The following is a 144,179-nucleotide window of genomic DNA, read 5'->3' as shown; positions in this document are numbered from 1 at the left end:
AGTATCTTTTCAGGTAATAGCTTTTTATATAGGGTACATGGCTGGGTTGGCATGTGTTGTGAGAGGCTAGGGCAAGTGGTAGATTTGATGCTGTTTGGAGTATGGATGCCTGAAAATATGAGCAGCACCTCCTTAGTGTTAGAACAGCAAGTGCAAAATTTGGGAGCTGCCAGGGATGGTGTATCTGGATATGTTACTAAAATAAACGACAAAAGAACTATAGAGAGAGCCCTGGTGCTATTAGAAATTCTGAATCTAGCTCATTCTGAGGTTGATCCATGACCCTAGCCTTTCTATAATTTAATTGTTTGACCTTTCTCAAAGTTCACCACCAAGGAATTTCCTGTCTGCTGAAATGTATTCAAATTGGGTAGATGCCTTATGTAAAAAAAAATTAGCACATTCATCCTAAGCATGTTTTTTTTCTGTACAATCTTCCTGTCCATAATTTTCTTCCATTTTCATTGAGATATAACTGACATATAGCACTGTATAAGGTGTACAACATAATAATTTGCCTTACATAATCATGAAATGATGATCAAAGCAGGTTTAATAAACATCCATCATCTCATATAAATACAAAATTAAAGAAACAGGAAAAATATGTTTTCCTTGTGAGAGAACTCTTAGGATTTACTCTGTTAACAATTTTCATATATAACATTATAATTAACATTAACAGCAGTGTTAATTATATTTAATATCATATTGTACATTACATTCCTAGTTCTTCTTTATTTTATAACTACTACTGTGGGCAAGAATCCCTTAGAAGAAATGGAGTAACCATCATAGTCAACAAAGGAGTCCAAAATGCAGTACCTGGATGAAATCTCAAAAACTACAGAATGATTTCCATTCATTTCCAGGGCAAACCATTCAATATCACAGTAATCCAAGTCTATGCCCGGACCAGTAATGCTAAAGAAGCTGAAGTTGAATGGTTCTATGAAGACCTACAAGACCTTCTAGAACTATCACCCAAAAAGATGTTCTTTTCATTACAGGGGACTGGAATGCAAAAGTAGAAAGTCAAGAAATATCTGGAGTAACAGACAAATTTGGCCTTGGAATACAGAATGAAGCAGGGTAAAGGCTAATAGAGTTTTGCCAAAAGAACACACTGGTCATAGCAAACACCCTCTTCCAACAACACAAGAGAAGACTCTATACATGGACATCACCAGATGGTCAATACTGAAATCAGATTGATTATTTTCTTTGCAGCCAAAGATGGAGAAGCTCTATACAGCCAGCAAAAACAAGACCAGGAGCTAACTGTGGCTCAGATCATGAACTCCTTATCGCCAAACTCAGACTTAAAGAAAGTAGGGAAAACCACTAGACCATTTAGGTATGACCTAAATCAAATCACTTACAATTATACAGTGGAAGTGACAAATAGATTCAAGGGATTAGATCTGATAGAGTGACTGATGAACTATGGATGGAGGTTCATGACATTGTACAGGAGGCAGGGATTAAGACCATCCCCAAGAAAAAGAAATGCAAAAAGGCAAAATGGTTGTCTGAGGAGGCCTTACAAATAGCTATGAAAAGAAGAGAAGCTAAAGGCAAAGGAGAAAAGGGAAGATATACCCATTTGAATGCAGAGTTCCAAACAATAGCAAGGAGAGATAAAAAAAGCCTTCCTCCGTGATCAGTGCAAAGAAATAGAGGAAAACAATAGAATGGGAAAGACTAGAGATCTGTTCAAGAAAAATTAGAGATACCAAGGAAACATTTCACGCAAAGATGGGCTCAATAAAGGACAAAAATGGTATAGACCTAACAGATGCAGAAGATATTAAGAAGCGGTGGCAAGAATACACAGAAGAACTGTACAAAAAAGATCTTCACAACGAAGATAATCATGACGGTGTGATCACTCACATAGAGTCAGACATCCTGGAATGTGAAGTCAAGGGGTCCTTAGGAAGCATCACTTCGAACAAAGCCAGCGGAGGTGATGGAATTCCAGTTGAGCTATTTCAAATCCTGAAAGATGATGCTGTGAAAGTGCTGCACTCAATATGCCAGCAAATTTGGAAAACTCAGCAGTGGCCACAGGACTGGAAAAGGTCAGTTTTCATTCCAGTCCCAAAGAAAGACAATGCCAAAGAACGTTCAAACTACCGTACAATTGCACTCATCTCACACCCTAGTAAAGTAATGCTGAAAATTCTCCAGGCCAGGCTTCAACAGTATGTGAACCGTGAACTTTCAGATGTTCAAGCTGGATTTAGAAAAGGCAGAGGAACCAGAGATCAAATTGCCAACCTCCGTTGGATCATCGAAAAAGCAAGAGAGTTCCAGAGAAACATCTACTTCTGCTTTATTGACTATGCCAAAACCTTTGACTGTGTGGCTCACAACAAACTGGAAAATTCTTCAAGAGATGGGAATACTAGACCACCTGACCTGCCTCTTGAGAAATCTGTAGGCAGGTCAGGAAGCAACAGTTAGAACTGGACATGGAAAAACAGACTGTTATCAATCTTGAAAAGGAGTATGCCAAGGCGGTATAGTCATCCTGCTTATTTAACTTATATGCAGAGTATATCATGTGAAATGCCGGGCTGGATGAAGCACAAGCTGGAATCAAGATTGCCAGGAGAAATATCAATAACCTCAGGTATGCAGATGATATCATCCCATGGCAGAAAGCGAAGAAGAACTAAAGAGCCTCTTGATGAAAGTTAAAGAGGAGAGTGAAAAAGTTGGGTTAAAACTCAACATTCAGAAAATTAAGAACATGGCATCTGGTCCCATCACTTCATGGCAAATAGATGGGCAAACAGTGGAAACAGTGACAGACTTTATTTTGGGGAGCTTCAAAACACTGCAGATGGTGACTGCATCCATGAAATTAAAAGACTCTTGCTCCTTGGAAGAAAAGTTATGACCAACCTAGACAGCATATTAAAAAGCAGAGACATTACTTTGCCAACAAAGGTCCGTCTAGTCAAAGCTATGGTTTTTCCAATAGTCATGTATGGGTGTGAGAGTTGGACTATAAAGAAAACTGAGTGCCGAAGAATTGGTGCTTTTGAACTGTGGTGTTGGAGAAGATTCTTGAGAGTCCCTTGGACAGCAAGGAGATCCAACCAGTCCATCCTCAAGGAAATCAGTCCTGAATATTCATTGGAAGGACTGATGCTGAAGCTGAAACTCCAATACTTTGACCCCCTAATGTGAAGAACTGACTCATTGGAAAAAACCCTGATGCTGGGAAAGATCGAAGGTGGGAGGAGAAGGGGATGACAGAGGATGAGATGGTTGGATGGCATCACCAACTTGATGGACATGAGTTTGAGTAAACTCCGGGAATTGGTGATGGTTAGGGAGGCTTGGCGTGCTGCAGTCCATGGAGTGGCAAAGAGTTGGACATGACTGAGTGAGCTGACTGTACCTTTTGACTGCCTTCATCCAACTCCCCCCTCCCCTTCCACTTCCCACCTCTACAAATCTGATCTCTTTTCTATGAGTTTTTGTTTGAAGTATAATTGTCCTGTAACACTATGTTAGTTCCTGTTACATAACATAGTGATTGGAGAAGGAAATGGCAACCCACTCCAGTGTTCTCGCCTGGAGAATCCCAGGGACGGGGAAGCCTGGTGGGCTGCCGTCTATGGGGTTGCACAGAGTCGGAACCGACTGAAGCGACTTAGCAGCAGCAGCAGCAACATAGTGATTCCATATTTCTATACATTTCAACAAGATCACTATGATAAGTCTAGTTACAATATGTCACCATACAAAGATATTAGATAGTTAATGACTATATTCCACACACAGTATATTTCATAACCAGTTATTTTTATGAAATAAATAAATATTTCATACTCATTTATTTTGCACTTGTAGTTTGTACCTCTTAATCTCTCTCATCTATTTATTTTCTACCACCACTTCCCTCCCCTCTGGCAAGCACTTTTTAAAAAATTTATTAATTTTATTTTTGGTTGCACTAGGTCTTCATTGCTGTGCGAGCCTTTTCTCGAGTTGCAGTGAGTGGGGTCTACTCTTCATTGCATTGCATGGGCTTCTCATTGCAGTGATTGCTCTTGTTGCAGAGCACAGGCTCTAGGATGCGTAGGCTCAGGGGTTGTGGTGCAGGAGCTTAGTTGCTCTACAGCATGTGGGACTCGTGTCCCCTGCATTGGCAGGTGGATTCTTAACTACTGGGCCACCAGGGAAGTCCAGCAACCACATTTTCTTCTCTGTGTCTGTAACCCAGTTTCTGTTTTATTATGTTTGTTTTATTAGATTCCACATGAGAGCGAACTCATACAGTGTTTGTCTTTCTCTGACTTATTTGAGTTAATATAAAATCCTCTAAGTCAATCCATGTTTTTGTAAAGGGCATGATTTAATTCATTTTTATGGCTGAATAATATTCCAATGTGTATATGAATATATTAATATATATGTGCATACACACACACACAATCTTCCTTATCCTTTCATGGGCACTTCAGTTGCTTTCATACTTGATTATTGTAAATAGTGCTTCAACAGACATAGACGTGCATATATCTTTTCATAACTAGTGTTTTCATTTTCTTTGAATAAATACCCAGAAGTGCAATTGCTGGACTTATTGCACTAAATGGTAATTCTGTTTTTGATTTTTTGAGGGATATCCTTAATGTTTTCTGTAGTGGTTGCACCAATTTACATTCCCACCAGCAGTGCACAAGGGTCCTTTTTTCTCCACATCGTCACTGTTTGTTGTCTTTTGACACCAGGGATTCTGACAGGTGTAAAGTGATACCTCATTGTGGTTTTGATTCGTATTAATCATTCTCTGTATACATCTTTTCATGTACCTGTTGACTATCTGTATGTCTTCTTTGAAAAAACGTCCATTTAGATCTGCTCATTTTTTTAATCAGATAGTTTAATTTTTTGATGTGGAGTTGTATGAGTTCTTTGTCAATTTTGGATATCAACCCCTTACTGGGTATGTTGTTTGTAAATATCTTCTCCTATTCAGTAGCTGGCCTTTTCATTTGTTGATAGTTTCCTTCACTGTGAAAAAACTTTTTAGTTTGATGTATTCTGTTTATTTATTTTTGCTTCTGTTTCCCTTGCCTGAGTAGACATATCCAAAAAAATATTAAATTGTCTGCAATTTTTAAGGATAAATAATAACAGCAAGCAACAATAACAAAAAAGAGGTAAATTAGATACTATTAAAATTAAAAACTTTTGTGCTTCAAAGGACATCATCAAGAAATTGAAAAGATAATCCACAGAATGAGAGAGACAATTTTTTGCAAATCACATATGTTGTAAGGGACTTGTATCTAGGATTAATTTAAAACTCTTGCAAATAAAATTAAAAAAGACAAACCACTCAATTTAAAATGGGCAGAAGATTTGAACAGACATTTTTCCGAAAGAGGCATACAAATGGCCAATAGGCAGATGAAAAGATGCTCAACAGGGAAATGCAAATCAAAACCACAAAATACCAGTTTCACACTCACTAGGATGGCTGTATCAAAAAGACAATAACGAGAAGCCTGGTATACCACTGGTGGGAAAAGTTGCTTTGGAAAACCATGTAGCAGTTCCCCAAAAGTTTGAACATGGAGTTACATACAACTCAGCAATTCCATTCCTCAGTATACACCCAAGAAAAATGAGAACATGTGCACACACTTGCACACGCACACAAGCAGCACAGTTCATAATAGCTAAAAGACGGAAACAGCTCAAATGTCCACCAACTGATGAACGAATAGACAAAATATGACATGTCAATACAGTGAAGGAGTGTAAACCACTGTTTATAGGAAGAAAAAGAAACAAAGTACTGAAACACTACAAGCTGGATGAACCTTGAATACACTGAGTGAAAGAAGCCAGAAAACAAGGATCACATACTGTGCTTCTGTTTGCATGAAATCTAGACTAGGCGAGCCCGTGGAGAGAGAGAGTGGATTTGCCTGAGGATGGGAGATTGAAGGGAAATAGGGAATGCCTGCTAGTGAGGGTGACGAAAACGTTCTAAAACTGCGCTGATGGTTGTGAGATTCTGTGAATATACTAAAAACCATTAACTTGGACACTTTAAATGGTTGAATTGTATGATGTGAGAATTATGATAAAACCATTATTTTGAAAAAATAGGCTACTGATTGGACGTGTCAATGGGATTACTTACATTGTTGTCGGGTACAAACTGTTCCTCTATAATTTATACTACTCTGTGTCTCATACCACTTAACAAATATTTACTGAGCATCAGATATGTCAGGAATATAAAAACGCAGAACATCTCACGCTCCAGCCAAGGAGGTAGCACTCGTTCACAGAAGGTAAGTAATTGGGCAAAACAGAACACAATAAATGCTACTTGGTTTGGGGGCTTCCCCTGTGGCTAAGTGGTAAAGAATCTGCCTGCAATGCAGGAGCCATAAGAGACACAAATTCAATCCCTGAGTTGGGAAGATCTCCTGGAGGCGGGCATGGCAACCCACTCCAGTATTCTTGCCTGGAGAACCCATGGACAGAGAAGCATGGCAGGCTACAGTCCACAGAGTCACAAAGAGTCAGACATGGCTGAAGTGACTTAGCACGCATGCACACACTGGGTTCAGAGGCAGACTTGCTGTCACAGGCTTTGCACCCAAAGAAAGACTTCACTAAAGATGGAAAACACTGAATCTTGAAGGATAAATGGCAAAAAACAAAATATATCAGTTACTGTTTGTCAAGGACTTCCTCTGATGCACACTGTTCTAAATACAATACGTGGAGAGTGGAATTTTTAGATGGCAGAGGAAGGAGTTAGGTGGATCCTCTCCCCCAGCAAAACAACCACCTAACTGGTAAAAACTGCAAAACAAAGCACACACTATCATTAACAATCACTCAAAATTGCTCCAAGAGCATAGAACAAACAGAAAAAATATACAATAAATCCCTTTGTACGAACCCTTAAGTTGCGAACTTTCAAAGGTGCGAATGTGCCTTCAAGCGTTGAGTGAGATTGCAGCTGGCCCTCCCTCTCCTATTGCTGACGATCCTTCAGCTCTACCATCTCCCACCTCCCCTCCCTCCTTCAGTCAGCAGCTCTTCTTGCCTGTTCACTTGATGCCAGCCCCTGTATGCCAGCTGTTGTACTGTACCACTGTACTTTTCAAGGTACTGTATGTTTGATTAAAAATGTTTTCTTCATTTTTGTGTTTTTTTTCATGTATTATTTGTATGAAAACTATTATAAACCCATGACAGTACAGTACTCTATAGCCAATTGTGTTAGTGGGTACCTAGGCTAACTTTTTTGGGCTTATGAACAAACCGGGCTTATGAACACGCTCTTGGAATGGAACTTAGTAGGGGACTTACTGTACAAGAAACCCACATTTTAGGATGAATGATGAGAGTCTACAGCATTTGAGCCATGACCCATGATTCCCTTAGCCTTCCTCTCCCAGCTTTTTGTTATAGAAACTCTCCTGGAGAGCTCTCCTTTTAACAAGAAGATTCATCCCAGCTCCCAATCTGTGGCTAATTTCACCCTGTGAGAAGTAGACTGTCAGAATTTCCATCCCCTAGTTCTCTGTTATAGGCAAGGCAGGCTGAGAATACTGGGGCCCCCAGTCTTACACCCCTCTCCCAATCCCATTGTAGAGTGGGGGTTCTACACCAGAAGGAACAGGCAGAGAAGATCAGTCAGTAGCTTCCACCCCCCACCTCCACCCACTGGAAAAGCAGGATGTTGCTGCAGGACAAAAGGGGCCCTGCCCCCAGCTCTGATGCTGTGGGTTCTGCCAAGGAGGAAGGGCAACCCATGAGGAAAGAGAGCTTCAGAAGTCTGCTTAAGACGGTGTTGGAACAGAGCCTGGAGAATCCTGCCTAATGGTGTTGTGGAAAACAATAGTCTTCACGTAGAACAATTAAGAGGATCTGGTAGCTCCGTGATATAAGCAAAATAACATTTTTGCTAGAAATTTAATAGAGAACCAGGGAAAGAGGAAGAAGCCAAGGCGCACGCTCAAGGAAGGCTGTTTAACTCTAGGGATCAGAAAGGCTGAGTGCACATGCCTGGCTGTTCCCACTCAAGGGCACTCAGGACAGGGCATGGAGCAGACTTGAAAACTTCCCCAACACACACGCTGGCTGTTAACACAGGGCTCCTTCTGACCCAAGGGGCTCAAATACAACTTCTGACCAAACACTGACAGAACAATAAGCTACTCTGACCAGGGACAGTGCCTGGGAAAGTAGTCTTAAAAATAAAATCAGGGTTTTCCTGGTGGTCCACTGGTTAAGAATCCGCCCGCCCATGCAGGGGACACGGGTTCAATCCCTGGTCAGGGAAGATCCTACATGCCTCTGTAGCGGTTGCGCCACAACCACTGAGGCTCCAAGCCTAGAGCCGGTGCTCCATAACAAGAGAAGCCTCCTCAATGAGTAGCCTGTGCACCACAATGAAGAGCAGTCCCAGTTCACTGCAACTAGAGAAAGTCCCCGAGCTGCAACGAAGACCCAGTGCAGCCATAAATGCGTAAATAATTTTTTTAAGAAAAGTCAAATCACACTCACACCTGGTAGTCAGGATGACTATGGGCATGCTCAAGGCTGCACCATATCAGAGTGATATCTGATCAGAGTGATATCTAAGCTATATCTGGACAAACATGGGGCAAAAAAGTAAACTTCCTTAATGTGACAATAGCCTCCAAGCCAAACACACATCCAATGATAAAGGGTAAACATATAACTGGCTAAGGGGCTTTAAGTGCAACCTGGGGCCAGTAAGTAGCTGAGGCCAATCCAGGGTGACCTCAGTTAGCCAGGCTAAACGATAAAAACAAGGGGAAACTGTCTGAGCAGGAACATCAGAGGCTGCACATCAGAGGGGTAATAAACTTTGCAACATTAAACAATGCATCAGTCAAGCCATTAAACAAACAAATGATGATGAAGCAAACAAGAGCTACAACCCTCTGGGATGGGAAATCAGCATCCATTGTTGCTAAAATCTATTATCCAAAATGTCCACTTTTCAATAAAAATTATGAGACATACAAAGAAACAGAAAAGTGTGACCCATCCACAGGGGAAAAAAATCAGAAAATAAAAACTGCCTTGAAGGCCTGGATGGTGCACTTAGCAGAAAAGGACTCCAAAGCATTGATTATTTGTTGTTTCTGTTCAGTCACTTGTCATGTCTGACTGTTTGTGACCCCATAGACTTTAGCACACCAGACTTCAGTGTCCTTTACCATCTCCTGGAGCTTACTCAAACTAATGTCCATTGAGTAAGTGATGCCATCCAACCATCTCATCCTCTGTTGTTCCCTTCTCCTTCTTCCTTCAATCTTTCCCAGCATCAGGGTCTTTTCTAAAGAGCGGGCTCTTCACATTAGGTGGCCAAAGTATTGGAGCTTCAGCATCAGTCCTTCTAATGAATATGCAGGACTAGTTTCCTTGAAGATTGACTGGTTTGGTCTCCTTGTAGTCCAAGGGACTCTCAAGAGTCTTCTCTAACATCTCACTTCACAAGCATCTATTTTTCAGCATTCAGCCTTCTTTATGGTCCAGCTCTCACATCCATACATGACTACTAGAAAAACCATGTGCTGTGCTCTGCTTAGTCGCTCAGTCATGTCCGACTCTTTGCAACCCCATGCACTCTAATCTGCCAGGCTCCTCTGTCCATGGGGAACCTCGAGGCAAGAATACTTGAGTGGGTTGCCATGTCCTTCTCTAGGGGATCTTCCCAACCCAGGGATCGAACCCAGGTCTCCTGCATTGCAGGCAGATTCTTTACCGTCTGAGCCACCAGGGAAACCGTAGCTTTGACCATACAGATCTTGGTTGGCAAAGTAATGTCTCTGCCTTTCAATATGCTGTCTAGGTTTGTCACAGCTTTTCTTCCAGGGAGCAAGCCTCTTTTAATTTCATGGCTGCAGTCACCATCTGCAGTGATTTTGGAGCCCAAGAAAATAAAAGCTGTCACTGTTTCCATTGTTTTCCCATCTATATGCCATGAAGTGATGGGACCAGATGCCATGATTTTAGTTTTTTGAATGTTGGAGTTTTAAGCCAGCTTTTTCACTCTCTTCGTTCACTTTCATCAAGAGGCTCTTTAATTCCTCTTTGCTTTCTGCCATAAGGGTGGGTGTCATCTGCCTATCTGAAGTTATTGATATTTCTCCCGGCAATCTTGGTTTCAGTTTGTGTTCATCCAACTCATATTTCACATGATATACTCTGCATTTAAGTTAAATAAGCAGGGTGACAATATACAGCCTTGATGTACTCCTTTCCCAAATTGGAACCAGTCCATTGTTCCATGCCCAGTTCTAACTGTTGCTTCTTGACCTGCATACAGGTTTCTCAGGAGGCAGGTCAGGTGGTCTGGTATTCCCACCTCTTTAAGAATTTTCCACAGTTTGTTGTGAGCCACACAAAGGCTTTGGCATAGTCAATGAAGCAGAAGTAGATATTTTTCTGAAACTCTCTCGCTTTTTCTATAATCCAACAGATATTGTCAATTTGATCTCTGGTTCCTCTGCCTTTTCTAAATCCAGTTTGAACATCTAGAAATTCTCAGTTAACGTAGTGTTGAAGGCTGGCTTGGAGAATTTTGAGCATTACTTTGCTAGCATGTGCTGCTGCTGCTAAGTCGTTTCAGTCATGTCCGTCTCTGTGCGACCCCATAGACAGCAGCCCACCAGCCTCCTCTCTCTCTCTGGGAGTCTCCAGGCAAGAATACTGGAGTTGGTTGCCATTTTCTTCTCCAATGCATGCATGCATGCTAAATCCCTTCAGTCGTGTTGACTCTGTGCGACCCCATGGACAGCAGCCCACCAGGCTCCTCTGTCCACAGGATTCTCCAGGCAAGAATACTGGAGTGGATTGCCATTTCCTTCTGCAAGCATGTGAAATCAATGCAATTGTGTGGTAGCTGAACATTCTTTGGCATTGCCCTTCTTTGGGATTGGAATGAAAACTGATTTTTCCAGTCCTGTGGCCACTGCTGAGTTTTCCAAATTTGCTGACATACTGAGTGCAGCACTTTAATAGCATCATCTTTTAGGATTTGAAATATTTCAGCTGGAATTCCATCACCTCCACTAGCCTAGTTCGTAGTGATGCTTCCTAAGGCCATTATAAATATGTTCAAAGAACTAAAGCAAACTATACCTAAAGATTTAAAGGATTTATGATGATGTCTCATTAAACAGAGAATATCAGTAAAAAGATAAAAACTACAAGATTCAAATTGAAATTCTGAAGTCAAAAAGTACAGTAACCAAAATGAAAAATTGACTAGAGGGGCTCAACAGTAGATTTGATCTGTCAGGAGTAAGAATCAGTGAAGTTGAAGGTAGATCAATAGAGATTATGTAATCATAAGAACAAAGAGAAACAAGAATGAATAACAATGAACAGAGCCTTGGAGAAGTGTGGGACACTATTAAGCACACCAGCATATGCGTACTGGTAGTCCCAGGAAGAGGGAGAAAGAGATAGAAAAGAATATTCAAAGAATATTTGAAAACTCCAGACTCGATGCAAAGCACTAGTTGACATGTCCAAGGCACAACTCGATTTCCCTTTATAGCTCACAACCAAATGCAAGAAGAAAGACATAAACTGAAATAGAAACCATTTCTTATATATGACACCAAAGTACAAGCAATGAAAGAAAAAAAGGAGATAAATTGGAGTTATCAAAATTTCAAACATTTTTTAATTAAAAACTTTTTGTGTTTTAAAGAACTCCATCAGGAAAGTGAAAAGATAATCTACATGATGGGAGAAAATATTTGTAAATCATGTGTTTGATATGAGACTTGTATCTAGAATATTCTACAACTCAATAATAAAAAGAGGAATAACTCAATGGGCAAAGGATCTGAATAGACATTTCTCCCCAGAAGATACAGAAATGGCCAACAAGCACTAGTCATTAATAGTCACCAGAGGGTGAATTTTATGGTATTGAGTTATATATTGTTTTAAAAAGCAATGACATAAAATGATATATATAGGATTGTACTGCTGAGGCTAGAACATGTAAAAGTGCAACATATTTGATAGTAACAGCAGGAGGGAAGCAGGTTGGAGCAGAGCTGTATTGGAGTGAGGAAATGACCCCGGACAGAAACTCAAATCCATAGGAAGAAATAAAGAGAAACGAGAAGAGCAAAACAGAAGGTTAATAGAACAGCTCTGTAATATATACTTGCTCTCCTTCTCTAAGCCTCTTGAAGTAATAATTATAGCAATGTACTCCTGGGTTTATAATATACATAGATGTAATATATAAGACAATAAAATCACAAAAAAGAGAGAGAATGGGGATGCAGTTATTTAGGAATGAAGTCTTTATTTCACTGGAACTATTTAAAATATAAACCTCTAGGTCTGCTGAGTCAGAATTTCAGAGGATGGCCAGGGCTTTCTCGGTCTGTATTGTGCCTTTGTGTGAACTCAAAGGCTCCCCTTCCTCTCATCAAACATAACCTCATGCCAGCGCCGCTGGCTTAGGCAGCAGAACATGAACTGGCTCACCGCCCACTGCCGCTTCTACACTGAATGATCTGCACAACCACACAAGAGCGGTGACCCCAGCCACCCAGGCCCACGTCCGTAATTTTCAAATTGTTCCTCTAGTGATTCTAATGGACAACCAGGGCTGAGAACGGCTGGGTTAGGGAAGCATTCGAAAAGAGTCTGAGGCATCAGGCAACAGATAAAATGTGAGCTGTGATTGTTGGGAAGAACTGGAGTGGGGACTCAGGTTTTTCATCCCAAAGACTGAGAGAATGGTAACAGAAATAGGTTGGAAGGAAACACCGGATTTTGAGGGGATATGTTAATCGTGCTGGATTTGAAGTCATGGCAAGACAGGAGGGATGTTCGACTGACAAGTAGAAGAAAGATGGTCCCAGAATTGAAAAACTGTCTATTTAGGGATCATTATATAGCATAACCAGTCTTCCCTGGTGGCTCAGAGGTTAAAGCATCTGCCTGCAATGCGGGAGACCTGGGTTCGATCCCTGCGTCTGGAAGATCCCCTGGAGAAGGAAATGGCAACCCACTCCAGTATTTTTGCCTGGAGAATCCCATGGATGGAGGAGCCTGGTGGGCTACAGTCCATGGGGTTGCAAAGAGTCAGACATGACCGAAGTGATTTAATATACTTAATATAGCGTAACAGTGATGAAAATAGTGTTTATAAAGAGCCTGTTGTTACGTTGTTAGCCACTCAGTTGTGTCCAACTCTTTGCGACCCCACGTACTGTATGTAGCCTGCCAGACTCCTCTGTCCATGGGATTTTTCAGGCAAGTATACTGGAGTGGGTAGCCATTCCCTTCTCCAGGGGATCTTCCTGAACCAGGGACCAAACCCAGGTCTCCTGCATTGCAGGCAGATTCTTTACTTTCTGAGCTACCAGGGAAACCCATAAAGAGAATACACAGTGCTTTTCCTGTGCTGGTCAATGTAAACAGATATCAGTAGCAGTGGACATAAAGGTGATGACACAGACAGTCACTGTCCCCGTGAGGTGCTATTTACTCCTTAGGTGTGTGGCCAGCAGTCTGGGAGGGGTCAGATGAGAGCAGGGAGCAGGAAGTGAGGGGGGACTGGGAGGCTGATCCTGTTACTGTAAATTAAATATAAATTACATGTAAATTACAGACCACAAAGCCTATAAGCAGTGCTGACAAGCAGCAGGTAGTTAAGAAGTGGCTGCCACCTGAGGTCTCAGGGCATGACCCTAGCATCTTAAAACAGGTAAGTCTGCATATGATGGAATTTGGACCCTATGGACTGGCCCCGTTTGAAAAGGTTACTCAGTACCTGTGTGTGTGTGTGTGTGAGTCACTCAGTTGTATCCAACTCTTTGTGACCCCATGGACTCTAGCCCACCAAACTCCTCTGTCCATGGAATTCTCCAGGCAAAAACACTGGAATGGGTAGGCCACTCCCTTTTCCAGGGGATCTTTCCCACCCAGGGACCAAACCTGGGTCTCCTGCATTGCAGGCAGATTCTTTACTGTCTGAGCCACCAGGGAAGCCCAACTCAATACTTAGAAACTTGTGTCAATGACACCTGTTTCTAATGTCATGGGCACACAGTTACAGTCATCCACCGAGACCTCTGTGTTGTGGACAGGCCCCAGCCAAATTCCGAGCTTGCCCAGACTGGGGAACAGGTGCAGGAGGTTAGCCAGCTTGCCTTTCTGGGCCTTACCTTCAGGACCACCATTCCTGTAAGGCCACCTCCTTCAGCATTCAAGCTGGTTTGTGGCATCATTATGTTCAGCCCCTCCTAGAAATTTGCACACAGATCAAATCCAGACCTGTGGAAAAGACCCTGATGCTGAGAACGATTGAGGGCAAGAGGAGGATGGGGCAACAGAGGATGAGATGGTTGGATGGCATCATTGGCTCAAGGGACATGAATTTGAGCAAACTCTGGGAGAGAGTGAAGGATGGGGAAGCCTGGCTTGCTGAAGTCCATGGGGTCTCAAAGAGTTGGATGCAACTGAGCAACAACAAGAAATCCAGGGCTGGGAAGATCCCCTGGAGAAGGAAATGGCAACCCACTCCAGTATTCTTACCTGGAGAATCCCATGGACAGAAGAGCCTGGTGAGTACTGTCAGTGGGGTCGCAAAGAGTCAGACACGATCTAGTGATTGAGCAAATCCAGAGCCAGGCAGCAGGTTCCTTGAAAGACAGACTCACTAATCTTTTCATTGGCTGCAGTGGTCATCAGCCAGTACCTGCTAGGGTCTTTTTTATTCTAAATGATCCTGTGAAGAATCTGTACAGGGTCTTTCTGGCCCCACAAGGGGCACAGGCCACTTCATAGCTTCTCAGTAAGGCAGGAAAACGGAAATCACTCTGATTATCCTTGGGGCCTGGAGGGTCAAAAATTAGGCAGTTGCAGCAGGATGTCACGAAACTGCGTGGTCTTTGGTGTAGTTGGGAAGGTGAGGGGAAAACACTGTGGACCTGTGACACAGGTCCTGTGGCATAGGTGGGGAAAACACTGTGGGGGAGGGTGGCAATGGTGCTTATGGGCTCCCAACTGTGGGTTCCACTGGTTGTGCAAGCTGGGATTCACCTCTGGAAGGAGAAACTTTCTTTGCAATGCTGAGTTAGCCAAGCGTCGTGAATGCCATGTGCCCGGGAGCCTTTTTTTCTTGTCTGACCGTCAATCTCAGAGTTTGCAAGTTAGCTACTGAGTAACCAGTAGAGAGGCAGCTGATGTGACCCTAAGGTCTTTCATGAAATCAGCAATTCAAAGAGCTGCAGCCAGACTGTGAATCCAAGGTCAAAATCCTGAGCTAGACTGTAGAGCTACAGGGCAGAGAGAAACCAGTTCAAGGAATGTGATGCAGGAGGCAGGTAAATGGAGCAGGAGAGAAGTGAATTTGTGTGGGATTTAAACCCGACTTTGGATTGTCATGGTGCAGTGGGAACAGAGCCATTAAGGACCCGATTAGACTGGATGTGCTGAGTTTTGTGCCTTTAGAGCAACTACGAGCGTGAAGCAGACTGTGAGCTACTTACCAGTTGACTGTGAGCTGTCACTCCATTACTCCTCATCTCCTGTTTGCTACCCAGGAATAATGTTACTAATTATACAACCTTTGCAAAATCTTCTGAATGGCCTTGCTTCTCCTTCCTGCTCCTGTGGGCAGAGTTTGTGAGTCTCTTGCTCAGCACTTAAAGTACACCTCTTTTTGCATTCCCTCTGCTGAGGGAATTTCCCAGGTGGCTCGGTGGTAAAGAATCCGTCTGTCAATGCAGGAGACGCAGGTTCGATCCCTGGGTGGGAAAGACCCCCTGGAGAAGGAAATAGCAACCCACTCCAATATGCTTGCCTGGAGAATTCCACAGACAGAGGAGCCTGGCAGGTGACAGTCCATGGGGTTGCAAAGAGTTGGACATGACTAAAACAACAAAAACAACAACACTTTTCTGAGAGTATGATGCATAGGCCTTTCTCCTCCTAAGACTGTGGCTTACTGAAGGTAAAGCCATTAGAAGTGCTTGACTTGGCATTGGGTGCACAGAAAGTAACAGATAAAATTCTTGAATGAAGGACTCAACCCATGACTGGAAGGCACACAAGCATTCACCTGATCCTCCTCCCCTTTTTCAGTCTCATCTCTCATGGCATTTTTCCATTCCTCCTGAGCTTGAGCAAACAGGTTGAACTTCTTCCTACTTGAAGTTCCCAGTCAAGAATGCACCCTCCGTTTTATATTCTTGCCTCCTTTGTCAAAGATGAGGTGTCCATAGGTGCGTGGATTTATCTCTGGGCTTTCTATTTTGTTCCATTGATCTATATTTCTGTCTTTATGCCAGTACAATACTGTCTTGATGATTGTGGCTTTGTAGTAGAGCCTGAAGTCCGGCAGGTTAATTCCCCCAGTTCCATTTTTTAAGTGGTGCTGGGAAAACTGGTCAGCCACCTGTAAAAGAATGAAACTAGAACACTTCCTAACACCATACACAAAAATAAATTCAAAATGGATTAGAGAGCTAAATGTAAGACCAGAATCTATAAAACTCTTAGGGGAGAACGTAGGCAAAACACTCTCCGACATAAATCACAGCAGGATCCTCCATGACCCACCTCCCAGAATATTGGAAATAAAAGCAAAAATAAACAAATGGGACCTAATTAAAATCAAAAGCTTCTGCACAGCAAAGGAAACTATAAGTAAGGTGAAAAGACAACCTTCAGAATGGGAGAAAATAATAGCAAATGAAGCAATGGATAAAGGATTAATCTCCAAAATATACAAGCAGCTCCTGCAGCTCAATTCCAGAAAAATAAATGACCCAATCAAAAAATGGGCCAAAGAACTAAACAGACATTTCTCCAAAGAAGACATAAAGATGGCTAACAAATACATGAAAAAATGCTCAACATCCCTCATAATCAGAGAAATGCAAATCAAAACCACAATGAGATACCATCTCACACCAGTCAGAATGGCTGCTATCCAAAAATCTACATGCAATAAATGCTGGAGAGGATGTGGAGAGAAAGGAACCCTCTTACACTGTTGGTGGGAATGCAAACTAGTACAGCCACTATGGAGAACAGTGTGGAGATTCCTCAAAAAACTGGAAATAGAACTGCCATATGATCCAGCAATTGCACTCCTGGGCATACACACCGAGAAAACCAGAATTGAAAGAGACACATGTACTCCAATGTTCATTGCAGCACTGTTTATAATAGCCAGGATATGGAAGCAACCTAGATGTCCACCTGCAGACGAATGGATAAGAAAGCTTTGGTACATATACACAATGGAGTATTATTCAGCCATTAAAAAGAATACATTTGAATCAGTTCTAATGAGGTGGATGAAACTGGAGCCTATTATACAGAGTGAAGTAAGCCAGAAAGAAAAACACCAATACAGTATACTAACGCATATATATGGAATTTAGAAAGATGCAAATGATAACCCTGTATACGAGACAGCAAAAGAGACACAGATGTATAGAACAGTCTTTGGGACTCTATGGGAGAGGGTGAGGGTGGGAGGATTTGGGAGAATGGCATTGAAACACGTATGTTGTCATATGTGAAACAAATCACTAGTTCAGGGTCAATGCATGTTGTAGGATGCTCGGGGCTGGCATGCGGGGATGACCCAGAGGGAGGATAAAGGGAGGAGGGAGGTGGGAGGGGGGGTTCAGGAGGGGGAACTTATGTAAACCCGGGGCGAATTCATGTCAATGTATGGCAAAACCAACCAATATAATATTGTAAAATAATTTGCCTCCAATAAAAAATTAATTAATTACCAAAAAAAAAAAAAAGAACATTAAAAAAAAAAAAAAAGAATGCACCCTCCGTGGCGACATCATTGTATTTACCCTGCGGCCGTCCCCTTAGCCTGGAATCCTTTCCTTTCTTTGCTTTTGGACATGTGACTTCAACTTTACCTCTCCCTTTCCCAGACTGGACATTCCTTGAAGACAGGACTTATTTGTACTCCCAGCAGAGCCTGACCTGGGGCTTTGCACTCAGGAAAGGCTCAGGTGGCTTTTGCTCAGGGAAGGAATGAGTTACTTTGGCTTTGACTGAAGTGACCTTCTGGCCTCCATCAGACAGTTTCTCATTCCATCTTGGTTGACTGTCATTTATTGAAGAGGATTTTCTTAGGAGAGAGGAGATGAGTAACTAACTGGGCAATGTGAAAATTCAGTGTTAAACAGGAGTTTGAGCAGGAGTAATCTGAGAATTGTTGGATTCATCAAGAATGGCTGGTTACTTCCTATTTCACTGCGACCATTTAATAAATAGCATGAGGCCACCTTGGACTTAATGACAGGAGAATCCTTGGCTCTACCTTATTCCATAAGGGCCAAATGGGTGGAAGGAGGAGAGCAGTGAGGAGAGACAACTCCACTCTCTAACGCACCCATTCCCTGCCCCAGCCTTGGGACAATGCCCATTGACACAAAACCATAAAGTGTTTAAAGTTCGACTTTGTATTAATATATGTCTCTTGTCTCTTTTTGCCACCATCTAACTTTTTCCCAATTTATAGACTAAATGTTTCTGCTCTGTTCCTATCCCTCCAGGGTGGAGGAAAGGAAATCTGATCAATAACCAGGATTGAAAAATTCAAATGCTAGCAGAGGCCAAGGGAAACAAGACAAATCGACTGGGCAAGGTCAGTGACTGCGGCCTGATCGAAGGGGTGGCTGCTTCCCTGCTCAGGGACGTGGTCCAGGGCTGCCTGATTTTGTGTTTTGCATAGTCACCTTGGTTATGAGTCTTGGCATCATCAGGAAAGATTTTCCAAGACTAGAGAAAGGGCAAAAGAGATTATTTGGCATCCTTTCAGTGGACCACAGGGTGTGGTCTATTGTGGACTCTTCAGGGATCATTTGATTGTCCTAGGAGTTTGTACCTTCGATGGATCTTGGGATGGGGAGACAATCTTGTATTATCCAGGTGGGCCTAGGATAATCCTCAGGGTCTTTAAAAGTGAAAGAGGGAGGGCTTCCCTGGTGATACAGTGGTTAAGAATCTGCTTTGCAATGCAGAGGACACAAGTTTGATCCCTGGTCCAGAAAGATACCACATGCCATGGAACAATTAACCTCATGCGCCAGTTACTGATGCTTGCTTACCCTGGAGTTGGTGCTCTGCAGCAAGAGAAACCACTGCAATGAGAGGCCTGAGCACTGAAACTAGAGAGTAGCCCCTGCTCTCCACAAATAGAGAAAGCCCATGTGCAGCAACAAAGACCCAGCACAACCAATATAAACAGTGAAAAAGGGAGACAGGAGAGTCAAAGAAGATGTGACAATGTCGTCTGAGAACCCAGAGTGCTGCAGGGTGAAAAAGACTCAACCCACCATTACTGCCTTGAAGATGAAGGAAGTGGACCAGGAGCCAAAGGGTAGGGTGGCCTCTAGAAGGCGGAGAAAGTAAAGAAACGGACTCCCCACTAGAACCTTCAAAAAGTACACAGTTTTGCTGACACCTTGATTTTAACCAAGTGAAAACCATTTTGGACTTCTTCCCTCTAACTGTAAGATACTCCAACTAAACTGTAAGATAATCAATTTGTGTTGTTTTAAGCTACCAGGTTTTTGGTAATTTGTTATAGCAACAAGAGAAATTAATACCAGGTTTGGCTTTTGTTGTTGTTTGCTTGTTTGTTTTCATAACATATACCAACTCCATGAACCGTAGAGGTAGAAGTTAAATTGTAGAAAATTGAGAGAAATACAAATACTTCCTGTCCATAGTTATGCAAATGATTCTGTTCATAGAACTGTAAAAAACACATTGTCTAGAGTGTTAAATTCTCATTTGAATTTTAACATCCTATTGGTTTTTCATTAATTATAAGTTCAATAAAACCTTTGACATGTTAATTTTATATTTGCATAAGCTTATGTTATTAATTTTTAAACAATCTATTGTTGTTGTTGTTTAATTGATAAGTCACCTCAGACTCTTTTGTGACCCCAAGGACTGGATCCTGCCAGGTCCCTCTGTCCATGAGATTTCCCAGCAAGAATACTGGAGCGGGTTGCCATTTCCTTCTCCAGGAGTCTTCCCAACCCAGGGACTGAACCCACGTTTCCTGTATTGGTATGTGGATTCTTTACCACTGAGTCACAAGAAAAGCCCAAACAATCTTTACACCAGCATAATTTATATATTTATATTACATTTGTATGCTGTACCCAGTGCCTTTGAATTGAAGCTCCAGTAACACTTTTGAATCCACTGTGATATCCCTCAGTAGTTTGATTTCTATTTTTCAAGCAGGCCAATTATCACCAATTTCAAAAAGGCATGTGTTAGCAAAGCCTGCAGTTGGGAATCTCAATGGGAAGGTGTTACTTTTACCAAGATTTTGGCCAGGATGAGGTAATTCATTTAGACTTGAGAAAGAGTCAACTAGTGTATTTTTTCATAGCTAAGGCTGTAAGGAGTATTTTCTACTGAGGCAAGAGACACGTATTTTGATACTTCTTTTTGAGAGATATGCTAATATTTTCCATACCATCTACGGCTGAATGTATTTATCAACAGGACTGGAAAGATCAAAGGCACTACATGGGGACTTCCCTGGTGGTCCAGTGGTTAAGACCCCATCTCCCAGTGCAGGGGGCCCAGGTTCGATCTCTAATCAGAAACTAGAACCTACATGCTGCAAGTAAGAATTCTCATTCTCCTTCTTCTTCAGTCGCTCAGTCGTGTCCGACTCTTTGCGACCCCATGAATCACAGCACGCCAGGCCTCCCTATCCATCACCAACTCCCGGAGTTCACTCAAACTCATGTCCATCGAGTCGGTGACGCCATCCAGCCATCTCATTCTCTGTCGTCCCCGTCTGCCACAGCTTAAAAAAGAGAAAAAAAAAAAAAAAATCCCAAATGCTGCGACAAAAATCGAAGATCTCTCCTGCCACAATTAAGACCCAGTGCAGCCAAATAAATAAATATTAAAACAAATTTTAAAAAGCACTACGTGCATGGTAATTCCCTGGTGGTCCAGTGGTCGGGACTCTGCCCTAAGATCCTAAAAGCGATGGAGCATAGCCAAAAAAAGCACTACACACAGAAAGTGAAAGCATTAAGTCACTCAGTCGTGTACAGCTCTTTGCGACCCCATGGGCTGTAGCCTGCCAGGCTCCTCTGTCCATCGAATTCTCCAGGCAAGAATACTGGAGGGGGTTACCATTTCCTTCTTCAAGGGATCCTCCTGACCCAGGGGTCAAACCCAGGTCTCTCACATTGCAGGTAGTTTCTTTAACATCTGAGCCACTAGGGAAGCCCCAAGAATATTGGAGTGGGTGTAACTGGTCAACTGTGCAAAGTGAGGTGGTTGGTGGACTGGAGGGCTGAGTGATGGGGTGTGAGGGATGGAGGCCATCTCCGTACAGCCTGCCGCAAGTTCACAAAAAACATAGCAACTGCTGTCACTGCTGTGGCAGGCAGAGGCCAGCCCCATTGCTGGAGATAAGAGGCTCACAGATGTTATGTGACTCGCTCAGGGTCTTACAGAAGGAATGGCTCTCCACTGAACTCAGGTCTTCAGCAGTCTAAAGCCCAGCTTTTGGGTCGCGTTCCATATCTCAGGCTGGGGCTGTGCGGTACAGAACATGAGGTGTACAGCTCTCAGTAGGAGCAGTACCGCTCCAAGGAGTTTCATGTTGTCACCATGATTGAGTGACACTACTGCCGTTTAGAGGGAATGGCTAGGCCTGCTATGTTATCCTGCAATGAATGTGACAGTCCTGTAGAATGAAGACGCGTCCTGCATCTTGTCCAACTTCTGAATGTATCATATTCATCCGGCTGTCCATAATTATCTAACATGTAACTCTCTTTTGCACTGAAGCAAAAAATATTTTTTACATAGTTTAAAAATACAGTGAATTTCTCAGGAATACAACAACTATGTGAGTTAAGGGTTGATTGTACTTTGTTTTGTTCAGAATTTTGTCTCAAGTTGTTCACCCATATGGAAAATCACGTCAGGGACAGCAATAGGTGAAATTAGAGTTGTCACTACAACCACTTATGTTTATCTCTATTTGTGGCTGTTTGAATTTATAGCTAATCTTGTTTCAGTTCAGTTCAGTCGCTCAGTCGTGTCCGACTCTCCACGACCCCATGAATCACAGCACGCCAGGCCTCCCTACCATCACCAACTCCCGGAGTTCACTCAAATTCATGTCCACAGAGTCGGTGATGCCATCCAACCATCTCATTCTCGGTCGTCCCCTTCTCCTCCCGCCCCCAACCTTTCCCAGCATCAGAGTCTTTTCCAGTGAGTCAACTCGTCGCTTGAGGTGGCCAAAGTATTGCAGTTTCAGCTTTAGCATCAGTCCTTCCAATGAACACACAGGATCAATCTCCCTTAGAATGGACTGGTTGGATCTCCTTGCAGTCCAAGGGACTCTCAAGAGTCTTCTCCAACACCACAGTTCAAAAGCATCAATTCTTCAGCGATCAGCTTTCTTCACAGTCCAACTCTCACATCCATACATGACCACTGGAAAAACCATAGCCTTGACTAGACGGACCTTTGTTGGCAAAGTAATGTCTTTGCTTTTTAATATACTATCAAGGTTGGTCATAACTTTCCTTCCAAGTAGTGAGTGTCTTTTAATTTCATGGCTGCAATCAGCATCTGCAGTGATTTTGGAGCCCAAAAAAATAAAGCCTGACACTGTTTCCACTGTTTTTCCATCTATTTCCTATGAAGTGATGGGACCAGATGCCATGATCTTCGTTTTCTGAATGTTGAGCTTCAAGCCAACCTTTTCACTCTCCTCTTTCACTTTCCTCAAGAGGCTTTTGAGTTCCTCTTCACTTTCTGCCATAAGGGTAGTGTCATCTGCATATCTGAGGTTATTGATATTTCTCCCGGCAATCTTGATTCCAGCTTGTGCTTCTTCCAGCCCAGCGTTCTTCATGATGTAGTCTGCATATAAGTTAAATAAGCAAGGTGACAATATACAGCCTTGACATACTCCTTTTCCTATTTGGAACCAGTCGGTTGTTCCATGTAAAGTTCTGACTGTTGCTTAAACACCTATTATTTCATTACATGTTCTAGTATAGTTTTACTCAAGCATTTCATTTGCAATTGTACTATGATTAGATTATTATTTTTATTTGTAATTATATTAATAGCAATTATTTACTATAAACTGTTATTTGTTTATTTCTCCTTTATACCACGGGAGTAGCATACTGATTATCATTTGAAATTATCTGTAGATTTCATTTCATCGTGGTAAAGAGGGGCAGTAAGTATTTGTTATATTATTTGTAAGTAATATATTTGTAAGTAAGTATTTGTTATATTATTTGTTATATTTGTTTTATTATTAAATTAAAGTATTTGTTATAACAGGTGGGGAGATTAAATTATTGTAGTAGAATGAGCACTTGGCCAGGAAACAGCAAAACCTTGGTCAAGGATCTTGATCCTACCACTTATTTTGAGCAATTCACAATCTCCCAGAAACTGCTTCCTCTTCTGTAAAACAAGCACAACATTTTCTTCTGTAAAACAAGCACAACCTTCTACTCTTCAGAGAGCTTGTACTAACCAAATGACATCATGTAAACACCATATAAAGGTAAGAACCATCTCTCAGTGTAGCCCATGGACAGTACATGCTTTGGGGGGATGAAATACTAATGAACAATGCTCTTACCACTCAGTACAAGGACATTTCGGCTTTAAATTGTTTGCCTAAAAGCACTGAATAGGCCACTTGACCAAAGAAGATATCCAAATCAAATGGCTGATAAGTTCGTGAAAAGATGCACAACTTCATTAGTCATCAGGGAAATGTAAATTAAAATTATAAGGCAATACCATTACCCACCTACTAGGATGACTAAAATGAAAAACAACATACCAACGTTGCCAAGAACATGAAGCAACAGAATCTTTCAAACATTGCTGGTGGGAATGTAAATTAGCACCTACAACACTTTGAAAGTCTGTTTGGCAGTGTCAGTGAAAGCAATCCCACAACCAGGCAATTCCACTTTTAGTTATAAAGCCAACAGAAATGTGGACTTTTATTTCCCAAAAGCTATGTGGAAGCTATGTAGAAGAATGTTCACAGAAGCATTCTTTTTTTAAAAAATTACAGTATAGTTCATTTATAATGTTGTGTTAATTTCTGGTAAATGGCAAAGTGATTCAGTTATACATATACACTTATAAGTTTATATATCTGTGTGTGCGTTAAGTCCTCTCAGTCATGTCTAATTCTTTGTGACCCCATGGACGGTACCCTACCAGGCTCCTCTCTCCATGGGATTTCCTAGGCAAGGATACTGGAGTGGGTTGCCATTTCCTACTCATAAATATATATAGGGCTTCCAAGGTGGCTCAGCGGTAAAGAATCCACCTACCAAGGCAGAAGCCACAGGAGACACAGGTTTGATCCCTGGGTTGGAAAGATCCCCTGGAGGAGGAAATGGCAACCTGCTTCAGTATTCTTGCCTGGAGAATTCCATGGACAGAGGAGCCTGACAGGCTACAGTCTATGGGTCACAAAGAGTCAGACATAACTGAGCCACTTAGCACACATACATTTATGATTTGTGCATTTTTCTATGTCTATTTTAATTTGACTAATTTTAAAGAGTGCTGAAATAAAAAAAATAGTTGTGTACTTAGGCTTGTGCTGCTTTGGTCATATGATTTGTTTTATCTTCTTGCGGAGAAAAGTCCTGGCATGTTTAAGGCTCCGTTTGTGATCACACAGCAGAAAAAAGTTAATGGGCTCTTCAGTTCCGTTCAGTCGCTCAGTGGGCTCTTACAGGGGTCAAAGTCAGCTACAAGGTCCTGCAATTCAAAAATAAGAGGAGGTCAGGTTCACCCTTATGCAAAATACAAGAAGAGCATTTACATAGGTTGTTAGTTTTCAGTTTTTCCTTCTCATTCTGGAATTAGGTGGGCGGATGATGTGAAAGGAAGTGAGAATGGATCACACAAGATGTTTGTGAAAACACCTTGTATACTGCAAAGCATTAGGAAAATAAGTTATTAATAGAGGGCAAGGAGAATCTGCCTGCAATTCAGGAGACCCAGGTTCGATCACTGGGTCAGGAAGATCCCCTGGAGGAGGGCGTGGCAACCCACTCCGGTATTCCTGCCTGGAGAATCCCATGGACAGAGGAAGCTGGCAGGGCAGACACATGTGTCCATGGGGTCACAAAGAGTCAGACACGACTGAGCGAGTAATACTAAAGTGGGAGGACTGGTTTAGGGAGGCAGGAAGGAATTGTAAAGTAGAAAGAGACAATGAGAGAAAACGGTGATATCTTAATTTTCTTCCTTCTCTTACCTGCTCCCTCTGACCCAGGAGAACTTTGGGCGTCCTCGGGCGCTATCGCCCGTGGCATTTGTTCTTCTCAACAGGCGGAGTCCCGTTCTCCGCCGCAAGAGGGCGGTGTTGCCACACTGAGCTGGGGTCTCAACTGGAGAAGGGAGAAGATTTTTGCCCTGAGCTCTGGGGAAATGGCCTGGATTTAATCCGGTTTGGAGGCACCCAAATGGGCAAATCCTGCTTTGGCCCGCCCTGCCCCAAGCGAGCTATCAGGAGGGCAAGGAAGCATTTTTTTTCACGTTGTAATTACTCTCTGGTGTATTCAAACGTAGGGCACGGGGCTGGGAAGTTCAGGAGTGCTTTTTCCTGCAGCTTAGTGGAGAATAGTCTTTGCAACAACTCCTTGCAAAGTCCAAGTCTCTATGGATCGGCTTCATGGGGACTTTCAAAAGGAGAATATTGATTGGACCGGCTTCATGGGGACTTTCAAAAGGAGAATATTGATACAATAGGTTTTTGTGAAAAGACTTCCCATCAACATTTTCCCTAACTGTTGAGCAATCTTCCCCTCCCCTTTCCCTCTTTTCCCCTTCCCCATGATCTAGCTCTGTGACTTCTCCCCTCCAACTCCATATAAATCACACAAAGCAGAGCCACAAGGAACCTAAAAGATCACTTATTAATTTGAGTCTCAAATTATGCACAAGGATCACCAGCATAACCATCATCAGGTGCTTGTTTAAAATGTAGACAGGATCTTCAGTTCAGTTCAGTTCAGTTCAGTCGCTCAGTCGTGTCCGACTCTCCGCGACCCCATGAATCACAGCACGCCAGGCCTCCCTGTCCATCACCAACTCCCGGAGTTCACTCAAACTCATGTCCACAGAGTCGGTGATGCCATCCAGCCATCTCATTCTCCGTCGTCCCCTTCTCCTCCCGCCCCCAACCTTTCCCAGCATCAGAGTCTTTTCCAGTGAGTCAACTCGTCGCATGAGGTGGCCAAAGTATTGCAGTTTCAGCTTTAGCATCAGTCCCTCCAATGAACATCCAGGATTGATCTCCTTTAGAATGGACTGGTTGGATCTCCTTGCAGTATAAGGGACTCTCAAGAGTCTTCTCCAACACCACAGTTCAAAAGCATCGATTCTTCGGCGATCAGCCTTCTTCACAGTCCAACTCTCACATCCATACATGACCACGGGAAAAACCATAGCCTTGACTAGACGGACCTTGGTTGGCAAAGTAATGTCTCTGCTTTTTAATATACTATCAAGATTGGTCATAACTTTCCTTCCAAGGAGCAAGCGTCTTTTAATTTCATGGCTGCAATCAGCATCTGCAGTGATTTTGGAGCCCAAAAATACAAAGTCTGACACTGTTTCCACTGTTTTTCCAGACAGGATCTTACCCCAGATTTATTGAGTTAGATCCACTGGTTGGGCCAGATACCTGAATTTTTTTAAACAGGCACACACACACAGAGCCCCCTGCACTACACGAAGATAATGGTAGACACTGAATGCTGAGTTGTTGTTTAGTTCAACCTCCTCAGTTTGCCGTGAAAGAAACAAAACAGATGAACTTCAGTTGACTTGCCCAAGGTTACCCAGCTGGTTTGCATCATCCTTGTAATTTAAGACCCTGAACCCTGAACTCACACTCGTAGCCTTCATTTTTCTGAGAGCCCTAGAGTTTCGAAGTGCTATGGGAGTTCTACAAATGTTTGATTGTAAAGTGACCTGCTTAAAAGTAAAAAAAAAAAAAAAAACTGTTACCATTTCCAAATTCTTTTAGTGAGAATTGAGAGCTTCCGTGGTAGCTCAGACAATAAAGAATCTGCCTGCAATGCGGGAGACCCTGGGTCGGAAAGATCCCCTGGAGAAAGGAATGGCAACCCACTCCAGTATTCTTGCCTGGAGAACCCCATGGACAGAGGAGCCTGGCGGGCTACAGTCCATGGGGTCGCAAACAGTCGGACATGATTGAGCGACTAACACTAACTAATGTGTGTGTGTGTGTATGTTTAAATACCACGTCAGCAATTGTCATCCTTTATCCCCATTTAATAACCACAAAGTCTCACTCTTACTGACTGGCTTAAATAAAATAAACTTTTTTTTCCTGTTATATATATGTTTGGATTCTGTGTAAAATTTCATTTGACAAAAAAATTCTGCTGCTTATATGAAATTTAATTCAGTTACTGAACTGAACTGAATGAAGCTCTGTGAACACAATGTTAAGCACTGTAAAAATAAATGACCATCACCCAAATGAGAAGCAGCAGAAGCTATTTACTCAGAGCTTTGCTATAGCCAGGGGGTCAGCCACCATCAGGTGCATTTGGCAGTCAAAGACAGGCAGGGGAGTGGAAAAACTGTGTCGTCAAAAAGGGGAAGACTTCAGGGAAACCCTGAGAGGAGGATGTTGGCTTAGGAAGGCTAGAGGTGGGCTAACAATGGGGTATTTTATGTGATTGGTTTGGAGAGCAAATTTGACTTTCTCTGCTTGGTCCTGAGTTGGAAGCCAGGGCAAACATGAGAGAAGTTGGCAGTCATGACTTGGTCAAATCCTGACTGTTCTGGGTCAGTTCTTGCAGAGGCTTTGGTTTGGCTTCCTGGAGTGACTACTGTGGGTCAGATATATGATCTGCCCATTGTCTGCCTGTATTTTCCATCCCTGCAATATTTGCAGTGTTTCACTTAACCCATCACAATCCCATGAGATTGTTAATATTCTTACTTCAGCTTTATGAATGAGAAGTGGAGTTGCAAAGAAGTTAGGTAACTTGCCCAAAGTCAAGCAGCTAAGAAGAGGTAAGTGTGGGTCTTGAACCTATGCAGACTGACTGCGGAGCCCCAGGTTTTTCATTAATATGCCATATTTCTGTCTCTGCTCTACAGAAAAAGCAATTGTAGAAATTGACAAGCTGTTCAAAATTCTTATGGAAATGCAAAAGACCTAGAATAGTCAAAATGATTTTGAAAGAGAACAGAGTTGGAAGACTACTGAATTTTAAGACTCCTTATAAAATTATATGTATACGTGTTGTGTGTGTATGTATATGTGGAATTGATTTTTGAAAAATATCCAAAGACAACACAATTTAATGGAGAAAGGATGTTTCAATGAATGAGACTGGACAATAAATTTTCATCTATACCTCATACCAAAAATTAAGTAAAAATAGATCATAGACCTAAATGTAAAATCTAAAACTATAAAGCTACTAGTAGAAAACATAGGAGAAAATCTTTGTGACCTTTGATTAGACAAATATTTTGTAAATATGACACTAAAAACACAATCAATAAAATTTTGATAAATTGGATTTCATCAAAATTTAAAACTTCTGTTCTTGAAAAGACACTGTGAGAAAAATGAAAAGATAAGCTGCAGACTGGGAGAAAATATTTCCAAAACACATATCTGATAAAGGACTAACGTCTGAAATGTAAAGAGCTTTGAAAATTCAATAATAAGAATAGACAACTCAATTTTTTTCAGTGGGCAAAAAATTTTGAACAGATATTTTCAAGAAGATATAAGGATGGCAAATAAGCACATAAAAAGGTGCTAAACATCATTAGTCATTCAGTTCAGTTCAGTCGCTCAGTCATGTCCGACTCTTTGCGACCCCATGAATCACAGCATGCCAGGCCTCCTGTCCATCACCAAATCCCAGAGCTCACTCAAACTCATGTCCGTCAAGTCGGTGATGCCATCCAGCCATCTCATTCTCTGTCGTCCCCTTCTCCTCCTGCCCCCAATCCTTCCCAGCATCAGACTCTTTTCCAGTGAGTCAGCTCGTCGCATGAGGTGGCCAAAGTATTGGAGTTTCAGCTTTAGCATCAGTCCTTCCAATGAACACCCAGGACTGATCTCTTTTAGAATGGACTGGTTGGATCTCCTTGCAGTCCAAGGCACTCTCAAGAGTCTTCTCCAGCACCACAGTTCAAAAGCATCAATTCTTCGGCGCTCAGCTTTCTTCACAGTCCAACTCTAACATCCATACATGACCACTGGAAAAACCATAGCCATTAAAGAAATGCAAATTGAAATCAGAAAGAGAAAAAATACAAAGAGATATTGCTATATACTTATTAGAATGTACAATCAAAAAAAGCTTATCATACCAAGGGTTGACAAGGCTGTGGAGGAACCGGAACTCTCTTAAATTGTTAATGGGAGTATAAAATGGTACAATCACTTTAGAAAACAGTTTGGTAGTCTCTTAAAAAGTTAAGCACACCTACGATATGATCTAGCCATTTCACTCCTATGTATTAACCTAGGGGGAAAGAAAGTATATGTCTGCACAAAGATTTGTGTGTGAATGTACATAGCACCTTTATTTTTAATAGCGAAAAATTGTAAACAACTCAAAAGTCTGTCAACAGGTAAACTGATTAGAAAACTTCAGTATATTCATAGAATGGAATACCAATCATCAATAAAAAGTAAAAAAAAATTGGTAACAGCTTGAGAGAGAGGTAATTCACATACCATAAAATTCACCCGTTTAATGTATAAAAGTCAAAAGTTTTTGACTCCGTTCACAGAGTTGTGCCACCATCACCACGATCACCTTGAGAACCTTTTATCACCCTGCAAAGAAAAGCCATGCATCGGCAATGTCCCCTCGACCTTTGCCCGCAGTCCTAGGCAATCACTAATCTACTTTCTATGTACCTTTGCCAATTCAAAACATTCCATTAAGAAGTGGAATCACGCAGTATGTGTTTTTGTGTGTATGTGTCTTTCACTTAGCATAATGTTGCCCAGGTTCAACCATGTCGTAGCATGTAGCAGTACTTCATTCCTTTTATGGTGGAACGATATTTCATCGTATGAATATGTCACATTTGATTAATCCATTCATCCTATGGTGGACCGGAGAAGGCAATGGCAGCCCAATCCAGTACTCTTGCCTGGAAGATCCCATGGACGGAGGAGCCTGGTGGGCTGCAGCCCATGGGGTTGCGAAGAGTCGGGCAGGACTGAGTGACTTCACTTTCACTTTTCACTTTCATGCATTGGAGAAGAAAATGGCAGCCCACTCCAGTGTTCTCGCCTGAAGAATCCCAGGGACGGGGGAGCCTGGTGGGCTGCCGTCTATGGGGTCGCACAGAGTCGGACATGACTGAAGCGATTTAGCAGCAGCAGCATATGGTGGACATTTGGGTTGTTTCCACATACTGGCTATTATGAATAATAGGCTGCCCTAGTGTCTCAGTTGGTAAAGAATCTGCCTGCAATGGGAGACTTGGGTTTGATCCCCAGGTTGGGAAGATCCCCTGGAGAAGGGAATGGCAAACCACTCTAGTACTCTTGCCTGGAGAATTCCATGGACAGAAGAGCAGAGCAGGATACAGTCCATGGGATCGAAAAGAGTTGGACACAACTGTGTGACTTTCACTTTCATTATGAATAATGCTGCCATGAACATTTGTGTAAAAGACATATGCACATATTTCATATTTTGGGGGGGGGTATAAATGTAGAAGTGGAATTGTTGAGTCAACTCCTAAGTCCCTGTTTAACTTTTTGAGGAACTACCAGACTGTTTTCCAAAGTAGTTGCACCATTTTAGATTCGCTCAGTTGTGTCCAACTCTTTGTGACCCCATGGACTATACAGTCCATGGAATTCTCCAGGCCAGAATACTGGAGTGTTTAACTGTTCCCTTCTCCAGAAGATCTTCCCGACCCAGAGATCAAACCCAGGTCTCCCACATTGCAAGCAGATTCTTTACCAGCTGAGCCGCCAGGGAAGCCTATTTTACATTCCTACCAGCAATGTATCTGAGTTCCAATTTCTCTACATACTCACTTATACTTCCTATTATCTGACTTTACCTATAGCCATCCTAGTGAGTGAGAAGTGGTATCTCATTGTGGTTTTGATTTGTATTTCCCCAATTACTAATGATGTTAAGCATCTTCTATAAACATTTGTGTATTTTCTTTGGAGAAATGTCTATTCAGATCCTTTGCACATATTAAAAATTGGATTGTCTTTTATTATTGAGTTTTAAGGGTTCTTTACATAGTGTAGATATAAGTCCCTTATCAGAGGAATAAATGATTAACATATACAAAAATTCAGATGAATCTCAAGATAATTGCACCAAGTGAAAAGGGAAAGAAACCAAACAGAGTAAATACTGTAGACTATGTAAAATTCTAGAAAATGTGAAATAATCTATAGTTATAGAAAACAGGGAGAGTCTGGGGTGAGGTACAGAAAGAGAGGGTTTATAAATTTGGCACAAAGAAACTTGGGGGTGATGTTTATTTTTGTTATCTTCACTGTGGTGATGGTTTCATGGCTATATATATAAGTCAAAACTTATCAGACTACATACTTTAAATATGTGCAGGTTACTGGGCTTCCCTGGTGGCTCAGACGGTAAAGCATCTGCATGCAATGCAGGAGACCTGGGTTCATTCCCTGGGTTGGGAAGATCTCTCTGGAGAAGGGAACGGCTACCCACTCTAGTATTCTGGCCTGGAGAATTCCATGGACTGTATAGTCCACGGGGTCGCAAAGAGTCGGACATGACTGAGCGACTTTCACTAACTTTTCAAAGCTGTTTTAAAAGAATCCAAGGGACTTTACAGTCCTCTGTTGCTTCATGTTTGTCATGATACTGTTTCTTCACCCTGAAAGCTCCCTCCCCATTTATTTTGCTCTCCTGCCCTTACCAATGTTCTCCAACATCTCCTGTCCCACTTGACTCTCTCACAGGACACACCTTATCTCCTGCCACGTTTATTGGTGCTTCTCTCCCGAATTCTTCCCAGGTCCTAGGACAGTGCACACTTAAGGCCCTTGCAGAGTTCAGCCCAGTGATTCAGTTCTGCTTAATATGATGGTTAGAAGCACATACTCTGAGACAGACAGCTTGGGTTTCAAGCCTGGTTTTCCTATCCTGACCTTGTACGTGCTAAGTCACTGCAGTTGTGTCTGACTCTGCGACCCTATGGACTGTAGCCCTCCAGGCTCCTTTGCCAGTGAGATTCTCTAGGAAAGAATACTGGAGTGGGTTGCCATGTCCTCCTCCAGGAGATCTTCCAGACCCAGGAGAGTCTCCTGCATCTCCTCTATTGCAAGTTGATTCTTTACCACTGAGCCACCAGGAAGCCCCTTTGTGTCTTCAGTTCATTTCAGTCGCTCAGTCATGTACAACTCTTCGACCCCATGAACCACAGCACGCCAGGCCTCCCTGTCCATCACCAACTGCCAGAGTCTACCCAAACCCAGGTCCATTGAGTCGGTGATGCCATCCAACTATCTCATCCTCTGTCATCCCCTTCTCCTCCTGCCCTCCATCTTTCCCAGCATCAGGGTCTTTTCAAATGAGTCAGTTCTTCACATCAGGTGGCCAAAGTATTGGAGTTTCAGCTTCAGCATCAGTCCTTCCAATGAACACCCAGGACTGATCTCCTTTAGAATAGACTGGTTGGATCTCCTTGCAGTCCAAGGGACTCTCAAGAGTCTTCTCCAATACCACAGTTCAAAAGCAACAATTCTTTGGCGCTCAGCTTTCTTCACAGTCCAACTCTCACATCCATACATGACCACTGGAAAAAACATAGCCTTGACTAGATGGACCTTGGTTGGCAAAGTAATGTCTCTGCTCTTCAATATGCTGTCTAGGCTAGTCATAACTTTCCTTCCAAGAAGTAAACATCTTTTAATTTCATGACTGCAATCACCATCTGCAGTGATTTTGGAGCCCCAAAATATAAAGTCAGCCACTGTTTCCCCATCTATTTGCCATGAAGTGATAGGACCGGATGCCACGATCTTAGTTTTCTGAATGTTGAGCTTTAAGCCAACTTTTTCATTCTCCTCTTACACTTTCATCAAGAGGCTTTTTAGTTCTTCTTCGCTTTCTACCATAACGGTGGTGTCATCTGCATATTTGAGGTTATTGATATTTCTCCCGGCAATATTGATTCCAGCCTGTGCTTCCTCCAGCCCAGCGTTTCTCATGATGTACTCTGCATATAAGTTAAATAAGCAGGGTGACAATATCAGCCTTGACGTACTCCTTTTCCTATTTGGAACCAGTCTGTTGTTCCATGTCCAGTTCTCACTGTTGCTTCCTGACCTGCATATAGATTTCTCAGGAGGCAGGTCAGGTGGTCTGGTATTCCCATCTCTTTCAGAATTTTCCACAGTTTATTGTGATCCACACAGTCAAAGGCTTTGGCATACTCAATAAAGCAGAAACAGATGTTTTTCTGGAACTCTCTTGCTTTTCTGATGATCCAGCAGATGTTGGCAATTTGATCTCTGGTTCCTCTGCCTTTTCTAAAACCAGCTTGAACATCTTCTAGTTCACGGTGAACGTATTGCTGAAGTCTGGCTTGGAGAATTTTGAGCTTGACTTTACTAGCGTGTGAGATGAGTGCAATTGTGTGGTAGTTTGAGCATTCTTCGGCATTGCCTTTCTTTGGGATTGGGATGAAAACTGACCTTTTCCAGTCCTGTGGCCACTGCTGAGTTTTCCAAATTTGCTGGCATATTGAGTGCATCACTTTCACAGCATCATATTTCAGGATTTGAAATAGTTCAACTGTAATTCCATCACTTCCACTAGCTTTGTTTGTAGTGATGCTTCCTAAGGCCCACTTGACTTCACACTCCAGGATGTCTGGCTCTAGGTGAGTGATCACACCATCGTGTTTCTCTGGGTCGTGAAGATCTTTTTTGTACAGTTCTTCTGTGTATTCTTGCCACCTCTTCTTAGTTTCCTTCTATATAAAAGGGGCACAAAATGAGTGCTCACCTTGTAGGGTTGGTGTGATGATTAAATGAGGTCATGTATGTAAGATTCTTAGATAAGTTATTGGCACATGGTAACGTCTAGTCAAGGCTATGGTTTTTCCCGTGGTCATGTATGGATGTGACAGTTGGACTGTGAAGAAAGCTGCTCGCTGAAGAATTGATGCTTTTGAACTGTGGTGCTTGAGAAGACTCTTGAGAGTCCCTTGGACTGCAAGGAGATCCAACCAGTCTATTCTAAAGGAGATCAATCATGGGTGTTCATTGGAAGGACTGATGCTAAAGCTGAAACTCCAATACTTTGGCCACCTCATGCAACGAGTTGACTCACTGGAAAAGACTCTGATGCTGGGAAAGGTTGGGGGCTGGAGGAGAAGGGGAACGACAGAGAATGAGATGGCTGGATGGCATCACCGACTCTGTGGACATGAGTTTGAGTGAACTCCAGGAGTTGGTGATGGACAGGGAGGCCTGGCGTGGTGTGATTCATGGGGTTGCGGAGAGTCAGACACGACTGAGCTGAACTGAACTGAAAACACAGGTAGGGCTTCCCTGGTGGCTCAGTGGTAAAGAATCTGCCTACAATGCAAGAGATCCGGGTTTGATCCCTGTGTTGGGAAGATCCCCTGGCGGAGGGCATGACAACCCACTCCAGTATCCTTGCTTGGAGAATTCCAAGGACAGAGGAGCCTGCCGGGCTACAGTCCATAAGGTCACAAAGAGTCGGACACAAATGATGCGACTGAGCACTCACGCATGCAAGCGTAGGCAATATTTTATTCTTAGAACGAGATTTGCCAAATTTGGAGATTTGCCAAAAATTGTTTAGGCTGCTACTTCTGGGAGAGAAAAAACTTTCAGGCTGTTTGGGAAATAGCTTCATTATGATTTTCTCTTTGTGGTAGGGTTTATTGCTGCTGGCCCTTCTCTTGTTAAAAATTCTGACTGGTGATTTTTCTTTGTTGTGTTTTTCCCTCCATGGTATCTATAGACATTGAGGGCATGGTGAACCTGTTACTAAAAGGAGGTGAAATGGTAGCACAGGAACAAGATCATCACACTGAACTGAAAATTAACTGAAATATGCTCTGAGCCTTTGAACATTTGTTGTTATATGAACCCAGGACAGGGAATAGTATGGGCTTTCCTGGTGGCTCAGTGGTAAAGAATCTGCCTGCGATGCAGGGGGCCCAGCTTTGATCCCTGGGTCGGGAAGATGCCCTGGATAAGAGCATGGTAACCCTCTCTAGTATTCTTGCCTGGAGAATTCCAGGGACAGAGGAGCCTGGCGGGCTACAGTCCATGGGGTTGGACACAACTGAAATGACTCAGCAGCAGCAGCAGCAGCAGGAAATGGGATACTCCAAAAAATGTTTTTTCCAGCCATCTTTTTTGGTCAGAAATTTGTTAACTCACTCCATCATAGTTCGTCAGCCCTGTGAGAACAAAGTATATATCCAGAACTCTATATCCAGCAGAGCACGCTGACCCCAGCTCGCCTTTCTGCGGGGGAGACTCCTGCTTTCCCCATGCTTGTTGCCCCAGCCTTGTAAGAGTTCTCTTTCCCTAGTAAAGCTTAACCCATCACCAGGGCTGAGTGGTATTTTAGAACGCACTCTAAATCCTGAAACACAGTAGGTGATGACCCAGAAGGGTTCCCATGGCTTGACAGAAACGCACTGAGAGTCATGCAGTCTGCTCCTTTGTCTCACTTACTGTTTACTGTTGGCCTGGGGACCAGGATGATTCTCTGAGTGGAAAGGTCCCTACAGGGTAATTAAAAGGTAATATAAACATTTCCAGAAATTAAACCTAGGAAGTGTACTCAGCTCTAGCTAAATCTCAATACTAATTGGCTTCCTTTGACCAGATTCTGAGGCCTTCTTTTAAAACTTTTAAACAATTCTAAATTATTTTTCTTATGGTAAAAAAAATGTATGACATAAAATCCTAACAATTTTTAAGTGTACAGAACAGTACCATTAACTATATTTATATCATTGTGCAACCAATCTCCAGAAATTTTTCATCTTGCAAAAGTGAAACTCTATATTCATTAAGCAACTCCCCAATCTGCCCAGCTCCTGGCAACCATCATTCTACTTTTTTTTTTATGACTCTGACTATCCTAGTTACTCCTATTAGTGGAATCTCACCATATTTATCTCTGGTGACTGGCTTAATTCACTTAGCTCAGTGTCCTCAAAATTCATCCATGTCATAGCATGTGTCAGAATTCCTCTTTAACGCTGGATAATATTCTGCTGTATGTGTATACCATATTTTGTTTACTCATTCATCTTTTTATGGACATTTGGATTGCTTCCATCCCTTGGCTGTTATGAATAGAACATGGGTATACAAATAAGTTTTTAGGTTAATGCGGGAGACCTGGGTTCGATCCCTGGGTTGGGAAGATCTCCTGGAGAAGGGAAAGGCTATCCACTCCAGTATTCTGGCCTGGAGAATTCCATGGACTGTATAGCCCATGGGGTTGCAAAGAGTTGGACACGACTGAGTGACTTTCACTTACAGTTTTTTTGGGGAAAAAAAAATTGTTGGCTCATATGGTAAAGGCTTCCATTCTTATTGTGAAAAAAAATCACATGCAAAAGAATAAAATTCTCACAGGACATACAAAAATTAGCTCAAAATGGATGTGTTGGGCTGCACCCCACAGGCCTGCAAGGCCTGTACTTGCCCAACTTCAAGATCAGAAAAAAGAGCCAGGGATCAGTGACAGAGACATCGGGAGTTTAATGGATGAGGGAGCTCGAGTGACACCCCACCATGGGCAGCAGACAGCAGGCAGGACAAGGCAGTAGTCTTCACTACCACAGGAAGAGGGAGTTTACCAGTTGTGGGGAAATTGCTATCAGGTTGGCTCATCAATTGACAAGGAAACTATCATAGTGGAGATAGTTCTGATCTAAAGATTAGGACAGTCACTAGCTGGGGCCAAGGGGAGTTCAGTTCAGTTCAGTTGCTCAGTGATGTTCTACTCTTTGCAACCCCATGGACTGCAGCACGTCAGGCCTCCCTGTCCATCACCAACTCCTGGAGCTTACTCAAACTCATGTCCATAGAGTCGGTGATGCCATCCAACCATCTCATCCTCTGTTGTCCCCTTCTCCACCTGCCTTCAATTTTTCCCAGAATCAGGGTCTTTTCCAATGAGTCAGTTCTTCACATCAGATGGCCAAACTCCAGATATTGAAGTTTCAGCTTCAGCATCAGTCCTTCCAATGAATATTCAGGATTGATTTCCTTTAGGATGGACTGGTTGGATCTCCTGGCAGTCCAAGGAACTCTCAAGAGTCTTCTCCAACACCACAGTTCAAAAGCATCAATTCTGCAGTGCTCAGCTTTCTTTATAGTACAACTCTCACATCCACACATGACTACTGGAAAAACCATAGCTTTGACTAGATGGTCCTTTGTTGGCAAAGTAATGTCTCTGCTTTTTAAAATGCTATCTAGGTTGGTCACAGCTTTTCTTCTAAGGAGCATGACTCTTTTAATTTCATGGCTGCAGTCACCATCTGCAGTGATTTTTGGAGCCCCCTCAAAATAAAGTCTGTCACTGTTTTCATTGTTTCCCCATCTATTTGCCATGAAGGGATGGGACCGGATGCCATGATCGTAGTTTTCTAAATGTGGAGTTTTAAGCCAACTTTTTTACTCTCCTCTTTCACTTTCATCAAGAGGCTTTTTAGTTCTTCTTTGCTTTGTGCCATAAGGGTGGTGTCATCTGCATATCTGAGGTTTTTGATATTTCTCCTGGCAATCTTGATTCCCACTTATGCTTCATCCAGTCCAGCATTTCTCATGGTGTACTCTGGGTATAAGTTAAATAAGCAGGGTGACAATATAGGTATTTACTGATTGGGCTCTATGATTCAGAGGGAAAGTCACTCAGTTGAGTACGGTGTAGGTGAGGCAGGGACTGGTCAAGCGTGGGATGAACAGGGAGCAAGAGAACAGCTATCTGGGCTAGCCAACTCATATATTTCAATTCAGTCACTCAGTCGTGTCCAACTCTTTTCGACCCCATGAACTGCAGGATGCTAGACTTCCCTGTCCATCACCAACTCCCAGAGCTTGCTCAAACTCATGTCCATTGAGTCGGTGATGCAATCCAACCATCTCATCCTCTGTTGTCCCCTTCTCCTCCTGCCTTTAATCTTTCCTAGCATCAGGGCCCTTTCTAATTAGTCAGTGCTTCACATCAGGTGGCCAAAGTATTGGAGCTTCAGCTTCAGCATCAGTCCTTCCAATGAATATTCAAGACTGATTTCCTTTATAAGATGTAAGGTATAAAACTATTAAATTCTTAGAAGAAAACATGTAGTAAATCTTTATGACCTTGGATTTGGCAAAAGATTCCTGGAAATGACACCAAAAACATGAGGAGCAAAAGCAACAAGTAGACAAATTGAACTTTGATAAAAATTTAAAAGTTTTGTGCTTCAAAAGACACAGGCTTAGTCCATACAAACTATCACAGACTGAACAGCTTATGAAAAACCAGAAATCCTCACTGTTCTGTAGGCTGAAAGTCTGAGATCAGGGTGCCAGCATGGCTGGGAGAGGGCCCTTCTCTGGGTCGCAGACTTCCTATTGGGATCTCACATGGCAGAAGGGACTAGGGAATTCTGGGGGATCTCTTTTGTAAGAGCATAATGCCATTCATGAGGGCCACACTCTTATGACCTGAGCATTTTCCAATGGCCCTATATCCTAATACCATCACATTGGACATTATGATTTCAACCTATGAGTTTTGAGGGGCACAGATATTTAGCAGCACTATCAAGAAAGTGAAAAGATGATCTACAGAATGGGAGAAAATATTTGCAAATCATATTGGATAAGAGATTTGTATCCATGTACATGTATGGCTGAGTCCCTTTGCTGTTCACCTGAAACTGTCACTACATTTTTAACAGGCTATACCCCCAACACAAAAAAAGTTTTAAAAAAGACAGACTTGTATCCAGTATATATAAAGAACTGCTGTAACTCAGTAATAAAAAAGATAACCCTACAAATAAAAAAAGAAGGGAAAAAAAAAGGAAAAAACAAAAAAAGAAGAAGAAAAAAAAAAGATAACCCAATTTAAAATGAGCAAAGGCTCTGAATGGGAATGAAGTATTATCGACCCATGCTACAGTGCAGATAAATCTTGAAAACCTCATGTCAAGTGAAAGAAACCAGTCAAAAAAGGATACATAAATACACAATTCCATTCACATGAAATCTGTGCAATAGGGAAATCTCCATGTAGATAACATAGGTTAGTGGTTGCTGAGGGCTGGGGTGGGGAGAGGAGGGCTTGGGGAGAGGCGTGATAGCTAAAGGGGACAGGGTTTCTTTTGAGGTGATGAAAATTGTTCTAAAATTGGTGACAGTGGTACGTATCTGTGAATCTATTAAAAATCAATGAATTGGAACTTTTAAGTGGGGGGATTGTACCACATATGAATTATATTTCCATAAAGCTATTTGAGAAAAAGAAGAGGAGGAATTTATTAGAAAGATACAGACTTGGGACGTCCCTGGCAGTCCAGTGGTTAAGGCTTCATGCGTCCACTGCAGGGGGCACAGGTTTGATCCCTGGTCAGGGAACTAAGATCTCACATGCCTAGCAGCTCAGCCAAAAATAATGAATCAATCAATCCAGAGACTTGGGCCACATGCCAGACCAATTAAATGAGAAGATCTGGGGATAGCACCCAAGTCCCAGTAACCAGGATTTTTAAAAAAGTACAGACTCAAGTAACCCATGTAACACTAGGGTGGGGCTGAGCCTGTTGAGCCCTCAAAGTCTGAGAAAAAGAAGTGGGGAAATTTATCAGATATAGACTTGGGAATTACTTGGGAATTCCCTGACCATCCAGTGGTTAAGGTTCCGTGCTTCAGCTTGGCCAAAAAAAATCTATCAATGCTGAAACTCTCGCCCAGAGGAGGGGTCCTCACAAAATTTCTAATCTGCAGCATCAACACCACCTGGAAACCCTTGGAAACGCAGACCCTTGGACCACTGAAGAGATGGACTGAACCACACACTCTAGGGGTGCGGCCCAAAAAACAGTGTTTTAAGGGGATGCTGATGCAGGCTCAAGTTTGAGAACTACTTGAGCACTATGGGGAAGCCAGGAAGTGTCCTCCTCACCTCTGCACGTGTTTCTTTTTGGGCACATGTTTCCTTTGTTGCTACAGACAGATTTTCTGTATGGCCCATCCTCCCTGACACCTAACAGTAATCTTCACTGTAGGAAAGGGTTGTTAGTGTTCAGTCGCTAAATCGTGTCCAACTCTTTGTGACCCCATGGACTACAGCACGTTAGGCTCCTCTGTCCTTCACTGTCTTCCAGAGTTTGCTAAAATCCATGTCCATTGAATTGGGGATGCTAACTAACCATCTTATCCTCTGTTGCCCTTTTCTCCTTTTGCCTTCAATCTTTCTTAGCATCAGAGTCTTTTCCAATGAGTCGGCTCTTCGAATCAGGTGGCCAAAATATTGGAGCTTCAGCTTTAGCATTAATCCTTCCAATGAATATTCAGGGTTGATTTCCTTTAGGGCTGACTGGTTTAATCTCCTTGCAGTTCTAGGGACTCTCAAGAGTCTTCCAGCACCACAATTCAAAAACATCAATTCTCTGGCGCTTAGCCTTCTTTCTGGTCCAACTTTCCCATCCATACATGACTATTGGAAAACCATAGCTTTGACTATAAGGACTTTGCTGGCAAAGTGATGTCTTTTCTTTTTAATATGCTCTCTAGTTTTGTATCAGAGAAGGCAATAGCAAGCCACTCCAGTACTCTTGCCTAGAAAATCCCATGGACGGAGGAGCCTGGTGGGCTGCAGTCCATGGGGTCGCTACAAGTCAGACATGGCTGAGTGACTTTACTTTCACTTTTCACTTTCACACATTGGAGAAGGAGGTGGCAACCCACTCCAGTGTTCTTGCCTGGAGAATCCCAGGGACAGGGGAGCCTGGTGGGCTGCTGTCTATGGGGTCACACAGAGTCGGACACGACTGAAGTGACTTAGCAGCAGCAGCAGCAGTTTTGTATAGCTTTCCTTCTAAGGAGCAAGCATCTTTTAATATCAAGGCTGCAATCACTGTCTGCAGTGATTCTGGAGACCAAGACAATAAAATCTGTAGGAAATGGCCACCAATTCCCAAATTTATATCTCTTTAGAAGCAGTAACCAAATTGAGACTAGCATCCAGTTCCAACTGCAAATTCTGAGGGAAGAAGTCAGGTGGCCCAGCTATGTCAGCAACCTCCTCAAGGTTGTTCCCAGTATAACCCTGGAATAGGGTTGGGAAGGGCCAGTTCCCAGAAAAGAGGTGAGAGAAGCAGACAAAACAATGAGGATCTCTCATGGGAGGCAAGAGAAGGAAATCTGTGGTGATTAACCACTGAGGTTTGCCTGGGACTTTCCTAGATTTAGCACTGAGAGCCTCATGTCCTGGGAAACCCCTGGGTCCCGAGCAAACTAGAATAATTGGTCACTTGAGAATTGAAGAGTGGGGTGGGAAGGGAGGGCCTTTCACTCTGGAGAAGGACAAAAGGAAAAGAAGGAGTTGGTGAGATTCTCAAGCGGGAGCATTTGGAGATGTTGGTGTGTTTTTGGTTGTCACCATGACTGTCACTTCCCTGATGGCTCAGACGGTAAAGCATCTGCCTACAATGTGGGAGACCTGGGTTCAATCCCTGGGTCGGGAAGATCTCCTGGAGAAGGAAATGGCAACCCATTCCAGTACTCTTGCCTGGAAAATCCCATGACGGAGGAGTCTGGTAGGCTCTAGTCCATGGGTCACAAAGAGTCAGACACGACTGAATGACTTCACACTCACACTCACTCACACGACTGTCACCACGACTGGAGCTGGGGTGCGCTAGTGTTACTTCGCGAGGCTTGAATCACACTTGCACAAGGAAAAATGGCCCTGCCCCAAATGCCAGTAGCTCTCCTGCTGAGAAACTCTCTCATGACTAAATGAACATGCAGCCAACAAACTAGGTGCATATTCAGTTCAGTTCAGTTCAGTCGCTCAGTCGTGTCCGACTCTCCGCGACCCCATGAACCACAGCACGCCAGGCCTCCCTGTCCATCACCAACTCCCGGAGTTCACTCAAACTCATGTCCACAGAGTCGGTGATGCCATCCAGCCATCTCATTCTCCGTCGTCCCCTTCTCCTCCCGCCCCCAACCTTTCCCAGCATCAGAGTCTTTTCCAGTGAGTCAACTCGTCGCATGAGGTGGCCAAAGTATTGCAGTTTCAGCTTTAGCATCAGTCCCTCCAATGAATATCCAGGATTGATCTCCTCTAGAATGGACTGGTTGGATCTCCTTGCAGTATAAGGGACTCTCAAAAGTCTTCTCCAGCACCACAGTTCAAAAGCATCAATTCTTCGGCGATCAGCCTTCTTCACAGTCCAACTGTCACATCCATACATGACCACGGGAAAAACCATAGCCTTGACTAGACGGACCTTGGTTGGCAAAGTAATGTCTCTGCTTTTTAATATACTATCAAGGTTGGTCATAACTTTCCTTCCAAGGAGCAAGCGTCTTTTAATTTCATGGCTGCAATCAGCATCTGCAGTGATTTTGGATCCCAAAAAAATAAAGGCTGACACTCTTTCCACTGTTTTTCCATCTATTTCCCATGAAGTGATGGGACCAGATGCCATGATCTTTGTTTTCTGAATGTTGAGCTTCAAGCCAACCTTTTCACTCTCCTCTTTCACTTTCCTCAAGAGGCTTTTGAGTTCCTCTTCACTTTCTGCCATAAGGGTAGTGTCATCTGCATATCTGAGGTTATTGATATTTCTCCCAGCAATCTTGATTCCAGCTTGTGCTTCTTCCAGCCCAGCGTTCCTCATGATGTACTCTGCATAGAAGTTAAATAAGCAAGGTGACAATATACAACCTTGACGTACACCTTTTCCTATTTGGAACCAGTCTGTTGTTCCATATCCAGTTCTAACTGTTGCTTTCTGACCTGCATACAGGTTTCTCAAGAGGCAGGTCAGGTGGTCTGGGATTCCCATTTCCTTCAGAATGTTCCACAGTTTATTGTGATCCACACAGTCAAAGGCTTTGGCATAGTCAATGAAGCAGAAATAGATGTTTTTCTGAAACTCTCTTGCTTTCTCCATGATCCAGCGGATGTTGGCAATTTGATCTCTGGTGCCTCTGCCTTTTCTAAAACCTGCTTGAACATCTGGGAGTTCACGGTTTACATACTGCTGAAGCCTGGCTTGGAGAATTTTGAGCATGACTTTACTAGTGTGTGAGATGAGTGCAATTGTGCGGTAGTTTGAGCATTCTTTGGCATTGCCTTTCTTTGGGATTGGAATGAAGACTGACCTTTTCCAGTCCTGTGGCCACTGCTGAGTTTTCCAAATCTGCTGGCATATTGAGTGCAGCACTTTCACAGCATCATCTTTCAAGACTTGAAATAGCTCAACTGGAATTCCATCACCTCCACTAGCTTTGTTCGTAGTGATGCTTTCTAAGGCCCACTTGACTTCACATTCCAAGATGTCTGACTCTAGGTCAGTGATCAAGTTATCGTGACTATCTTGGTCGTGAAGATCTTTTTTGTACAGTTCTTCTGTGTATTCCTGCCACCTCTTCTTAATATCTTCTGCTTCTGTTAGGTCCATACCATTTCTGTCCTTTATCGAGCCCATCTTTGCATGAAATGTTCCCTTGGAATCTCTAATTTTCTTGAAGAGGTCTCTTGTTTTTCCTATTCTGTTGTTTTCCTCTATTTCTTTGCATTGATCACTGAGGAAGTCTTTCTTATCTCTCCTTGCTATTCTTTGGAACTCTGCATTCAGATGCTTATATCTTTCCTTTTCTCCTTTGCTTTTTGCCTCTCTTCTTTTCACAGCTATTTGTAAGGCCCCCTCAGACAGCCATTTCGCTCTTTTGCATTTCTTTTCCATGGGGATGGTCTTGGTCCCTGTCTCCTGTACAATGTCATGAACCTCTGCCCAGAGTTCATCAGGCACTCTATCAATCAGATCTAGTCCCTTAAATCTATTTCTCACTTCCACTGTATAATCATAAGGGATTTGATTGAGGTCATATCTGAATGGTCTAGTGGTTTTCCCTACTTTCTTCAATTTAAGTCTGAATTTTGCAATAAGGAGTTCATGATCTGAGCCACAGTCAGCTCCTGGTCTTGTTTTTGCTAACTGTATACAGCTTCTCCATCTTTGGTTGCAAAGAATATAATCAATCTGATTTCGGTGTTGACCATCTGGTGATGTCCATGTGTAGAGTCTTCTCTTGTGTTGTTGGAAGAGGGTGTTTGCTATGACCAGTGCATTCTCTTGACAAAACTCTATTAGCCTTTGCCCTGCTTCATTCCGTGCTCCAAGGCCAAATTTGCCTGTTACTCCAGGTGTTTCTTGACTTCCTACTTTTGCATTCCAGTCCCCTATAATGAAAAGGACATCTTTTTTGGGTGTTAGTTCTAAAAGGTCTTGTAGGTCTTCATAGAACTGATTAACTTTGGCTTCTTCAGCATTACTGGTTGGGGCATAGGCCTGGATTACTGTAATATTGAATGGTTTGCCTTGGAAACGAACAGAAATCATTCTGTCATTTTTAAGATTGCATCCAAGTACTGCATTTCGGACTCTTTTGTTGACCATGATGGCTACTCCATTTCTTCTAAGGGATTCCTGCCCACAGTAGTAGATATAATGGTCATCCGAGTTAAATTTACCCATTCCAGTCCATTTTAATTCACTGATTCCTAGAATGTCGACGTTCACTCTTGCCATCTCCTGTTTGACCACTTCCAATTTGCCTTGATTCATGGACCTAACATTCCAGGTTCCTATGCAATATTGCTCTTTACAGCACCGGACCTTGCTTCTATCACCGGTCACATCCACAACTGGGTATTGGTTTTGCTTTTGCTCCATCCCTTTATTCCTTCTATAGTTATTTCTCCACTGATCTCCAGTAGCATACTGGGCACCTACCAACTTGGGGAATTCCTCATTCAGTATCCTATCATTTTGCCCTTTGTTACTGTTCATGGGGTTCTCAAGGCAAGTATACTGAAGTGGTTTGCCATTCCCTTCTCCAGTGGACCACATTCGGCTGTGGTCCATGTGATCAGATCGGCTAGTTTCCTGTGATTATGATTTCAGTTTGTCTGCCCTCTGATGCCCCCTAGCAATACCTACCGTTTTATTTGGGTTTCTCTTACCTTGGTCGTGGAAAATCTCTTCACAGCCGCTCCAGCAAAGTGTAGCTGCTGTACCTTACCTTGGAATTAGAACCACCTAATCCCAGACCTTTGACTGTGTCGATCACAATAAACTGTGGAACATTCTGAAAGAGATGGGAATCCCAGACCACCTGACCTGCCTCTTGAGAAACCTGTATACAGGTCAGGAAGCAACAGTTAGAACTGGACATGGAACAACAGACTGGTTCCAAATAGGAAAAGGTGTACGTCAAGGTTGTATATTGTCACCTTGCTTATTTAACTTCTATGCAGAGTACATCATGAGGAACGCTGGGCTGGAAGAAGCACAAGCTGGAATCAAGATTGCCGGGAGAAATATCAATAACCTCAGATATGCAGATGACACTACCCTTATGGCAGAAAGTGAAGAGGAACTCAAAAGCCTCTTGAGGAAAGTGAAAGAGGAGAGTGAAAAGGTTGGCTTGAAGCTCAACATTCAGAAAACAAAGATCATGGCATCTGGTCCCATCACTTCATGGGAAATAGATGGAAAAACAGTGGAAAGAGTGTCAGACTTTGTTTTTTTGGGCTCCAAAATCACTGCAGATGCTGATTGCAGCCATGAAATTAAAAGACGCTTGCTCCTTGGAAGGAAAGTTATGACCAACCTTGAGAGTATATTAAAAAGCAGAGACATTACTTTGCCAACCAAGGTCCGTCTAGTCAAGGCAATGGTTTTTCCCGTGGTCATGTATGGATGTGAGAGTTGGACTGTGAAGAAGGCTGACCGCCGAAGAATCGATGCTTTTGAACTGTGGTGCTGGAGAAGACTTTTGAGAGTCCCTTATACTGCAAGGAGATCCAACCAGTCCATTCTAGAGGAGATCAATCCTGGGTGTTCATTGGAGGGACTGATGCTAAAGCTGAAACTGCAATACTTTGGCCACCTCATGCGACGAGTTGACTCACTGGAAAAGACTCTGATGCTGGGAAAGGTTGGGGGCGGGAGGAGAAGGGGACGACGGAGAATGAGATGGCTGGATGGCATCACCGACTCTGTGGACATGAGTTTGAGTGAACTCCGGGAGTTGGTGATGGACAGGGAGGCCTGGCGTGCTGTGATTCATGGGGTCGCGGAGAGTCGGACACGACTGAGCGACTGAACTGAACTGAACTGAACTGAATCCCAGACCTAGCCCCAGGGTTTCCGATTTAAGTCCTCTAGGGAGGTTGCCAGGCATTGGAGCTGTTTAAAATACCCCCAGGTGATTTTAAAGTGCAACTGGGTTGATAGGCGCCATTGAGAATCAAGTGATGTCAGAGAGAGATGAGTTTTGGAAGGTGAAGTATTGGGGCACTGGGGGAGGAGGGAAGTTAGGACGTTTGAGTTTGTAGAGAGATCTAGAAGCCTGGGGGATAATATTGAGGGTATTGGATTTGTTCATGGAAATAGGCTCTGGAGTCCAGTTGCAGCAGCATAAAACTAGAGCAGGTATGTGATCAGTGCCTGCTAAGCAGAGTGGCAGGGGGTGAGAGTCATAAAGTGGATCTAAATATCTAATTTCTTCCAGAAGCAAGAGCCAGCTGGTAAGCATTTTGACCCCAGAAAGTGTGTCAGTGTTTATTGGTGCTTGGCTGGTGTGGTAGCCAACCAAGTCTCTGGCTTGTTGATTGCCTGGAGAGATCATTAATACACCATTCCTCCTATATTTGAAAAGACTTGGTTTGGGGGTAAGAACTTGTGATTTCTAAGTGTCTCAATAAGACCCTAAATGACAGTTTGACTCCATATTTTTGTAAAATGCTAATTGCTTTACAGCTGCTTCATGTGGGCGCTAAGTTATGTCCAACTTTTTGGGAGCCCATGAACTGTAGCCCACAAGGCTCCTCTGCTCATGGAATTTTCCACGGCAAAAATACTGGAGCGGGTTGCCATTCCTGACCCAGGGATCCAATCCAGGTCTCTTGCATTGTAGGTGGATTCTTTACTGTCTGAGCTACCAAGAAAGCCCTTAGGGTTGTTTACAATGAGCCAATTCCAAGGCACGTTCATGTGCTCTTACTTGCACTTCCTTGTAAGTTGGATGGGGATCCTGCTTAGGAAAGTAGTTATTGATACTCAGAGTCACATAGGACTTCCCTATAGTTCAAATGATAAAGAAGCTGCCTGCAATGCAGGAGACCTGGGTTCAATCCCTGAGTCAGAAAGATCCTCTGAAAAAGGGAATGACAATCCACTCCAGTATTCTTGCTTGGAGAATCCCATAGACAGAGAAGCCGGGAGGACTACAGTTCATGGGGTGGCAAAGAGTCGGACACAACTGAGCGACTAACACTTACTTAGAGTCACATAGCTAGAAGAAGGTGCTGCTGGGACTGGTACCCAGACTCTAATGTTTAGGACAGCCCTCCTTCCACCATGCCATATAAGGGAGAGTTGTTTTTTTTCTCCCTGTAGCCAGCTGGTGTGTGTGTGCGTGCATGCTCAGGCTTTGTGTCTGACTCTTCGAGACCCCACGGACTACAGCCCACCAGGCTCCTCTGTCTGTGGCATTTGCCAGGAGCCTTCTGCATTTGTGAGGGGAGTGTCATCTTCCATCAGCCTGACTGGGTGACAGTTTGACTCACATCATATGAGCACCAGCGTATTGCTTAATACACTGAAGTAAAGCTGGACTAAAAGTCAATAAACTGTGGTTATTATATGACATAAACAATTAATCTTGTTGGGATAAGGCTACTTTTCCCCTCCTCTATGTCTGGCTTCCAAAGAGAAGAGTTAACAGGGGAAGGAAGACTTTGTGAAGGATTAAGGAGAACGAGGGTGCTGCTCAGGTGGCACTAGTGGTAAAGCATCTGCCTGCCAATGCAGGAGATACATAGAAGAGGCGTGGGTTCGGTCCTTGGGTCGGGAAGATCTCCTGGAGTAGGAAATGGCAACCCACTCCAGTATTCCTGCCTGGAAAATTCCATGGGCAGTGGAGTCTGGTAGGCTATAGTCCATGAGGCCACAAAGAGTCGGATGTGACAGAGCACGAGAAGGAACTCGGGGCAGGTGGATGGACCTTTACTGAACTGTGTATGTTTTTTCTCTACCAGTGCCCTTGGGTTCTCGGTACAGTACTTTTTTTTCTTCTGAAAAGAATATCACTTTGTGAATGTTCAGAAAAATTCCAACCTACTTAGTGTTTTGCCACCCCACTCCAGTAGCACTGTCCCTCAGAACATCCCTCTTTGAACAAGGTTCCTTTCGACTATGGACAGTTAATTCACGTTCCTCCCATTCCATAGAAATTTATGATCTCTATTCACCATCCTCCTCTCCCGGTCCCTCTCACCGGTTTGAATTTGCTTTGCAAGGGAAATTGGGGGCAAAGCTGGCCATGACTGAGCTGGAGAGCCACACAAAGGCAAATGCTGTCCTCAGCACGTGAGCCCCGGATGTGGGTTAAATGGAAGGAAAGAGGTTTAATACCGGGTTTATGACTGTCTTGGGTTCTGCAGCTGGAGGAATATGATATAGGATATGTGCCCTGTGGGTTGAAGTTGGGCCAGAAGAGGTCTGTGCTGTGCGGCCTTTGCGGAGGCAGCCACCAAGATTCAGTTGACAGTGGCTCCTGATGATTATGACTTGAAGTTTACAGTGTCACTGTTTGGGGAAAAAAACAACCATGTTGATTTTGAGAAAATAAATTTGTTAAAAGTGTAAATAATCTTTTTAAAGAAAAACTCAAGTCATAGAAACATTATTAATGCATTTAGCAAATATTTGTTGTGTTCCTGCCATATGCCAGGAACCACTGAAAGCACTGGAGATATGACATTACTGAAAGCCTCTATGTTAATGGAGGGAATAGCAAAAAAATAATAAAAATATGGAATGTGTCACGTGGTGATAAAGGCTATGAAGAAATACACACAAAAAGGAAAGTAGAAACCACTCAAAAGTCCATCACTGCAGCTAACCTGTGTTAACATTCTGTGAAAATTCTTCCAGATACCTCTCTGCTCCTGCTGCTGCTAAGTCGCTTCAGTTGTGGCCGACTCTGTGTGACCCCATAGACAGCAGCCCACCAGGCTCCCCTGTCCCCAGGATCCTCCAGGCAAGAACACTGGAGTGGGTTGCCATTTCTTTCTCCAGTGCATGAAAGTGAAAGGTGAAAGTGAAGTCGCTCAGTCCTGTCCGACTCTTAGCGACCCCATGGATTGCATTCTACCAGGCTCCTCCGTCTATGATTTTCCAGGCAAGAGTACTGGAGTGGGTTGCCATTGCCTTCTCCAGATACCTTTCTACCTATATAGAAACATAGGTATGATTTCCTGGTAATGAGTATTTTTACATGCTGAGTCATAACCTGTTTCTTTTTCAATAATATTTTGATATCTTTTCATGTCAATAAATAAAACTGACATAACTTTTCCAGTTATGACATTTGTTTTAATTTGAAAAATTTCAGAGATGTAGAGAATGGTATAGTGACCACAATTACCTACTCCCTGCATATTTGATTAATCTGTTTTGGGGGGGGATAGGACTTATGCTAAATTACAGTCTTTGTGAACATCTTACTTGTCCTGTTTCTACCCCAGTGGGGTGAAGGGCAAGTCAATTCTGACACCATCTGTTGTATCAGACTCCATAGGCTGAAAGGCTCAGTCCCCCTCACTATCCTCACTTGGATGTCAGTCTTACTTTAGGAGTCCCCAGGCCACCCGCAGTACTGAGCTACTGGTTACAAATTCAAGGGTTCCCACTACCCCCACAGGTTTGAAACTCTTCTAGAAAAAAATCACAGAACTCGGTTAAGTGCTACACTTATAAGTGAAGTTTTACTTAAAAGGCTATACATAGGGCAAGTTGTGGGAAGAAGACACAACTGTCCTGTCTTGGTGGAGTCAGGATATGTTACCCTTCTGGCATACAAACAAACGTGTTCCTCAATGAGAAATCTCTACTGAGCCTTGATGTCCACTGTTTTGATCAGGGTTTCATTACTATTATATTGATATCAGTGTTACTGATTGCACTTAATCTGGCCTAAAGTTGCAACCCTCTAATCACCTGATTAGTCTTTCAAGTAACCAAACCTTATCTTGTCATTTCATTGTTGAACTGTTCTTTATGTATTCTGGATAATGACTAATCCCTTGAAGAGATTAGTCCTTCCCATTCTTTTGCTTCCTCTATTTCTTTGCATTGTTCACCTAAGAAGGCTTTCTTATCTCTCCTTGCTATTCTCTGGAACTCTGCATTCAGTGGCATTACCTTCTCCTTTGCCTTTCCCTTCATTTCTTTTTTCAGCTATCTGTAAGGCCTGCCAGACAACTATTTGTCTTCTTGCGTTTCTTTTTCTTGGGGATGGTTTTGATCACTGCCTCCAGTACAATGTTACAAACCTTTGTCCAAGTTCTTCAGGCACTCTGTCAAATCTAATACCTTGAATCTATTTGTCACTTCCACTGCATAACAGTAAGGAATTTTATTTAGGTCATACATGAATGGTCTAGTGGTTTTCCCTACTTTCTTCAATTTAAGTATGAATTTTGCAGTAAGGAGATCATGATCTGAACCACAGTCAGCTCCTGGTCTTGTTTTCACTAACTGTAGAAAGTTTCTCCATCTTTGGCTGCAAAAAATATAATCCATCTGATTTTGGTTTTGATCATTTGCTGATGTCCATGTGTAGAGTCATCTCTTGTGTTGTTGGAAGAGGGTGTTTGCTATGACCAGTGTGTTCTCTTGGTAAAACTGTTAGCTTTTGCTCTGCTTCACTCTGTACTCCAAGGCCAAACTTGCCTGTTACTCCAGGTATCTCTTAACTTTCTCCTTTTGCATTCCAATCCCCTATGATGAAAACGACATCTTTTTTTGTTGTTGTTGTTTGTTCTAGAAGGTCTTATAGGTCTTCACAGAACCATTCAACTTCAGTTTCACTGGCATTAGATGTTGGGGCATAGACTTGGATTGCTGTGATGTTAAGTGATTTGCCTTGGAAACGAACCAAGATCATTCCATTGTTTTTGAGACTGCACCCAAGTACTTCGTTTTGGACTCTTTTGTTGACTCTGAGGGCTACTCCATTTCTTCTAAGGGATTCTTGCCCAAAATAGTAGATATAATGGCCATCTGAACTAAATTTACTCATTACCATCCATTTTAGTTCTCTGATTCCTAAGATGTTGATATGCAATCTTGTCATCTCCTGCTTCACCACATCCAATTTACCTTGATTCATGGACCTAACATTCCATTTACTGTGCAATATTGTTCTTTACAGCATCGAACTTTACTTTCACCACCAGACACATCGACAACTGAGCATTGTGTCCACTCTGGCCCAGCTTCTTCATTATTTCTGGAGTTATTTCTCTTCTCTTCCCCAGTAGCATTTTGGACACCTATTGACCTGGGGGTGCTCATCTTCCAGTGTCATAACTTTTTGCCTTTTCATACTGTTTGTGGGGATCTCGAGGCAAGAATACTGAAATGGTTTGCTATTCCATTCTCTAGTGGGCCATGTTTTGTCAGAAGAAGTTAAGAAGAGGTGGCAAGAATACACAGAAGAATTATACAAAAAAGGTCTTAATAACCTGGATAACGACGGTGGTGTGGTCAATCACCTAGAGCCAGACATCCTGGAGTGGGAAGTCAAGTGGGCCTTAAGAAACATCACTACAAACAAAGCTAGTGGAGGTGATGGGATTCCAGTTGAACTATTTCATTCTAAAAGATGATGCTGTGAAATTGCTGCACTCAATATGCTAGCAAATATGGAAAATTGAGCAAGGGCCACAGGACTGGAAAAGGTCAGTTTTATTCCAATCCCAAAGAAAGACAATGACAAGAATGTTCAAACTACTGTACAACTGAACTCATTTCACATGCTAACAAGATTATGCTAAAAATCCTTCAAGCTAAGCTTCAACAGTATAAGAACTGAGAACTTCCAGATATACAAGCTGGATTTAGAAAAGGCCGAGGAACCAGGACAAAACAAAACCTTGTGTGCACCAGGACCCAGGGACCCCACAAAAGACTGAGCCAGACCTGCCTTTGAGTGTTTGAGTGTCTCCTGAGAAGGCTCGGGTCAGCAGTGGCCTGCCGCGGGAACAGGGGCTCTGGGTACAGCAGATCTGGGAGGTGCAGTGTGGGAGCCCCACTATAGAGCTATTGAGCAGACAACCCACAAACTGGAGAACAATTATACCAAAGAAGTTCTAGTACTGTGCAAAAGATTTAGGGCACACAATAGATTTCCCAACCTGGGGATCCGGCAAAGGGAATGAGAACCCCCAGGGACTTGGACCTTGAAGTCCAGTGGGATTTGATTACAGAACAGGACTAGGGAAACAGACTCTCAGTTCAGTGACTCAGTCGTGTCCAACTCTTTGCAACCCCATGGACTGCAGCACGCCAGGCCTCCCTGTCCATCACCAACTTCCAGAGCTTAATCAAACTCATATCCATAGAGTCGGTGATGCCATCCAACCATCTCATCCTCTGTCGTCCCCTTCTCCTCCTGCCCTCAATCTTTCCCAGCATCAGGGTCTTTTCCAATGAGTCAGTTCTTCGCATCAGGTGGCCAAAGTATTGGAGTTTCAGCTTCAGCATTAGTCCTTCCAATGAATATTCAGGATTGATTTCCTTTAGGATGGACTGGTTGGATCTCCTTGCAGTCCAAGGGACTCTCAAGAGTCTTCTCCAATACCACAGTTCAAAAGCATCATTTTTCAGCGCTCAGTTTTCTTTATAGTCCAACTCTCACGTCCATACATGACTACTGGAAAAACCATAACTTTGACTAGACAGACCTTTGTTGGCAAAGTAATGTCTCTGCTTTTTAACATGCTGTCTATGTTTGTCATAGCTTTTCTTCCAAGAAGCAATTGTCTTTTAATTTCAAGGCTGCAGTCACCATCTGCAGTGATTACAGAGCCAAAAAAAAAAAAAAGTTTCTCACTGTTTTCTTTGTTTCCCCATCGATTTGCCATGAAGTGATGGGACTAGATGCCATGATCTTAGTTTTCTGAATGTTGAGTCTTATGTGAGCTTTTCCACTCTCCTCTTTCACTTTCATCAAGAGGCTCTTTAGTTCTTCTTCACTTTCTGCCATAAGGGTGGTATCATCTGTGTATCTGAGGTTATTGATATTTCTCCAGGCAATCTTGATTCCAGCTTGTGCTTCATCAAGCCCGGCATTCTGCATGATGTACTCTGCTGCTGCTGCAAAGTTAAATAAGCAGGGTGACAATATACAATATACAACCTTGATGTACTCCTTTCCCAATTTGTAACCAGTCTGTTGTCCCATGTCCAGTTCTTGGACTGTTGCTTCTTGACCTGCATACAGATTTCTCAGGAAGCGGGTAAGGTGGTCTGGTATTCCCATCTCTTTAAAAACTTTCCACAGTTTGCTGTGATCTACACAGTCAAATGCTTTAATGTAATCAATAAGGCAGAAATAGATGTTTTTCTTAATTCTCTTGCTTTTTCTATGATCCAAAGGATGTTGACAATTTCATCTCTGGGTCCTCTGCTTTTCTAAATCCAGCTTGAGCATCTGGAAGTTCACAGTTCACATACTGTTGAAGCCTGGCTTGGAGAATATTGAGCATTACTTTGCTAGGGTGTGAGATGAGTGCAATTGTGCGGCAGTGTGAACATTCTTTGGCATTGCTCTTCTTTGGGATTGGAATAAAACTGAACTTTTCCAGTCCTGTGGCCATTGCTGAGTTTTCCAAATCTGCTGGCATATTGAGTGCAGCACTTTACCAGCATCATCTTTTAGAATGAAATAATTCAACTGGAATCCCATCACCTCCACTAGCTTTGTTTGTAGTGATGTTTCTTAATGCCCACTTGACTTCACATTCCAGGATGTCTGGCTCTAGGTGAGTGATCACACCATTGTGGTTATCTGGGTCATTAAGATCTTTTTTGTATACCTCTTCTGTGTATTACTACCACTTCTCAATATCTTCTGCATCTGTTAGGTCCATACCATTTCTGTCCTTTATTGTGTCCATCTTTGCGTGAAATGTCCCCTTGGTATCTCTAATTTTCTTGAATAGATCTCTAGTTTTTCGTATTCTATTGTTTTCCTCTATTTCTTTGCATTGATCACTGAGGAAGGCTTTCTTATCTCTCCTCGCTATTCTTTGGAACTCTGTATTCAGATGGGTATATCTTTCCTTTTCTCCCTTGCCTTTCACGTCTCTTTTCTCAGCTATTCATAAGGCCTCCTCAGAAAACCATTTTCCCTTTTTGTATTTCTTTTTCTTGGGATGGTCTTGATCCCTTCCTCCTGTACAATGTCATGAACCTCTGTTCATAGTTCTTCAGGCACTCTATCAGATCTAATCCCTTGAATCTATTTGTCACTTCCACTGTATAATGGTAAAGGATTTTGATTTAGGTCATCCTTGATAGTCTAGTGGTTTTCCCTACTTTCTTCAATTTAAGTCTGAATTTGGCAATAAGGAGTTCATGATCTGAGCCACAGTCAGCTCCCGGTCTTGTTTTTGCTGACTGTATAGTGCTTCTCCATCTTTGGCTGCAAAGAATATAATCAATCTGATTTCGGTATTGACTATCTGGTGATGTCCATGTGTAGAGTCTTCTCTTGTGTGGTTGGAAGAGGGTGTTTGCTATGACCAGTGCATTCTTTTGGCAAAACTGTTAGCCTTTGACCTCCCTGTTTTATAAGGAGTTCAGCATTACCTCACCATAGTTTGGCCTTAAGCCAAGCTACAGAGAGGGAACACAGCCCCACCCATCAACAGAAAATTGGATTAAAGATTTACTGATCAGGCCCCACCCATCAGAGTAAGACCCAGATTCCCTCAGAGCCAGTCCCACCCATCAGGAATCTTCCACAAGGCTCTTATCCTTATCAATCACAGGGCAGAAATTACAGAAAACTAACCAAACTTATTACTTGGATCACAGCCTTGTCTAACTCAGTGAAACTATGAGCCATGCCAAGTAGGGCCACCCAAGACAGACTGGTCATGGTGGACAGTTCTGACAAAACGTGGTGCACGGGAGAAGGGAATGGCAAACCACTTCAGTATTCTTGCCTTGAGAACCCCATGAACAGTATGAAAAGGCAAAAAGATAGGATACTGAAATATGAACTCCCCAGGTCAGTAGGTGCCCAATATGCTACTGGAGAAGAGTGGAGAAATCTCTCCAGAAAGAATGAAGAGGCTAAGGCAAAGCAGAAACAATGCCCAGTTGTGGATGTGACTGGTGATGGAAGTAAAGTCTGATGGTGTAAAGAACAATATTGCATAGGAAATGGAATGTTAGGCCCATGAATCAAGGTAAATTGGAAATGGTCAAACAGAAGATGGCAAGAGTGAACATCATCGACATTTTAGGAATCAGTGAACTAAAATGGACTGGAATGAGCAAATATAATTTAGATATATTTATATAATTCAGATATATTTATATAATTCAGATATAATTTAGATATAATTATCTACTACTGTGGGCAAGAATCCCTTAGAAGAAATGGAGTAGCCCTCAGAGTCAACAAAAGAGTCTGAAATGAAGTACTTGGGTGCAATCTCAGAAATGACAGAATGATCTCTGTTCATTACCAAGGCAAACCATTCATTATCACAGAAATCCAAGTTTCTGCCCCAACCACTAATACCAAAGAAGGTGAATGGTTCTATGAAGACCTACAAGATCTTCTATAACTAACACCAAAAAAAGATGTCCTTTCCATCACAGGGGACTGGAATGCAAAAGTAGGAAGTCAAGGGATACCTGGAGTAACAGGAAATTTGGCTCTGGAGTACAAAATGAAGCAGGGCAAAGGCTAACAGAGTTTTGTCAAGAGAATGCACTGGTCATAGCAAACACCCTCTTCCAACAACACAAGAGAAGACTCTACACATGGACATCACCAGATGGTGAACACCGAAATCAGATTGATTATATTCTTTGCAGCCAAAGATGGAGAAACTCTATATAGTCAGCAAAAACAAGACCAGGAGCTGACTGTGGCTCAGATCGTAAACTCCTTATTGCAAAATTCAGACTTAAATTGAAGTAGGGAAAACCACTAGTTCATTCAGGTATGACCTAAATCAAATCCCTTACCATTATACAGTGGAAGTGACAAACAGATTCAAGGGATTAGATCTAATAGAGTGCCTGAAGAACTATGAACAGAGGTTCATAACACTGTACAGCAGGCAGTGACCAAAACCATCCCCAAGAATAAGAAATGTAAAAAGGCAAAATGTTTGCCTGAGAGGCCTTACAAATAGCTGAGAAAAGAAGAGAAGTGAAAGGCAAGGGAGAAAAGGAAAGATATACCCATCTGAATGCAGAGTTCCAAAGAATAGCGAGGAGAGATAAGAAAGCCTTCCTCAGTGATCAATGCAAAGAAATAGAGGAAAACAATAGAATAGGAAAGACTAGAGATCTTTTCAAGAAAATTAGAGATACCGAGGGGACATTTCACACAAAGATAAATAATATCTTTATTTATTTATTTATTTACACAATAAAGGACAGAAATGGTATGGACCTAACAGATGCAGAAGATATTAAGAAGTGGCAATAATACACAGAAGAGGTATACAAAAAAGATCTTAATGACCCAGATAACCACAATGGTGTGATCACTCACCTAGTGCCAGACATCCTGGAGTGTGAAGTCAAGTGGGCCTTAAGAAGCATCACTACAGGGAGTGGGGTTCAAGATGGGGAACACATGTACACCCGGGTGGATTCATGTCAATGTATGGGAAAACCAATACAATACTGTAAAGTAATTAGCCTCCAATTAAAATTTTAAAAATAAAATATTATAAAAAAAGAAGTATCACTACAAACAAAGCTAGTGGAGGTGATGGGATTCCAGTTGAATTACTTTATTCTATAGGATGATGCTGGTAAAGTGCTGCACTCAGTATGCCAGCAAATTTGGAAAACTCAGCAGTGGCCACAGGACTGGAAAAGTTCAGTTTTATTCCAATCCCAAAGAAGAGCAATGCCAAAGAATGTTCAAACTGCTGCACAATTGCACTCATCTCACACGCTAGTGGAGAAGGAAATGGCAACCGACTCCAGTGTTCTTGCCTGGAGAATCCCAGGGTCGGGAGAGCCTGGTGGGCTTCCGTCTATGGGGTCACACAGAGTCGGACACGACTGAAGTGACTTAGCAGTAGCAGCAGCACACGCTAGTAAAGTAATGCTCAAAATTCTTCAAGCCAGGCTTCAGTAATACGTGAACCATGAACTTCCAGATGTTCAGGCTGGTTTTGGAGAAGGCAGAGGACCCAGAGATCAAATTGCCAGCATCCGTTGGATCACTGGAAAAGCAAGAGAGTTTTAGAAAAACATCTATTTCAGCTTCATTGACTACACTAAAGCCTTCAACTGTATTCCTGACCACCTTACCTGCCTCCTGAGAAATCTGTATGCAGGTCAAAAGGCAACAGTTAGAATCGGACATGGAACAATGGAGTGGTTCCAAATTGAGAAAGGAGTACATCAAGCTGTATATTGTCACCCTGCTTATTAAACTTATAGGCAGAGTACAATATGTGAAATGCTGGATTGAATGAAGCACATGCTGGAAGCAAGACTGCCTGGAGAAATATCAATAACCTCAGATATGCAGATGACACCACCCTTATGGCAGAAAGCGAAGAGAAACTAAAGAGCCTCTTGATGAAAGTGAAAAGACGGAGTGGAGTATTTTCTCTCATTTTGCAGGTGATTATTTCACCCTCTTAATAGTGTTCTTTGAGACACAAGTTTTTAGATTTGATGAAGTCCAATTTATCTATTTTTCCTTTTGTTAACTGTGCTTTGGTGCCATATCCAAGAAACCATTGTTTAATCAAAGGTCATGAAGACATACCCGTTTTCTTCTGGCTTAAAACTCAACATTCAAAAAACTAAGATCGTTACATCTGGTCCCATTACTTCACGGCAAATACATGGGGAAACAATGGAAAGTGGTGAGAGACTATTTTCTTGGGCTCCAAAATCACTGCAGATGGTAACTGCAGCCATGAAATTAAAAGACTCTTGCTCCTTGGAAAAAAAGCTATGACAAACCTAATCAGCATATTAAAAAGCAGAGATGTTACTTTACCATTAAAGGTCCATATAATCAAAGCTATTTTATTTCCAGTAGTCATGTATGGATGCGAGAGTTGGACCACAAAGAAAACTGAGTGCTGAAGAATTGATGCTTTTAAATTGTGGTGTTGGAGAAAACTCTTGAGAGTCCCTTGGACTGCCAGGAGATCCAACCAGTTCATCCTAAAGGAAATCAGTCCTGAGTATTCATTGGAAGCACTGATGCTGAAGCTGAAACTCCAATACTTTGGCTACGTGATGCAAAGAACTGACTCAATTGAAAAGACCCTGATGCTGGGAAAGATGGAGGGCAGGAGGAGAAGGGGACGACAGAGGATGAGATGGTTGGATGGCATCACTGACGCGATGGACATGAGTTTGTGTAGGCTCTGGGAGTTGGTGAAGGACAGGGAGGCCTGGAATGCTGCAGTCCATGGGGTTGCAAAGAGTCAGACACAACTGAGCAACTGAACTGAACTGAGAGGAACCAGAAATCAAAATGCCAACATTCACTGGATCAAAGAAAAAGCAAGAGAATTTCAGAAAAATATCTATTTCTGCTTCATTGACTGTGTTAAGGAATTTGACTCTGTGGACCACAACAAATTATGGAAAATTCTTAAGGAAATGGGAATACCAGACCAAGTTACCTGCCTCCTGAGAAACCTGTATTCAGGACAAGAAGTAACAGAACCAGACATGGAACAACAGACTGGTTCAAAATTGGGAAAGGAATAGGTCAAGGCTGTATTTTGTCACCCTGCTGATTTAACATCTATGCAGAGTGTATCATGTGAATTGCCACCCTGGATGAATCACAAGCTGGAATCAAGATTGCTAGCAGAAATATCAACAATCTCAGGTATGCAGATGATACTACTCTAATGGTAGAAAGTGAAGAGGAACTGAAAAGCCCCTTGATGAGGGTGAAAATAAGAGACTGAAAAAGCTGATTTAAAACTCAACATTCAAAAAACTAGGATCATGGCATCCAGTCCCATTATTTCATGCAAATTGATGGGGTAAAAGTGGAAACAGTGGCAGATTTTATTTTCTTGGGCAAAATCACTCCAGATTGTGACTGCAGCCATGAAATGAAAAGATGCTTTCTCTTTGGAAGGAAAGCTATGACAAACCTAGACAGCATACTAAGAAGCAGAGATAGGACAAAAGTCCTAGTCAAAGGTATGGTTTTTCCAGTGGTCAAGTATGGATGTGAGAGTTGGACCATAAAGAAGGCTGAGCACCAAAGAATTGATGCCTTTGAACTGTGATGCCAGAGAAGACTCTTGAGCATCCCTTGGACAGCAAGGAGCTCAAACTGGTTAATTCTAAAGGAAATCAGTCGTGAATATTCATTGGAAGGACTGATGCTGAAGCTGAAGCTTCAATACTTTGGCCACCTGATGCAAACAACCAACTCATTGGAAAAGACCGTGATGCTGGGAAAGATTGAGGGCAAGAGGAGAATGGGGTGACAGAGGATGAGATGGTTGTATGACATCACCGATTCAATGGACATGAGTTTGAGCAAACTCCCAGAGGTAGTGAAGGATAGGAAAGCCAGGCATGCTGTAGCCCACTGGATCAGAAAGAACTGGACACGACTTAGGGACTGAACAACAATGAATCCCTTATCAGATATTTGATTTGCAAGTATTTTCTCTCATTTTATGGGTTGTCATTTTACTCTTTTAATATTGTTCTTTGAGACACAAAAAATTTTAGTTTTGATGAAGTCCAGTTTATCTATTCTTCCTTTTGTTAATTGGACTTTTGGTGCCATATCTAATAAACCACTGTCTAATCCAAGTTCGTGAAGACATACTCCTGTTTTCTTCTAACAGTTTCATAATTTTAGCTCTTACATTTAGTTTTTATTTTTTTAAAAATATGGTGCAGGGTAGGTCCAACATCATTCTTTTACTTGTGGATATTAATATACATTTTAAACTGTAATGAGTAACTTGTATTTCTTTGCATTTAGACTATAAATTCCATGAGGGCAGAGACCAAGATGGTCTTACTAAATTTTTAATGAATATATGAATTAGGTAATCAAAATATCAAGTTTCTTTCCTTTTGTCAGAAATTATATAGCATACAGAACCTATTTTCATTGCAACCTTGGTAGTTATAATCCCTTGACAATAACAATTCAGAAACAAACTAGTACACAGGATGTTAGAGATGGTATTTTTTAACAGGCTCTGGAGCCAAATTGATTTGGATCGAATCCTGATCTTAATTCAAGAAATTTGTAACCTTGGGCAGATTACATAACCTAGTTCTTCTTCTTTAAAATGGGGATTTAGTTTCTATTAACTGTTAAAAGGATTAAATAAGACCTTGTAACTAACTACATTGCTTCACACATCGTAAGCATTTATCAAGTGGTAGCAGTTATTTATTATTGCAAGAGACATAGTAATGTTTGGAAATTTTCTCCCTAGTTCGGATTCCGAGATTTCTATATTCTTTTGTGTATTGAGAATTGTTGTAGAATTGATGTTTGATTCAGAATGAAAGGCATACACAAAAACACAATTCAGTGTGTTTGTGCAAATACTCTGGAGTCAGTGTCCTGAGCAATAGAATTACACCCTTTTGGGTGTAAGAATTTCGTGAAAAGAGGGTTCTAGGCATTTTCTATTTTTTGCAACATGGCACATTTCCCAGGTTTGTACACTAGTTATTTGATTGTACGTCTGTCTCCTCCATTAGAGTCAGCATACAAATTCTGCCTTAAGTCATCTTTGGCTTTTCCAGTACAGTCATTGTCAGGCCACAGTTGAACTGACGCGACTTGACCACGGGGGTCCTAAAGGATTCTCTGGGAAGGGCTGAAGAAGTAGGAAGGGGGAAGAAAGACTTCGGATCCATTGCCAAGGAGCGGAAAGCTGCACAGGTGTGCGCGCCACGAGGATCGCAGAGCTCCAGTCCCAAGCAAGAAATGTAGACATCCACTTCTTACCGGCTTCTGTCCCTGTAGGGTCACTTCCGGGAGGGGGCGGGGAGAAAAGAGGAGGCGTGCCGGCACGGAGGCCGTTTACAACGCACCAGACGGAAGTGTGCCAAAGGTTTTGGTGCTGCCGCTTCCGGTCCGGGTAAAGCTGTTGAGGTACGCTTCGTGGTCTCTGTCTTGCCCGGACAGCCTTCGGAGGGTAAGTCAGCAGGTCAGGAAGCTAGCACCGGCGTCTGGATTCAGAAGTGTGGAGTCTTGTGGGAAGATCGGAAAAACGACTAGGAACTTGAATATGATCTAACCTGTGTTTCCGAGGGGGGTAACTTCCACGAGGAACCCATCTGCCCTGGTAACGGCCAAAGAGGAGATGGCGCCAGTCAGGGAGCGGCAGTGGCCGACACAGTGAGGAAGCGCGAGGGCGGAGCAACCGGAGGAGCCTCGGGAGAAGAGCCAGAGCCGTCGCTGCCGCCACCACCGCTACCACCATGGAAGGAGCAAAGCCGACACTGCAGCTCGTGTACCAGGCAGTGCAGGCGCTGTACCACGACCCAGATCCCAGCGGAAAGGAGCGCGCTTCGTTTTGGCTTGGGGAGCTGCAGCGTTCGGTGAGGGGCCGGGAGAGGCCGTTCTGCGCCGCGGGGCAAGGGCGGGATAGGACCTAGGTTCGAGCTGGAGTCCAGCGGTTAGCCTCGTGAGTTCTTCCTTGGGGAGGAGCTGCTCCCGCGGGGTGGGGCTGCGAACCTACATCGCCGCCGCTTTTCGGAAACTAGTTGCACTGGTCGGTCGCGAAGTGGCCCTTTCCCCTCCCCGTAGAATGTGATCTGTAAGTCCTATACTTGGCTTGTGGCTTCGATCTGTTCCTCTTAAGTTTTACATTTGCTGCTACTTGCTTCTTAGGCCTTGCTTTTCCGTTTTGTCTTTCTTCAACCAAATCCAATCCCGGTCTTTATACATCTTCTAAAGATACTTTATCTGTCTCTCTTCGATGTCTAGGTGTTACGTCCGATAATTCCTTTCCACTCGTAGCTTACATCTTAACTGTTCTTTGCTGCTTTTCACTGTAGTTTGAGTATTGTATTCTCGTAGCTTCTCAGGTTTCTCGATCCTTATCCACGTGAGTTTTTCTTGTGTTTTGGAGTGCAACATAAAAAAAATCAGTTCTGGTTTCAGAAAATCTTTGCAGTTCTCTAACCTTATCTTTTTTCTGAGTTTTGCCTTCTTTATAAGGTATAGATATCAAAGCTGCCTTGATTATTACAGATAATTGTGTCAGCATCCAACGAGGGGATTAATTTATTGCAGCCTATTATATACATTGTATTTTGCGCATTTGAATCACGTGCATTATGCTTCCCCCCCTAATTTTTCCACTTACCCTTGCTTTGCTTTAATTCTTTGTGATATGTATACTTGGTGATTTGTTGACTTTACCTTTCTTATTTTTGCATTCCATACGCCTAGGCATATTTTTAAATTTGCCCCCTCCCTTCCCATTTCTTCTTTAAAACTCAAAACTAGTACTTAAAGATGCTCTACCCTTTTGAGGGCTCCTTGGCTGTAAGTGCATAATAAATATTTAAAAATTTGCTACCTTGACTTTGAATATTACACTTAAAAAAAAAGCGGAAACTCAAGTCCTGGAGGACCACATGAGAAGAGAAATGAATAAGACTCACTGTAGGCTACATAAGAAAATCCTTCTTATATGGTCTTAGTTGTTGTTGTTTAGTTGCTAAGTTGAATCTGACTCTTGCAACCTCAAGGACTGTAGCTTGCCAGGCTCCTCTGTCCATGGGATTTCCCAGGCATGAAGAATACTGGAGTGAGTTTCTAGTTTCTTCTCCAGAGGATCTTCCAGACTCAGGGATTGGGCCTGTTTCAGCTGTATTGGCAGGCAGATTCTTTACCACTGAAGAAGCCACCAGGGGTCTTAGTGTCTAGTTAGTTTTTGTGATCTGGGAAATATCAATAACCTCAGATATGCAGATGACACCACCCTTATGGCGGAAAGTGAAGAAGAACTAAAGAGCCTCTTGAAAGTGAAAGAGGAGAGTGAAAAAGTTGGCCTAAAGATCAACATTCAGAAAACTAAGATCGTGGCATCCGGTCCCATCACTTCATGGCAAATAGATGGGGAAACAGTGGCTGACTTTATTTTTTTGGGCTCCAAAATCACTGCAGATGGTAATTGTAGCCATGAAGTTAAAAGACGCTTTCTCCTTGGAAGGAAAGTTATGACCAGACTAGACAGCATATTAAAAAATAGAGACATTATTTTGCCAACAAAGGTCCATCTAGTCAAGGCTATACTTTTTCCAGTGGTCGTGTATGGATGTGAGAGTTGGACTATAAAGAAAGCTGAGTGCCAAAGAATTGATGCTTTTGAACTGTGGTGTTGGGGAAGACTCTTGAGAGTCCCATGGACTGCAAGGAGATCCAGCGAGTCCATCCTAAAGGAGATCAGTCCTGGGTGTTCACTGGAAGGACTGATGTTGAAGCTGAAACTCCAGTACTTTGGCCACCTGATGCGAAGAGCTGACTCATTTGAAAAGACCCTGATGCTGGGAAAGATTGAGAGCAGGAGGAGAAGGGGACAACAGAGGATAAGGTAGTTGGATGGCATCACCGACTCAATGGACATGAGTTTGGGTAAACTCCAGGAGTTGGTGATGGACAGGGAGGCCTGGCGTGCTGCAGTTCATGGAGTCACAAAAAGTCGGACTGAACTGAACGAACTGTGATCTGGGAAGCCACATGTCCCTGATCTTAAAGTTTTCAAAGTAAAAATAGGAGAAATCCTTCACCACACCAAAAGCCAGCTCTTCTTTACCAAATCTGCTTATTGTATTTTAAATCAGTATTTGAGTGTTTACCATGTACCAGCTACTAGGTGTTGGTATATGGCAATGAATCAGACAAAAAAATCTTTGCTGCTCCGGAATATTTGTAATGTTTAAGTTAATACCTGCAAAGAGCTTGACAAAGTTCTTGAAACCTATAACTCGAAATATGTTAGTAGTTGCTACTTAAATATTAGCTATTTACTTTCCACTAGGTCAGCATTCAGAAAACTAAGATCATGGCATCTGGTCCCATCACTTCATGGCAAATAGATGGGGAAACAGTGACAGACTTTATTTTTTTGGGCTCCAAAAATCACTGCAGATGGTGACTGCAGCCAAGAAATTAAAAGATGCTTACTCCTTGAAAGGAAAGTTATGACCAATCTAGACAGCGTATTAAAAAGCAGAGACCTTACTTTGCCAACAAAGGCCGTCTAGTCAAGGCTATGGTTTTTCCCGTGGTCATGTATGGATGTGAGAGTTGGACTATAAAGAAAACTGAGCACCGAAGAATTGATGCTTTTGAACTGTGGTGTTGGAGAAGACTCCTGAGAGTCCCTTGGACTGCCAGGAGATCCAACCAGTCCATTCTAAAGGAGATCAGTCCTGAGTGTTCACTGGAAGGACTGATGCTGAAGCTAAAAATCCAATATTTTTTGGCCACCTGATGCGAAGAGCTGACTCATTTGAAAAAACCCTGATGTTGTGAAAGATTGAGGGTGGGAGGAGAAGGAGACGACAGGGCAAGAGATGGTTAGATGGCCTCACTGACTCAATGGACATGAGTTTGGGTAGACTCCGGGAGTTGGTGATGGACAGGGAGGCCTGGCGTACTGCAGTCCTTGGGGTCGCAAAGAGTTGGACATGACTGAGCGACTGAACTGAGTCTCTATTACAGCCCTGCATTTTCACCATCATCATCATCATCATCACTGTTTACAGTCAGTCAGGTCCCAACAGAAACAGATGGACACATGAAATAGGCAAATTTGAAAAGGGTTTGTTTTATAAAGGTACTATTTATAAAGTTGCAGATATAATGTGCCATTAAAGATAATGTAGAAATCTGTAGTCAAAATGTTAATATCCCTAAGCCATAAGAAATAAGATAGGGAGTGGTTACTTCTTGAGCTCTCAAGAGAGTATGGAGTTGACTGCCTTGAGAGGAATGGTAGTTTTCATTTGAAGGGCCCTAGCCTTCATGAGTCGGAGAAGGCAATGGCAAGCCACTCTAGTACTCTTGCCTAGAAAATCCCACGGACGGCGGAGCCTGGTAGGCTGCAGTCCATGGGGTCGCTACGAGTCAGACATGACTGAGCGACTTCATTTTCACTTTTCACTTTCACACATTGGAGGAGGAAATGGCAGCCCACTCTAGTGTTCTTGCCTGGAGAATCCCAGGGACGGGGGAGCCTGGTGGGCTGCCATCTATGGGGTCACACAGAGTCAGACACGAATGAAGTGACTTAGCAGCAGCAGCAGCCTTCATGAGGTGATTTTGCAGGGAGGAAGTTGGAGTAATAAATATCTACACCTTATTCTCCTAACTTCCTCTTGGGATTCCCCATTGGGCAAACCCAACCCTTAACTAGGGGACTCAGGAACCTGTTGATCTGTTCCATAGAGGTCAAGCATACTGGGGCAGAAAACATGGTAGTGAAGAGCGGAAAAGTGGACCTGGAAAATAGCAGTCACACATCATCAGTTTTAGTCATCTTCAGCGTCTGGATTGACAATTCAGCTAACACATTGGCTTCTTAATTCCCTTACTTCTTTTTCTCAGTTACCTGGTCACACAGTCACATCTTGGATCTTGTCATTGCTAAAAAAATCACCAGCCCCCCAAATCACTCACTTATACATTGAGCTCTGATCACATAACCTATTGAAATTCTTCTATTTTGCTGACTCAAGAATCTCAAATAATGTGATACAATACCTTTTGGTTTTTTGAAGTCTTAAATAATTTTAATTTTTATAAAAATTAAGGTTATTAACTATTAGCTTAATAATAAGAGTTATTATTGTTAAAATAAGATTTAAATCAGACTTCAAAAACTTTCTAAAAGTTATAAAATGGAAATAGTTTTACAAGATTTAGGATAAAAAGAACAGTCTTGTATAGATTTTCTCTTATGAAAGATGAGGATTTAGGCTCCTTTCACTTCTTCATACTCCATTACTCTAACATAGGTATACCACATTTTTGGTCATAAATTTTGATTTACCCATTGTGAATCATGACACATATATACCATGATAATTTCTTTTTTGTGCAACTGTGGTGAAAATTTTTTTTCTTTTTTTTAACGTTTGCTTTAGTTTCTGTGTATCTACAGTAATCCATCCTAAACTCTGTTAGTAGGTGTAAATATCCTTAGTATGTTCACACTGGTAATCTGTTTCCATTTTTGTTGGAAGAAAACCTTTCCTGAGAGCCCTGTATCTTCCTGCTCCAATCTGATCTGGTTGCTTTCCAGGTCTGTTGCATAATTATTGTCCTGGGATCTCACCATCTTAAGGGGATTCCGTTCTCTTGTATTGGATGCAATGAATCCTGGATCCCATGATCTTTTTTTGAATTACTCCCTCATTTGACAGATAATTGAAAAGGGAACCTTCATCTCTTCTTTCTCATTGACTTTGTTGGTCTTTTTTCTTGGATCACTTTTTTTACTGAAAGTTCTCTAGTCTTCTCCTGGGTGGGGTTGGGGGAGTTATAAACTAGGCTGCTGGTGGCATGTGGGAGAATCAGCTGGAGGATGGATCTCACCACTAAGTATATTGACTTCATTTATTTTCAGTATGATACTCCCATCCACAGGTGAGCCTGTTGTCCAAAAGTCCAGAGTTCTACTGTAATCTCTCCAAAGTAAACCTTGAGTCTTATGTGATGGTGAGAGGATAGTTATAGTGTCTTGGTCCCTCAAGAGTCAGGGAGAAAAATCTCAGGAACTAAACTGCTGACAAAGGTTTTTGAACCCATTCCTTTATTTTCTGTTCCATTGGTTCTGTTTTCTGTTTCTGTCTTCAGATGTACCTCAGTACTTGCAACTCTTGAGCTTTTCTGGGATTTTGCAGATGACTTAGTTTGCCCCCTTTATTATTGTTGTTGTTCAGTCACTCAGCATGTCTGACTCTTTGTGACCCCCTTGGACTGCAGCATGCCAAGCCTCCCTGTCCTTCAGTATCTCCTGAAGTTTGCTCAAACTCATGTCCATTGAGTCGATGATGCCATCCAACCATCTCATCCTCTGTCGTTCTCCCCCTTCCCTCAATCTTTCCCAGCATCAGGGTCTTTTCCAATGAATCTGCTCTTAACACCAGGTGGCCACAGTATTGGAGCTTCAGCATCAATCCTTCTCATGAATATTTAGGGTTGATTTCCTACAGTTTGCCCTCTTGGCTTCCGCCATGCTTATCCCTTCTTCCCTCCCTGCCCTGAGGCAAATTTCAGCTTTCTCAGACCTGCTCAGAGGGTTAACACTCACCCATTAGCTTTCTGTGGCTTCCCCGGTGATGCAGTGGTAAAGAATCCACCTGCCATTTCAGGAGATGGAGGAGACGAAGGTTCAATCCCTGGATCAGGAAAATCCCCTGGAGTGGGATATGGCAACACACTCCAGTATTCTTGCCTGGAAAATTCCATGGACAGAGGAGCCTGGTGGGCTACAGTCCATGGGGTCCCAAAGATAACTGAGCGTGTGTGTGTGTGCGCGCGCGTGCTTTCTAGTTTTCACAGCTTTGTTAATATTGTTCATGTTTGCATTCTCTGTCCTTGTGGTTCCCTCACCTTTGGGGGGGAAAACTTACTCTAACTTTGGAAGGAACCCTCAGGCAAGCTGATGTTTCAGTCAGTTTGATTGAGTTAAGAAGTCTTACTTAGTTCTTGAATTTCATCAAAACCTTATTCCATTGACTGGCCCTTTTCTTTGTTAGGTCTTGTATTTTTCAGGCACTGTCATTCTCCTCTTTCTCCAATATACCACCATCCCTTCACGTCTGATTTGAAGAACTTGAGCGTGTGTATCCAATTGCTTCTGTCAGATCTCAGTGCTCTGCATTTTATTTTCTGAATTCTCAGGAACTTTGATCTTTTGATTATCCTGTGTCTTGCTTGTATCCTCAGACTCCCTCTTTGCTGGATCTTTTTGCATCAGCACTCACACAGCTGTAGAATCTCAAAGGAAGCAGATGGGTTTTTTGAGGGGAAGGAGGGGGGAAATGCTACCTTTGTCTGATTTTATGATTGATTTTTTTCTTAACTTTGTGCTTACCTATTACTTTTTCCCAGTCCTATCTTCAAATGAAGAAATTAACCCATCTTTTTAAAGCCTAGCTTAAATTCTTTCTGTCTAAAGTGTTGACTGATTCTGTTCTTCTGAAATTCATTTCCGCCCCTGCCCCAACACCTAAAGCGCTTTAATTGTGTTTATTATGTTTTTACCTTTTTGAAAACTTGTTTTGTCTGCCCCAATAGACTGTATATATTATATAGGTTATATATATACAATCTATATAATCTGTATAATATAGATTATATATAATCCATATAATCTATATCATATAATCTACATAGTATCTATATAATATAGATTAAATCTATGTAATCTATTATGTATTCAGTTTATATAATCTGATATGCATAATTGAAGGAATAAACCTTGATTATTAAATGATCAAGATGCCGACACACAGGTTCTTAAAATGTTCTTGAACGCATTGCTGCTTGTAGCATCTCCAAAGGGGCAGTTGGATGACTCAGATTTGTCTTTATGAATTTCGTTTATTTTTGCTGTGTTTCTCTAACATATCCATGGGTGACTGAAAATAAACAATATTACTCAGCCTCCTGTGATGTTCTGTTTTCAGTCTTTCGAATCTTTTAAAAGAACAGTCTTTATGAGATAAGTTTTTATTACCCCCATTTTATACTTTGAATGACTTGAGTACAGAAAAGGAGAACTTTTTGCCACAACTATCCTGTCTTGAAGTGATCACTAAGTGACATCTTAAGCAAAAAGTGTTTTAGTGTAGTAACAAATCATGCTAGTATAGTATCATAAGATTTTAATTTTCAGCTTGAAATTGATAAAGAATTCCCTTGCAGTTCAGTGGTTAGGACTCTGTGCTTTCACTGCAGAGGGTCCCAGGGTTCAATCTCTGGTTGGGGAATTAAGATCCCGTAAGCCACATGGTCCAAAATCACTGCAGATGCTGATTGCAGCCAGGAAATTAAAAGACTCTTGCTCCTTGGAAGGAAAATTATGACCAACCTAGATAGTATATTAAAAAGCAGAGACATTACTTTGCCAACAAAGGTCTGTCTAGTCAAGGCTATGGTTTTTCCAGTGGTCATGTATGGATGTGACAGTTGGACTGTGAAGAAAGCTGATCGCCGAAGAATTGATGCTTTTGAACCGTGGTACTGGAGAAGACTTGAGAGTCCCTTGGACTGCAAGGAGATTCAACCAGTCCATTCTGAAGGAGATCGATCCTGGGTGTTCATTGGAAGGACTGATGCTAAAGCTGAAACTGCAATACTTTGGCCACCTCATGTGACGAGCTGACTCACTGGAAAAGAGTCTGATGCTGGGAAGGATTGGGGCAGGAGGAGAAGGGGATGACAGAGGATGAGATGACTGGATGGCATCACCGACTCGATGGACATAAGTTTGAGTGAGCTCTGGGAGTTGGTGATGGACAGGGAGGCCTGGCGTGCTGTGATTCATGGGGTTGCAAAGAGTCGGTCACGACTGAGCGACTGAACTGAACTGAACTGACTGAAGCCACACGGTGCGCCCCCTCCAGATCTGCTTTAGTTAAAAACAGAAAATGTGGTAACTAAAATTACACCATATAAAGTAACATGCAAAACTGTCTAGTCCCTAAGAAAATAACAAGAAAAATTAAATTGGTAAGGAATAGAATCTACCTGGTTTGTTTCAAAACCACTTTGAATAATAGATGTTTTGAAAAACTATTATCTTTACTTCCCTCAACCCAATATTTTTACTAACCTTAGAGCCATTTAGTATGATTTTAATGGACCCTAGGGACAGTAGATTTGGTATAAAGGTGTAATTTGGATATGGTTCTGCCCATGCTACACATTAGCATCTTTTCTCTCTCTGAGATTTGTATAAAATAGCCATTTTCAGAAGAATCTACTTTCATTACTCGTAACTTTTTTTCACCAAAATTCTTGGAAACAACTTAGAGCCATGGTTTTGTTTTATGTGATAGGCAGATATCACTGATATCTTCAGAGTGTTTTAAAAGAAAATTATTGTGAGACATTTGAAAGGAAGCCTATTTAACAATGGACTGTTTTGAATACTTAGTTTCCTTTGTTTACCTCTAAGTAACCAAAATACTATTGCCTAGAAAATCCCATGGATGGAGGAGCCTGGTAGGCTGCAGTCCGTGGGGTCGCTAAGGGTCGGACACGACTGAGCGACTTCACTTTCACTTTCACACATTGGAGAAGGAAATGGCAACCCACTCCAGTGTTCTTGCCTGGAGAATCCCAGGGACGGGGGGAGCCTGGTGGGCTTCCGTCTATGGGGTCACACAGAGTCGGACACGACTGAAGTGACTTAGCAGCAGCAGCAGCAACCAAAATTAGTAGAAGGTATAGTATTGGAAGGAAAGCCCATCACTTTATAGGGCTAATAAACTGTGCTACTCATTTGTTCTAAATTTTTAACTTATATTAGAAGAAGGAGACTACCTTTATGGAGACAGTCTGTGGATTAGAGGTTATCTCAGAAGTTTTCTAGTTCACTCTCTAAACTGAAAAGGGATTGATGAAAAGAATCGAAAGACTTAAATCGACTGGAATCTAATCATGCTTTGATACACTAAGCTGGCACTGGTTTATCACATAGCCTTGAGAATTTCCTAAATATATCTGGAAGGTCATGGGTCATGGAGTATCAATTTCAAACTTCTTTCCTAGTAATTTTCCTCTTTGGAGTTTCTTGATTCTTTTTAGTTCTAAAACCTAGAATCTTTGATTTTTCCCCTAGCAATGCAGTCATTGATTTGATTCACTTGAAAATGTAGACATCTTTTAATGCTTCTGCTGTCATCTTCCAGTCAAGTGACTATTAAACCTGTTTTTTAAACAGTTTTCTAAAGGCAAACTTTCTAGAAAATAGAAAATGTTTCTGTATTACTTCTGTGGGGTCAGTTAGTTCAGTGAATATAGGAATACTGTTTGCTTTGCATTGCTGGAAAATGGGAGTATATAAGTGGTAAAAACCAAAGACCTTTCTACTGAATATAATAGTGTACCAGTCTGGTTGTGTTGTCTAATATGATTGTCATTACCCATATGGCTAATGTGGCTATTTAAATTTGAGCTAATTAAAGTTAAAATCAATTCCTTATTTGCATTGCCACATTCCAAGTCTTGGACGGTGCAAATATAGTCATTTCATGTCCTTGTTTTATTGGAGCTTATGAATGAAGATTTGTGATGGTATTTCTGTGGGCATTATAGTCTATTATCTGGTGACATTCATCTGTATTTTGATTAGTTTATTTCTCATCTTCCCAGGCCTTGGACCAGGGTCGACGATGGTTTGAAACAGAATATAAAATTACCAGGGCACTGCTACATTTTCTAAAAAATATTTATTTATTTGGCTGCACTGGGTCTTAGTTGAAGCACAGGATCTAGGATCTTCGATCTTCGTTGTAGCATGTGGGATCTAGTTCCCTGACCAGGGATTGAACCCAGGCCCTCTGGATTGGGAGCACAGAGTCTTAGCCACTGGATCACCAGAGAAGTCCCACTGCTACATTTTCTAACTTAACATTTTAACTATTTTTAGGTATATAGTTCAGTGGTATTGGTACATTTATGTTGTTGTGCAACCATCACCACAATATGATCAGTAGAGTTTTATTTCAGTTCAGTTGCTCAGTCGTGTCCAACTCTGTGACCCCATGGACTGCAGCACGCCAGGCTTCCCTGTCCGTCGCCAACTCCTGCAGTTTACTTAAACTCATGTCCATTGAGTCAGTGATGTCATCCACCTATCTCATTCTCTGTGTTTACTAGAATTTTAAATGTAATCATATAAAAAGAAACATTTCAAAATGTGCAAAATATTAGAAAGTTAATCAGTACTACAAACCTAGACAGCATATTAAAAAGTGGAGACATCACTTTGCCGACAAGGGTCTGTATAGTCAAAGCTATGGTTTTTCCAGTGGTCGTGTAAGGATGTAAGAGTTGGACCATAAAGGAGGCTGAGCACCGAAAAATTGATGCTTTTGTATTGTGGTGCTGGAGACTCTTGAGAGTCGCTTGGACAGCAAGGAGATCAAGCCAGTCAATCCTAAAGGAAATCAGTCCTGAATGTTCTTTGGAAGGACTGATGCTGAAGCTTCAATACTTTGCGCACCTAATGTGAAGAGCTGACTCATTGGAAAAGACTGATGCTGGGAAAGATTGAAGGCAAAATTAGAAGTGGCTGGCAGAGGATGAGATGTTTGAGTAGTATCACTGACTTGATGGACGTGAGTTTGAGCAAACTGGGAGATAGTGAAGAACAGGGAAGCCTTGGGTTCTGTAGTCCATGGGATTGCAAAGAGTGGACATGACTTAGTGACTGAACAACAATCAGTGCTATCTCTAGAATTTTTCATCTTTCCAAACTAAAACTCTGTACTATTGAAGAATAATTCTCCATTCCCTCCTCTCTTCAGCTCCTGGTAACCACCATTCTGCTTTTTTTCCTCTATAAATTTGACTACTCCAAGTACCTTACGAATAGAATAATACAGTACAACCATCACCACCATCCATCTCCAGAACTTTTCTCGTATTATAAAACTGAAAAATTTGTACCTATTAAACATAGTTAACAAACTCCCCATTTCTCCCCATAGTCCCTGGCAGCCACCATTCTGCCTTTTGTCTCCATGAACTTGACTACTAACTCTAGGCACCTCATATAGGTAGAATCATACAGTATTTGTCCTTTTGTGACTGGCTTGTTTCACTTAATGCCTTCAGGGTTCATCCATGTTGTAGATGGATTTCATCCCTTTTTAAGGCTGAATAATTATGTATATGAACCACATATTGTTTCCATTCATCTGTTAGTACACACTTGGGTAGCTTCCACGTATTGGCTATTATGAATAATGCTGTTATGAGCACAGGTGTAGAAATATCTTTTGGAATCCCTTCTATTAATTCTTTTGAGTATATGACCAGAAGGGGAGTTGCTGGATCATATGATAATTCTGTGTGTGTGTGTGTTTTTTTTTTTTTTTTGAGGAACTGATATGCTATTTTCCAGATTTTATAGAATTTTAAACTCTTCCCCCCTCTCCGTTTCTTTGACTGCACTGTGTGGCATACAGGATCTTAGTTCCCCAACCAGATAGCCATGCCTCCTACAGTGGAAGCTTGAAGTCTTAACCACTGGACTACTAGAGAAGTCTCATAAACTCTGCTGAACTTAAAAACAGATTTAATTCTTAGAAAGTTGAGCTTGCTCAGATTGTCTCTCGTGTATTTCCCTAGTGTGTACCCTGCTGCTGCTGCTGCTGCTAAGTCACTTCAGTCGTGTCCGACTCTGTGTGACCCCATAGACGGAAGCCCACAAGGCTCTCCCATCCCTGTACTGAAATATTACCAGAGAGTGTTTTAAACTGGTGAAGTTCTAGAGAGAAGTTTATTTCTCTTTATTGGAAGTTCACAGTACTGCTAATGGGAATAATTTTGTTGTGTTTGGTGTGCAGAAACCCTTAAAGGTATCAATTTAATTTTTTCCTCTTTCTGATTAGACTTCTCAAAATGAAAATATTATGAAATTTGTAATATTTTTCTTTCGGTGAGAAATTTCTGTTAACAGAGTTTACATGTTTTTTAATTTTTTTTTTCCCCAAGCCCATAGCACTCTTCTTTTCAGTTTTTCTCTGTATTGTTACTTGTATTTTCTGTCTCAGGCATTATTAATACCCTTTATACATATGACCCTAAAGCGGAAGAATATACTTAGAACTAGTCCTAAAAAGGTATATATTTTTACATAAGCATTCAGAGTTTTCTGACACTATAATGAATTTTTTATTAAACCTTAAGCTAGACATCTCATATTTCTATATGATTAAAAAACTTGAATCTTCAGCAGGGTATTAGTGTAGCTTAGTATGTCTAATAGTAGTCTCATTCTTCATGTTTATATGAGTTACTGTAAAAAAAACTTGTTCAGATAGACAGGAATGGGGAGACCAGTGATTAAAGGAAATCCATTTCCCATATTTTCATCTTTTAGGAAGCCCTCATATGGGCTACTCACTTGCTTGAAATGGTTTCAAGCTTGTCATTTTCTACTTTTAAAGTAGGGCTGCCCAGTGTAATTAGTAAGGTCCACAGTGAATTGATTTTCAAGGAATGCACGCTTCAGTCACTCCTAACCCACGTTGATCTTACAGATCCAGACTTATCTTTTTTCAGGGCCAGTCTTGAGGGTTAATAGTCACATGTATAGGTGACTGAGGGTTTTTAATTTGAATAGGAATTCTTTGTAGTTGTTGGGAAAAAATATTGGCAAAATTTCTCAGTATCATAATATATGTGACCAGCAGCTACAGATTTGAGACAAAGTTTATTTGACAAAGTTTATTTTATGACTCAGGACTGTTTGAAAATGATTATCCCAGAAACACTGGAATTTAATCAGAGACTGAGGAGACCACAGTGTGCAGTGGTGTAGTCATTTGGTCTTACCGATTCCTCTCATTGAGATCAAGATAGAGTGATAGATATGGGCACTACAGTCTTCCAAAATTGTCTTGAACAGTGTTTGAGTATTTCTTTTGGAATTTGAGTAACTTTTGATGTTTTTAAGAATTATTTTTAGCCAGGAATCTCTTCCCTCCCATAAGGGAAATAATGTCTCCCTTTTAATTACCTGTTCAATTATTATGGGGATGGCTGAGAAAATGTAAATTGACTGAACTTATCTCTATAAATGAGCTTTTTTGCGTCTAGAAAAGTAGTTGTTTATGCAAACATGGGTATTTTATGGTTCTGGGAGCCCACTAAGGACTTTATGATTATTTTTCACTTAGGCTCTGTGTTTGGAGTTGGGAATTGTATACTTATTACTGCTGTCGTGAAGGTATTAGCTAAGTTTCATTTCATCATAGTTTCTGTATTTCAGGCCATCTTGCAAAACAAATTATTTTGAAAGATAACAGTTTTAGGTAGTGATGGTTATCTTTTGAGAGCTATAAAATATAAGCTTATAGCTTATATTTTTTTAATATCCATTCATATCATTTTCTCTCCTCACTGTCTAAGAAAACCATTAGAAAATAACTCATGACAGACCTAGCAATTTGTCTTAAATTTGTAAAGGTTTCATAACCGATTAGATACAAAAACTTAAGATAGTTGACTGACTTAAAAAATACTTTCTCTTTTTCAGGTTAATAAAACTAGTTTGTTCTTTACCTGTTTCATGAAAATGATTTTTTCTTGATTTGGGAAATTCTGATTTTCTAGCTCTATACCATATTGTTACAGGGCATATGTCTAAAATGCTACATTGTCTGGTTGACAGTGTTTTTTAAGGGTTCTTTTTTTACTGTACTCTTACGTAGTCTTCCTCTCCTTCCAGTATACTATAAACATTTAATAAATGTATTATTCATTAATCAAAATGCTTTTAAAAAGTACAACAATCTGACACATTTATGCTTACTTTTCAAATCGCATTGAAATATTTGTTTTTTTTCCCCATTGAAATATCTTTATTTCCAGAATGTAATTTTCTATTTGCTAGAGCTTTTCTGTTTTCAGGGACGTATTCTGAGTGATTCTACTTAATTTGAGGAATTTTTGTATAGGATTAACTACCAGCTCTAATCTGCTTCTGATTTTTGGCAGCTAATGAATCCTTAGGCCCCTGTCTGGGTGTGGACTTGCATTGTTAAGGGTCTGCTCATTGATTTCTGTTGATTCAGCAGTTCTGTTGATAACAGCAGAACTGATATTGTAGAAATGAGTTGGAGCAGTCGTGACTATTAAAGAAAAAAGGGCAAGTACTTTTAGGATCTGCTGAGTAGTATAATGAAAGACTTGGAGCATGTTAGTCAAAGGATTGCTGGGCCATCATCGCCTGTTTCATATTCATCATATAGTCATGGAAATATCTTTTGAAAAGACTGATATAAAGGCCTGTTCTGCTACTGCTTTGTGAAATGGAAGATTGGAATTAGTTGCTTAAATGGAAAATGTTCTCTTGTTGCAGCCTCTTTGAAATGTGCTGCTAGTGGGAGCTGCAGCTTCCTCCTGCTGACTCTGAGCCCCAGGCTTCGGTTGAGATGGTCCTTTCAGAAATGTGGAGCTTAGTTCAAGCCTGGATTTCAGTTTGTAGCACCTGGCATCTGTGGCTAGAAAGTCCTATGAAGTGTAAGTGCTTTATTCTCTCCTTGTAAAGAATCCTTTTTCCTTTCTTCTTTCTGCAGCTTAACAGAGGGGAAAGCAGTGAGCAGTGTACTGTAGGGTCTACTGTGTCAGAATTTGGTTGCATTTTCTTAATGATTCAGTGATTAAAACAAGATTGCTTGTTGTTTGGATGCCAACAATTTTTAAACCCTCCTGGAATTCAAAATAAAGGGACAAATTATGACCTCTTAATATATAGTACTGGCAGTATCATCCTGGGTAATTTTTCACTGACCATTTACTTAGAAGATTGTGATATTCAAGTTTCCCAGGTTTCTTTAGAGGTCACTCATGTCTTTTATTCTTGTTCCTAAGAACAAATATTTGAAAAGAGAGGCACCATTGACCAGTAGGTGGGGCAGCATCAAGATAAACAAGGATGCTTGAAATGAGAAGACAGTTCTTTTTTCACTTTGGTTCCACTTGACACATTTACACAGGGAGCAGTATGGGAATTTTCTAAGACTGATTCTTCGTAGAATTGTCCTAGGAAATACATATAGCTACCATCTTAGTTTAGTTAAAAAACAAAAAAACTGTGATAACATAATGAGCATTAGAAGATGCAGATTTTATATTTGGTTTAGTTGCCTCAGATTACCTGCTTTTCTCTCTCTTTTTTTTTTTCCTATTTCAGAAATACTGGTAATATTTCAAAGTAGGGTCATTCTAGAAAAGATTCCCATTTAGGGAAGACTTTTTAAGTTTTCCTTTGCTGAGATTTTTCTGAGATTCTTAAATCTTCAGATTTTGGCTAGGAAAATATTGAGCTTCATTTCATTGCTAAAGCAAAATATATATTAAAAACAAAACAAAACCAAGGCTCGATACAAGAAAGGCAAGCAGAGTTCAACAAATGAGGACTCTGAATGAAAAACATCTCATCCTTTCAGGGCCCTTGTTTTCTTTATCTGTAAAGAACTGATTTGCTTGTTTTCTCTTGCTTTTTCACTTTCTAAACATTGTGGATTCTGTTCTTAACAGCTTACTCCCAATCCAGTAAGTATCCCAGCTACCTAGCAAAAGAATAGGCTGTGTTGGGGAAGTCAAAGAGGTGTTATATATTTATGAGATGATAGCATCGTGTCATTTTGCTTCATATTTAGTAATTTAATATGTGCGTGTGTGCTTTGTGTGCATTAATTTACGACCCTATGGACTATAGCCCGCCAGGCTCTTCTGACCATGGGATTTTTCAGGCAAGAATACTGAAGTGGGTTGCCATTTCCTATTCTAGGGGATCTTCTTGACCCAGGGATTGAAACTTGCATCTTCTGCATTGGCAGGAATTCTTTACCACTGAGCCACCTGGGAAGCCCCTGATTTAATATAGATTTCTTTATATTGCTCTATGGCTAGGGAATTTTTGAAAAATGCAGAAATAATTAAGGTTGTTCTTCCCTTTTGAAGAGCTTATAATCTGTGAGAAAAGATGAACAAAGGCCCAAATAATTACAATATAAAGTACTACAATTGAACTGTTGCAGTCAAGGGTACCTCAGTAGTAAGGAAAAAGGATTTCTCCTCCAGTATTTTTCTTTATCTCTGGCTCTCATGAGTTTGAATATGTTGTGTTTAGCATTTGTTTGTTTGGGAGAGTTGGGGGTAGAATCATTCCCTGTTGCCCTCATCTGCGGTAGAGTCTTCAGCACCTCCAGTGTCCAGTGTTCTCATTGGTGGGGCTTTCTCGGTGATTGTCATCCCCTGTGGCATTCACGCTCTGTCTTGCATCTGGTGGGTCTTGTGCAGGATAAATTTTTTTACCTTTCCTTCAGTGGTCGGAGACCTCTGTGGTGGTGTTATAGCTTAAGACCTTGTGCCCTGCTCTGTAGGGTGGAGGGCTTCTTCTGTTACCCTTAGTATAAAGCAGTGGGTCTTACTTACCCTGTGCCTTGGGGGGTGGGGTGTGTGACATGGTTTGCTGCCCCTCCCACACCGAATAAGACTTGTATTCAGTAGGGGAGAAGGGTCGAGTTAGAGCTTTTTGTGTCCTTTCTGCAGTCGTGGCTACTCCTGTCTTCTAGGATTGTACCACCAAAGAGGTTTTCTCTGGTCTCCTGCTCTACCCCTGTTCTTTCTCCTGAATATTTGGTGGAGTTGCGTGGATAAGAGCCTGTGGGTGGTGTGAATTCCCCCTGAGTCTCAGTGGTTTTATAGTCCATACTAGCCCACCCTCAGTCTTTATTAGTTGCTAATAATTTTAATTGAACTTTTATTACCTGGTTGTCTGGTGTTCCACATCTCTCTTCTTTGTCCTGCCACAGTTGAACCAACACTTGTCTTCTGTCTCCTTGGAGAGGTGTCTTTAATTTTTAGTTTACTTGCTTGTCCTGGGACCTGAGCTTCCTGATCATTTAAGAAAAGTTACTATGTCGTTTGATTTTATTTCTTAATGGAAATTCCAAATGTCTTAATTTCTTGAATATGTTAACCAGCTACTTAATTTTTCCCAACTATTTATTTTGAAAATTTATAACTTGAAAGAATTGTATTGTGAACACTGATTCGTAATAAGCTCTCTCCTCAAACTGTCTGTTCCCATTTGCTTTTTCTCTGTTTCTTTTTCTCCCTTTTGGAATCTTTCAGAAGTAAATTGCAGATTTTATAATGCTGTATCCCTAAACTTTTGCATATTGTTTGTAAGAACAAAGACATTCTACTAAACTAAAATCATTGTCACATTAAAGAAATTGAACATTGATCTACAATCACGTTATCAAATACATAATCCATATTCAGATTTCCCAGTTGTTTGACAGATTCCTTGCTTTTTAAACATTTTATTTTCCTTAATCCAGGATCCACTCAAGGATAATGCATTGCTTTTAGTTGTTACATCACTTTAATTTCCTGTTTTTTTTTTTAAATGATAGTGATATTAAAAAAGAAATTCAGGCCCATTTTATCTTTGTTCTTAATATGACCCACTCACTATTTTGTCTCATTATTTTCTCATGATAGTGTTTAGCTTAAGCAGTTTTTGGAAGAATCCTGTGTGAATGAAAAATTGTTGTTTTCAGCAGTGCAAGTGAATCACATTAACTCACTTAAAATCTGTTTGTCCCGTTACTGGTGATACTAAATTTTATCATTTTGATTGAGACATCACAGTTATTTTAGTTCTCATTTGATAATTCCGTTATCTAGATGTTATTTTCTATTGTCTGTTTCTACCCCCACCCCCTCTTTTGCTTTTAATTGATAAATACTGGATATATTATTTATGAAAAGTTGCGCTAATCAGTGATATTTTTCTCCTGAGGTAATTTCTTTTGTTTCTAACAGGATTTTATCATAGGACCAGATTCCTTAGTCTAAAAAGCCCTTAGATTTTGATAGGGATTGCATTGAATCTTCCCTGTAGCTCAGATGGTAAAGAATCTGCCTATAGTGCAGGAGACTTGGGTTTGATCCCTGGGTCAGGAAGATCCTCTGGAGAAGGGAATGGCAATCCAGTCCAGTATTCTCTGTCCTCCGTCCTGGACAGAGGAGCCTGGAGGGCTAAAGTTTGTGGGGTTGCAGAGAGTCAGACACGACTGAGCGACTAACACAGCTACTGCTGCATTGAATCTGTAGGGAACTTTGGCTAGTTTTAACAACTGTAGAAGTCTGATCCTTGAACTTAGGATATCTTTATTTATTAGTGTCTTCTTTAATTTCTTTCGCAAGTATTTTGTAGTTTTCAGTGTAACAACTTGCTTTATTGCCGAATTTTTTGTTCTTTTTGGAAACTCTTGTATATGTGGTTGTTTTCTTAATTTCCTCTGCAGCTTATTTATTGTTAGTATTAAAAACAACTGATTTAGGGGTGTTGACTTTGTATTTTGCAGCTTTGCTGAATTTCTTTATTATTTTTAATAGGTTTGTGGGGAATCTTGAGTATTGTCTACATAAAAAAATCATGTCATATGTTAGCAATGATCATTTTACCTCTTGTTGTCCAATTGGAATGCCTTTTGTTTCTTTTACTTGCCTAATAGCTCTGGCTAAGAACTTCCAAGTACTGTGCTGAATACAAGTGGGCATCTCTTTTTTTTGTCCCTGAGTTTTTTAAAGTTTTTCTTAAGAGTTTTGAAAAGTTTTCAGTCTTTGAACATCAAAATGATGTTCATTGTGGGTTTTTTATATGTAGTCTTTATTATGTTGTGACAGTTTCCTTCTTTAATATACTGTTGAATTCGGTTTGCTACTATTTTTTTTCTTTTTTTGCATCAGTATTCCTAAGGGGTATTATTGATTTGTAAGGGTTTTTTTTTTTTCTCCTTGTATTATCTTTGTCTGGCTTTGGTATCAGGGTAATGGTGGCCTCATAGAATGAATTGGGAAATGTTTCCTCTCTTTTTCAGTTTTCGGAGTGAATTTGAGAAGGATTGGTGTTAATTCTTCTTTAAATATTTGGTAGAATTCACCAATAAAGTCATCTGGCTTTTCTGTGTTGGAAAGTTTAGATTACTGATTCAGTCTGGTCACTAATTATAGTAATATAGTCTATATAGATTTTCTTGTTTCTTCTTGATTCAGTCTTGGTACATTGTATATTTCTAGGAGTTTGTCCATTTCATCTGGATTATCCAGCTTGTTAGTGTACAGTTCATAGTATTTCTTATAATCTTTTTTATTCCTGTAAAATTAGTAGTAATGTCTTCGTTTCATTTCTTTTTTCTTAGTTAAAATCTTGCTAAAGTTCTTCCCAGGTGGCTCAGACAGTAAAAAATTCACCTGTAATGCAGGAGACCTGGGTTTGATCCCTTGGTCAGAATGATCCCCTGGAGAAGGGAATGGCTACCCACTCCAATATTCTTGCCTGGAAAATTCCATGGACAGAGGAGCCTGGCAGACTATAGTCCATGGGGTTGCAATGAGTTGGACATGACTGAGTGACTAACTCTTTCAAAGGTTTGTCAATTTTGTTAATCTTTTTCAAGAATCAAATCGTGGGTTTTCTATGTTCTATTTTATTTGTCTTTGTTCTAATATTTATTATTTCCTTCCCTGTTCTAGCTTTGGGCTTAGTTTTTTCTTTTTCCTTTTTTTCTAGTTCCTTAAGATATAAAATTAGGTTGTTGATTTGAGATATATTATTTTCATTTAAGTATATATGTATAGATAGCTATGAATTTCCCTTTTAGCACCGTTTTCACTCCATCTTGGATGTAAGTTTTGGTATGTTGTATTTCCATTTTCATTTGTCAAGATGTCTTTTTAATTTCCCTTCTTTGACCCATTGGTAGTTTAATAATTGATATTTAGTTTTTTCATATTTCTGAATGTTCCAGTTTTCCTTTTGTTAATGTCCAGTTTCATTTCGTTTTGCTTTATTTATTTGGTTGTGTGGCGTTTTGGTTGCCACACCTGGGATCTTTGTTGCGTTGTGCACACCTCTCACTGTGGCACGAGGGCTCGCAGCTGCAGCTTGCTGGCTCTAGAGCGCACACTCAGTAGTTGCAGTGTGCAGGCTTCGTTGCCTGGCAGCATGTAGCATCTTCCCAGACCAGGGATCAAACCTGTATCCCCTGCATTGGCAGATGAATTCTTAAACACTGGACCATCAAGGAAGTTCCCTTTTTACATTTATTAAGACTACTTTTGTGGCCTTACATTTGGTTTATCCTGGAGAAATTTTAGCCTTTTTGAGGTACATTTCCTGTTTCCTGTACTGACCCCAATGGAAAATCTGGACTATTTACCAGTCCTCTTCCTTAGTGAGCTCTGAATTACACTTTTTATCTCCCCATTCTTGTGAGATTCCCCAAAACTCTTCAGCTTCTTATGCCTCTTGTCTTCTATTTCAAATACATAAATGCCTTGAGGGGAGAGATAGAGCCAAATATTAGGCTGAACTTTCCTTTTCTTGTCTCTGGAATCTGTAGCTCATGTTCTAGATGATTGGGTAGTTCTGATGTCTTCAGACTAGTTCTTTTGATATTTAATTCATTTTTTTCTATTTGTTTTTGGCTGGAAAATTAATGTAAAGCCAGCTAGTATGGTAAAACCAATGTTGAGATACTTGATTAGTGCTGTGAACGTTATAGCTTCAGATTGTTAAGGGAGCATGTAATGCATGAAACTAACTCCTATATATTAAAAAGCTTCACTATGCTTTCCAAAAACAATGTTATTTAAATTTTTACAAAAGGGATTTTATGATAACATCTGCATCTTCATTTTTTAAACCTTGGGGATACCTTATATTAGGGCTGCAAATTCATATTTATTCTTAAAGACAGTTCCAAAGGACATGTTAAATAATATTCAAATATCATCAACGGTGCTTGAAAAATAAATCTTTGCATCCGTACACCCAAGTTAACAGTTCTGCAGAGGAAAGCTATTTTGTTTTGTTTTGTCTTTTGGTTCTGCCCTTCATTTTTGAGATCTCTGTTTTTAAGGAGATAAGGGTATTTGTCAGAAATACAGATAATATTTATATAGAAATACAGATAAATATTAATAAAAATGATATGATTGATGTTTTTTGCTAGTTTCTGCCATTCAGATTAAAGCACTACATGACACTGCACCATCAATGCACTTTTCCACAAGGGTTCTAACCTGGTGGGTTGACAAATTTCACTAGAGAGAAAGACTTCATACTAGTTTAATTTAATAAGCAGTACTGAGTTTTGTTCTATTTCTTAAACACAGATGTAGGAAAACCACACAAAGCAAATATATAACTTGTTGAATTAAGGTAGATGTTTTGAGTGGCTTTTAATCTTTCTCTCCCTGTTCTGTAGAAGAATCTGGATCATTTGACCTTTTGAGTTTCCCTACAATCTTGATTTTGTTTATTACGTGGTTAGGATGCAGTTCTACTTTCCTGTGTATTTCCTACAGATTGCCACCTGGATCCTGAGGCTTAATGAGATGCAGGTTTGTTCCTCTGTCCTTGTGGTGATCTGCTCTTTCATCAGGAAGCACATAATGTCTGATTGTCTTCATGATCTACTACTGTGAAATAAATTATCCTGAACTCCCAAGACTTTGTGACTTAAAAACCATTTCATTGTATCTCATACCATTGTAGGTCATGAATGTGAGGAAATTCAAGCAGGGCTCTGTGAATGATTGTGCTCCATGAGGCTCCATTTGGTGGATGGACTCTTCTGCAGGCTCTGAGATGACTTCAGTTACATGCTTGACACTCTGGTGGCAGTGGCTGGAAGACTTGACTTAGTTGGGCTTCATTTGCATTCCATGTAGTCTCAGGCCTCTTTCCATTGTCTCTCTAGCAGAGTAGTCTCAGTTTTCTTAGTAGTAAATGTTAAAGAATTTAAGGGCTTCCCTTGTGGCTCAACTGGTAAAGAATCTGCCTGCAATGCAGGAGACCTGGGTTTGATCCCTGGGTTGGTGAAGATCCCCTGGAGAAGGGAAAGGCTACCCACCCCAGTATTCTGGCCTGGAGAATTCCATGGATTATATAATCCATGGGGTTACAAAGAGTCGGACACAACTGGGTGACTTTCACTTCAAAGAATTTAAAACCACCACAGTAACCAATGAATATTTTGGGGAGATAGTTTGTTGTATTTTATCATTTATCCATGAATCTTGCTTATTGCAGTTATTTCTGAGGTGTTCTAATGGTGGTGATTTTCTATTCTCCTCCTTTTATTAACTAGCATTCTTCTGTTAAAAAAAAAAAAGATGTCTTATATCCTGCAAATAACCTCTCCTCATTTATTTAGTTGTTACTCACATCAGTACGTGCTCATGGATTTTGTTTTATTTTTGAATTATCCAATAGTATCGTAATTTGTTACTCCCAGGTTTTGTAGTTTAGGCCATTGAGAGCTTTTTCGGTTGGAACCTTTGTCCTTTAGTTTTTAAAATATTTTTCTGGCCTACTTTCCTTGTAGTGATGCTATTCTGCTCATTGTTGTCCCCGCCCCCTCTCACCTCCCCTCCCCTCCATTGCTATGTATATGGCATTTGAACTCAGTGCACTGTTTCTTTTTTGTGAAATTAGTTGCTGTTTTTTTTTAACTTTTAGAAGGAGGCATAGCTAAGGGGGTAGTATTTCCAGCTTCATAGAGCTTCCTTTTCTGTTGTTTTCAGATAGTATTTACAGATATGGTGGTTTGATTTCTAAGATTTCCTAGCTTTGTTCCTTTCTCCTTTTTCCCCTTTGTCTCTGTTGTACTTGTTCTGTATAATATTCTTTTCACAGCGGTTTCTCCTCATTTGGGGTCTTGCCCTGACATCAGTTTCCAGAATTGATAGAGGCTAGACTGTTCCATCTCAGACCTTACCTAGGCCTGTTTTACTCATTTGCTTTTGGATTGGGCAAAACCTTTTCTGTTTTCAGCTGCAGTCTTCAGATGGCTTCTCTGTTTTCTAGTGACTGCCTGTTGACACTTAGGGTGTTCTCTCCTCTTAGATCCACTGGATACCTTGTAGTTTCTCTCTGCTTCTGTTTTTACTAAGGTTGAAACAGGTCTTACAGATGTCACTGGCATGTCCCCATCCACTTATGTTTTGGGGTTCTTGGAGATAAGTAGATAATACGTAGTTTTGTTGTAAATGTCTATAGTGTTTTGGTTTTGCTCTTTAATTGCTCTTGTTTTCATGAGGGCACTTATGGTTATTCTAAGGCTTGCTATTGGCTATTTTTTTAAATGTCAGTTTGAGCAAGATATATTTTGATGGCATGTTAAATTATAGATATTCTCATGTTACTGGTTAGATAATGAATGGCTAAAAACTCTGTGACTGGGAAGATTTTTTGTGACATGGTGGGGATAAAAAATACAAAAAATTAATAGATAAATTTTATCAAGAAGGAAGTTAATGTTTCATGCTTGGTTTTCATCAACTTATTACTTGATTAAAGCTAAGTTTTTTGTCATTAAACATTGTGAGTTTTAGAGTCTCTTTTCAGTTTACTTTGGGAACTTATATAAGCCATTTCTTTGACTTTCCATTTATCTTTGGGAAGATGTTGAAGAATCGTTGTGTATTACTTGTGAAGTGCTGTCTTCATAAGAAATTAAGTAGATAAATCTATGTGATCACTCTTTATAGTTGGCTCTGTTATTGAATTGAGATTGAAAAAAAATTTCAGTCTGTTATTGTCAGCCCATTTTAGCCTGCTCCCATGTAGAGGCTGTTTGGTATAGTTTATCAATTGTTAATTAGTTGCCTACTTTATACTGAATGAGTTTGTTCCCAGAGTATCTTTCAAAATAAAACTTTTTTAAGTCTTACAAGTTTTTATAACTTGTAAAGAGACCAAATTTACAGAGACCAATTCTGTGCTTTCATTCTATTTAGTATTTCCATAGATGCTCCTGTGAAAATGATTTTAGTAGCATATATAGCACTTCGGCAGACATAAAAACATAAGAAAATTAAGTATGTTAGATAGTTTTTCTGCTGTTTTGGTCAGCAACTAAAGATTGAAATGTAGGCCTATTTAAATATGAAATACCAATATATTCTCCTATTTATGGCTATATTAAGAGAGCTTCCAAATACAATTCTCAGAGTGAACAAAAGCTTACTTATTTTAAATGGATAAGAGAAGAAATATCCAACTTATGGATTAGCATTGGGAACTATATAATGACATTTTAGTTTTATTAGAAACTTTGAGACATTTTTCTTTATACTCTCCCCCTCTACGCAATTAATAATTATAATCAGTAAAGCTTAGATCTCTTTATTTAATTGATAACTTTCATGCCTTCCTAGAATCAGAAGATTTTAGGTAGTACTTTTGTTGAGCTCGGCCTATGAAAATACGCAGTAGTTTGAAGTTTTGACTGAATTGGTTGGTAATTTATCTTTGAGATTTTTTTCTTTCATTATACTTTGGTCTAAATAAGTTTGTATGTGTATTGAGGTTGTGTGGCATTAAGGTAGTTCAAAAAAGTAGTTTTTATGACTTTTTTTTTTTTTGTCGCTTTTAGGTTCATGCATGGGAGATTTCAGACCAGTTGTTACAGATCCGGCAAGATGTAGAATCATGCTATTTTGCTGCACAGACCATGAAAATGAAGATTCAGACCTCATTTTATGAGCTCCCCACAGACTCTCATGCCTCTTTACGGGACTCATTACTAACTCATATCCAGAACTTGAAAGATTTGTCACCTGTTATTGTAACGCAGGTAAATCCTATGCTTCTCATTAGGAAAATTTGTAAGGCCATTTGGATTTATCAAGTTAATTTTGATTAGCAGTGCTAGGCCATGAGAAGTGATGTTAACTTTTAAAGACTCATTGCTGTATTCTTAGAAGTGAATATAATGTGAAAAATTTAAATCTTTGTATTTATCTTAGAATTCATTTGGTATCAGACTAACTTAAATAACAAAATTGAGGGAGGTGTTTAGGTTTTCACAGTCACGTTATGTGGGCGTGTGTGTGTGCATACACACATACACTCTTATTACTTTGTAGATGATAAAGTACTGTTCTGGGTCAGAGGTCTACATAGTTGCCTTTTTAAAAAATCCTTTCTGGACTGATTAGCTGTTAAAAAGTCTCATGAATTAAATGATAAACTAGAGCTTCTGGTCTTTCCACCTTAGATAGGGAAATACAAAGGAAAAGTGGACGACACTTCAGTGAATACATACTCATATGTGTTCTCTGCCTGGCATAGAAATGCTCTTGAAGAGGAAAGAGGTTTTTACATAGGCTTCAAGATAAGAAATGAAAGGAGAAGGGATATGGCACTCTATTACTGAGTGAGTCAAAGGGCTGACTGTCAGTAGCTTTGGGTTTTTGACAAAGTATATTTTATAAGTCCATGAAGTTCTATGGTATTGCCAAATAAAAGTAAGTATTGTTATAGTCTGAGGACTATCTACAGTTTGTGCTTTCTGACTTCTTCTTGTTATATTTTAATTTGGTTTTTCATTTTTAAAGGTTAAATTTTAAATCCCAGCAATTTGTAGTTAGCCCAGAAGAATTTACATGATACATAGTTGGGGTAAGAATAATTGTGGTATCGCAGTCTAAGTTGTCATTGTTTGGAAGAAATTTAATTTCTTTGCTTTCCAGTTAATATTGTTAGTAACTCTATTTCTGTTCATCTGTCTATTCATTTATTTAATCTCCCTTTTTACTCAGCTGGCTTTAGCAATAGCAGACCTTGCCCTACAGATGCCTTCCTGGAAGGGATGTGTACAGACATTGGTGGAAAAGTAAGTAACTTGTTTTGACTAATTACCGTTAACCTACACAGAGAAATTTGTTAGCAAAAGCTGGACATTTGGATCATTTCCCCCAACTTTCCAGTATTCTTGCCAGGATAATCCCCTGGACAAAGGAACTGGTGGGCTATAGTCCATGGGGTCGCAAAAGGTCCGACATGACTGAAGCGACTGAGCATGCCCAAACTTTTGGCGTAGAATTATTTATTATTAACCTTTGTTAGAGTATAAGAAAATCATTTAAAATTTAAATACTACAGAAGTATGTCATGTGGGACGTTAAAGACTCATATAGTTTACACACACACACTCTTCTTGAATTAACTATAACAAAACCTTTCGTTGTCTTGTGGATTACTCCCACTAACTGTCATATCAATGGTTTTTATAAAAATATAGTCAGAATGTTTATTCTTACTAATTGAGATTCATTTCATGTCTATAAAAAGGACAGTATTATTTTTAGATATATGGAGCTTGCTGCTTTGAATAAAGCATTTCCTCATGATCTTGGCAGGATAATCTTGATATTTGCTTGCATTTTGGCATTTGGCTAGGAAATTATTTTTAAACAAAGTGGATGTCATTTTTACTACAACTACAGTGTGTCATTAAAACCTTTATGGAGATAGTTTATTTTTTGTTTTAAGAAACTTTTTATTGATAATATTATGCATGCTCCTTGAAAAAATTCTAGCAGTATGGACGCTTTCAAAGTAAAAAGCAAATACTTTTGTCTCTTCCTATTCATATATTTTATAAGTAACCACTATTAGTGACTGACTGTATAGCCCGCTAGACTTCCCTTTAAGCATTTTAAAATAAAGAGGTGCATATATGTATTAATATGCATAAACATGTATTTTCTTCAGTTATATGTAATAATATGTTTCATATACTTTTTTCACTCAGTTGTGGACATCTTATATCCACATAGATGTTATGACATAGATACTCATTATAATGTCTATATATTCTCCATTGTATGATATCTGTAACCTTTTTTATCCTAATATGAAGGACCTTTACATTTTCCCAGTATTTTTGCTATTATTAAAAAAAAATACTTGTGCATATATATCTCCATGTGTGTGTGAGATTTTTCTGAAAGATAAATTTCTGAAAGTGGAATTGCTGGGTCATAGATTATTATGCAAGTTGAAAATTTGATTTCTAGAAGTCTTTCTAAAAGAGTGTATTGGATTTTTCTCCCCTTTAACTATAGTGAGAATTCTACTTTGTTGTCATGGGTTATTCTGATGGCTGTTTTTATCTTATGTGATTGTGTATTTTTGGGCTCTAAATAACTTAGAGCTCTCCTCTTTCCTTACCTAGATATAGCAGTGATGTGACTTCTCTGCCTTTTCTGCTGGAGATCCTTACAGTGTTACCTGAAGAAGTACATAGTCGCTCCTTACGAATTGGAGCTAATCGGCGCACAGAAATTATAGAAGATTTGGCCTTCTATTCTAGTACAGTAGTATCTCTCTTGGTATGTTTGAAATCCTGAGTTGTTGCCTGTGTGCAAAAAGCTTTGGTGGTTATTTTGTAATCAGTAGCACTATTGTAAAGTAGCTTTCTTAGCAATATTTGGCAATTTTAATACTATGTCATTTATATAACACTTTACAGTTAAAAAATACTTTCAGAAACTATACTTTCTGAGCTTCTAAATGATGCTGTCAGAGTGGTATTATCTCCATTTTATGAATGAGAAACAGGTTTTAGAATTACACAACTGCTGATCAGAATTTGAACTCCGGTCTTCTGATTACATATCCCTTCTTCTCCTCCTTCCTGCTACCAGCTGTACTGTAGGCTCTTGAGTAAGGACTATGCTCCAGGAACTGCATATAAATTTACTTAAGGAAAGGATCCTCTCTAAGGGATAAATTGAGAGTTTTTGATAGGGTGGTGGTACAGAACTTTACTTGACCTTTGAATAATATCACAATTATTGAGTATACTGTTCTTTAATAAAAAAGAGTTAAATGTACTTGCATCCTTTTTGATTAGGTGGAAATTTTAATGTCCTCGACGTGGGTAGGTAAATTTATGGTCCATGGGCTGTTTGTAGATGAATTTTTACTGGGATACAGTCATGCCCGTTCAGTTACACGTGGTCTGTGGCCATAATTTTGGGCTAACACAGCAGAATTGAGGAGTTTTCACATGGTCTACAAAGCCTAAAATGTTTACTATCTGACCCTTCTGTGGGAAAATTTTGCTGATTCCCGAACTAATAAATGGTATTAAATTGATTATTTAGCCCATATACCATTTTTAGGTCTTGTGTCCAGGTCAATTTTCGCGACAATGTGGTTATAGTAGATTATTTTTCAGGAATGTATTTCAGTACTTCAGCAGCATAGAACTTTTCATTTGAAAAACAAAGTTTTGTTTAAAATTGTGTTCATTAGAAGTTCATGGGAAAATTACTTTTTAAAGTTAAATATGTTTTCAATTAACCATTTATTTTAAAGAAATCATGTAATAGAAAATTAGAAAATATAGATCATCAAGTTACATTGAAACCATCTATCATGCTGTTAATCCTTTAGTATGTATCCTCTGTGAACATGTATGCAGATTTTGAAAACCCAAATGAGAATATGCTTTACTCACCCTTCTGGAGCCTGCTTTTCCAGTCCTCCAGCTTCATCTTTCCATTTCAGTAAACTTTTATATCATCTAATAAATACCTAAACCGTATTCACATTTCCTGAGTTGGTCCTAACATATTATTTGTAGCATTTTTTCATATCAATAACTAGTTTAGAACCATGCCTTGTATTGAGTTGTTATGATCACAGTCCCTCTTCTTCCTTTTTTCAAAATAACACTGATTTGTTGAGACTGGACTAGTTATTTTATAAAGAATCTTCTTACCTCCTGGATTGTCTTTGTCTTTGTGTCATTTAGTTTGTTTTTCTGTTCTCTGTGATTCCTCTAATTGGAAGTTATATCAAAAGCCCTACTCAGTAGGAATTCCTCAAGAGAATTAAGCCTTAAATGCCCTAAGGCATTATAGTTTCTCCTATATACCATTCATAGGATGATTGAGAAAATAGACACTCAAAGCATTTTCTGCAGGACTTAATTCTTTCCCAGGAACCTGGTAAGAAAGACTGAAAGATTTTGATGGGTTAGTTTTAAAAGGTTAAATATTTTTTAGCTAGAAAACAACTTAGATATTTCATGCTGCAGTTTATCAGAAGATACACTGTTTGGTTGACCTTCTGTTAGTGATGCTATGCTAGGATTGACTAGATTAGAATGATAGTTTGATTCTTCTATTTATAAAGTTTGTTTCTCCCCTTACAATATAATGCAGTTTGTATGAATGTTAAATTCTAAGTTTATAATCCTTGCCTTAATAATTTCATCATGGTTTGCAAAATAAAGTTTTGCTAATTCTTTCTTTCTACATGTATAATAACATTCTTCTGAGTTCCCAGACAGGCAGGATGAAATCTTTAATTTTTAATTATTCTGTTTTTTATATAAGGATTTTGTTTTAAAGATGACTTAAATGTTACTTTTTCCCCTTGACTTTATGGTGTGTTATGGGCCCATGGGTTTTATTGATTCAGGGTCTTTGCTTAAGTTATTCTTTTGATGCTTTAAATGTTATGGCTTTGGCCACTGGAGTAGATCTTTATTTCCTCACAGAAAAAGATAACTAGTATTCATCTAGTTACTGCTTTGCCCCAGATCTAGAACCCTTGGTTCCTTTTGGTATCAGTTTGGGTCCAGTCAGGAGAGAGAAACCACCTATTAATTTATCGGGACTGTTCAATGTAAAGAATGTTTAACTAAAATAGGCATCTGTAGTAACGAGGGATTGTCTAGTAAGAGGTAAAGAGAGCTCTAAAGAATATAGAAATAAAACAGATACAAGGAGCAGTCATTAAGGTCAAGGCTAAGATAGAGTTTCTAGGGAAGGAAGAGTTCACCCCTCTCCCAGGACTGAGATTCAAACCCTGTTGGTGATGGTTTGGTCATGGTAAAGAAGTCACTGTGGTGCTGCATGCCACTGAAAATCTCTCCTCTCAAACTTGCTAGAAATCTGCTTTCCAGGAAGTCCAAGAAAGTTGTTAGGGAAGGTATCTCACCAGAGGCACTCTGCAACAAAATCAGCTGGGTGCGGGAATGCCAGAGGAGGCTACTGGCCACTGTTCACTGCAGGCACTGGAGAAGCTCAGTGCACTGAATCTGTTGCTAAAGAAGAGAGTCCATTCCTCAGGAGCCAGGAGCAGCTTGCTGAAAAACTGTTGGTGAAGATGAGAGTTGGTGCTGGAGAAAGTGCTGGCCGATGTACTGCAAGAGCTGGACACCAGAGAAGCTATGAGTCTGGGGCTGAAGCAGCTGCGTGTTCTTAGGAGGCTGCTTAGTGAGCATACTAGAATCAGGAAGCAAAACCCTTTTCGTTCTGCACTTTCTCTCTAGTGACCTTCTAACAAAAAGTTAGTGCCAACTGGCACAGGACAAAAATATTTAAAGGGCCCAGATCCATTTTCACAGAGTAGTTCTGAAAGGGTGAATTTGGAACTGAGAGGCAGTAGCTCTACAGCTGGCCAGTCTTGCCTTTTAACTTAGCTCCCATAGGTGCTCTTTTACACACACTTAATCACCAGTGCATGGTGTAACACGCAGACAGAAAGTATGGAGCTACTGCAGTCCTCACTTATATTGATTACAAGGCTGTAATTGGTATATATGGCTTTTTTCTTCCACAACTCATTTCATGTTTTCTCTGCTGCTATAGGTTGAATATTTGTGTGTGCCCCTGCCTCGAAATTCATATGTTGAAAACGAATCCCCAAGGTGATGGTATTGGAGATGTGGCCTTTCGGAGGTGATTAGGTCATGACAGTGGAGCCCTCATGAATGGGATTAGTGCCCATATAAAAGAGACCCCAGACAGCTCCCTTCCCGTTTATGCCATGTGAAGACACAGTAAAAAGACAATTGTTTATGAAACAAGGAGCAGGTCCTCAGCAGAGACTGGTACCTTGATCTTGGACTTCCAGTCTCCAGAACTGTAAGAAAGATTTCTATTGTTTATAAGCCACCTATTCTGTATTATTCTGTTAATAGCAGCCTGAATGGACTAAGACACCTGCCCTGACCAGAAACTTAGCTGCCTGGGAGTCTGAGCCCTCAATCATCCTGCCTTGTGGATTTCTATAGTTTTCCATTAACCTTTTGGGCTTGGAAGTAACAAAGAGACTCCTTAGAAAATCCTCTTGGTTCCAGACCTAGAACTCCTTGCTTTGGTTATATAGAAGCAATACAGTATTTCACTGGTAATTGTGATTCATCACTCTAGTCATCTGTGAAATAACTCCTTTTCCTATTGGTTCAGTGGCATAAGAATCTCCCATTGTCCAGGTGGTAGTCTTAAGTTCCAGTTCACTGGAGTTTTTTTTATTTTTGAGTTTCCTGGTGGAAGCATACCTTCTTTGGGACCCAGATCTCCAAACTAAGAGCTCAGAGTTGCCCATTACTGTACTTCCTTTACTCTGATATGAGTTTCTTGATTTGATATGATACCATCCTGGTTAGATGTGGTATTTGCATCTATGAATGATAACGCTGACAGAAGCATTACAAACAGGGAAGACAGTGCTATATCCAGAATTTGGATCTATTCCTATGAGGACAAATCTCTGCTTCCTCTGTGATAGAAGCCAATATAATCAGTGAACCTGATCCCCATGGGAATTGGTGCCACTAGGGACTCAGTGTTCATCTCTGCTGTTGACAGACACTCATCAGTAGTGTTTGCCTGTTAAGCCTTGGTGAAGTGGAAATCCATGTTAATATATGTTTAGCCTCCATCCCTTCCACTCTGGCCACTTTGTTTATGAACCTATTGAGCAAGCACTGGGTGGCTAGGGAGAGAGGCTGACAGTGTTAGAGTTTGTTATTTTGTCTATCTGTCATTGGGAAATTCCATTATAGTGATGCTCTGGTGGGTATTCACATGGGGCAGAAATCTGTGCCCATTTATATGTCATTCATATACCTCTTTCTCAGACTTGCTTGTCACCAGTCTTCCAATCTTGTTTCTGCCAAATCCTTGATCATCCATCTAAATGATTGACACGGGTCCATGAATAAGTGGCGATCCGAATTTCTGGTCATCTCACTGCAGACATGGTGAACAACTATACATACTGCTTGAAGTTATGGCCACTAGGAGGGTTTTCCTTCAGCACTGGCCTTCACTGTGGCCCCAGAGTGGGCCTGTAATGCTGTAGCTGTCTGCCTTCAGGTGGTACCAGCATTTGCAGATCCATCTGTAATCCAGGCTTGGATGTTTTCCAGTTGTAAGGAACATCCCAGGAGGCCACAGGCATGGACTGAAGGGGATGAATCAGTGCAAGACTAAGTGGTGTTAGAGAATCTGAGCCACCTGTACTCATGTAACATTTTTGTAGCTTCCAAATCTTCCTATACCGAATCTCTTTATATCATTTTCATCTGATGACAAATCTCTGTTATGCATGCCCAATCTTAAGGCTAGGTAGTTCAGACAATACTTAGTTCATGGTGGGAAGCTCAGGCCACATGATCACCTGATGTCCTATGGATAGGCCTGTCCATGTCTTATAGCAATCCAGAAGCTGATTTTCAAAGACAAATAGCTGCAGAAGAGTGCATAGATTTGTTCCAGAATTCTAGACACTTGCACTATGATGATCCTATTGGTACTTCCCAGAGACTTCATACACTCACTAAATGAAGATTCTCAAGGAAGTATACTTGTGTCAATGTTTGGCTCAATCTAGTGTTATAGTCCAGCCTTCCTCAGTCTAACACCTTTCTGCATATTTCCTAGGTTTCTTCAGACACATATAAGCAAAGTTTCACAGTTTTCTTGGTGTATAAGTTATTTCCTCCTGTTCCCCTAGAACATTCTGAGATTTGACCCTAGTTTATGAGTGTTATTGGGGATGTTTGTGGAAGGTGTTGAAGAGATTGGGCATCTTCTTTCAAGGCCTCTGTCTCAGATGGGGTTATTACAGGGCTTTGAAGCTGAGGAAGGCTTGTCTCAGACACTTGAAGGCAGAGGCTACTTCTATTGGTAAGGGAGACTCAAAGTGACTTGGATTACCAGTTTCATTAGGGTCCAACCGGATGTCCCCATTCCAAACTTCAGAAGTCCACTGTTTACCAGTCAGTTTCAGAACTTTGACATGAGAAACTTGGTAGGACTGTAAATTCAACTGTTGTTTGTAATTCAGCAAGCCACACAATTAAATTTTGGATATGAGTTTGAGCAATATAATAAGAGCTTCATTTAGAGCTGTTGTGGAAGTTTCCTAGTTCTCAGACTGTGACTTCAGCTGGGTTAACAGACTCAAGCTTGTAATTTTGTAAGCACTCAAATGACTAAAAAAAATTCAGCAGCCACTATAGTCCTTATAGTCATTATTACTGCCATGATGATCAAGTGCATTTAGCTACTTGGACTTGATTTAGCACTTCATCATAATTGATGACAGGTGATATCATCATGATATCTGAAAAATATTGATATATCCTTGTGGGACTTAATAAGGTCTATAAGTCTCTCGGGTCTTTTGTCATGTTTTAGAACTTAGAGGATGAAATTAGTCCACAATTACCAGGAAAAATATGTACTTGGCTGTGATAGCAGATACTAAAGACTTCTTAGAACTTTTTTCATTTAGTTCCCCCATGTTCTCTTTAATGTTTTATTCTATCTTTTTATCTTGTCAGTATTACACTTTGTGGTCCATTCAAATGGACTTACTCCTGAACATTGTATTGAACTTTAAAATTTTTTAAAATATTATTCTTCTTGCTCTTTAACTGAGTCTGGACTCTAATATTTTTCTCCCTTCATTTATTCTCCATTTTGTTAATTCAAGATCATTTATTATTTGTTTTTATTCAGTTACTAAGTCCTGTCTGACTCTTTGCAAACCCATGGACCAGAGCACACCAGGCCCCTCTGTCCTCCCCTCTTTCCTGGAGTTTGCTCAAATTCATGTCCATTGAGTCAGTGATGCTGTCTAACCTGTCTCATCCTCTGCTGCCCCTTTCTCTTTTAGCCTCAACCTCTCCCAGCATCAGGGTCTTTTCCAGTGAGTTGGCTCTTCACATCAGGAAGCCAAAGTATTGGAGCTTCAGCTTCAGTTCTTCCAGTGAATGAATATTCAGGGTTGATTTCCTTTAGGATTGACTGGTTTGGTCTTCTTGCAGTCAAAGGGACACTCGAGAGTCTTCCAGCACAATTTGAAAGCATCAATTCTTTGACACACAGCCTTTTTTATGGTCCAGCTTTCACATCCATACATGACTACCAGAAAAACCATAGCTTTGACTGTACATGGACCGTTGTTGGAAAAGTGATGTCTCTGCTTTTTTAATACACTGTCTAGGTTTGTCATGGCTTTCCTTCCAAGGAGCAAGCATCTTTTAATTTCCTGGTGGTAGTTACCATCTGCAGTGATTTTGAGGCCCAAGAAAATAGAATCTGTCACTGTTTCCACTTTATCCCCTTAGGTTTCCCATGAAGTGATGGGTCATAATCACAGAAAACTAGTTGATCTGATCACATGGACCACAGCCCTGTCTAACTCAATGAAACTAAGCCATGCTGTGTGGGGCCACCCAGGACGGCCGGGTCATGGTGGAGGGGTCTGACAGAATGTGGTTCACTGGAGAAGGGAACAGCAAACCACTTCAGTATACTTGCCTTGAGAACCCCATGAGGGGTTCTCATCAAAAGGCAAAATGATAGGATACTGAATGAGGAATTCCCCAGGTCGGTAGGTGCCCAGTATGCTACTGGAGATCAATGGAGAAATAACTCCAGAAAGAATGAAGGGATGGAGCCAAAGCAAAACAAATACCCAGTTGTGGATGTGACGCTGGGAGGGATTGGGGTCAGGAGGAGACGGGGACGACAGAGAATGAGATGGCTGGATGGCATCACCAACTCGATGGACATGAGTTTGAGTGAACTCTCAGAGTTGGTGATGGACAGGGAGGCCTGGTGTGCTGTGATTCATGGGGTCGCAAATAGTCGGACACAACTGAGCGACTGAACTGAACTGATGGGACCAGAAGCCATGATCTTAATGTTTTGAATGTTGAGTTTCAAGCCAGCTTTTTCACTCTCCTGTTTCACCCTCTTTAAGAGGCTCTTTAGTTCCTCTTCACTTTCTGCCATTAGGGTGGTATCATCTGCATATCTGGGGTTGTTGCTATTTCTCCTAGCAGTCTTGATTCCAGCTTGTGACTCATCCAGCCCAGCATGTCAAGTGATGTACTCTGCATATAAGTTAAATAAGCAGTGTGACAATATATAGCCTTGTCATACTCCTTTCCCAATTTTGAACCAGTCAGTTGTTCAGTGTCCAGTTCCAACTGTTGCTTCTTGACCCACATACAGGTTTCTCAGGAGACAGGTAATGTAGTGGAACTCCCATCTCTTTCAGTTTTCCACAGTTCATTGTGATCCACAGAGTCAAAGGCTTTAGCATAATCCATAAAGCAGAAATAGATGTTTTTCTGGAACTCCCTTGCTTTCTCAATGATCCAGTGGATGTTGGCAGTTTGATTTACCTTTTCTAAACCCACCTTGTACATCTGGAAGTTCTTGGTTCCTGTACTGCTGAAGCCTGTCTTGAAAGATTTTGACATAATCTTGCTAGCATGTGAAATGAGTGCAATTGTACAATAGTTTGAACATTCTTTGGCATTGCCCTTCTTTGGGATTGGGATGAAAACTGACCTTCTCTAGTTCTATGGCCACTGCTGAGTTTTCCAAATTTGCTGACGTTGTGAGTACAACACTTTTTTTAACAGGATCATCTTTTAGGATTTTTAATAGCTCATCTAGAATTCCATCACCTCCACTAGGTTTGTTTGTTGTAATCCTTCCTAAGGCCCACATGACTTCACATTCCAGGATATCTGGCTGTAGGTGAGTGACCACACTATCATGGTTATTTGGGTCATTAAGTCCTTTTTTGTATAGTTCTTCTGTGTATTCTTGCCATGAATACACATGAAATGTTCCCTCGATATCTTCAATTTTCTTGAAGAAATATCTAGTCTTTCCCATTCTGTTGTTTTCTTCTATTTCTTTGCATCGTTCATTTAAGAAGGCCTTCTTATCTCTCCTTGCTTTTCTCTGGAACTCTGCATTCAGTTGGGTATATCTTTCCCTTTCTCCCTTGCCTTTGGCTTCTCTTCTTCCTCAGCTATTTGTGGAGCCTCCTCTGACAACTGCTTTGCCTTCTTGCATTTCTTTTTCTTTGGGGTGGTTTTGGTCACTGCCTCCTGTACAATGTTATGAACCTCCATCCATAGTTCTTCAAGCACTCTACCTACCAGATCTAAAACTTGAATCTATTCATCACCTCCACTGTATAATATAAGGGGATTTGATTTAGGTAATACCTGAATAGCCTAGAGGTTTTCTCTACTTCCTTCAGTTTAAGCCTAAATTTTTCAATAAGCAGCTCATGATCTCAACCACAGTCAGCTTTTTAGGTATTGTTTTCCTGACTGTATAGAATGTCTCCATCTTTGACTGCAAAGAACATAATCAATCTGATTTCAGTATTGACCATCTGGTAATGTCCATGTGTAGAGTCATCTCTTGGGTTGTTGGAAAAGGGTGTTCTATAACCAGCATATTCTCTTGATAAAACTCTGTTAGCCTTTGTTCTGTTTCATTTTGTACTCCAAGGAGAAACTTGCCCACTACTCTGGGTATCTCTTGACTTCTTCCTTTTGCATTGCAATCCCCTGTGATGAAAAGTACATCTTTGTGTGTGTGTTTGTGTGCTGGGAGATGTTGTAGGTCTTCAGCAAATAAGTTAACTTCTCCGTTAATGGTTGGGGCATAGACTTGGATTACTCTGATGTTGAATGATTTGCCTTGGAAACAAACTGAGACAATCAAACAATCACACTATTGTTTTTAAGATTGTACCCAGATACTGCGTTTTGGACTCTTTGTTACTGTGAGGGTTACTCTATTTCTTCTAACAGATTCTTGTCCACAGTAATAGATATGATGGTCATATGAATTAAATTCTCTCATTTGAGTCCCTTTTAGTTCACTGATTTCTAAGATGTCGATGTTCACTCTTGCCATCTCCTGCTTGACTGTGTCCAATTTACCTTGATTCATGGACCTAACATTCCAGGTTCCTGTGCAATATTGTTCTTTATAGCATCGAACTTTACTTTCCTCACCAGACACATCTACAATTGAGTGTTTGCTTTGGCCCAGCCAGTTCAGTCTTCCTGGAGCTATTAGTAGTTGTCCGTCCATCTTGAGTGGTGCTGTATGGCATGGCTTATAGTTCCATTGAGTTATGCAAACCCCTTTGCCATGACAAGGCTGTGAAACATGAAGGGGCTGAGATGATGAGTGCTAAAGACAGTTCTCTTGATAAGATTATATTAATACGGAAGTGGAATCTAAGAAATGTTGTTTCTGAAACATGTATCTTTGAACCAGTCTCTACCTCTGTGTAGCTCAGCTTCTCAGGTTAGAAAGTGGAGATAGTAAAGATAATAAATGAATTAAGAGCAATGAGGCAGTGTCTGGCAAGTAAAAAGCACTTTTAACTGTTGACTGTTGCTGTCTTTCTCAGTATCATATCTATAAAGTGATTGTAAAAATATTTCATTTTTTAACAATGTTGTAAATGTAAAAATTGGTATTATTTGTATAATTTTTTTCTTTTCAGATGACTTGTGTAGAAAAAGCAGGAACAGATGAGAAAATGCTTATGAAGGTCTTTCGCTGTTTGGGAAGTTGGTTTAACTTAGGAGTTTTGGACAGTAACTTCATGGCTAACAATAAATTACTAGCACTCCTTTTTGAGGTTTTGGTAAGTAATGGCTTCATTTATGAAATGGCTTTTGTTTATTTCTGGCACATAGTCACTTACAGTAACTGCCCTTATAGGATATAAGAGTGTTTTCAGATTTTTGCAGTGTGAGTAGGAAGTGTATGGTAAGAAAGCAGCACTGTCCCTTCCTTGTTGCCAGATATCAAATTAAGATATTATTTTTAGTGCTCAGAGTAAAATGTAGTTAGGTTTAAGAGAAAAGCAGTTTTATATGTAGATCAGTGATTTACATATTAAAATTCAAGTAACAGAAGTACCATTGGCATCTTTTTCATTATTTTTAAAGTATTAAGTTGTGTGTTTCTAATCATGACCATTGGGTGGTTGAGACAATTACAGATCAGAATATTATCTTCATAGTTGAGATAGTTAAACATTAGGGCATGTATAAGATGAATTTTTGGTTTTTGAGATGAAAAGTAGTGTCTTTATATACTGGTCCATTTCTTTCTTAAACTTTAGAAGTAATAATGCCTCGTAGTACATTCCTCTGTCTTGGTTGATGGGAGTGCTTAGAATAAGACTAGTTTTTAGAAAAAGAAGCAGCAGTATCTCAAGCACAAATGTTAAATAGGTCTTTGGAGGTGGGTGTGACTTTGTCTCTCTCTCCCTGATGGTTTCCCTTCCATGAACACATATTAGGGTGGAAACTGTATTTCCATACTGGGTGTATGCTGGTAAACTATTTAGAAGATGGCAACCCACTCCACTGTTCTTGCCTGGAGAATCCCAGGGACGGGGGAGCCTGGTGGGCTTCCGTCTGTGGGGTCACACAGAGTTGGACACGACTAAAGCGACTTAGCAGCAGCAGTAGCAGCATGATATTAATTGATATCACTGTGGATTTAAGAAAGAAAAGGAAAATGGATTCTTCAAGAAGACGTTTTAGATATTATATATAATGTTTTTAGTGTGTTTTTGCTGTCATTCTTGCATCAGAAGCTAAAATTCAGGAAAATTAAGATGCTAGTAATTGTTTTGCTAATCATTATCTTTGTCTCCATGTCTGTTGATGCCATACCTTAATGGTAGTAATTCTGATTTTCATCTCACCAGGTTGTGTGAAAGAGTAGTCAGTATTAAAAAATTCAGGTCCCACTTTTTAAAAAAAAAAAGTATATAAATATGATAACATGTGAATGGAGGACAGTCTAAAATACACTTCAAACTTCAGTGATGACTCTTGGGAACTGGGATTGGGGTAAAGAACAAACTAAGTAATGTGCCAGATATATTGCTATTATTTTCTCTATTGATCCAGTGTCATGACCAGTCCTCTGTTACTTAAGAATGTTTCTAGAGTCAGGGTCAAATATATTCTCATTCTTATATTCTTTCAGTGGTTTGCAGTCATGCCACATAAAACTAAATAGTTTAGTTTTTGCTTTATGCTAGGGCTTCCTGGTGGTTCAGTTGTAAAGAATCTGCTTGCAGTGCAGGAGACGTCAGTTTGATCCCTGGGTCGGGAAGGTTCCCTGGAGAAGGAAATGGCAACTCAGTGCAGTATTCTTACCTGAGAAATCCCATGGACAGAGGACCCTGGCAGGCTGCAGTCCATAGGGTCACCAAAAGGGTTGGACACGACTTAGCAACTAAACAAATGCTTAGGCCAGGACCTTATATAGCTTTTTTTTCTTATTTCTTTAAAAAAAAATTTTTTTTTAAATAATACTTGATATATACAAAAGAGTAAATTTGAACATTTATTTAACTTTTGAAACATTGTAGTACAATGAATATTTTTGAGTTCACCACCACTCAAAGAATAACCTAATGAATAATTATTTATTTATTTATAATGTTTTATTTTATCTTTGTGCTTTTCCAACCCTGCTTTTATAGCTTTTTACCCCCTTGGAGATTCTAAATGTCCTTGCTTTTTATTATTCACAAAAGACCAATATGCCTTCACTAAATTTATCCAATCTCTGGACTGTTTAATAGAACCCGGCCTCCCTCCTTGAACCTTCTAATATGCTCTAGTTTGTATCAGTTGCTCCCAGGTGTTATCCTGGGACTTTTCTTTACTCTGCTTATGGATTGGATTAACCTTTTTTTTTTTTTTGGACCCATCTCAGATACTTTCCTCAGAAGGATATGTGGGAAATAAATACTGAGTTTTTGCATGCATTCTTTTTTTTTTTTACAAAAGTTTATTCTTAAATGTACAATAGGTTCCAAGACAACACTTCATTCTAGCTATAGGTGGCAACATGTTATGGCAGGGAATCCAGGTTTTTAAACAGGAATGGAACTAAGGGTCATCATTGCCTCAGGCACAAGGAGCAGCTTACTTTTTGCCAGATTTCTTAATTCCACCGGTGGCCAGGGGGCCTTTCCCCACGGCCTTTGCTTTTAGCTCCTCGAGTTTCTTCTGCTCTTCCTTCTGCTTCTGCTTGAATGCCTTATCTTCCTCGTCCATCTCCTTGGCTTGCTTCTTGGGCTGTTTCAGGGGCTTCTTCTTGCCACCTTCGCTGCATGCATTCTTGAGAAACATTTTTAAATCATTCTTAATTAATGATTTAGATATAGAGTTCCAAATTCAATATTCTTTTTCTTCAAAATTTCCAAGGCCTTGTTTTCCTATATACTGGCAGGTATAATTACTAATGAGGTGAATAACTTGATTTTTGCTCCTTTCTAAGTTACCTTCTCTTTTCCCCAGAAGCTTTCAGAACCTCTGTTTAACCTTAGTATTCTGAAATATCATAGTAATATGTTAGGTTTGAGTCCTTGATACTTGCTGAACCTTTTTACTTTAAATAGTACTTGAATATAAGAAAAAAGATGGAGAAGATTTCCATGGAAAATAGGGCAGGGAACACAAGACATTCTAGGAGGGACTAGTAAATGGGAGAAAACGTGAATTTTAGAAGTCATGTGACCATGATTGAGGTACCAAAAGGCAGATTTGCTTGGCAAATAGGGAAATAATAGTCAGAAATAGGAAGATTGATGGATGTTGTCTCGTTGAAGGCCATGAATATTAGGCTGTTACGCATATATAAAGTACATGTTCAGAAACAGGCTTTACTTGCTATCCTATTGGATTACAGCTTAATTATCTTACTTCCCTATTCCTGCTACCTCCCAGCAACAGGATAAGACCTCATCGAACCTACATGAAGCTGCTTCAGACTGCGTGTGCTCAGCTCTCTATGCCATTGAGAATGTGGAAACCAACTTGGCATTAGCCATGCAACTATTTCAAGGAGTCCTGACTTTGGAGACAGCCTATCATATGGCTGTGGCACGTGAAGATTTAGATAAGTGAGTAATTATTAAGGGCAGTAGACCATACAGCCGGGATTCTTTTAAGTCACCTTCTATTCATCCCTATTTTGCCACTGAAGCCCTGTCTCTAGCTTCAGTTATTCTTTAGAGTTTACAGCTAAAAAACATACCAAATCTTAACCGTACCTTCATTTTAACATCCAAAAATTTTCTACAAATTATGGAAGGAAATGAGAATGAGATTGAACAAACTTAAAGAGTCTTCTTCATCTCCAAATCTCTAAGACATGCTGCCACTTAAGTTTGCTAGATTTAAAAAAAAACAAAACCCTCCATTCTTCATGACCCTGTGTAAATATATGCATTACATCCTCAAGATGCTCTGCTATTCACCTCTGAACCAGGAGTGGAAATCAAATGCAGAGGGAGATGTGGTGATCACGCAGAATAGTAAGTTTTAGCACTTACAGAGGATAAGGCTCTAACAATTAGGGATGACCTTTGAAGTATCAAGTGTGATTTAATGGCAATTTTCTTCAGATGTTTTAATTGAGAATTTGAACTGACTTACTTACATTTGCTTACATGTTTAAAAGTATATGATTTAAGGAAAGATGTTTGTTAAGGAGACTGTGATACACCATAGCAAATAATCACTAAATGTCTCTTAGGCCAAGGATTGTTTCTTTATTTGATTAACTGTGTCTGTGAGTATGTACATTTAATATACAAATATCTGACTTGGTATTCTTATTCCTCTTTCCTTTACAGAGTTCTGAATTACTGCCGTATTTTCACTGAACTTTGTGAAACTTTTCTTGAAAAAATTGTTTGTACGCCAGGCCAGGGCCTTGGGGACCTACGAACTCTGGAACTGCTTCTTATCTGTGCAGGGCACCCTCAATATGAGGTAGTGTTTATACTATGCTAATGCCATTATTTTTCAAATTGTATGTTGCATTTTGTCTACATTCTATTATCTCCTATCCAGCTTTTTATTTATGAGAAATTATAGTTTTATTTTTAATTAATGTCATGAAGAGTTTACTCTGCTGTGAATTTTTTTTAAAAAATTATATGTCAGCTTCTGCTTTGATTCTTTTCTGTGTTCCTACTTGGTTTTAGCTGGGCTGACTGGTACATAGCAGGAAGGAACCTGTTAGAAAGAAAGCTTATTACTTTTCCACTGAGACCCCCTCTCTAGCTTTAGTTATTATTTAGAGCTTTATAGCTTAAGAAATATGCCAAGTTTTAAAATCCAAAAATTTTCTCCAAATTATGGATGGAAATGAGAACGGGATTCAAAGGACTTAAAGAGTCTTCTTCATCCCCAGATCTCTAAGACATGCTGCCACTTTTAAGTTTACTAGATTAAGAGGAAAAAAAAACAACTCTGTTTATTCAAAAGGCTTTATCTCCTGTTAATAGTATAAGAAGTGAGAAGAACTCCCAAGCTTGACTAACTCTAAATAGCTTCATCTTGGATCTTTGCTGGGAAAAGGATGGTAGGGGCCCTTTCAGGGAGGGGCCCAGTAGTGCTTGTGAGTCTCAGTGTTTTTTCTGTGATCACATAGAAGATAATATGTGTTTGCTTAACATACTTTCATGACAATATCTAGATTTTGTTGAAACTCAAAACAGTTTTGGGCAGAAGTATTGTTCTACTTAATAATTATCTCTCCTTTAAATAGTGCCACATATAAGATAAGCTGTGGTTTGTACAGATATTTTTAGGTTTATCTGCTGAGACATGTTTTAACCTCAAAAATATTTCAGAATTTAGGGAAAAAGACTAAATTTTAAAGAGATTTCTGTATCTGTTTCTCTAAATTTGGAATCCAATATACTACTGGAGAAATTATCTCAGGCCTAGACAGAGAATGTAAAGTCAGTCATCCTAAATGTTGAGTTTTGGGTCTAACATGGAAAGATAATTTGGAAAGATAATAATCTGCTAGAGAAAAGGTGGCTGCTAAACTGGGAAGGATTAGGGGTGGGAGGAGACGGGGACGACAGAGAATGAGATGGCTGGATGGCATCACCGACTCGATGGACATGAGTTTGAGTGAACTCCGGGAGTTGGTGATGGACAGGGAGGCCTGGTGTGCTGTGATTCATGGGGTCGCAAAGAGTCGGACATGACTGAGTGACTGAACTGAACTGAACTGAACTGAAACTGGTTCCACTCATACTAGTTTAAAGTGTTTCTTTCCTATTAGCCCTGGTAATAATAAAACTGCCTTCTTTTCTGGTCCAAATAAACCATGTTTTCTCTTTTGATAGGTAGTAGAAATTTCCTTTAATTTTTGGTACCGACTAGGGGAGCATTTGTACAAAACGAATGATGAAGTTATTCATGGCATCTTCAAAGCCTACATTCAAAGGCTGCTTCATGCCTTGGCTCGCCACTGCCAGTTGGAACCAGATCATGTAAGTTTTCTTCTCTATTTAATCATGTCTTGATTTCCTCTTCTTTTCAGTGCTATCTTGAAAAGGAACTGAAAAGATAGAGAATAAAGCTAATGGAATCTGCAGGTTTTCTGTCACTCTAGCTTACACTGAGGAAGTCAATACCAGTTTAATGAAGAGTGCTATGCCTGTGTAGAAAGAAATCAGTCCTGCTGAGTCAGTAATTCTTCTGGGAATTCACCTTAAATAGTTCTGCTGAAGAAAAAAATCATTATGTACAAGGCATTATCTATAAATGTAAAATATGGTAAATCCATGTACAAGAGTATAGAAGAGGAAATTCCTTGGGGAGCCAGTGGTTAGGTCTTGGTGCTTTCACTGCTGTGAGGCCCAAGTTCAATCCCTGGTCAGGGAGCTAAGATCCTGCAAGCTGTGCCGTGTGCCCTCCCACAAAAGAATATTATAGAAGAGTTACATAAATTATTATGTAGCAACTTGATGGATCATAATGCAGCAGTTAAAAATAATTGCTTGAGGGACTTCCCTGGCAGCCCAGTGGTTAAGACTTTGCATTTCCAATGCAGGGGGTGCGGGTTGGAGAGCTAAGATCTCATGTGCCATGCAGCCAAAAAAGTAATTAAAAATAAACCAAAAGAAACTATAGAAAAAGTAATGCGTTTTAAAAATAATAACTTGAGATAGCAATAATTGGTATCCTAAATGAAAAAGAATGTAAAATTTTATGCTGTGTATTTTTAATAGTATAAAATACGTGGTTGGATTAAAACTAAACACAAAAATGAAATATTTGTGTGAGAACATGGAAAATAACATGACTCTCCCCTGAATACATAAGTACAAATTTTTCTTTATATTACTTATGCTGATTTTATAATTTAAAATAAAATGTAGAAATAATCTATTTGCTTAGAAGAAAATATACAAGAAATATTATAAAATAGTTAATTGGAAAATGCTTCAACCACATTCTTTGCTTGGTTATTTCAAATTTTATAGTGTTTATTTCATCATTTTGGTTGGGTGGTTTAGTATCTCTGTCCTTCAGTCTATAAATTGGAGTGGATTTTTTTTTTTCCTATTAAACCTGCCATGAGAACTGTCTGTGCTCTTTATCTTAATGTTAATGTTGTCATCTGAGTTATGGTATTTTGTATTTCCACAGAACTTTAGTGATGATTTAGTTCAGTGGTTTTCACTACTTTTTTTTTTTTAAACTGAGGAATCCTGTCCTTAGCTTCATAGTGCTTGGAAGCATGATGAGTAAATAAAAACAGGGCTGCTGCTGCTGCTGCTGAGTCACTTCAGTCGTGTCCGACTCTGTGTGACCCCATAGACGGAAGCCCACCAGGCTCCCCCGTCCCTGGGACTCTCCAGGCAAGAACACTGGAGTGGGTTGCCATTTCCTTCTCCAATGTGTGAAAGTGAAAGTGAAGTCGCTCAGTCGTGTCCGACCCTTAGCGATCCCACGGACTGCAGCCTACCAGGCTCCTCCATCCATGGGATTTTCTAGGCAAGAGTACTGGAGTGTTGGTTTAAATGGCTGTGTTTGCTCGATCCCTTTCTTCTCTTTGCTACTTCTGTGGTACCATTTCCCTGTAGGTAATTTCATACATTTGTAGGTGTGCCATGCTTAATAATTCATTACCTCATCCGAGTCAACCATTATTTCCTCCTCATTCCTTGACTTTAATTTTTTTCATCTTAAAGCAGGAATGTTGAATTAGATCAGCAATTCTCAGTAATACTAAGGGCATTTTCCCAGAAACTCATGGTCTACGATTCTTATACATACCCATAACCATCTCATAATTAGTAAACCTTAGTATACTTACAGGAGGATGTTAGAATAAGAAAAACTTCAGAAGCATGAAATGTGAATGATCTCTGTATTTTTTAATGAAAAATTTTAAATATACAGCAACGGTGAAATCATTTTATAATGAATATCTGTATACCTACTGCCTAACTCCTACCATTAATATTTTATTACACCTGTGTTATGTATCTGTGCACCTATATAAAATTCTTTTCTTTTTAAAGTCTAATATTCTGTTGTGTGTCTAGTTGTGATAATGGTTGATTTTGATAGGTCTTGAATCATAAAGTTTCAGAGGCTTATTCAGTAATAAAAAGCTAGACTTTATCTATTGTAGATAGACTTATATTCTAGAACACTTTCCACCTCCACCACTCCAGATTTTTCCAGCAACAGGGCAGGATGCAGCTTGGACATGCCAAAAAAAGAGTTTCTCATAGTAAAGGTAGAGGATAGGTTGTATTGATTTGACATATCTTAATGTTTGGGATACTTTCTATAGTAAAATGTCTTTGTGATTTATGCAATTTATCTTTTTATTCATTGGGACTGAACTGCTTAATGGGTTTTTTATTCTTTTAGAAGTTAGTGAATGCCTTAGTGAGTTTAAAACAAATATTATCTGATTTGAAATTTCAGGAGGGGGTTCCTGAGGAGACTGATGACTTTGGGGAGTTTCGGATGCGGGTGTCAGACCTGGTGAAGGACTTGATTTTCTTGATTGGATCTATGGAGTGTTTTGCTCAGGTAAGCCCATTTGAAGATTCTAATCAGCTTTACCAGTCATTTTAATTGTGTCCACTTCTGTGTCTTCTCTAAGTATTCCATCTTTTTCTTCAATCTCGATAGCTAAATGGGACAGTAGATATGCAGGTGCCTAGCACACTGCCTGGCATATAGTAGCTATGTTTATTTAGTATCTTACAAGCCAATTGCAGTGAACAGTTCCGTTTTACACTATATTCTTGGTAGTGAGAGCTGTTCCACTTGTACCGTTGAAATGGAAGATCATAGATGAACCTTAAAGCCCCCAAGATACTTAAAGGGAATTTGGACCTAGCCAGGAAAAATAGACAAGTTTTTCTGCTTTTAATATTTATGTATCACCTCCTGGCAATCTTGGTTATTTTGCATTTCCTTTGTTCACAGTTACGGTTAGATTCCTTTGCAGTTTCATCCCAGAGATGACTGTAGTAGAGTAGAAGAATCATGTCCTATGATTTTCCTAACTATCAGTGAGTAACATTTTAGGTCATAAGGTTACAGTCATCATCATTCCATGTCACTTAACATTAGCATAATATCAGGTGGTTTTCATATTGCTGGATCATGCTCTGAATCCTGAAATACTGATTTTGATGGTTTATCAGTCATACTGAACTGACCTAATTTGGAAGATGGGTAACCCATGCATTTGGTGTGTTTTGGGGTATCATCTGATCTAGAAAGTGTTAATATAATTGTAACTGTATTTCTTTATATTAAGCAAAGTGTGTTTCTTGACCTAATTACAAAGGGTTAGGGATTCTTAGAAAGCAGATTTAAGTGAGATCCCCACTAAATCACAGGCAGATGCTCTGTGCTCAGATTTCAACTCTTCTCTCACTGGCTGCGTGACTTTGAACAAGTTACTTGTTCTCCAGACCTCAGTTTACAAATGTACATTAATTGTGAGTCTTGTCCACAATGTGTACTGTGGAACACCAGTCTCATGAGATGTTCTTTTCTGGAAAAAAATAGTTCTGTCAATTAAAACTGGAAAATGACTTAAATAGTATATTTAAAGGTTCTGTGAAGTCATATAAGAGAATTGTTTAATTTCATTTTACCTAGCAGTGTGTTATTTATTACAGAAACCTTATTTAGACTAACAGCCAGTTACATTCCACTGATGGCTATACCCTGGGAAATTTTAGGACGTCTCTGAGTATTCTGCTTGGTCTTTCCCCACCCACCCTCGCTTGGACATGGTATTGTGATGGGTGCTTCAGAACAGCTACTTTTTAGGAATTTAATCTGTCTTACTGGTGTTGACGCAGACAGGTAGTTAAAATAATAAATGTAAAGCCAATGTATGTGGAGGTTTTACATTATGTTTCATTTTTAAGTGTGTTAATGTATTTATCAGTTACCAGAACCAGGAAAAGACACTCATGTAATAAGTTTTTTTTCCCCATAATACTATTTTGTAGGGACAGATGATAATCTTGATATACTCTTTGTAATCTAAATGGATTTGTTTCAAATATTAAACTAGTATTGATTTAGAGTTAGTGAAGATTTGAAAAATGAAAATACTATTCTCCCCTGGCTCTGAGAGATAATTAAATTTAGAAACAAGGGGCTGAATTTATTTTAACTAACAGGTTTTTTGTTTTGTTTTGGAACTCTATTCTGTTTTTCTTTTAATGGATCCATAATCCACCTCTTCTTCTCTAGTTATATTCTACTCTGAAAGAAGGCAACCCACCCTGGGAGGTGACAGAAGCGGTTCTCTTTATCATGGCTGCTATAGCAAAGAGTGTTGATCCGTGAGTGTCTATAAGTCTTTTGCTGGGAACTCTTAATATCAGAGGAAGGAAAATTGCGCCATTTTTCCTCATGTGGGATATGTTTGGAAACTCGTAGAACTTCTTTCTTCTAAAATGCTGTCTAGTCTTCTGACTTCTAAGAGTCTAGTTCAGAGTAGCATGCATTGCTGATATCCATGTTTTAACCACATTTTCTAGCGTTAAAATTCTTTTGTTCTTGATGCTAGGAAAAGAATGCTGATTTATTTTTCCAGCCCAGGCTCCCTTGTGAAAGTTGGTATAATCAAAAATTTATTAGACTGTTAAATTGTTGGCACTTGTTTAAAAGCATTTGAATAGACACTAAATAGGCTCTCACCTGCTTTTGTGATCTTGGGTAAGTTATCCTTACAAATATTTAATTATATTGTTCTCCTTTTTTCCTGTCTTGGAGAATTCATTTGTAAGTTTCAGAGAGGCACAGCATAGTTATCATATCTCTTAAAAGAATAGCAAAATCTAAAGGGCAATTATTTTTGTTATTGCTGTTGGAAATTTTTAAATTATTAGAATTTGATTTCTCATTGCTTAGCAAAGAAATTCTATTTATTATTTTAACATGAATCCTTAAAAACAGAATTTACTTTGTTCTGTGAGTTTATAAATTGATGCTGACATCTATCAAGTTTTCCTGTATTGTACGTAATCAGACACCTGCAGTTGAGCTCTCTGTACCGGGCTTTGGTTGGAGAGGTAGTTAAGGCATGTATTCATAAAATGTACAGTTGCTTCTTTCTTAGCTGACTTTCAGGGTCAAGTCACTGAAATCTTATTTACTTTCTAATCAAGGAAATATTTAAGGAGATCAGAGTTGGTTTGTTTTTCTCTATTAAGAAGTTCTGGTCCTGAATCAACTTACCATACTATTTGCTTTTAAACCCTTTTTGGTATCTTTTGGAACCTTCAGTAACAGTCTGAAGATATTACGCTAATGATCTAACTGATTTGTGATTGTGTATGAGAAAGGATGAGTAGAGAGTCTCAACACTAGCTTAGTACCGTCAGGCATAAATGAGAGAAGATTTTATTTTGTTTTTTCTTTATCCACATTTCACTACATGATTACAGGTGTGGTTTTGTTTTTGTTTTTTAATGTATAAAGGTCTTAACAGACTTAGTTTATCGGGAAGGAGTGTTCTTGCGCTAATCCAGGATTTATTTAAACATCTTTCATTTCTGGATTACGTTCTGGTCATTTGGGGGGCATCCTCCCCTCTGCTTAAAAGAACTTGAGCCAGTATCCTTGAAGGGTGAGAAAAAGAGAAGGAAAAGGAAAAAATAAACTCATGGAGCTGTGAAAAGTATTTGGATAACTTTAATTTTCCCTCATGTTTTAAGTCAGAGCACCTTTATCTATTCCTGCAGCTTTTGTTCTTGATTCTTTAATGAGTGAGCTGGCCCACCCATGCTTACTTGTTCTTAAGGTTTCCATTATCCAGCCATAAGAAATCTTTTAGAGAATAACAACTAATAGGAAATAGTCTATAAGAATTATTTATTCACTTAGTTATTCAGTAATATTTATTTATTGAGTGCCCACTATGTGCCAGGCTCTGTTCTAGGTGCTGCAGATATAGGAATAAATAAAGTGAATTCACTAATTGGTCCACAGTAAATGCCTACCTGTCCAGTTTGAAGAGCCTTATTTGATAGCAAGATGTGTCTTTAGACACTTCACTAACATTCAGAAGATTAAGGAGCAGTGTGCTTCTCAACTGAAATAATGATAACTTCCATTTCTGTCTTTTACCCCTTTTTGAGGGTTAAAAAATATTATACCAGATTTAAGCACTTTTATCCAAATGGTTACTTATTTAGAAAGAAACCCTTAGCAATGATTTGTGTCATTGCAGCCTGTTTTATGGCCATAACCTCACCTCTGAAATTGTTAACTCTGAGTACTTGCCTTCTAAACTCAGGGAGAACAATCCAACACTCGTGGAGGTCCTAGAAGGAGTTGTCCGTCTTCCGGAGACTGTGCATACAGCTGTACGCTACACCAGCATTGAGTTGGTTGGAGAGATGAGCGAAGTGGTCGATCGAAATCCTCAGTTCCTTGGTATGTGTGAACACTCCCCTCTGCAGCTACTGCTTTTGATTTTTCTGATTTCTTTCTTGCTCTATTACTTTTGCTTTTGTTTTCCTATTTTCTCTTTTATTGATAAGTAGACTGTTTCTAGACACCGAGAATAGATATATGAGTTACTACTCAGTTGATACATTTTATAATCTGATCACAGACTTAGAACCTTTGAAAATTAGATCTGTAGATAGGGTGACAGTTTGCTACTAGTACTCTGCTTCAGCATAAATATTTCTGTCTTTGTTAGGCTTTGGCATAGGCTTGAGCTAATCAGATTCTCCTGTAGTTCTAACCTAGAAGCTGCCAATAGACTAGAGCAAAGGGGAGGGCATTTCAGTGTTAAATACATGCACTATTTAAAAACTAAGAATTATTACTGAAACTAAAGTCAGTACAAACTAAGATGAAGAAAGTGTTGAGTTGTATAACCTCTGATTGTCTTGAAAAAATAAAGATCATATAAAATAATTTTAGAATTGAAAGTAAATTTAGAAATAATTTTTTCTAATTCCCTCATTTTCAAGATAAGGAAAGTGGAGTCCAGAGAGACTAAAGAATTTATCTGGGTTACTATAAATAAAGTCCCACTGATACTCAAGACTGACATTCTGAGAATTTTTAAGAATCCTTAAATTTGTGAATATCATTAAGTTTGATGTGCTTATCTATTTATTTTGACTGTGCTGGGTCTTCGTTGCTGCTCAGGCTTTCTCTAGTTGCGATGTGGTTATTCTTCAGTTGCGGTGCACGGGCGTCTCATTGTAGTGGCTTGTGTTGTGGAGCACAGGCTTCGGTAGTTGCAGCATGTGGGCTTATGCTTTGCAGCATGTGGGATCTTCCCAGACTGAACCCTCTCCTGCATTGGCAGGCAGATTCTTTACCACTGAGCCACCAGGGAAGCCCTGGTGCTTATCTTTATTACTACCTTTTGACTTGATTTTATTTTACACGTGATCTCTTTTTTTATTGCCTGAAACTTACTTAAAAAGAACTGTGTTGGACTTCCTTGGTGGTACAGCGGATAAGAATCCCCCTGTCAATGCAGGGGACGTGGGTTCAACCCCTAGTTCAGGAAGATTCCACATGCCATGGAACAGAGAAGCCCATGTGCCACAACTACTGAGCCCGCATGCTGCAACTACTGAAGCCCGTGCACCTAGAGCCTGTACTCCGCAACAAGAGAAGCCATAGCAATGAGAAGCCTGCCCACCGCAACTAGAGAATAGCCCCCAATCTCTAAAACTAGGGAAAGCCCAAGCGCGACAACAAAGACCTATCGTATCCAAAAATAAAAGAGATGTGTGTTCCTGTTCTCTTGTATCTGTATACAGAGCATATGATAGGTAGGCTTACTTTGTAGTTGAGCCACTTTCAAGTTCAATATACCATTAAAATTTGTTTTCAAAATACCTATTTTCTAATTCTTAAATTTCTTCACTTATCTGCCACATCATTTGGCTTTCTTTTCTGAACAGTTTTTCTACAGAGAAACAAAGTGAGTTTACCTGTTTGTTAACACTTACCATTCAGTACCACCTTGTGTATCATTTAAATTTGTGCCTCAGAAGACACAGTGCTACATACTTACTGTAGAATGGTCAAAATCACAAATACTCAATTTGAGAATCACTGAGGCCTATAGTATTGGACAGGGAAGCCTGGCATGCTGCAGTCCATGGGGTCACAAAGAGTCGGGCATGACTGAGTGCCTGAACTGAACTGAATAGTGTTAGTTACTTGGACTAGGCTTTCTTTAGATTCTAGTTCTGATTCTCATGCTAAATAGGCTGTGTGTTGTGGGAAAACAGGGGTTCCTGCTGGGTTGCTGCCTTATTTTTCTCATTAGGCTAAAAATGGAAATAACTTTTAAATGGGCTTTCAGAGATTATTTCTTTTATGATTTGGTATGAGGTTACTCTATAGTTCACATAAAGTGCTCTTTAAACACGTATGATTTTTCTTAGGGTTTTTTTCATAGAAAAACTTTTACAAAGCAAGGTAAAGGATAACTAGGATTTGCTGTATAGAAATTTGCCTTTATAATCAGTTTTCTTAGAACACTTACGTTGGTAACAAGTAAGACATAATGAATTAATTCTTCTCAAAGTGCTAAGGATCCGTCACTGTGGTTTTTATAATTATAAAGAAGTAAGTATAAAAGTGTCAGCTTTGGGTAACTTGTCATTGTCCTGATTAATGTAGGTGATTTTTTTTTTTTAACAAGTAATGATTAATCTCTGAGTATTGTGGTACTGTCTTGAGTTTTATCTTCTTTCTTTAACTGTATTCTTAATACTTGGATGGTTATATCCACCAGTGTTTCAAACTGTCAGTGGTTTTCAAACCGTGCTCTGTGAAGCCCTGGCAATAAGCATCAGTTCTTGTCCACAAGGTAAGAAATGCAAGATAAATAGATGGGCCTTGGGGCTCTCTGACACTGTCTGTCACTGAGATCAGCTCCATTTTTATATGTAAATACCTTGGGGTTTAAACATATTTCATTTTTTAAAAATGGTTCTTTTGTTTTAAAGGAGAATATAAACCTCTGTTCTAACAACCTAGAAGTTTTCCTTAAGTTTCAAATATGTAATCTTTACGTATGACTTTTCTCCTTAGACCCAGTGTTGGGCTATTTGATGAAAGGCCTGTGTGAAAAGCCTCTGGCTTCTGCTGCAGCGAAAGCAATTCATAACATTTGCTCTGTTTGCCGAGACCACATGGCTCAGCACTTTAATGGACTCCTGGAGATTGCCCGTTCCCTTGATTCCTTCATGTTGTCTCCAGAAGCTGCTGTGGGCTTGCTGAAAGGTATTTACTTAAGATATTCAGAAAAAACAGTCTCTAAGCCACTTCTGGGGATTATCTTGTGTCAGTTGTATCCCCCTTTTCAGTTTCAGTTTACTCGATGATGAGGAAGGTCACTCTGGGAGGAGAGGATGTGTGTGATTATATGTGCACGCATTCTTAGAATGTTTTAAGGCTATATAGTTAATTCAAAGTGCTTATAGAATTTATATCATGATACTAGATTTTGAGTGGAGTTAACATAGTAGAACTATCCTTTCTGAGTTGGGAGAAAGAATAAAAAGGGAGACCAAATAAGCATTGCTATAGGTGGATATTTAAAGGTAGTGTGCCTAGATCAGTCCTGTAACTCAAAGCCAAGGGTTCTGGTCACTTAATGTTCTTTAACCATTACTAATCAGTTTACACTGAATGATCGAGAGGCAAACAGCCAGGGTAGTGCTGAAACTCAAAATAATAGAAGATATTAATACTTGGGGAAAAGACTTAGACGAATGGCTATTTTTTAATATTGAAAGGATTATTTTATAAAAGAGGGAGCAGATTTATTTTATGAGTAGTTGATTATTGACAGTTTACTGGCTTTTAGAAAGAAAATGCTTTCTAACCATGCTTTCTGCAAACAGATTGGTGTGTCCTGTCAGGTAGTGAAATTCTTACAGCTGGTCTATCAAATAAAAGAGTGGGTGATAGGACCTGTGCAGAATCTTTTAAGTTTCTGTGAGTGGTAGACAGCCTTGTCCAGGTTGGATGACTGTTAATGTGTCAGCTAACTGTTCTTTCTCACTTCTGTGATCAGGTTCCCTACCAGCCAATGTAACTATGCATTTTTAAGACAGACTTTCTTTTTTAAGCATGGGTTTTTGTTGTTTCTCTTTAGAGGTGTAGATAATGAGGCATTAAATCAGGTCCTATATTTTCTTCACTGATAACTGTGGGTATTGCTGCCATCTTGTAATTTTCTAGTGAAATTTAACCTTGATGATAGCATGACAACTAACTTGTAATAAAATGTGGTATCCCAGTTATATTGGTGGTATCTTCTAGATGGAGAAACCTTTTTAGTAACATTCTTTTCTGTAGGGATGAATTAAAAGGAAAAATTGTGTTTGTTAGATTTTTACCCTCTCTAGTTTTAAGTAAAAAATCTAATTCATCCATGGTTATAGACTGTTAAGAAAAATCATTCAGTATTTTATTCAAATTTGAAGGTTTGAATTGATTACTGTTCTGTTGAATAAAATTTTAGGAGATGAAAAATTAATAGTCAAAGGATATAGCGTAATGTGTAATCGTTTGGATGTTGAGGAGATACTTCAGCATTTGGTAGGGATTGTGACATGAGGGAAGCTGGATAGGAAGGATCTGGGCCTTCTGTCCCCACTTGAACCTACCTCTGTTTCTTTTTTAATCTATTTTATTGGAGTTCCAAATTAAGATTTTATTTGGGGAGAAGGAGAAAGGGTAGATTTTTGCAACTATTTAAAAGTGAAATAAAGACAAACTTAACTATTATTGTTCTGTTCAAAGCGCTCATTTTTCCAGGTAAAGAAACTGATGCTCTAAGAGAATGTCTTAACCAGCTCATAGGGTCTGTTATGGTAGAACTAGTTAATCTCTAACTTCAACTCATTCTTCCAGTAATAATAATAATAATGTCCCTATTTCTCAGACTTCTCTGAGGATAAGAATTGCCTATTGTACTTATCAAAAATAAAGGCTGACCTTGACCTCTGGGAAGTTTGAGAACCATTGTACTATGCTATATAAACTAGCTTTGGCATTGGCCTTGTGAAGGAGATTTTTAAAGTCTTTGAAGGATTGGAAGTGGAGAGACATGTTTTAGCATCTTTAAACCAGTAGGCTACTGAGGAGAAATAATTTAATATTAACTTCAGTTGTGAATGTCAATTTGAAAGTCTGTATAATCTTTCCTAAGCCAAATAAAGAAAAGCCCAACAGTGAATAACAAAATACTATAATTTTTTAAAAAGTGCTGATCTTTTTAAAAGAAGAGAACAAGTTAGCCTTTGTAAGCCATGTAATGTAGACCAATGAATTACTTCAGTTCGGCTTTTATTTTCTTCATTTGTGTCATCCTTTGTCTTTCAGGGACAGCGCTTGTCCTAGCCAGATTACCTTTGGATAAGATTACTGAATGTCTTAGTGAACTATGTTCTGTTCAAGTTTTGGCATTGAAAAAGGTGAGTCTAATTAAAAGGTGAAACAAATATAGTATGTTTATATGATAGAAAGGAAAAGAGAAAATTCTTTTATTTGCAGGTGGTCTTTTAACTACCTAGAAAAGTCAAGAGAATGAACCGAGATGTTATTAAGATTAATAAGTTTGGGGCTTCCCTGGTGGTCCAGTGGCTGGGACTCCACGCTCCCAACGTAGGGGGCCCGGGTTCGTTCCCCGGCCACGGAACTAGATCCCACATGCCACAGCTAAGACCCAGGGCAGACAAATAAATAAATCAACATTTTAAAAAAAAGATTAATAAGTTTATCAAAGTAGCTACATATATGAAATAAGTATTCCCAAATCAATAGATTTTCACTGTATCAGAAATACCATTTAAAAGATACAGTGGAGAAAACAGCATTCAAGTTAACTTCCAGAACCATAACCTATCATGTTTCCTTGAAGACTGTTGTGAAAATGTCAGCTCTTCTCAAATTACATTTATGGTGCAATAGCAATGAGCATACCAATGGTAGTTTTAGGAGAACTTGATGAAATGACTCTAAAGTTTATCTCTAATGATATACTGGTAGAAGTGTCTAAGAAATTTTAGGAAGGAAGAGGAAGCAACTTGCCTTACCTCTTAAAATAAAAAGGTATAATAATTTTGAAGCTTTATATTATAAAATTATTATATAAGTATATAGTATAATACATATAATCTATATTATAATATGAATGTCTATAATATCCTAATCATTATAAAAGTAAATGGGGAAAAATTAAATGATACTGTTTTCCACTGTTACAGTGATCATATAGTAAAAGTTAATATTCTGTCTTGGCCAGGATGCAGTAAGATGGAGGAAAATAGTTGGCTAATATGAATTTAAAAGTTTTTGCCATTTTGAGTAACTTTGAGGAATCTGATGTAAGGAAATAGAGATTGAGACAGAGGCTGATGTACAGAGGCCTATGTTGCCATGTTTGCTATAGGTTTGTATGTTTAATGACTGGGTGTTAATATCTTTCTGTCTCTTCAGCTGTTGTCTCAGGAGCCCAGCAACGGCATATCCTCAGATCCCACTGTGTTCTTAGATCGCCTTGCAGTCATATTTAGGTAAGAAGGGAAATGCCAGGTTCCTGCCCTGGGTTAAAATCTCTAATGAGACTACTATATAGAAGTAAGAAAGTGTTTTTTTTCCTCGGCTTCTGAGTACCTCCTGTAAACTGCATCTGTCAGAAGACTAATTTACTCCTATTACAAACTGCAAAGGCAAATTCTAAGAATTTATTTTTGGTAAACTTTTGTCTAAAGACTTTAAAATGTAATTAATTCTTTTGGTCTCTGAATTAGTGATGCTCAAACTTTGAAAAGTGAAAGTGTTGGTCCGATTCTTTTGCGACCCCACAGACTGTAGCCCACCAGGCTCCTCTGTCCGTGAAATTCTCCAGGTGAGAATACTGGAGTGAGGAGCCATTCCCTTCTCCAGGGGATCTTCCCTACCCAGGGATGAAACCTGGATCTCCCACACTGCAGGCAGATTCTTTACCGTCTGAGGCACCAGGGCAGGCCCTCTCAAACTTCAACAGCATCAGAGTCACCTGTGGTGCTTCAATTCCCAAGGCAGGAGATTGCTGGGTCCCATTCACAGAGTGTCTGATGGATTGGATCTTGATAGGACCCAAGAATTTGCATTTCTGATAAGTTCCCAGGTGCTATTGCATTGTATTCCAAAGACCATACTTTCATAATCATTGCTATGTAATAGTGTATGGGGGCAAACAAATAATGAAGTCTCTTCTGTGACCTGGTGAAATTAAACCTTCTTTGATGTTAAGAGGAGCCTAATAATTAAAACAGCATTAGAGTGACAGTATTCAGAGAGTGATCTTTCTTAGTTGCATAATATAACTTATGTGTCCTATAGGTATATCTGGAATATCAATTAATATTTGTATAAAAAACCTGTGTGGAAGAAGTTGAAACTGAGATGTTGTTTTAGCTTGTTCTTGCCTACAAGTATCTTTTTCTGAGTTGGTATAATGCTTTTCTTGTATAATTAGGAGAGCCCCTGTTGCATACCATTCTGAGAGCGCATTAACAGTCTTATTTCACAATAAATGAAAGAAAATCTGCAAAGGGTGAAATGCCTTAATGTAAAGAAAAGTTATATTTTTTTATATTGGGCTTCCCTGGTGGCTCAGCAGTAAAGAATCCACCTGCAATGTAGGAGACTTGGATTCAATCCCTGGGTCAAGAAGGGAATGGCTCCTCCCTCCTGGAGAAGGGACTGGCGTCTTGATCCAGTATTCTTGCCTGGGCAATCCCATGGACAGAAGAGCCAAGAGAGAGGCAATCCATGGAATCGCAAGAGAGTTGGACATGACTGAGCAACTAAACAACAACTACAACAGCAGATTTTTATTGAGTTGCTGTTGAGCTTTTTAAAATTAGAGAATTGTTTTCCTTTAAAGAGGTTGGTAGTTAATCATAGTTTTTGCTTTTTCCTGCTTTCCTTCAAGTTAGTGGATTCTAGAACTAGATAGATAGTTGAATTCAGTGCATTGTGGGTGAGCCCACATTGTGTATCATTGAGTTTAGACTAGAACTGTCGGAAACATCTTTGGTAGACCAGAGTTTCAAAAGCTTTTACCTTTTAAGTACTGGGAATGAAGCAGTACTTGAGTTTTCATAGTGGATTCAGACAACTTGGATATATTTATTAATTTGGAAAAAACTACATATTCAGGTTTATAAAAGGAGAAAAAATGAAAAGGTAGTTGTAGTGCCTCATACCTGCAGCCCATGTACCCAAAGTTGACTATCTGGTTTTCTTTAATTGGTGAGAATGATACTAAGTAAACTAACGGGAATTAGGGTTAGGGTTAGGGCTCTGTGTCCTTGATGAAATTGCTGTTCTTTCACTAATTTGGATCATTGTCTTTCCCCAGACACACCAATCCCGTTGTGGAAAATGGACAGACTCATCCGTGCCAAAAAGTCATACAGGAAGTAAGTACTAATTTGCCTGTGGAATGAGGCTTTCCTTTTTCCTTATAAGACTCTAGGTAACTAAAGTGAGAAGGTACTGTCTTCTCGGTGCATAGGAAGATTCAGTTTGTTGATACGCATTCAGCATCAGTGAAAAGATGAATGGAACCATCCAAGTAAATATTTTTGATTTTAGATTTGGTAAGAAAGCAGGCTGTAAGGAAACATAGTGAAAGGCCAAAGTAAGAAGAGATTAACTGTGTGAATCCTAGAGTTGTTGAGAGGCCTGGTCATTACTGGCAGAATGTTTTTGACAAAGCTGATTAACCATCATAGCTTCCTCTTTGACCATACTTCCTTTGTAAAAACTTAGGGTGACATGAGGATCAGAGGGCATGTTTTGAGAAGTGCTTTTCAGACTTAAGGGGAGAAACACCAATTATCCTTGAGTGTTCATTGGTATCAGATATCTCTTCCTTTAACTTGTTCTACTTCTTCCCATCCTAAATCAGAAGTTCAGAATTTAGGAAAATAGAGATCTTTGTCTTTTTAGTAAAATTAGTCATGCTCCTCTTCTGTTGTAAAAGAATTACTGTGCTTCCCTTAAGACGTGGTTGTTTTTGTTGATGGATAGTGTATTGAACCCCAGCACATATACACACACCCACTGACCAGAATCAGGCCGTGTGTGTTCCTGTAAAGAAAGATTTCCCCCAATTATTTAAAAGCCAAATCAGTTGTTACCAACTTGGGAGCATTTTCCTCAGCACTTAGTTGTTCATTATTTTCTTCCTTGTGCTCTTTTCACTTTTGACTCAGATATGGCCGATTTTATCTGAGACTCTAAATAAGCACCGGGCTGATAATCGGATTGTAGAGCGTTGTTGCAGGTGCCTCCGTTTTGCTGTTCGCTGTGTAGGCAAAGGATCCGCAGCCCTGCTGCAGCCGCTAGTCACACAGGTGAGTTTCCTGCAAGATGGAAAATGTAAAGGAAGAGTTTTGAAATAGGAGGCTTTAGAACAAAAGCTCTTGCTAATGAAATGAAACACTTCAGTATTTCTTAAATACAAACTAAAAAATATTTGAAAGATAGATAAGTAGTGCCTGTGGTAGGTGTGTTATTTTTATGGCAAATAGCCTGTAATCTGTTCTGTGTAGTGATAGTCTAAATAGCAGCACATCTCAGTAAAATTCATAAATGGGAATGACTTTAATGAATCAACTCTTATGTATTAAGCATTTTATATTAATTTCCTTTCTAAAAATGTGACAAGTCAAGCTTTGCTATTTCTGGCCTAAAGAGATTTTCTGTTTTCTTCACCATAGTTAGTTGTTCATATAAGTCTGTTATTTGTCAGGAAATAAATTTGACTCTTTCAATCAGCATGATTGGTATGTAATTATGGTGGTGTGGCTCATTGTACATGGCTCTCTGAGATCATATCATCTAGAATATTCTTTTGAGACACCTATGACTAGTGACTTAATTCACTAAGTAATTTATGTTGGAGTTAACCTAACAGCAGGGCCAGAACTAGATTTAGGCAAGTGAGGTGCCTTGACCTAGAATTGATGGAGGCGAGGCAAAGTGCCAATCTTGCATTTGCAGGACTCTGAGCAAGTACCTTCTCAAATTTTGCACTCATCTGTGAGGAAAGCTACTACAGGGCTTCAGGCTAGACCTCACCCACTCAACCTGAAGTGGCCTTCTCCAACTGGGCAGGGCATCTATTGGACCGACCCTGACAGTGAGTGCCCCTCAAGTTCTTAAGTTCTACCTCACTCTTAAGGAAGCTCTTATCCTGAACCAGGGTCATCCTGTTGCTGTGTCAATTGGCACTTACATGATCACGCTTCCTTAAATTATAGATTTGATTGAAGTTTGTAAAGGTAAATATGTTAACAGAATTTTTTTAGTGATTTTTCTGCGTTTACTATACCCTGTGTACAACAGTATGTGTTACATTTAGACTGTGTTCAGTTCTGGTCAAGTGTCTTCCTCAGTGCAATACATTATGCAATCCTATATAATGTGGTTTAATTCCCCTTTGCTATTGGAGGATATGCCCATGACTTCTGGCCTCCCTGGTGGTTCAGATGGTAAAGAATCTACCTGCAGTGCCGGAGACCTGGGTTCAATCCCTGGGTTGGGAAGATCCCTGGAGAAGGGAGTGGCTACCCACTCCAGTATTCTTGCCTGGAGAATCCCATGAACTGAGTATCCTGGCAGGCTACAGTCTATGGGGTCACAGTCAAAAAGGACTAAGTGACTGACACTTTCACTCATGACTTTTGTATTACTCTTTTATTCCAATAGCATAGGGTGGCATCTTATTTAGAAAGTATGTTCGAAAGTCTGTACGTGTGACAAAAAACCTACAAATTCGAGGTCACTAAACTCCAGCCAGTGGGCCTGCCACTTGTTTTTGTAAATAAAGTCTTACTGATTCAGTTCAGTTCAGTTCAGTTCAGTCGCTCAGTCGTGTCCGACTCTCCGCGACCCCATGAATCACAGCACGCCAGGCCTCCCTGTCCATCACCAACTCCCGGAGTACACTCAAACTCATGTCCACAGAGTCGGTGATGCCATCCAGCCATCTCATTCTCCGTCGTCCCCTTCTCCTCCCGCCCCCAACCTTTCCCAGCATCAGAGTCTTTTCCAGTGAGTCAACTCGTCTCATGAGGTGGCCAAAGTATTGGAGTTTCAGCTTTAGCATCAGTCCCTCCAATGAACATCCAGGATTGATCTCCTTTAGAATGGACTGGTTGGATCTCCTTGCAGTATAAGGGACTCTCAAGAGTCTTCTCCAACACCACAGTTCAAAAGCATCGATTCTTCGGCGATCAGCTTTCTTCACATTCCAACTCTCACATCCATACATGACCACGGGAAAAACCATTGCCTTGACTAGACGGACCTTGGTCGGCAAAGTAATGTCTCTGCTTTTCAATATACTATCAAGGTTGGTCATAACTTTCCTTCCAAGGAGCAAGCGTCTTTTAATTTCATGGCTGCAATCAGCATCTGCAGTGATTTTGGAGCCCAAAAAAACAAAGTCTGACACTGTTTCCACTGTTTTTCCATGATAGTCATGCTTAATCATTTAAGTATTGTTTATTGGCCATTTTTGTGCTTCACTGGCAAAGCTAAGTGATCAAAAGATTATAAAGCCAGCAGAGCCTAAAACCCTCTGCTATCTGGCCCAGCCTGTAACTTATTCATTAAGTACAGCATACAATTTTGAGTATGCAACACTAAACAGATTCATAGCTTCCATCTCGTGTTCTTTTCATGCCATATGCTGAGAAGAGCCAACTGCTGGACGCTTGCACCCCACCAAGATCAAAGAATTGAATTTATGTAAGAAGACCAAAACATGTGTGTTATGATGGCTTTTTTTTTTTTTTTGCCCCACTTCTTGAATTGCAAGATCTTAGTTCCCCGACCAGATATTGGACTCCAGGCCCCATCAGTGAATGCACTGTGTCCTAACCACTGGATGACCAGGGAATTCCCATGTGATGGCATTTTGAATAGATGAATGTACAGTGGCCTGATTTTTGAAGGATAGCAGGGTAAAAATTCTAAACAAATAATTTAAATACTTATATTGTATTAAAATTTTTATTCTCTAGAGGTCTAGCTATCTTGATTAGAAACACTGTTCTTTACACAAAAGATTAAATAAAGGAGTTTATAAACCAATTTAAACAATGCCTTCTGTCTCCTCTAAAATGAGGGGCATTTGATACTTAGTTCCTGCTGTGATTGTTTTTTTTTTTTTTTTTAAAGAATCACCTTTAATGCATATAAGAGCAACCTGTTGGTTAGAAAGTTTAGGTATACTTTATTAGGGCATTGCAAATATTACAGAAGCCTTGGATAATAACTTATGAATAGTTCCAGTCTATAGTATTATACAACTCTCCTATAGAATTGTTTTGAAAAGGTGAAAGGTCGAAGGCTTGAAAGAACTCTAAATAGAGTACTTGAAAATTATTGAGCCCTATGTTTTAGAAAATGTTGCCAACAAGCTTTATTATGTTGTCTTAAAGAGAAGAGACCAATCTATCTCAGAATTTATTCCCTCAGACAGCTGCCTAAGCTGATACTCTTTGAGGGATAAATAATTGAACTAATTGGTTTTTCCCTTGGCAGATGGTAAATGTTTACCAGATACATCAGCATTCCTGTTTCCTGTACCTTGGTAGTATCCTTGTGGATGAATATGGCATGGAAGAGGGCTGTCGGCAGGGACTACTAGACATGCTCCAGGTATGTTCTCTTGGAGGGTCTGAAGGCCTAGCAGTGTGTTCTTTACCATGTCTTTAATTCTGTTGCTTCTTCAGGTTTGCTTCTCAGGCATAATGATTTCCTTATGTGGAGTTAGGTCTTCCTAGTTATTCTGTGGACAGGCCTGCTTGGGAGAATGAGAGAGAGATTGACTACACAAATGTGCTGGTCATTACAGTTATTGCTGTCTAATTTATGTTCTCCAGAGATAGGAGTTTTTGGGAAGGTGGGCAAGTGGATTTAAAATAAAAAATCTCTTAGCTCAAGCATGATTGTATTTTTAATTTCTTGCCTGAACAGCCAGTGAACTAGTTTACTTAGCAGGGATGGTCTCACCTTAGGGGAAATAGCAGGTGTTGGAAAAGGCTTCTCATACACTGCTTTTACCTTCTCCTGCACTGGCAAGCCACTCCAGTACTCTTGCCTAGAAAAGCCCATGTATGGAGGAGCCTGGTAGGCTGCAGTCCGTGGGGTCGCTAAGGGTCGGACACAACTGAGCGACTTCACTTTCACTTTTCACTTTCACACATTGGAGAAGGAAATGGCAGCCTGCTCCGGTGTTCTTGCCTGGAGAATCCCAGGGACGGGGGAGCCTGGTGGGCTTCCGTCTATGGGGTCACACAGAGTCGGACACGACTGAAGTGACTTAGCAGTAGCAGTCAAAGAGGGGAAAATATATTAGGGAGTTAAATCATGGTGCTCCTTTTCCCAGGATGTCTTTCCCTTTAAAATTGGCATTTTATTATTATTATTAAAATGTCAGCTAAACTTCCTTAGTTGACCAGATCATATCTAGTACATAAGCACAGTTGTCCTTTTCAGAAACTTCTAAAACTTTGAGATGACATCTATCCAGTTTCATCAACAGAAGTCTGTACCCTAAACCCTTTCTGAAATGTAGACCTCATATGTGAAGACTGTTTATGTCAACTGAGAAGGATTTTTGTCTTCCCTTTCTTGATGTGAACCTCACCACAGTCTTTTTCTTATCTGTGCTTTACCTCTTTGTTCTCTGTGTATGTTGTGATATTTAGCAAGTCTGAATCCCATGGCATTTATTTACAAGCATTTGTTTTAAAATCCTTTCTGTTTTAGGCACTGTGCATCCCCACCTTTCAGCTCTTAGAACAGCAGAATGGACTCCAGAATCACCCTGACACAGTGGATGACCTATTCAGGCTAGCCACGAGGTCAGTCCTTCTGAAAAGCAAACTTTTCTTTTATTGGTCATCCTCATCATTGCTTGGTCTTGTCACCTAACACTTACCTGTTTCCTTCTCTGTAAAATGAGGTAAGAGAAGTAGGTAGAGTAATTATTCATAATCCAAAGTTAAATCGTGAACCAGAGTATTCCCATAAATGAAGAAGAGTTGGATAAGCACAAGGGGAAATAACTGAGCTCCTTTCATAAAGGAGGGAACACACCCAAGACAATAAAAATGAGTTTTGCAAGAACATTTGACTAGACAGTCTCTAGAATCCTGTGTAGTTTTAACGTTTTATGCTACGATGTCATGCTTGACTTCAACTTTTTCCTTGAGCTTAGCATCCTTAAGATATAATCATATCTCAGAATAAAAATATTTTAGGCTTTTAAGGTACTTTAAAAATTATCTGATACTGTACTTCCCATCTCTCCTCCTAGCCTGCCACCCTATTTGTTGCATAAATTCCTTTTACTAGTAGCACTGACATTTGTATTCATTCTTAGTCCCTAGCTCAGGAATTTGATCCAAATTAGTTGGTGATGAACACTTTTTTTGGTTAGTTTTTGAACAAGTTAGAAAACTGTATTTATTTATTTACTTATTTTTTGAGTTGATATGAGGAAACTGTTGGGTGGGCCATCAACCTGTTTTCCTGAAAAATTAATCTCAGGAGATTCTCTTTGCACAAATGATTGCCTGGTAAAATAAATTTGGAATGTTGTTTTACTTTTTCTTGGAGATTTTCTACGAACTTTAGAGGATCTGAGAAAAGTGGGAAGTATAGAGTTCCATATACCCTTAGCTTCCCCCCTCTTTCCCTTACAGCCTACCTTGCCATCAGCATCCCCCACCAGAGTGGCCCATTTATTAAATTTAATGAAATTCCATTGACACATCATTTTTAAAGTACTTACTTTACATTAGGATTCTGTCTTCATGGTGGTCTTCCTATTGTTGTTTAGTTGCTAAGTCATGTCTGACTCTTTGCAACCCCATGGACCATAGCGCACCAGGCTCCTCTGTCCACGGGATTTTCCAGGCAAGAGCATGGGAGTGGGTTGCCATTCCCTTCTCCAGGGGATCTCTCCAACCCAGGGATCAAATCTGTGTCTCCTACATTGCAGGCCAATTCTTTACCACTGAGCCACCAGGGAAGCCAAGGTCTTTCTATGGGTTTGGACAATTATGACATATACCCACCATTACAGTATCATACAGAATAGTTGTAGTACCGTCAGTATCCCCTGTGTTTTACCTATTCATGTTCCTACCCTCTACTTCCTCAATCCCTAACAACCACTGATCTTTTTACTGTCTCCATAGTTTTGCCTTTTACCCTGGCTACGTTTTTATAGCTTAATTTTTAATTTTTACCTTGCCTCTCTTTCCATACCAGGTTTATTCAGCGTAGCCCTGTTACCTTGCTAAGGAGCCAAGTTGTCATCCCTATCTTACAGTGGGCCATTGCCTCTACTACCCTGGACCACCGGGATGCCAATTGTAGTGTCATGAGGTTCCTACGAGACCTCATCCATACAGGGGTAGCCAATGATGTAAGTATAAACAATATATTAAATAGTTTCTCTACTTGTAGCTCATTATCACCTCATATATCATTCCTTAGGGAAAAAGAAGCATCTCATTTGATCTGTGTTGGTAGGTATATTCCATAGTGGATCATTCATTAACCAAAATATCAACTAGTAGATTTAAAACAACCTGTACTATGTGTTGTAAGCTGTATCAACTAGTTTAAATTATCTCTGCTTCCAAGGCATTTGGTGTCTAATTGAAGAGGGAAATAGAGTTGTAAAGAACTAAACAACAGCAGCAAGGCAATATTTGATTGTCAGATAAGTGATAAAAGTTGTGATTGCTGTGAGATCAGAGGAGGGAAAACTCTTTGGAAAGAAATAGGTTGGGATAACTTTCTGGATGAGGAGGGACCACAGTGGAGCCATTTGGATGGATTGGAGGAAAATCTAAACGGGTATATAAATCATAATCAGAGAAAGGACTAAGTTTGTTAGTAGATACTTGAGAGACCTTTTTGGCTGGAGGTAAAGTGGTTCACAAAATTTTCAAATGTAGGTTTGACTAGATGTGGAGTAGAATTGAAAGTAAGGGAGAACAGTGAAGAAATAAGTATGTGATAGACTAATTGAAGAGTTTTGACAGTAAAAAAAAAGAGAGGGAAAAGAAGACAATAGCTAGAAGTGAAAAGCACTTTAAAAGGTTTTTTTCAACATATTAGAAATATGTATATTCAAAGACTAAAAAGAAAATAAGTAAGATTTTTTTTTTTAATTTTATTATTTTTGTGGGGACACACAGCATGTGGGATCTTAGTTCTTTGACCAAGGATTAGACCCAGACCCCCAGCAATGGAAGTGTAGGATCTTAACCATGGATTCCCAGGGAAGTTCCTAAGTAAGATTTTTTTGACAAGAGAATATTAGATATTTGAAAGAAGTCTTCTTTTTTCAGTTGCTTTTTAAAAAAGGAAATAGGAATACTTTATTTTTTACCAGAATAAAAAGGTTAAAAGGATCACTACCCTTAATCTCTAACCATTGTTTCTCGTCTGTGTTCTTTTCATGAAAAACGTAAGGGTTAAGGGTAATCTCAACTGAAGCCCTTACCCGTTTCCTTGAAACTAAATTCTTAATATTTTCTTTCTTGTGACAGACAGTGCACCTTGTGAGTCCAGCTCTTATATATACTTTCTTTTCTGAGAAAGAAAATTACTAAAGGGGAAAGAGTACTTGCTCTTCAGAAAGTTAAAATTAGCACTTTCCTGTTGTTCCTGTTTTCTTACAGCATGAAGAAGACTTTGAATTACGGAAAGAACTAATTGGACAGGTGATGAACCAGCTTGGACAGCAGCTTGTAAGCCAGCTGCTTCACACATGCTGCTTCTGCCTCCCCCCATATACCCTACCCGATGTGGCCGAAGTGCTCTGGGAGATCATGCAGGTTGACAGACCGGTAAGATTGTTTTCATAAGGAACCCACTTTCAGTCCTGGACAGTTTCTTGAGAGGCTGACTCTAACTTTGAAACTAGTCCTATTGTATGCTCTTGGAACATAATTTAGGCACATTGCTAAGTTTAATTGTTAAATGAAGGAGCCAATAGAAGGATTCTAGAGAATATGTTTGTGTCATTGTAAGAATCTAATACAGACTATTTTTGTTTTTCTAAAAAGTACTCTTTGAGCCCTTGCAGACTGACAGGTTTATTCTAAACATCATTGATAAGAGAAATAAAATTTCTGTACTCTTACTTTTTAATAAATATACTTGGTTTCCAGGTAACAAAAACCTTATTATATACATTTAACTTTACAAAAAGTGTTGGATTTGTAAGCCTTTGTTATCTCTTATCTTTCTGATCGTGACCTTTCTAACAGGCCTTAAGATAATATGTCTTTATAGTTTTAATTTGCATTCTCATTATGATTGGTGACACTGAGCATTATTTGTCTATCTGTTGGCCTTTTGTGTATCTTCTTTCAAGAAATGTTTGTTGAGGTCCTTTGCCCATTTTTTAACTGGGTTATTTGGTTTTTTGCTAAACTGCTGTGGGTTGGTTTTTTATGTATTTTAGATACTAACCTCTTACCAGGTATATGGCTTACAAATTTATATTTTTTCCCATTCCTAGGTTTTCTTTTTACTTTGTGATGGTTTCTGTGCAGAAGCTTTTAAGTTTGATGTAGTTTCCTGTGTTTATTTTGCTGCTTGTACTTTAGGTGTCATTGCCAAGACCTATGTCACAGTACTTTAGGCCTTTGTATTCTTCAAGGAGTTTCATGATTTCAGGTCTGTGTTTAGTCTTTAACCTGTTTTGAGTTACTTTTTGTGAGTGGTGAAAGGTAAGAGTCTAGTTTCTTTGTTTTACATGCAAATATTCAACTATCCCAGCATTGTTTATTGAGAAGGCTGTCTTTCCTACATTGGATAATCTCATCTCCTTTGTCCTATATTAGTTGACAGTATACAATTTAGTTTCTTACTGGTTTTTTATTTTTTTCGGGTTATACTATGGTTAATTTATGGGTCCTTTTGGATGCCAAAATGTTGTCAATTAAGAGTTTGTTCTTCTTATTTGCCTCTGCTTGTTTCTGTCTGAGTGGTGTGTTGTCTTCCTTGGAGGCAACACTTGGAGAATTCTGTGGTACTTTTAAGCATTTATAGTTGAGTATTACTTTTGGTCTAGTCTGTGGTGATCATATGCTTAGTCACTCAGTCTGTGTCCGACTGTTTGCAACCCCATGGACTGTAGTCAACAGGTGCCTGTGTCCATGGGATTTTCCAGGCAAGAATACTGGAGTGGGTTGCCATTTCCTTCTCCAGGGGGTCTTCCTGACTCAAGGGCTCAAACCTACATCTTTTGTGTCTCTTGCATTGGCAGGCAGATTCTTTTCCACTGTGCTACGTAGGAAACCTCATTGTGATCATAAATTAACATAGTGGAGAAACACATAATGTAAAAAATTTAGGTATAAAAAAGTTCTTTTACAGCTAAAAACTGTGACTAAAGCATCAGTTCAGTTCAGTCGCTCAGTTGTGTCCGACTCTTTGCGACCCCTTGAATCACAGCACACCAGGCCTCCCTGTCCATCACCAACTCCCGGAGTTCACTCAAACTCATGTCCATCGAGTCGGTGATAACATCCAGCCATCTCATTCTCTGTCGTCCCCTTTTCCTCCTGCCCTCAATCCCTCCCAGCATCAGAATCTTTTCCAGTGAGTCAACTCTTCTCATGAGGTGGCCAAAGTATTGGTGTTTCAGCTTCAGCATCAGTCCTTCTAATGAACACCCAGGACTGATCTCTGTTAGGATGGACTGGTTGGATCTCCTTGCAGTACAAGGGACTCTCAAGAGTCTTATCCAGTACCATAGTTCAAAAGCATCAATTCTTCGGCGCTCAGATTTCTTCACAGTCCAACTCTCACATCCATACATGACCACTGGAAAAACCATAGCCTTGACTAGATGGACCTTGGTTGGCAAAGTAATGTCTCTGCTTTTTAATATGCTATCTAGGTTGGTCATAACTTTCCTTCCAAGGAGTAAGCGTCTTTTAATTTCATGGCTACAGTCAACATCCGCAGTGATTTTGGAGCCCAAAAAACTAAAGTCTGACACTGTTTCCACTGTTTTTCCATCTATTACCCATGAAGTGATGGGACCAGATGCCATGATCTTAGTTTTCTGAATGTTGAGCTTCAAGCCAAACTTTTTCACTCTCCTCTTTCACTTTCATCAAGAGGCTTTTGAGTTCTTCTTCACTTTTTGCCATAAGGGTGGTGTCATCTGCATATCTGAGGTTACTGATATTTCTGCCGGCAGTCTTGATTCGAGCTTGTGCTTCTTCCAGCCCCAGCGTTCCTCATGATGTACTCTGCATATAAGTTAAATAAGCAGGGTGACAATATACAACCTTAACGTACTCCTTTTCCTATTTGGAACCAGTCTGTTGTTCCATGTCCATTTCTAACTGTTGCTTCCTGACCTGCATACAGGTTTCTTAAGAGGCAGGTCAGGTGGTCTGGTATTCCCATCTCTTTCAGAATTTTCCACGGTTTATTGTGATCCACACAGTCATACTTCCTACTTAAAGACATGAAGAAAAATTAGAGCCAAAAAAGAAAACAAAAAGAGCAACAAGAAAGAATTTTCTTAACCCAAAGACTAGGCAGTTATCACAAAGGAACTGACTGGATGTGACTTCTACTGAGAGAAATGACCTTAATTAAAATCCTTAAGATTCTGGATTCATATTTGTATATACACTCTTTAAAATGTTTACTTGTTATACTTTTTGACTATGCTCTTTCTAGTACCTGAACTTTTGCTTTGGGTTGCCCTTGATCTCTAAGCTCAAGAGATTTTTGGCAGCAGTCTAATTTTTAAAATATTGCATAAGTTTAATGATAGAATAATAACTTCATCCAGAAGAGACTTTTTTTCAAAGGTAGAAGGGCTCCTATCTGAAATGATGTCTGCTGCCCCCCTTGAAGGGAGCCTGGGCATGCCTTTATAGGCTGTTCCAACCCTTAGTAGGTTGGAAGGTCAAAAATAGTACTTCTGTTAACTACTTTATTTACTTCCAAGTCTGGAGCGCTAATGCTACTAAGGAAAACTTGTGGGTTTTTGTTATTACCTATAGGGTCTCAACTGAGTAAGCCCTGCCTCCTTTTAAGATGCTTATCCTTCTTCTCTGTACAGACTTTCTGTCGATGGTTAGAGAATTCTTTGAAAGGTTTGCCAAAGGAGACAACAGGGGGAGCCGTTACAGTGACACACAAACAACTTACAGATTTCCACAAACAAGTCACTAGGTGAGTGATAAACTACGTCATCTTAGTTACAAATATACCCAGGAATATTTTTGTGTGTATTCCTTTATAAATTAAAATTTTGTGTCTTCTTAACTCTTGAATTGCACAAATTGGTGTTGAAAAACCAATCTGGGGGGAAATATCACCATGTGTGCCTGTTTTATTGTTCATATGTATCAAACATATCCTAATAGGTAAGTGGAAGCATTATGTCTTCCAGCAGAACAACAGTGCCTTGAATAGCTTACTATCCTTCAGGAAATTGTATCTTTTTAAAGTCCTTCCCAGTTCTTATCCATATTCAGGGGTCAAGAGTGTAGATGTCTGACTAGGTGAAGCAGTGGTTGTAAAATATTATGGAGTGATGCAGACTGATTGGGAAGTTTTTGCCTTGCCTACTTTAGATGATAAGCAAATTCTAATTTAATGCAGGCCAAATGAAACCTCTCTCTGGGATACATTAGTCCCATGAGCCACTTGCTTAAAATGTTAAGTATACATGTATGGGTTTGTTGGGTTAGTTTTTTTTTTCCTTACTGTAAACATAATAAACATTTTAAATATAGCTACATAGTCTTCCTAATTACAGTTTTATAGCTATAAGATATTGATTGATTTCCTTACAGTGCCTCTATTAATTTTCATTTTTTTAGTATTATGAGTAATATTGAATGTCTCACCTTTAATTTCTTTTGACTATTTTCCTTAAGAAACAATCACTGACTCAAAATTTCGTGACTTTTATGGTTCCTGATAGTATTAACAACAGCAGCTTAAATTGGATTTTGTAACTGTGTGTTAACCTTGCTCTGATATTTCTTTTTCTGTCTAGTCTTTAGAATTTTGACTACATTTTAGGCAATGGCTTATATTCATACAGTTGTGTAATGATTTCAGGTTCAAAAATGAGTTATTGCAGTAAGTTGGTAATAGTGGACAAGGAGAAGGAAAAAAGATACATGTGATGATACAGAAAAATATATAAGATATAAAGGGGGAAAAAACTATCGTATAACCCAATTTGCACTTAAGATTTTTTTTATTTAACATTTTGATAAAATACAAACAAAATTTACTGTCTTAACTATTTTTTTAAACCATTTTTAAGTGTATTATTCAGTAGTATTACTGCATTCACACTGTTGTGGAATTAACCCAAAACTTTTTTTATCTTGCAAAACTGAAAGTATACTTATTAAACAACTCCCCTTTCCCCCTTTCCTCTAGCCCCTAATAATCATCGGTCTGCTGTCTAAGTTTAACTACTCATAAAGTAAAATCATATAGTTTTTGTCGTTTTGTGATTGACTTAGCATAATGTCCTTAAGGTTCATCGAGCATTGTAGCAGGAATCAGAATTTCCTTCCTTTTAAAGGCTGAAAAACATTCCATTGTATGCATATGTTGTATCTTATTCATCCATTCATCCTTTGATGGACATTTGGTTGATTCTGCCTCTTGGCTATTGTGAATGATTCTGCTATAAACATGAGTGTATAAATATTACTTCAAGACCCCACTTTCAGTTCTTTTGGACATATACCCAGAAGTGGAATTGCTGAATCATATGGCAATTCTGTGTTTATTTATTTTTTTTATAACTGCCATACTGTTTTCCATAGCAGCTGTACCATTTTGCATTCCCATCAGTGGTGCACAGGTTCTAATTTCGCCATATCTGTTTTTATTTTTGTTGCCTATGCTTTTGGTGTTACATTTAAGAAATCATTACCAAATATAATATCATGAAGCTTTTCCCCAATATTTTCTTCTGAGAGTTTTATAGTTTTGGGATTTACATTTAGGTCTTTGATTCATTTTGAGGTAATTTTTGTATGTGATGTATGTTAAGGGTCTGACTTCATTCTTTTGTAGTTTTCCCTGCACTGTCCGTTTTTCATTGAATGGTCTTGGTACCCTTATTGAAAATCATTTATATGTAAGGGATTTATTTCTGGACTCTTTATTCTATCGCAGTGGTTCTCTTTATTTCAATTCCATACTGTTTTGATTATTATAGCTTTGTGATAAGTTTTGGAATTGGGAAATTGAGACCTCGAACTTTGTGTATTTGTTTGTTTTCAAGAGTTTTTTGGCTATTTGGAGTCCCTTGAGATTTCATATGATTTCTTTTTTTGCACTCTAATCCTAGGTTTATTCAACATAATCCTTTTACTCTACACAACAAACTAGTACAAACAGGACATTATCTAAAATACTACAAAGTTACAAAACTCAAAACAGAAAATTTATAGTACTAAGTAGACAATAAAGGCCAAAGAAGCAGTGTACACATTGCTGAGGTAACCTCCCTGGCCACCATGAATACCAGCACAGCAGGGGGAACTGTGTTCATATGAATTTTAGGAAAGGTTTTTCTATTTCCACAAAAAAAAATGTCATTGAGATTTTTGACTGGGATTGCATCGCATCTGTTGATCACTCCATTATAGCATTGACACCTTAACAATAGTGGGTTTTCTAATCTGTAAACATAAGATGTCTTTCCATTTATTGGTGTCTTTAATTTCTTTCAGTCACATTTTATAGTTTATTTTACTCTTTTTCATGCTGTTGTAAATGAACCAACTTGCACTTTTAAAAGCTGTTCTATTATATATATATACACACATACACACACACACACACACAGAGGGTACTTTATTACAAATAATAGTAAATTTATGGAAAGATGTTTGTAGGATTTTCCTAACCTGAGCTATTCTTTTTTTTTTATGAGCATGGTATATATACTTTTACAATTAAAACCAGACCTAGTTTTTTAAAAGGAGATAAAATTAAATGTTAATCTTTTTTTTAATGAGAATTGATTTCTTGTTACTCTCAAAAATAGTTTACTTTCTCATTCCCCAGAGTCTCCAATAATTTTGTTAATGTTAAAATCCCTAATCTTTTTTGTAGTTTACAAAGTGGCCTAACTTCATGTCCCAGAAATAACTGACTTTGGGCCACAGATCAAGTGACATGCATGACTTAAAAATAGCATGTGACTGCCTTCATGATATATTTTGCCAAAGGAGATCTTCTCTCTAGTAGGTAGTCATATACTAATTGGGATGACCTTAAAAAACTCTCTTTTTTTAAAAAAAAAAACTATGAATCTTCCCAGTAGAAGTAGTATTCTACCTACAAGGTGTCTCAGGGGAAAGAAGTATAACAGTTGTTTCTCTCTGCTTCTGTTTTTCTCTGTTTTATCCAGTGTTGTTCTTTAGAAGGACAGGATTGTATTGACCCTAGATTAGGGTGAAGGAGAGCATGGGGAGAACCCTCACAGGAGGACTGGGCTTAAAGTCAAGGCTGTTGGTTTGAATCTTGCCCCTTACTGTTACTTTGCAGCAGATTTTTTATCTGTAAAATAGGGTTAGTGATACCTAGCTCATAGGGTTATAGTGAAATACCAAGTGGAAATTTAAAGATGATCTGGCATGTAGTAGGTGATCAGTGAATGTTAATTTTCTCCTTGGAAAGAGCCTGCCAGGCTCTTTATGTACTTGCAAAACTAGCTAGAGCATGTCTCCCTCAGCTCTAAGGCAGCCACCCACACATGGAATAAGTCTCTACCAAGTTCATATTTCCTCATCCAGGCGAATACATGATAGAAATACAGCGTAAGTCTGAAATAAAAGTCATGGACATTCCATAGTGTAAGGAAAATCTTGAGGCTAGGAAAATGAACCCAAATAATGCATTGTTTTAAACAAAAATATCTGTGTGATCTTTTTCCTGTAATACAGGAAAATAAGATACATTATCAACCTGGCCTGCTTGATTTCTTACAGCTAAGCAAGTTTTACAGCTCCTCCTTTAGTAGGCTGTGACATATGGTGGGAAATGAACAGAAGTAAGAGGTAATATTGAGGTTCTAGAGAAAGGGTTTGAAATTGCTCCCCTCCTCTTAGTAATTCTCTTTCTCTAGTGTGTGTATTGCCCTTGAACCTTCTGTTCCACACATGACTCAGTCTCCCTTTTGGTTTTAAGGTCCTGTTACTCCTGCCTCAACATGCTGCTTTGTTTGCCATCCTAGCAGGGAGGGTAAACTGGTTCAGTTTCATTTCATCAAGTCCAAGCCTGTTTCTCATATGTACTGGTAATTAATTCCCTGGCATTTTTAGTTGGCCAACTTGAAGAAAACTGGAGTTTTTCATTCTAAAATATCATTCTTGCTTTCCAGATACCACTAAGCATGTCCAGAAGAAATTTTGCCATCATTTCCCATTTCTCTTGTCTTGGTACTTACTCTGTGAGTGTGTCACTTGAATGAGGATCTCAAGGTCAGAAGATAGGAATATGAAACCCTGACACTAGAATAGGCTAGTATGGGGGTGTCTTCTTGCTGAAGTCAGTAGTTAGAGCTTGATTACTTTCCATTATGCACATCAGATGAAAAGAGCTACATTTCTCAGCACACTATTGGGATTATGGGGCTTGAGGAATAGTGATCATGAAATTACCCAAAGGTTCAGTGAAAGTCTCCTGGGCATGTATCTGGAGAAAACTATAATTTGAAAAGATACATGCACCCCATTGTTCATAGTAACACTATTTTACAATAGCCAGGTCACGGAAACAAACTCTAAATGTCTGTCAGCAGATGAGTGGATGAAGATGTGGTGTATATACACAATGAAGTTCTACTCAGCCATAAAAAGGAATGAAATAATGCCATTGGCTGCAACATGGAAGGAGCTAGAGATTATCATACTAAGTAAAGAAAGTCAGAAAGAGAAAGACAAATAACATTATGATCTTACTTACATGTGGAATCTAAAATATGACACAAACGAACATATTTACCAAACAGCAACAGACAGATATAGAAAACAAACTTATGATTACCAAAGGGGAAAGGGTTAAGGGAGGAATAAATGATACCACATTTTCAATCAACTCTACTTCGATTATTTAAAAATAAATAAAGGATAAAGATTAGAAGTCAGAAAATGCTACATAAATGGCAATTTTGAATGATGAATATAAATAAGCGTAAATTAAAACAATCCCAAAATATTAAATTCCAGGAAGATTGACGCAGAAAACAGAAAATAGTTCTAGTTTTTAAGAAAGTTTTTATTTTATTTATTTATTTTAAATCCATTTCTTTGGACTTAATCACCGAGGACACTTAAGTTAAACATTGACTAAAACTCTTGACAGCAGAGCAGTTGCTGACAGGATTGGGGGCAGAAGCTGAGCTGATTCGAGAGACTGTAACCATACCTCATTTCACCCTGTCTCACCACAGTTCTCCTGTAGTTGTATTTGGGTTTCAGTACTTTTTCTTGTGTCATGAAAGAGGCTAAGAATGGAGTTGTCATTTCTTTTCCATAGTTAACCAGGGTCTCTGGCTGAATTGAAGAACATGTAAGGCTTCTTTAGGATCGCAAAAGATTTTGAGTCTCTAACATTATTCTAAGTTTATCTCTTTCCTGTTGTCTTAGTCCCTTATAATATCAGTAACACACCACACAGTGACTTTTCTAGAGTTACATATCTTCCTCCTTCGTGACTTTCAGAAGCATGAGTGATAGGGGTTCACTCACCAAGGCTGCCTACTTAGAGTCAGTGTTGATTTGAAAATAGAGAAATGTTATGCTTTTATTGAAACATGTTAAATTCACAGGGCACATGGCAGAATTACCATAAAACTAGAAGATCTTTAATTTCTTTACATTTTTAGGATGGAGGGAGACTAGAAGAAAGTTTCTGTTTAATCAAGTCCTGAAGTCTAAATCAAAGTTCTTAGTGATGTTTCAGACCCTGTAATAAATAGCTGGGGAATCCAGATATAGGCACTTAAGGTGATAGCTCTCATTACCTTCTTTTATACTGGATCACGGTTAGTGATTCCTGCCCTGACATTTAACCATTACAGGAAGGAGAGAGCTTTCTTCTGACATTGCATCCTAGGCTATAGGCTGTGGTCCCTGATTTTCTCAGCACCAAAGAGAGGGCCACATAAGGGTAAGCATATTATTAATTGAATGTGCTTTGTTTTCCACTATTTTAGCTGAGCCTCATGTTCAGTTAACAAAAACTATTATGAAGACTGGCAGAAAAGAATGCAGCTGGCATCAACTGGCTTTTTGGTGACAGTCTTAAGACAAAGGAAGCCTTTTGAAAAACCAGGGTCAAATGAATATTGGGCTATTCATACCACCTAGGCATCTCTGTGCTTGCCTGAAGACCAGGACCGGCTTCCTCCTCCTCCCTTTCTTCATGCCTTAACCCTTTCCTCTCTCCTCTCCCTTCTCCTCCCACAGTGGGAAATCTTGAGCAGCCTGTTCAACTAGACTGATTGAGAGTTACTTGCTCAACTGGGCTTTAAAACAAAATCTGCTTTTGGAAAAGAATGAGGAAACCAGGGTACCTAAGTTAGCTCAGTTCATAGAGTTAAAATGATCTACCTTAGGTGAATATGCTTGCTTTTTTACTTTGAGGGTTCTGACTTTTCTTAGATTTATGAAGGACTTTAACCCAGTATTGTTATTGTTATTTGGCCACATAGTATATGGGATCTTAGTTCCTTGATCAGGGATTGAAACTTTGCCCCTCTACAGTGGAAGCACAAAGTCTTCCACTCAACTACCAGGGAAGTCCCACAACCAGCTTTTATTGTTGTAGCAGCCTGTATTTGTCAAATGCTATTTTGTTCCTGTTCTGTTATCCTAAGCACTTTACATACAGGAACTGATTTAATCCTCAGAACATCTTGGGGGTAGATAATGGATGAGGAAACTGAGGCAGATTGGTAACTTGCTCAAAGACACAATGAAACCAAGATTTAGACCTAAGCAATTTTTTCTCCAAAGCTCACTCTTTAAGGACCACATAGCTTATAATTATTCCCATATACAATAGTTAATATTTACCCCTGAGTTACAGAAAGATCAAAAGTAGGGTCAAGAGATGATAGAGCAGAGCTGGGACAGTTCTCAGGGTCCCTCAAAGTTGTGCTTGCTTTTCAACATATTATACTTTTCTTATCAGGCAGGGACCAACCTACCTTTCTTTTCTTTTCTAGTGCTGAGGAATGTAAACAAGTTTGCTGGGCCTTGCGAGACTTCACCAGATTGTTTCGATAGCTCACACTCCTGTACTGTGCCTGTCACCCAGGTGAGTGGTATGTAGTTCCCAGCCTTCCCTCTGGCTGTCAGGAGTACTTGAGGGTGGGCACAGGTTTTAATGCCCATCATGGGAGTAGTACTATAGCTGGAGTTTTGGATGCCATTCACCCCCCATAAGAAAGTTACTGTTGCAGAATATCTTTTTTAAAAAAATTCCTCCCTTCCTCTTCTTACAGATAGTTCCAGAATGGTAAGTATGTGTGGTGACAGATGAGAGTACTTTTCAACCTGGCTATTTTGGTGAAAACAGTGCTGGCCTTAAATCCATGATACATGGCACTGCCCTCCTAAAACTGATCTTTCAGATTTGAGGAGTAAAGAGGCTTGTTCTTACCAATTTTTATAATTTTAACACTGAAATGCCAGGATTTTGACTGAGGCAGGAGGTATAGGAAAGGAGCTAGCCTATTTGTCTAGCCCCTGATCATCATCAGTTTTCTCCATGGACTTCCTGATTCTGAAGTAAAGCAGAGAAACTTAGCTGAGGGAGGGAAGGACTGAGTGGTGGGATCTGGGTGCCTGTTTCTTGACTGAGAGAAGAAAGGCAGCTCTTGTGTAAGCCCACTCTTTGATGTCTTAAGCCAAATTTATCCTCCTTGGAGGTAATTCTTGATGAATGTGCAGCCCTCTCATTGGTGTTTTTCTGATTAAATGCTTTATGGGTGAAGATACTGTTTCAGCGGTGCCTCCCATACCAGAAAGTGTTCTAAACTTTGGTTTTTTAATTAGTAATATCATTTGGAATCCTCAGGTTTTGCAGTGTCTGAATATCTAATATTGATGCACATAGGGTTATTTGTGCATAGCTATGGGTATTCATAGCTAACATTTATGGAGCCCTGATTGTGTGTCTGGTACTATCCTAAGTACTTTGTATCATGTACAAAGCATATTATATACTAACTGTAAGATAATGCTCACACTGTCCTCTAGATTAGTTACTATTATTATTTCCATTTTACAAATGAGGAAATTTGTAAATGAGGTTCAAAGATGTTAAGTAATTTGCTTGATGCCACAGTCAATAATTGATAGACCCACAGTTCACTTTTCTGGTGTCAGAATCTTCACTTTTACCCACTCTACTTAATGCTTTTACATAGTACCCTTTACATAAAGTCTAGATCAATGGTTTTTAAACCTTTTTTTAGTAGGTAAAGCCTTCTTTCAAAATAAAATCTTGCATGAAGCCCCAGTATTTAAGCAGACTTAAATGGAGGTTTCCAGGTTTGGTTTTGGAGTAGGCAGCCTGGATCTTCTGGCTACTTTTTACCCCTACATATTACCCCTGAGCACACTTAGATTTGGAAAAGAACAACAGACAGTATTTCATTAAACCAGTAGCTCCTTTAAAATCACAAGGTAAAAAATCAACTACTTCTTTTCCTCTGTTTTTAAACTGAAGTTCTTACATCAGAGGCCAGAGTGAAGTACTGGAGCATGTATAGAAACTTCTGCCTTGTGGTTGACTTTATGAAGTGCTTGCCATCTCCTAGACCACAGTTAATTGACTATCTTCTCTCTTTTGTCAGGAATGTCTTTTTTAATTAGAAGACAGGAAGAAAACAAAAACCAGACTGTGTCCCACAATCAGAAACCTCCATGTGGCAGAGGGGCCTTCACCCGCCACCAGGGCATCCCGCCAGACAGGGAGAGACTCCAGCCTTCCAAGGCCACCCTGAGGAGTTCCTGTTTGGGGATGTGAGGGAGAATCAGCGCTGTTTAGAGAGATGGCTGTGGCCTGTCCAGCGTGGTGGGAGGGGAGCTGGTTTCCTGGTGAACTTGTTTCTAAAAGGAAAAATAATTTTAAGGAAATAAAAAAGAAAAAAAAAAAAGGAAAACTAAACTGAAACTACAATTGAAACATTCTCCTGGTAGCAAATGACACGCACACATACATACATGCACCTACACACACACATGCTGGCACGCATGTGTGCATGCAGAAAAATAAAATTACAAAACTTTCTGTGAAACAAAAACATCTACTTAGGGAAGATGGGAATTCAAATGAATTAAACAGCTGCAACTGAAAGGAAAGGGTCAGGATCATCTCTTAAGGTTTTCTTTTGTTTTGTCCTTTCCTTCTCTCCTCCCTCTCTTCTTTTCCTTTCCCCTTCCTCTTTTAATGAAAGTGAGTAGAAATTTCTCCTCATGTCCCAACTCATGTTTGTCCCAACTGTTTATTCTCACCTTTAGAGTTGTTCACATAAGGAGAAGTAAACAAGGAGCCTGTTCTCCTTTTTATCATGGTCACATCAATGATATTAGGACCTGCCAGGGCCAAAATTCATGTATACCCCAACTCTGACCCTATTGTCTCTTTAAGTCCACTTCCAATCTACCTTGGGTTGTCACCTTTGGAGAGAAGAGCCAAAATTAGGGTGAGTGGGATACAAATACTTTTTTTTTAAGTTTTTTTTTCCCTTTTTAGTTAATTTTTTACCCATAGACTTGAGAGAGGAAAACAGAAGGTGGGAGAATGGGAAAAAGTGTTTACAGGGCTAACTGTATTACTAAAAAATCTGGAAATTATTTGACTTCATGGGGGGTGAGGCAGGAGAGGAAAGCTGAAGCAAGCCCTGATGCTTTAAAGGAATTGTAGCCCTGCACAGGCACTAGACACGAGGACATGTTCTGTCTGGTGGTGTCACCATCTCAAGAACAAATCAACAGCAACAAAAGAAAGAAAAAAAAACAATAAATTTTAAAAATTTAATCAGTGTTTGTTTTTCCTTCCTTTCACTGCCTCATAAATCTGAGATGTACAGCTGGTGACTGCCTGAGTGAATAGTCTTAGTTGTTCTCTAATAGATGTCTGGGTATGGAGGTTGAAAGCCAGGCCCCGCCCACTGCCTAGACCCTTCATATTTCAGGGGAGTGACTTGCTCTGCCTCTTTCATTCTTCCAGCTTACCCTAAAAGTCCTGCTACATTCTATCCTCCTGTGTGGCCTCAGTGGGTAGGAGAATGGGTCACTTGGCATGTTAAACAAAATGCAGTGTGTGCTTTTTGCAGTGGCCATCCAAGTAGATTGTTTCCTAACTACTGAATAGTCAGTCTTTTTAAAAAAAGAGCCCTGTAATGAAGTGTCATTGACATAAAATAAGCTGCGTGTGTTTAAGGTATACAGTTGGTAAGCTTTGACATAGGGTACACACATGAAACCATAAAGACAATGAACATAAGTTCTTTTCCCAAAAGTTTGTTCATGCCTCTTCCCATCCTCTCCTGTACTCAAGTAATCACTGCTCTCCTGTCATTGTAGATTAGTTTGCATTTTCCTGAGCTTTATGTAAATGAGATCATACAGTATGTTATAGTAATTGGGCTTAGAGCTAATAACCTTGACCACAAAGTTGCATCTAGCATTTGGAGTCCTTGAAACAAACCTCTCTGCATAACATCAGCTCTGAGTTTTATTCTCTAAAGAGGCAGTGTTATAAGTGGAGTAAAAAAATTAGTATGGAACAGTATTTGGAATAAGATAATCAAATTCTGGGGATCAGCATGTTACCTTAGCCATCCTGCTCATTTTCTGGCTAAACAAAAATTTGAATCCTCATTCAGCCTTAGGTCCTTACAATGACCCATTGACTTTGGTATGTTTAAGGAATTTAGCTTTTATCACAGAAAATTGTTTCTGGGACTGAAAAACGTGGAAGGCTTAATACTACTCCCCAGCCACCAAAAAATAGCCTTTGGAATATATATCTTAGTATATATCAAGAACATCACAGCTACAGTACTAAAAACCAGAACTGTTATTAATGGTTCTCACTGCTTGCTCTTCAATGTCAGAGTGACTACTTCATACAAATAGTCTTGCTAACAACTTTTGTCATAGCAAGGATACCCACGTATATTTCAGTTTAAAAGGATCAGTTTACTGTTTGGGATGAGGTATCCTAATATAATATTGTCTTCCTGCTTGACATTGTCTGATGGAAGTAGAATGAGTCTTACACCTGAATTAACCTGTCATAGAGTTCCCACGGAGCTGTTACCTTATTTCCATGACTGACTTAGCCAAGAGATTTTAGTCATGATTGTGTGAAACACAAATCACCCATTGGGCCTATTCCCAGCAGGATTTTACTAAGGAGAAGTAACTTGTAATTTTTCTGTACCTGTTCTATAAAGATCACTAACTTGAGAGTGTGTTGTAAGTAAGATAGGATCTTTTGGATGCACCAGTACCTCATGAGTGCAAAGCACGTGTCCACGTTGTGCAGCCCTGGTACTAAGTCGTTCTACAAGGATGAAAGCCAAAATCCAGAGAAGTTAAATATCCAAGATTTTTCAACAAGTTATGCCCAATTTTGGTGAGATGTATTGCTAGCAAGTGAGAAGGTTGCCTTGTGAGAACACTCCTCTGACAAAAATGGGGGAAAGCTATCCATATTCTCTCCTACTGGACAAAGACTGAGAAGTTCTTCAGGTTAGGGAAAAGCTGAATAAGAGGAAGGAGTCTTGAATTAAAAGGGAGTATTATGTCAGATACAAGGATGAACTTGGGGAGGAGAAGCCTTGAAGAACTGAGGGAAACTACCACATGCTAAAGAGGTGTATTCACCCCCGGGATCATGAGCATCAGTATTCTGTGGATTCCAACCTGCACACTAGCAGAGGCCACCAGGGCAAAGGCTGCTACCAAGTGGAACTGGAACCTAGTAGCTAGGGAGTAGTGAATGGCAACACGTTGTCCTGGCTTTGACTCTGAAACTTAATGATATTCAATATCTGCTACTGTGAGGCCGGCAGAGCGGGGAGGCGGCGGGAGTGGAGCGGCTAGTGTTCCATTCACCACTGGCTACAACACAGTTACCCTACAGGAAATGATGGCCAGGTGTGCTGGGGTTTTTTGGTTTTTGCTTTCATTTTTGTTTATATAAGAAATCAAAATGTAAGTAGAAGCCAAAGGAGGATCCTCAGCAGCCACTGCACTGCCTGCAGTATTGGAGAAGTCAGTCCAGTGATGGTCGCCTACTTCATTATTTCTCCTACTCTCGTGAGAATGGCAGTTCATCTCTGTGTCTTCCTTACAAAAAAACCATGAGAGACATCAGATAAATCCAGACTGAGAGACATTCTAAAACGTACCCTTCAAGCCATCCAAGTCATCCAAAACCAGGGAAGTCTGAGAAACAGTTAAATCAGTGATAGCTGGGGAGTACACGATCACTAAATATAAAGT

At 39.9% G+C, this 144,179-nt stretch overlaps 1 protein-coding gene and 1 pseudogene across 1 annotated transcript; one reads left to right on the top strand and one right to left on the bottom strand.

Moving 5' to 3' along the window:
* Positions 1-61,582: 61,582 nt before the first annotated feature.
* Positions 61,583-140,829, top strand: TNPO3 (transportin 3). The gene is given in 24 exon segments (XM_055421238.2): positions 61,583-62,073; positions 86,704-86,904; positions 87,872-87,945; positions 89,290-89,446; positions 99,705-99,848; positions 102,964-103,139; positions 103,875-104,013; positions 105,387-105,533; positions 107,989-108,096; positions 109,789-109,880; positions 111,839-111,978; positions 114,619-114,810; positions 116,920-117,011; positions 118,036-118,112; positions 119,948-120,008; positions 120,807-120,947; positions 124,147-124,263; positions 125,377-125,471; positions 126,886-127,042; positions 128,310-128,477; positions 131,726-131,838; positions 138,881-138,921; positions 138,924-138,972; positions 140,516-140,829. Coding segments are annotated over 24 exon segments (2,820 nt in total). The 5' UTR covers positions 61,583-61,953; the 3' UTR covers positions 140,535-140,829.
* LOC148778386 (translation machinery-associated protein 7 pseudogene) lies at positions 102,160-102,850 on the bottom strand (annotated as a pseudogene).
* Positions 140,830-144,179: the final 3,350 nt, after the last annotated feature.

The sequence above is a fragment of the Moschus berezovskii genome, chromosome 3 (assembly GCF_049115385.1).
Source record: "Moschus berezovskii isolate FMDL1 chromosome 3, NW_MosBer_1.0, whole genome shotgun sequence".
Classification (NCBI taxonomy): domain Eukaryota; kingdom Metazoa; phylum Chordata; class Mammalia; order Artiodactyla; family Moschidae; genus Moschus; species Moschus berezovskii.
This window is presented reverse-complemented; position numbering and strand designations above follow the sequence as displayed.